Here is a 117,162-nt window from a genome sequence, read left to right as displayed (position 1 = left end):
AAGCCTTTTGCAAAGGCATCGGTGGCATTCTCAGCAGACTCCACCTTAAATTTATCTGAAGCAAAGAACTCCTTAAGCGCCCGAGTGGCCCTCTCTTCGGCCCTACTAACCTTCTTCTTGGCCTTGACAGCCTCCTACTCGGCCTGACCAATTTTCACAAATAGCTCTGCTACTCATTATTCGGACGGCAAGAAGGCCTCCCTAGCCTCAGAAAGACGGCTGTCGGATATCATTGCACGAGTTCGAGCAGTCGAGGCTTGCACTTCTACTGACTCAATCTTTTCCTCGGCCTTCCTCGCCCTCTCCTTAGCTAGCCGAGCTAGCTCCTCTGCCTGCTCAAGATCGGCCCTTGACTTCACCTCGACCTTAGCAACTTTCTGCTTGATAGCCTCCATTTTGCTTCAACGTCCGAGACATGATGCCTAAGCGTCATAATGGCCTCGTACATATAACAAGCCTCGTGGACATGTTGCAGAAAAGAAGTGATCAATATCCGAAGTAAAACACTTTATAAAATATTAGTATAAAAACTTACCCAGATGATCGAGGTAAAAGTCCTATCAATTAAGTCATTGACATGGACAGATCTTACGATATTTTTATCACCCTACAGCTAAACATCATGAACTATGATGTAGAACTCAGAGGAGAAAACAAAGCCGAGTCTGAAGCTTTAACTGACCACCTCGGGATGTAGAACTCAGAGGCAGTATGACCCAAGGAGCTCGATGTGGAGGGCGGAGCTACGGAGCTGTGTTCTAGTGGAACTGTTGAAATTAGACTAGCTTGGGCTGAGGTAGAAGCATCATATGATGTCGGAGAGGCAGTTAGAGTGGTAGTGGACAGCTAGGCAAGGACAAGCCCTTCTAGAGGAGCTGACTAGATGGGTGACATGATCTCGACCTCAGAGTTGAGCTCCACCCTTTCTGTTCGAGGTTTTGGCACCTCAGGAACATAGACCTTAGGAATAGAGGCCTCAACCATGGCCTCGGAAAGACCTGAACTTGATCCTCTCTTCGTCTTCTTCTTCTGAGGAGTTTCAACGCCAGATGTCGCAGCTGCTCTCTTGCACATAGATTTTCGAATCAATGTTAAATTAGTCTTCATAGCTGCAACAGTTGCAAGGCTGAGGAGAATGTTTGACGATAGAACTTAATGACGAGGTGAAAAGATTAAAAATCTGAGGAACTTTATCCTAAGGGTTGGTTGGGCTGAAGCCAACATTGATAAGTGTCTCCTCGAATAACAGTTCTTGCAACAGACGAATCTTCAATTTAAGAAGAGTGTCCAAGGATCCCTAATCGTCACCGGACAACTATAGAGGTCAGTTCAAAGACCTCCGAGATGTCCTCTATAGGGTCTCAAACCGCCATGGCTGCTTAGAAGAAACGAAAAAAATATCTCATTCCAACCGTGAATAGGAGTACCTCGGATCAATTAGCGGCCCTTCCGAGAAGAAAAATATTACCAATTACTTTTTTGAGGATAACTCTTTAAAGTGAAGCATCCCCAAAAGAGAGAAACCAAGGCATGAATGTTATGAAGAAAATAGAGGGCAAAAATACCTATGATGACCCGTAAGAAGTTCGGAACTAATTGAGTCTGGATGAGGCTATGAACTCTCATCAACTGGATGATGAAAGGGTGGAGGGGCAATCTAAGCCCAGCCTTGAGAGTTTCTTTGTACAGGTCGAACCGAAAAGGAGCAGGATTAGTTACTCGGTCCTCAGGACCGGCGAGCTCAAAAGTGAACTTTAAGGGAACGAAATATTGAACTCGGAGCAAGTTCATCTCCTCTTGGGTGAGGACTGGCACCTCGTATTCTAGACCAGAGTAGACTTCGGGCTTAACCACACTGCGCTGTGAGGAAAGCCAAGCTCGAGAAGATTGGTCGGATGACCAACTCGCCGCTAAGATCTTGATCTCAACCTCGCTCATGTAGAAAATAGAAAAGACAAAAGACAAAAAAAAAGAAAAGGAAGGAAAAATTCGAACAGCCAAAAGTGGACTTTCATTCAGTGAGAGGACTTTCTCAACTAGTAAAAGAACTAGAGAAAAAGTGGAGAAAAAAAAATACATTCTAGAAATACAACAAATACATGCATCTGTGCTACTTCAGCAAAGGTTGCCTCGTCCCAACCACCTCAGGATGGAGAACTCAGAGGCAGCACGACCCAAGGAGATCGGTGTGGAGGACGGAGCTACAGAGCTGTGTTCTAGTGAAGCTGATGAAATTGGAACAGCTTAGGGTGAGGTAGTAGCATCATATGATGTTGGATAGGCAATCAGAGCGGTGGTGGCCAGCTAGGCAAGGACAAGCCCTTCTGGAAGAGCCAACCTGATGGATGACATGATCTCGACCTCAAGGTTGAGCTCTACACTTTCTGGCCGAGGTTCCAGCACCTCAGGAATAGAGACCTTAGGAACAGAGGCCTTAACCATGGCCTCGAAAAAACTCAAAGTAAATCCTCAATTCGTCTTCTTCTTTTGAGGAGTTTCACCCCCAAATGTCGCAGCTGCTCTCTTGCGCATAGCTTTTCGAATCAATGCTAGGTCGGCCTTCATAGCTCCAACAACTGCAAGGCTGAGAAGAATGTTAGACAATAGAACTTAACGATGAGGTGAAAAGATTAAAAATCTAAGGAATTTTATCCTAAGGGCCGGCTGGGCTCAAGACAACATTAATTAGTGTCTCCTTGGATAACAGTTCTTGCAACAGACGAATCTTCAATTTAAGAAGAGTGTCCAAAGATCCCTTATCGTCACCGGACAACTGTGGAGATCAGTTCAAAGACCTCCAAGGTGTCCTTTAGAGGGTCTCAAACTGTCATGCTCTCAAAGGAGTACCTCGGATCAATTGATGGTCTTTTCCGAGAAGAAAAATATCACTAATTACTTTTTTGAGGATGCCTCTTTAAAGTGAAGCATCCCTAGAAGAAAGAAACCGAGGCATGAATGTTATGAAGAAAATAGAGAGCAAGAAAACCTACGACAACCTGCCATGAGTTCAAAACCAGTTAGGTCTGGATGAAGCTATAAACCCTCATCAACTGGATGATGAAAGGGTGGAGAGGCAATCTAATCCCAGCCTCGAGAGTTTCCTCATACAAGTCGAACCGAGAAGAAGGAGGACTAGTTACCCAGTACTCGGGACTGGTGAGCTCAAAAGTGAACTTAGGAGGAACGAAGTATTGACCTCGTATTCTAAGCCAGAGTGGACTTTGGGCTTAGCTACACTGGGATGTGAGGAATGCCGAACTCGAGGAGATTGGTCGGACGACCAACTCGCCGCTAAGACCTTGATCTCAGTCTCGCTCATGTAGAAAATAGAAAAGACAAAAGAGGGAAAAGAAAAAGAAAAGAAAAATTCGAGCAGCCAAAAAGCGGACTTTCATTCAGGGAGAGGACATTCTCAACTAGTAAAAGAACTAGAAAAAAAAGTGGAAAAAAAAAAAAAAAAACATTCTAGAACTGCAACAAATATATGCATTTGTGCTACTTCAGCAAAGGTTGCCTCTTCCCAGATTCAAGCTTGACTTGTCTGCTACACCTAGGTTCAAACTTTTGCAGGTCCTGCAAAGATCAGCCATTCATTATCAGTTCAAGGGAGAAAACGAACCAGAGAAAAGCATCAGATGTGGAACGTAATGAAAAATATTTTTTTACAAACTACACACGGCATCTCCTTGAAAAAACTAATGAAGAAGATATACCAAAGAGTATAGAATCTATCTGTGGAAAACAACTAAATGAGAAAAACAGAGACTTTTATAGATTGAAAGGGTTTCTGTAATGAATGTTTAAGATATTTCATCACAGAATATAGGAAGTGATTATGGCGATCATGCACGGCAAAGACTTAAAAATTCAAACTTAACTTCGATTATGGAGATGATGCACGAAAAAGACTCAAAGAAATCAAACTAAACTTGATGGTCAGATAATCCTCAGAGTCTCAGATGTTGGATACATCGAGCTGGTGTTGCTCCAAAATGATAGGATAATCAGAATATTCCGTGTCTCCAACATGCTTTCTTCATCCTTGATTTGGTAATATCAACCAGCAAAAATGCATTGCAACACTTTCTTGCCTTTCTTTAATAAGTAGGATCACCTTTATCTGACAAAAGCGTGGGTGTCTTGCAGAAAGGATAAAATAACAAGAAAATAGTATGGCATCAACGTAATTTTCTCCAAATATACACGACACAAAGGACATAGTAAAACCAGAGGAGCAGAAGAATTGAGCAAGTTGTGGATCGCAGATATGAAAGATCAATCACCAACAAAGAAAGTTGTGGAACACGTATGTGCAATACCCGCACGGGTCATCACACTATGTGCCCACAATCTATTTATACCTTTTTTTGTACCCTCTTATTCCGTGGTTTCACATGCCCTTGCATTCTCAGTTCTACTTTTCTTCTGTTTTTTTTTTGTGGGTCAGAAAATACTTAGAAGTTTCCATTATTATAACTAAGAAACTTGTACAAGATTAGCCTATATTAGGGTATTAGGATCTATAGACAAAGCATGGTTTTCACTGCTATTTCATACATTAAGCAGGTATGGCTTAAGAAAAAAAATGATCTCAACTAGACAATTGTTGGTCTGTATGAAATGGCTCCTCCTATATTGCTTTTGAGCTTAGATAACAAACGATGTAGGCTCAGTGGGGTAAAAACTTTAACATACATGACTAAAATGTAATAATTGTTAAAGCAAAAAATGTTTGAGGAGCGAAGGCTTGTGTAGTATAAATATTTGAGCCACAAGCTAGGCAATAAGGATGAATCAACCTACAAAGCAATGGCTCGTGGAAATCATTATAAACACAAAAAGGCAATTGGCACAGCAATCTAATTCCTACACCTAATTAAACTTCTTGACTTATAAAGCATTGTCATTGCATGATTTCAAAGGAGATTCAGCTCGGCAGTTTAAGTGCAAAACTGTGCTGTAGGAATGATTGTATAATTGGCAGAGCATAAGCCATAAACTGCAATATCGTCAAACTACAGTTTTAGTTCTGAATCAATGTTATTTTCCTTCTCCAGAAAATATTTTCAGGAAGCCACACAATGCCATCTCACATCTAATCAGATAAGTAACCAAGACTCTAAAATAAATTCAAAGTATAGAAGATGGTTTTCAAGCATTACCTGAACTGGACTCTATTCCAACATTTTGCAGAGATTGAGCTCGATCCAAAAAGGAGCCAGCTGCTCATTCGACGTTGAGTTACACCAGCTACGAATTATATGATCATCGTAGCCGATCTCGAAGTCGAAAGCATCTATTTCATGAAAATCGCTCTTCAGCTGTCTATATGAAAAGCCAGAAGCACTGCTATAGAAAATGCAATCTCCTCTGCGTCCAGGAATAGCCCAACCGAAAAGAAGGTAGGTCGAAAATAGCTCCATTGCCATGTACAATTTATTGCAATGAATGCTTTCGATCTTATACCATCCGGGTGCGTTCCCCTGCTTCAACTCAAATACTCCAATAAAATGATCGAAAGGTTCATCATCAAAAACAGCATCATCGGGGATAAGATCTGCATGATATTGGACAAATAACAACAACTGCGTAGATGTTGTCACGAAAAACAGATAACACCCCTCAAGATCAACATTCGGCAAATTGATAGGCTCAGGGTTCAAAGGGGAAGCAATTTTACAAACCGAAGCATTGCTTTCCATGTCGATCATATAGAGGCTCCCCTCATGGTGCGCCACGGAGACGAGCTCAGTGACCAAACCGGTATTCATCACGGTCCATGATTCATCTCCCAATTTACAGAAGGCGATTTCACGGGAGCTACGATAGCACTCGGCGATCACCACCACGGAATCCCTCGGGTCCAAGTTCGGGCTCAAAAGCAAGTACGCCTTCCACGAGAATTCGAAGGCGGTCTGGTGGAGGAAACCATCGGTGGGAGGGAGCTGGACTTGGGCACCGGTGAGGGGGTTCAGCAAGAAGAGGCGTTCGCCCGCGTGTTCGAGGTCGAGCAGGAGGAGCCAGCCGCGGGAGGAGGCGAGGGTTACTGTGTGGACGAGGTCGGGGATGGGGCGAGCGTGGATCTCCCTGGTGGGGAGGCTGAGAACGGGACGTTGTAGGGAGTCGGGGTCGTAGGGGAGCACGAGGAAAGGGAGGTGGGAGGGAAGATTGGTGGGTTTGGCGAAGGAGCGCCAGGACTTGCAGACGCAACGGAAGCGGAGGTAATCGGAGGCGCGGGTGAGCTTCTTGACGATGACGTCCAGGATATCGGTAGGGAGATCGGGCCATCGGGGGACCCACCTCCTGCTGCTTGTTTCGCCGGACGCCATTGTTGCCGCTCGGAGAAAAGGAGGTGGAGGTGGTGGTGGAAACGGGATGAGCCTATAGGGTTTCTTTTTCTTGGTTGGGTTTCTTGATCGAGATCGCGCCCTTCCGATTCTTGCAAGAACACAGCTACGAACGAAACGAACATTTAACATAAAATCAAATTTACGCCATTCGCCCTAAAACCCGCCTTTCCGCTCCACCGGCTATTTTACTAATTTTCATAATCAAATGAGTGGAGAGTAAGGCTGCAGATGGGTTGGGTTGGCCCATGATCCGACCCTACCTGATCTGAATTGGAGGATCCATGGAGTCGAGTTGGATCTTAAAATTGGACTCATTGTATTTTTCAGATCAGATCTGAGTTTACTGAATCTCGATCCAACCCAAACCTGACCCAATCCTTTTTTTTATTGGGTCAATTTTGGATCGTTTACCCAACGATCCGAACCGACCCAACTTAAACCCAAATTACTAGTTTCCACCAACTGTTTTACTAATTTTCATAAACAAATGATGGAGAGATAGCCAAACTGTCTTGATTAACGGTGGTGATACAAATGATTGGTGGCCGGATGGGATAAAACCATGGACCCTACATTGCGATTATATTGTATATATGGGCATTACAGAAGGACTTACCAAGCTGGAATTTTCCTTTCTGAATCAATGCAGGTTAACCAAGTTAGCAGCACATAGATGTTGAAATGAACGCTTTGGTGCCCAAGCAGCCATGACATTGTCATAGGCAATGATTGTTGAATGTATACAATATTTCTGTAATAATCCAGAACTTTGCCTAAAATGGTTAGTCGGATGGTATTATTTAGATTTTTTGATCCTGTGCTAGATCCGTTCTGATACAATTTTTAATAATCCGGAACCTCACCCAAAAAGACTAATTGGAAGGTATTATTTAGTTCCTTGATTTTTTATTAATGCCCAATGATGGGGGGCAAAATGGATCGTCCAGCCCACAGCTAAGAGCCCCCCCCTGCGTTTTGGCCCAATAAACGCCGACACCGACTGATTGAATCCTCGGACCGGCCTAGAATCAGCTCGGCCTCAGACTCCGCCAAAAGCTTCATTGGCCTCGGATACTCGCCGACCCGCCCCGACCAAGTTTGGGGCACCTCCAATACTCGCCGACCTGCTCGACCAAGCTCGAGACGCCTACTACAGTAGTACGCTCCGGTCCTTGAGCTCGGGATGCACCACCGAGCACACCTCGGAACTCGGGGAGTCGAGCTACCCTCAGCACCTGCCTAGCCGACCTCGCCAAACGCATGATGTGACCTCTCAACGGGTTTAGCCTCGCCAATAACCACACCATGTGCGTGACCATGCCCTCTTACGTAGCCATACATTACAACGCCACTGCGCCATGCTTCGATAGCTGGCCCTCGACAGTCAAAGGACAGCACCATGACTACTTCGGCCATACCCTACTATGGCTGTCAACACCTTACCGTTCTTGAGAACGGACAGCATCACACGCCACCGGCCAACCTTAACTGCGCGCCATTCGGCTCAGAGCCACACCCCCTCTCATAATGAGGACGGACAGTGCCTCTGCCACCTGATCCTTTCCACTGGGACTATAAATAGCCCAATCAAGTAACTTTTTTTTAATTTGACCAAATTTATCCCACTCTAACTTGATCGTCGGAAGGCCCTCACTGGAAACACCGGTGAGACTTTGTGCAGGTCTTTTGCCGTCGCCGCGTAGGAAGTAGCCCCTGTCTTCTTCCAACCATCGGCGGCTCCCTCGACTCCTCCGGCGTGGTCACCCTCAGGCCAAATTTGAACCACAATATTTCTGGTGCTAGAGGAAGGGCCTGAGCCGTGATCACGAGGATAATGAGCCAGGGAGCCCCAAACGCGTCGAGCAGCCGGGAATCAGCGCCCGACTGCTCCCTCCAAAGTTTACCTCCTACACCGCATGTACCGGCAGATCAAATTTCTCAGATCTAACCAGCACAGTCTTATCTGCTCGCCTAGCAAGTCCAAGCTCTGACCGTGGTTATTCAAACCATTCATCCGGCCGGAGCTTTATCAATCGCTGAACTCGACAGGAAGTCGAGGAAGTGGGGTGACAAATCCAAATGTTTTGGGATCAGGCTGCAGAACTCCGCGAGGAGTGCTATCAATCGAGGAGCAGGTCCCCTCGGAGGTCCGGAAGGTATGTCTCTCACCGAACTTTTAAGGAGTACACCCCTCTCACGTCCTCCCGGACCGAGATCCTCAAGGAAATTGAGGGTTGCAACTACCTCTGATCTCCGCCGAAATGCAACCATCCAAGTCACGGAAATGTTTGGATAAATACTATCGCTTCCATGAGGATCACGGTCATGACACGGAGGACTGTTACCAGCTTCGTGATAAGATCGAAGTGATCGTCCGCCAAGGCCTCCTGAGCCGGTTCGTCGGTGGATCGACCGACAGGGCGGAGCTCGATGGACAAAGTTCAGGGCCATCTGACGAATCCGACAACAGTCACCCCACTGTGGGCACTATGCCCCATCTACGCGTCTTATGCGTTAATGCCACCTTGGCCCTAAGGGGCCGGAAAGAGGCCGCACTTTCATCAGCCCGGGGCTGGCGACTCTAGACGTAAATTACTTCCCCAGGAAAGGACCTTAGCCCCTCCAAGTCAGGGCTTTCTTTCTCCAGACTGTGTAAATTAATGAAAATATCCTTCGAAACTTTCTCAAGGCATCTCTGAAGTGCCCTAATGGGCTCGATGCGCTTTGGATGCCCTGGCGGCACGAGTTATATGCCGATAAATCTAGGTTCTATTTACAAAGTCATCCCTCGTGCTCAGCTCGGGATGCCCTGCGGCATCAACGGAGAGCCAAGGAAGAGCACCACCGTCCGTAGGATTCTACAAGTATGCCTTTGATCTGAGTGGGGGACATCTACCAAGTCATCCCTCGAGCTCGGCTCGGGATGCCCTGCGGCGTCAACGAGAGCTAAGGAAGAGCACCCCCGTCCGCAGGATTCTACAAGTACTCCTCTGATCTGAGTGGAGGGCATCTACAAAGTTATCCCTCGAGCTCGGCTCGGAATGCCTGGTGGCGTCAACGGGGAGTCAAGGAAGAGCACCCCTATCTGTAGAATTCTACAAGTATGCCTCTGATCTAAGTGGGAGGTATCTACAAAATCATTCCTCGAGCTCGGCTCGGGATGCCCTGCAGTGTCAACGGGGAGGCAAGGAAGAGCACCCCCATCTGCAGGATTCTACAAGTATGTCTCTGATCTGAGTGGGGGGCAACTACAAAGTTATCCCTCGATCTCGGCTCGGGATGCCCAGCGACATCAATGGGGAACCAAGAAAGAGCACCCCCATCTGCAGAATTCTACAAGTACGTCTCTGATCTGAGTGGGAGGCATCTACAAAGTTATCCCTCGAGATCGGCTCGGAATGCCCCGCGACGTCAACGGGGAGCCAAGGAAGAGCACCCTCATCCACAGAATTCTACAAGTATGTCTCTGATCTGAGTGGGGGGGCATCTACAAAGTCATTACTTGAGCTCGGCTCGGAATACCCTGCGGCATCAACAGGGAGCCAAAGAAGAGCACCCCCGTCCGCAGGATTCTATAAGTACGCCTCTGATCTGAGTAGGAGGCATCTACAAAGTCATCCCTCAAAGCTTGGCTCGGGATGCCCTGTGGCGTCAACGGGGAGCCAAGAAAGAGCACCCCCGTCCGTAGGATTCTACAAGTATGCCTCTGATCTGAGTGGGGGAATCTACAAAGTCATCCCTCGAGCTCAGGATGCCCTGCGGCGTCAATGAGGAACCAAGGAAGAGCACCCCAGTCCGCAGAATTCTACAAGTAAGCCTCTTATCTGAGTGGGGGGCATTTACAAAGTCATCCCTTGAGCTCGGCTTGGGATGCCGTACAGCGTCAATGGGGAGCCAAAGAAGAGCACCTCCATCTACAAGTAAGCCTCTGATCTGAGTGGAGGGCATCTACAAAGTCATCCCTCAAGCTCGGCTTGGGATGCCCTGGGGCGTCAACGGGGAGCCAAGGAAGAGCACCCTCGTCTGCAGGATTCTACAAGTATGCCTCTGATTTGAGTGGGGGGCAACTGCAAGGTTTGTTTAAGTCTCGGATAGATGCTTATCCCCGAGCTCATCTTTATTCCCGAGTTGGCATCGACCCTCGGGCGGACTTCTAATCTCGAGTTGGCATTAGCCCTCGAGCGGATTTCTACTCTCGGATAGATGCTTATCCCCGAGCTCATCTTTATTCCCGAGTTAGCGTCGACCCTCGGGCGGACTTCTAATCTCGAGTTGGCATTAGCCCTCGAGCGGATTTCTACTCTCTGGTAGATGCTTATCCCCGAGCTAATCTTTATTTCTGAGTTGGCGTCGACCCTTAGACGGACTTCTAATCTCGATTTGGCATTAGCCCTCGAGTGGATTTCTACTCTCGGGTAGATGCATATCCCCGAGCTCATCTTTATTCCCGAGTTGTCATTGGCCCTCGGGCGGGCTTTTATTTTAAAGCTAATCTCCAGTCAGTTTCTTCCTCCTCCAATTTCACCCTTCTGGGCAGAGCTTAAAGTGGCCTGCAATATTACACAGAGAGCTACAAGCTCGCCTTACGGGAGGTTTATCTTTGAATCGAAGGTATATGCCGAGCTCGAAGACTTCTGCAAATGCCAAACGCGGCTCCTGCTATGCGAGATAGGCCCGGACCTAAGTTACGTAGCTCGAATTTCGATATCCGAGCATGAAGCGGGACGAGCTCAAATACTTGATCAAAGGCGCAACATGCTAAAAAGAAAATGCAGACTTCATTGATGACAAAGGCCGAAGGCCAGATACAAGGGTACCCGACCTAGAGGTCAGGTTGACTATAAAAGGCCCAAATGGTCGACCTTACAAAAATAAAAATGAAAGTTAATCGACATGGACGACTTCTACATTGGCGTCAGGTGCGGCCTCCATCGTAGCACAATCTCGGAAGCACCATCTCTGCTAACCTCAGAGGCGGCCTCAGCTTCGACGCTGGCATCAGGAATGGCTACTGATTTCATCCCGGCGGCGGCTTCAGGGGCGATCTCTAGCCTGACTTCAGCGCTAGCCTCTGCAGCATCCCCGATCACTTTAGCAGCTTCATCCAGGTTTGGCTCCAGGCTGTTAAGGTTGACCCCAGGGCAGAACTGCTGGACTTGGAGGCAACAATTGTCGAAGCCCTGGACCATGGCAGCAGTAGCCCCTTCCGCCAGCTCATTGAGGTACTCCTCCGACGGGTGAAATTTTTCGACGGCCTCACGGGCAGATGACTTCACTAGATTTTCGAGCCGCCCAATCTTCAGCTTCTGTTCCCCGGCTTCGCCCTGTAGTCTAATCAGGGTAGCTTCGATCTCGGAGATGCGGCTTGCAGCAGATGAGCAAGCCCTAGAATGCTCGGCCTCCATATTTTGAATATGAGCGAGCTAGTCCTTTATCAGGACTTCGGTAGCCCGTACTCTCTTTTTGGCCTTCCGAAGTCGCTGCGCGGTGACTATATCCTTCTCCTCAGCCTCACGCCGCTGCTGCTCAATGGTCGCCGCCCGTTCCTTGGCCTTTTGCTGCTGCTGTGCAGCAGATGCCGCCCAAGCTTTGGCCTCCTGCTCCTGGAGCTCAGCACGCTCCATTCTCGGCCTGAGCATCCTCAGTTCCTTCCGGTCGGCGAGCATGCTGGACATTAGCATATCAACCACATGAAGAGACTGGCACGAGAAGATAAAGTGTCAACAAAAGCCGAGCATTTACAAAGAAAATAAATAAGGAACGGAAGGACCGCATTACTTACCTGCACGCTTGCCGAGTAAACCTAATGGACGAGGTTGCCAAGGTTCTCTTCCATCAGTATGCGGTTGCGTGGGAGCCTGTTATTCACCGAAACCAGCGGAAAGCACCAGGTCGGATTAAACCCCCACGACCGCTCGGAGAAAACAAAGAAAAAGTTATCCTTCCATCTGTGGATGGAAGTAGGCATACCCCCAAAAAGCTTGCAACCTCCTCGGGGGGAGAAGTACCACCACCCTTTGTCCATGGGGTTGCTTTTTAATATGAAGCAACTCCTAAAGACGTTTACCGAGGGGGACAGACCATGTGCAAGGCAAAGGCCGAGGAAGTCGATAATTATTCTTCACGAATTCGGGGCGAGCTGTGTAGGCACCAAACTATAGGTGATAAAATGCCTACCCGAAAGCTTGCCGAAAATGGTGATCAGGAAAGAAGGAGAATGATCGCCGGGAGGTGAAAGTAGTGCCTGATGCGAAGGTTGATGAAAAGCTCCTAGAGTGCCCAAAGAAAAGCTTGAACACCATGGCAATGGCGGCTGAAAGAAGAGGACCAAGAGTGGGAGAGGACCAAGCAACGATCCTAGGGCCCCCCTTTCAGTCCTTATATAACCCACTACAGTGGCTCTGATCGGGTAGCCTGAGCGATCAGACGAGGCGGGGTTCGCCATGTGGCAGGCCTCAAGACGGCCTCAGCAAATCTCCCCGAATCACCATACTAATGATGGTCATTATGGAGGGCGCTCCAGAGATCAAAACGTTGATAGCTGGCCTCTCGCATTCCATCAAGCGAGACGCTTCGGAAAAGGGAGCATTAATGGCCGGCTTCTTGCGTTCCGCCAGACGGGATGCTTTAGGGGACGAGGTATTAATGGTCGACCCCTTCTCGTTCCATTCCAGCAACTCCCCAGAAAAGAATGCCCACGTGGAACATCGGAAAGTTCCCACGGCGGATTCTGCTCAGAAAAACATGGAGGCTCAAGCCACTTAAGCCCGACTCAGAGCTTCTAGCTATGAAATGTGCCGAAGTATATCCAGCTCGGTACGCACCTCTTCTTGAGCACTTGACTGAAGCACTGGACGATCAATAGTCCGGCAACTTCCTTCACCCGAGCTGAAGGGCAGGTTGACATCGGAAGTGGGGGGCAAATGATGGGGGGCGAAATGGATCGTTGAGCCCACAACTAAGAGCCCCCCCCCCCATTTTGCCTCAATAAATGCCAACACCGACCGGTTGAATCCTCGGACCGACTCAGAATCAGCTCGGCTTCAGACTCCACCAAAAGCTCCATCGACCTCGAATATTTGCCGACTCGCCTGACCAAGTTCGGGGCGCCTCCAATACTCGCCGACCCGCCCCGACCAAGCTCGGGGCGCCCACTTCAGTAGTATGCCCCGACCCTCGAGCTCGAGGGGCTCCACCGAGCACACCTCGGAACCCGGGGAGCTGAGCTACCCTCAGCATCCGCCTAGCCAACTTCGTCAAAAGCATGATGCGATTTCTCAACGGGTTCGGCCTCGCCAACAACCGCACCCATGTATGTGCCCACGCCCTCTTACGTGACCGTACATTACAATGCCACCGTACCATACTTCGATAGTTGGCTCTCGACGGTCAAAAGACAATACCATGACTACTCCGGCCATACCCTGCTACGACTGTTGATACCTTACTGTTCTTAAGAACGGACAGCACCACACGCCACCGGCCAGCCTTAGCTGCGCGCCATTCGGCTTAGAGCCACGCCTCCTCTCATAATGAGGGTGGCAATGCCTCTGCCACCTGGGCCTCTCCACCGGGACTATAAATTGCCGGACCAAATTCTAAAAGACTCTTTTTGGCTGGACCACATTTACCCCACTATAATTTGATCGTCGGAGGGCCCTCACCGGAAACACCGGTGAGATTTTGTGCAGGTTTTCCGCCGCCGCCGCGCAGAAGGTGGCCCATGTCTTGTTTCAATCACCGGCGGCTCCCTCGGCTCCTCCGGCATGGTCACCCTCGGGCCAAATTTGAACCACAACATCCAAGATCTACCCAGCGAATAACCGATGTGGGACTAAATATGCGCTCGTACGGATCCTCACAATTTCCTCTAAGATTGGCTTTGAGTTTTGACACCAAAGAAACAGTACACCAGAAGGTAATTATTGTTGGTTAAAGTAGCTAAGGAAGGAAATATTAAGAAAGTTTGATGAGTCACAAGCTAGTAATAATCATAAAGAACAAAGCTCTTTGAAGGAATCACTTCCAGAAACCATTAAAATAAGTTCCTAGAGCTGATCAAAGTACTTCGCATATTCTAACAATGCAATGACCTTTCAGGTCAGAATATCCAACTAGAACCGGATAGAACAGGGTTAAAAGGAAAATGAAAATATTATGGAAATTTGGAGGAGGTGAAAGCACGACATTGTAGTAAACCACACTTTCCAAAATTTAGAAGTGACGAACCTATGCTGTTAAAGTTGTGCATCATAAAGCTAGTAATCAGTGTATCATGCGAGGACAATCACATTAAGGTGGATCATTAAAGTACAAAGCAGGTGTTTATCCCCTGTGTCAACCATGGGGTCAGCTCGTCAAGATGTTCTATCAAGGTCTTGATGTATATTATCTACTGTTTACATATAAACTCGATGTGATGATCGTATGCTTAACAAATTAACTGAAACATTGCAGATACCTATTGAGGAAATGGATGCAGGAAAGCACAAGACAACAACGAAACAGCGGACAAAAACCGATGGCGATATGTGAACGAAACAACGCATAAGTGAAAAGCATGTAGATTAATGTAGTTTTGATGTTTCCTAGAAAGCCCATTTTAAAAGGCTGTGCTCTAATGAATCAAATATCGTTGAAACTCGAAAGCAGCAGCATGCCTTAAAAGCCAACATGAAGGGATTGACGAAAATAGAGCATCCACTGCAATGGTTACTGCTATGAGGCTTCCTAATAGATAGGATTCATGATGAAGTCAAGAGAAAAGCTCGTTGTAAAGAAAGGACGTCAAAATCCATTAATAACACACATGCTCTTTGTTATAAATGTCATACTTCAACATGTCATGACATGTTATCTAAATATGTTCGGTTAGTAGGATATGACTTGATGTGACAACAGACTTGCCATGGGTTATGTAAGACTTCGGAACTGGGCCCGGTCCAAATGACCGGCCCAGTCCCAAAACCCCGGCCTCACGTGCGACGCACATGAGGCGACGGGATGGACTGGTTCCATCCCGAAGAAGAAGGAAGCCCTGTTTTTAGGGCTTCCTCTCCTTAAGACCACTGAGAAGAGCCGCCAGGGAGAAGGGGGAGAGATTTTCTTCGCATTGCCGGAGAGAGAGAGAGGAAGAGGGAGAGCCAAGTAGCACGGGTGACCCTTTTCCTTCATCGCCGCCGAAGAGGAAGGGAGGCGTCGGATCTTCGTCGGGGCTAAGGTAAGCTTTTTCCTTCTCCTTGCTTGGTGATTAGCTAGGGTGGGTGGTGATTTTGAGCCGGCCGATCGCCGGATTTTGGCCCAAAAAGGGATGCTTCGCTTCGGCTAGAGGCGTTAGCGCCGGCGTGCTCGCCGCCGCCAGCCGCAGGGGGTGGTCGGGCTTGCTCCGCCGCCTCCTGCCACCGTCGGGGCCGGCCACCATGGCCGCCCCAGAGTCCGACCGGGAGGGAAGAAGAAGAAGAAGGGGGGGGTCACGGGACCCCCTGTTTCACCGAAGGAGAAGAGGGGGAGTCGGGAGAGAAAAGAGAAGAAAAGAAGAAAAAAAAGGGGGGGGAGGAAAGAAAAGAAAAGATAATAATAATAATAAATAAATAAAGGGAGAGGGTGGTTTACGGGTATGAACCCGAATCCAAATCCAAACCCGGAGCGCTAGACACTTCTGCAGGGTCGGCCCTGTGAGAATGTTAAAATTTAAGTTTTCTAAATATATATTGTGATGAATTTTAAAAGAAAAATATGATTTTTGGATATTAGGTTCTGCGAGAAATTTGTGAGATTAATTGGATTTACTGTGGATCGCGTTCAAAGTAAGTAATGAACTGCCTTCTAGACTCTTCATTTATATAATATTATTTTGCATCGAATAAATTGTTAATGAATTTATATGTGATTTATGAATTTTACGAGATGATGGTTTGATATGAAAAATAGATATGTGAAATGGAATAATATTTTTCGGACTATTTCTATATTTACTGTTCTTGCATCGTATATTCATATTTAGATCGAATTATGATATACCTATTATGTTACAAAAAGAATTTTGGTGTGCATCAGATTTAGAACTCTCAGCCTGACTATGTTCTGGACCCTGCCAATTGGGGATTATGCATTGGCAATTCTGACCCCACCGCAGGATATAAATGCGGTATTCTGGCCCACTCTGTAGGGTATATAGATATGTGAAATGGAATAATATTTTTCGGACTATTTCTATATTTACTGTTCTTGCATCGTATATTCATATTTAGATCGAATTATGATATACCTATTATGTTACAAAAAGAATTTTGGTGTGCATCAGATTTAGAACTCTCAGCCTGACTATGTTCTGGACCCTGCCAATTGGGGATTATGCATTGGCAATTCTGACCCCACCGCAGGATATAAATGCGGTATTCTGGCCCACTCTGTAGGGTATAAGTGCGGTATTCTGGCCTACTCCGCAGGGTATAAGTGTGGTTCTATTTCTGGCCTAGCCACAGGATATAAATGTGGTCGTAGTTAAAGGCTGTTGAGTTAAATGTGATTTGTTTTGAATTAGATTTATGATTATGCATATGGATATTTGAAAGATACGGATTTCAACGAATTTGTGTTTGAAAAGAAATTGATTATGTTATTATGTTGATTCATTGTAATTTGTATTTATATTTTATGTTATTATATGAATTGACTAGTTAAGGTGTTTATTACTTACTGGGAGTCTAGCTCATTATACGATTTCTTGTTGTTTTTTACAGATCCGAAGAATTAGCTCAATCCGAGGTTTTACAATATGGAAGAGCGAATAAAAGAATTATGACACAAGTTATCTTAGATTAGGTTTTATTTAAATTAATGTTCTATCTTTATTTTCCGCTGCGCATTGAGAACTGTGAGACTTTATAATTTGTGTCAGTCAATGGAATAAGATTGCATTTATTTCAGCTAAATTATTTTAGTTATATAATTAAGATGTTTTGTTAAGATGCCTTGCATGCTCGTGGGGAGAGTTCCCTACGGGTGTGCGGCGGTTGGCGCGGACCCCCGGCTCGAGATCTTGGGCCGGGGGCATGACAGGTTAGGTAGTTATTATATATTGCCGTAGTAATTGGGAGGATAGGAAAAAAAGTGGACAGAGCCAATCATAATAGTGAGAGTACTTATTATTTATTTAAAATTTATTAAAAATAATGGAGAAAATATTCAACACTTTTAACTTTGTTGGAATTCATATGGCAACTTTCCAACTAAAGGCAGGTCATTTTTAGAACTCTAAAAAATTACGCATATATTACCAATGCGATTCATTGTATCCCAAGTTCATTCCCATTGAAGACTTGTTATATTTTTATCTTTTAGATCGGTCAAGTATAACTAATATGTCCAACTGAGATAAAAGATCACGGATATCCCAAGAATCCTTGAGCCCCGATTTAAGACCTCTGAGGTCAAGGAGAGCTCGGTAACGAAACTAGCTACTCTCGTGGAGACATTTTGAACACGTCCAAAACTTCCGTAAGCCGAGTTCACTCGGAATTTGATTTGGGGATGAACTCCAGAATCTCATATGCGGAAAACCCAATGTTGGCTGGGGATCCTCGCCGATCCTCTGATTGGAATTAAGCCTAAGAAGAGGCATCAAAAGAAAGAAGTTTGGTACAATCAATCGAACTCAAACAAGACAAATTGTGCAAACCGAATTCAAGTACTTAGAGAAATTTCATTTTTCATTACTTGGAGGAGTTTGTAAATAAACTCAAAATACTCGAACCAAAACAAGATACAATAAGCTCGACAAATCCAAGTGAACCAAAAAAGAAAAAAGCTTAACTCTTCGTCATCGCCATCCTCATCCTCGTCATCCACTTCATCGTCGAGGTCAATATAAAGGCTATTGAAATCCATCTTAAAGTAAAGTCGAAGGATTTGAGCTCGACAGTCTTCGAAGCCTTTTGCAAAGGCATCGGTGTCATTCCCAATAGAATCTGCCTTAAATTTATCCAAAGCAAAGAACTCCTCAACCGCCCGAGTGGCCCTCTCTTCAGCCCTACCAGCCATCTCCATGGCCTTGACATCCTCCTACTCGGCCTGACCAATATTCGTAAATAGCTTCGCTACTTGTTGTTCGGATGCCAAGAAGGCCTCCCTAGCCTCAAAAAGATGGCTGTCGGAAATAATTGCATGAGTTCGTGCAGCCAAGGCTTACACCTCTACTGACTCAATCTTTTCCTCAACCTTCCTCGCCCTCTCCTCAGCTAGCCAAGCTCGCTCCTCTACCTGCTCAAGATTGGCCCTTAACCTCGGCAACTTTCTGCTCGAAAGCCTTCCATTTCGCCTCAACATCTGAGACATGATGACTAAGCATCATAACGGCCTCGTACATATAACAAGCCTCATGGTCATGTTGCAGAAAAGAAGTGATCAATGTCCGAAGTAAAACACTTTATAAAATATTAGTATAGAAACTTATCTGGATGACCAAGGTGAAAGTCCTGTCAATTAAGTTATTGACATGGACAGATCTTACGATACTTTTATCACCCTACAGCTAAAAAAAAATAGCATGAACTATGTCTCTGGCCACCCGAGGAGACAACAAAGCAGAGTTTGAAGCTTTAACCAACCACCTCAGGATGGAGAACTCAGAGGCAGCACGACCCAAGGAGCTCGGTGTGGAGGACGAAGCTACATAGCTATGTTCTAGTGAAGCTGATGAAATTGGAACAGCTTGGGGTGAGGTAGTAGCATCATATGATGTTGGATAGGCAATCAGAGCGATGGTGGCCAGCTAGGCAAGGACAAGCCCTTCTGGAAGAGCCGACCTGATGGATGACATGATCTCGACCTCAAGGTTGAGCTCTACACTTTCTGGCCGAGGTTCCAGCACCTCAGGAATAGAGACCTTAGGAACAGAGGCCTCAACCATGGCCTCGAAAAAACTCGAAGTAAATTCTCAATTCGTCTTCTTCTAAGGAGTTTCACCCCCAAATGTCGCAGCTGCTCTCTTGCGCATAGCTTTTCGAATCAATAATAGGTCGGCCTTCATAGCTACAACAACTGCAAGGCTGAGAAGAATGTTAGACAATAGAACTTAACGATGAGGTGAAAAGATTAAAAATCTAAGGAATTTTATCCTAAAGGCCGGCTGGGCTCAAGACAATATTAATTAGTGTCTCCTTGGATAACAGTTCTTGTAACAGACGAATCTTCAATTTAAGAAGAGTGTCCAAAGATCCCTGATCGTCATCGGACAACTGTGGAGGTCAGTTCAAAGACCTCCAAGGTGTCCTTTACAGGGTCTCAAACTGTCATGCTCTCAAAGGAGTACCTCGGATTAATTGATGGTCCTTTCCGAGAAGAAAAATATCACTAATTACTTTTTCGGGGATGCCTCTTTAAAGTAAAGCATCCCTAGAAGAAAGAAACCGAAGCATGGATGTTATAAAGAAAATAGAGAGCAAGAAAACCTACGACAACCCGCCATGAGTTCGAAACCAGTTAGGTCTGGATGAAGCTATAAACCCTCATCAACTGGATGATAAAAGGGTGGAGAGGCAATCTAATCCCAGCCTCGAAAGTTTCCTCATACAAGTCGAACCGAGAAGGAGGAGGACTAGTTACCCAGTACTCGGGTCTGGTGAGCTCAAAAGTGAACTTAGGAGGAACGAAGTATTGAGCTCGGAGCAAGTCCATTTCCTCTTGGCTGAGGACTGACACCTCGTGTTCTAAGCCAGAGTGGACTTTGGGCTTAGCTACACTGGGATGTGAGGAATGCCGAACTCGAGGAGATTGGTCGGACGACCAACTCGCCGCTAAGACCTTGATCTCAGTCTCGCTCATGTAGAAAAAAGAAAAGACAAAAGAGGGAAAAGAAAAAGAAAAGAAAAATTCGAGCAGCCAAAAAGCGGACTTTCATACAGGGAGAGGACATTCTCAACTAGTAAAAGAACTAGAAAAAAAAAGTGGAAAAAAAAAATAACAAAAACATTCTAGAACTGCAACAAATATACGCATTTGTGCTACTTCAGCAAAGGTTGCCTCTTCCCAGATTCAAGCTTGACTTGTCTGCTACACCTAGGTTCAAGCTTTTGCAGGTCCTGCAAAGATCAGCCATTCATTATCAGTTCAAGGGAGAAAACGAACCAGAGAAAAGCATCAGATGTGGAACGTAATAAAAAATATTTTTTTACAAACTACACACGGCATCTCCTTGAAAAACTAATGAAGAAGATATACCAAAGAGTCTAGAATCTATCTGTGGAAAACAACTAAATGAGAAAAACAGAGACTTTTATAGATTGAAAGGGTTTCTGTAATGAATGTTTAAGATATTTCATCACAGAATATAGGAAGTGATTATGGCGATCATGCACGGCAAAGACTTAAAAATTCAAACTTAACTTCGATTATGGAGATGATGCACGAAAAAGACTCAAAGAAATCAAACTAAACTTGATGGTCAGATAATCCTCAGAGTCTCAGATGTTGGATACATCGAGCTGGAGTTGCTCCAAAATGAATTTTTAACAAAATGATAGGATAATCTGAATATTCCAGTGTCTCCAACATGCTTTCTTCATCCTTGATTTGGTAATATCAAACAGCAAAAATGCATTGCAACACTTTCTTGCCTTTCTTTAATAAGTAGGATCACCTTTATCTGACAAAAGCGTGGGTGTCTTGCAGAAAGGATAAAATAACAAGAAAATAGTGTAGCATCAACATAATTTTCTCCATATATACCCAAAATGGCTAGCCGAAAGGTATTATTTGGTTTTCTTTTTCTGGACCATGTTCTTTCATGGTTTCACATGCCCTTGCATTTTCAGTTCTACTTTTCTTCCTTTTTTTGTGGGTCTGAAAATACTTAAAAGTTTGCATTATTAAAACTAAGAAACTTGTCCAAGATTAGCCTATATTAGGGTCTATAGACAAAGCATGGGATTCACTACTATTTCATACATTAAGCATGCATGACTTAAGAAAAAAACATTACGCACCAAATAGCCTTTTAAGCAGCCCAACTTAGCAAATTATGAACTCAACTAGAAAATTGTTTGTCTGTATGAAATGGCTCCTCTTATATTGCTTTTGAGCTTTGATAACAAATGATGTAGATTCGGTGGGGTAAGAACTTTAACATACATGACTAAAATGTAATTAATTGTTAAAGCAAAAAATGTTTGAAGAGTGAAGGCTTGTGTAATATAAATTATTGAGCCACAAGCTAGGTAGTAAGGATAAATAAACCTACAAAGCAATGGCTCGTGGAAACCATTATGAACACAAAAAGCAATGGGCGCATCAATCTAATTCCTAAACCTAATTAAACTTCTTTACTTATAAAGCATTGTCATTGCATGATTTCAAAGGAGATTGAAACTGAAAAGGATAAAACAAACTGAAAAGCAAAGAATTAAGGACTTCAAACGCACCTATCCCATGCCTAAGTTCATAAAGCATGATTTACTGAAGCATCACTCAACTAAAATTTTAGTGAGTCCAACATCACCTTTCAAGAATTAAAAAAAAAAAAGGATAAATATTGAAATATTGAAACTTCTGTCTCATATAGCTAAGAATCAAAAGTGTCATGAGAGGACAATCACATTAAGCAAATCATTGTTCTATATAGGGGATTGCAGAAAGCAACCGTGCATTGTATCCTCATGCCAAGTCAAAATTTCTATCAAGGCATATGAGATTATGAATGTATCAGCACTAAGCTGCTTGTTCAATAACATTACGAGGAAAAGTACAGCAGATCAAATATTTCAGCTCAGCAGTTTAAGTGCAAAACTGTGCTGTAGGAATGATTGTCTAATTGGCAGAGCATAAGCCATTAACTGCAATATCATCAAACTACAATTTTAGTTCGGAATCAATGTTATTTTCCTTTTCCAGAAAATATTTTCAGGAAGCCACACAATGCCATCTCACATCTAATCAGATAATTAACCAAGACTGTAAAATAAATCTAAAGTATAGAAGATGGTTTTCAAGCATTACCCGCACTGGACTCTATTCCAACATTTTGCAGAGATTGAGCTCGATCCAAGCAGGAGGCAGCCACTTATCTGAGGGTGATGCCCCCCAAGTACGAACTATACGAACATAGTTGCCGGTCTCGAAATTGAAAGCATTCATTTCATGAAAATCGCTCTTCAGCTGTCTATATGAAAGGCCAGAAGCCCTGCTATAGAAAATGCAATCTCCTATGCGTCCAGGAATAGCCCAACCGAAAACAAGGTAGGCCGGAAATAGCTCCATTGCTATGTACAGTTTGTTGCCATGAATGCCTTCGATCGTATGCCATCCGGGTGCGTTCCCCTGCTTCAACTCAAATATTCCAAAACAATGATCGAAATGTTCATCATCAAAATCAGCATCATCGGGGATAAGACCTACATGATATTGGACAAATAACAACAGCTGCGTAGATGTTGTCACGAAAAACAGATGACACTCCTCAAGATCAATATTCGGCAAATTGATCGGCTCAGGGTTCGAAGGGGAAGCAATTTTACAAACCGAAGCATTGTTTTGCATGTCGGTCATATAGAGGCTCCCCTCATGGTGCGCCATGGAGACGAGCTCAGTGACCAAACCGGTATTCATCACGGTCCATGATTCATCTCCCAATTTACAGAAGGCGATTTCACGGGAGTTACGGTAGCACTCGGCGATCACCACCACGGAATCCCTCGGGTCCACGTTCGGGCTCAAAAGCAAGAACGCCTTCCACGGGAAAATGACCGAGTAATGGAGGGGGCTCATGGTGGAGCCGTTGCCGCGTCTGATGCTCAGAAACTCCCCAAGGACCTGATTGAATTCGAAGCCGGTCAGGTGGAAGAAACCATCGGTGGGAGGAAGCTGGACTTGGGCCCCGGTGAGGGGGTTCAGCAAGAAGAGGCGTCCGCCCGCGGGGACGAGGTCGAGCAGGAGAAGCCAGCCGCGGGAGGAGGCGAGGGTTACTTTGTGGACGAGGTCGGGGATGGGGAGAGCGCGGATCTCCCTGGTGGGGAGGCTGAGAACGTGACGGCGTGGGGAGCGGGGGTCGTAGGGGAGCATGAGGAGAGGGAGGTGGGAGGGAAGATTGGTGGGTTTGGCGAAGGAGCGCCAGGACTTGCAGACGCAACGGAAGCGGAGGTAATCGGAGGCGCGGGTGAGCTTCTTGACGATGACGTCCAGGATATCGGTAGGGAGATCGGGCCATCGGGTGACCCACCTCCTGCTGCTTGTTTCGCCGGACGCCATTGTTGCCGCTCGGAGAAAAGGAGGTGGAGGTGGAGGTGGTGGTGGAAACGGGATGAGCCTATAGGGTTTCTTTTTCTTGGTTGGGTTTCTTGATCGAGATCGCGCCCTTCCGATTCTTGCAAGAACACAGCTACGTACGAAACGAACATATAAAACCCGGCTTTCCGCTCCACCGACTATTTTACTAATTTCCATAATCAAATGACCGAGAGAGAGCCAATACTCGCATTGCAACCGGATCTAAGATCACAGCCGCAAACTGTCTTGATTAACGGTGGTGATACAAAGGATTGGTAACCAAATGGGATAAAACCATGGATCCTACATTGCCATTATATACTTTGGCATTACAGAAGGACCTACCAAGCTGGAATTTTTCTTTTTGAATCAATGTGGTTAACCAAATTTACAGCACATAGACATTGAAACGAATGCTTTGATGCGCAACCATAACATTGTCAGAGGCAACAACATTTATTGAAGCATACAATGTTTCTATAATAATTTAGAACTTCATCTAAAATGGCTAACAAGATATTATTTGAAATTTTCGATCTTGCATAAGTACCTAAGATCTACTACTTCAAATAATCTGTGCTGCAGTGGTTTTTAGTTAACATAGATTATGAACCGGATCCACTCTGATATCATTTGTAATAATCTACAACTTCATCTAAAAAAAGCTAGTTAGAGGATATTATTTAAATTTTTTGATTATGTACGGTCCTCACAATTTCCTCTAAGTTTAACTTTGAGTTTGGACACCAAAAAAAAAAAGTACATCAGAAAGTAATTGTTGTTGGTTAAAGTAGCTAGGCAAGGAAATATTAAGAATGTTTGATGAGTCACAAGCTAGTTATAATCATAAGGAACAAAGCTCTGAAGGAATCACTTCCAGAAGCCATTAAAATAAGTTCCTAGAGCCGATCAAAGTACTTCGCATATTCTAACAATGCAATGACCTTTCAGGTCAGGATACCCAACTAGAACCGGATAGAAAAGGGTTAAAAAGGAAAATGCAAATATTATGGAAATTTGGGGGAGGTGAAAGCATGACATTGTAGTAAACCACACTTTCCAAAATTTAGAAGAATTGAACCTATGCTGTTAAAGTTGTGTATCATAAAGCTAGTAATCAGTGTATCATGCGAGGACAATCACATTAAGGTGGATCATTAAAGTACAAAGCAGGTGTATCCCCTGGGTCAACCTTGGGGTCAGCTCGTCAAGATGTTCTATCAAGATCTTGATGTGTATTATCTACTGTTTACATATAAACTCGATGTGATCGAATGCTTAACAAGTCACAATTTGTCAAATTAACTGAAACATTGCAGATACCAACTGCGGAAATGGATGCAGGAAAGCACAAGACAACAACGAAACAGCAGACAAAAACCGATGGCGATATGTGAACGAAACAACGCATAAGTGAAAAGCATGTAGATTAATGTACCTTGTTTTGATGTTTCCAAGGAAGCCCATTTTAAAAGGTTGTGCTCTAATGAATCAAATGTCGTTGAAACTCGAATTAAAGCCAACATGAAAGGATTCACAAAAATAGAGCATCCGCTGCAATGGTTACTGCCATGAGGCTTCCTAATAGAAAGCATTCATGATGAAGTCAAGAGAAGAGCTCATTGTAAAGAAAGAACATCAAAATCCATTAAGGGCTCGTTTGGTTCGCGGGAAGCATTTTCCTTCCTAGAAATATGATTTCTGGGAAACAAATTCCTAGGAAGAGGATGCCTAGGAAAGTACTTTTGGCATGTTTGGTTGACCATGGGAAAGTGACAAATTTCCAAGGTGCTTATGTTTGGTTGGCCATCCACTTTCCTAGGAAAGTTATATATAATTCCTATTATGCCCTTAATAAAAATTAGGTTTTTAATGCCTCTTTAATGCTTCTTTAATGCTGAAAGGACTTTTTGGGAAAAAGTAAAAATGGAGTGATTCCCGCCTCATGGGAAAGTAACTTTCCCATGTTTCTCATGGGAAAGACTTTCCCATGAAATGTGGGAATCACATTCCCATGGGAATATAACTTTCCCTTCTCTCTCCTTTGAAAACTCCAACCAAACAAGAGGCATCTCATTACTTTTCCGTTGACCACACTTTCCCCCCTTCTTTTCCCGCGAACCAAACGAGCCCTAATAGCACACAAGCAGTTTGTTATAACTGTCATCCTTCAACATGTCATGACATGCCATCTAAATATGTTTGGTAAGTAGGATATGACTTGATGTGACTACGAACTTGCTATGGGGCAGGTAGTTATTATTTATTGCCATAGTAATTGGGAGGATAGGAGTACTACATCATGGAGAGAAAGCGGATGGAGCAAATATTAGACATCTTTGGCCCGGCTCAAATCTATATGGCAACATAACAACCAAAGACAGCTCGGTATTACAATTCAAGATCTCTTTCAATCTCGCGATCTCGTCCTAAAGAAGAACGAAGTGTCACAGTCAAAAAAAACTTGATAAATTGGCTTCGAATTGGGATGGACCGTATTGAGTAGCCGAAGTGATACAACCTAGGACGTATAAGCTAGAAAATCTCGACGGTACCTCAATCCCTCGAACTTAGAACTTCGAGAAGCTACACATATATTACCAATAAAGTTCAGTATATCCCAAGTTCATTTTGATCTTCTTATTATATTTCTACCTTTTAGATCGGTCAACTATGACTAATATGTACAACTGAGATAAGATTGGGGATATCCTAGAAATGCTTGGGCCCCGACCTAAGACCTCAGATGTTAGGAAGAGCTCAGTAATGAAATCAGCTACTCCTGTGAAGACACCCCGAACACATCCAGGACCTCCGTAAGTCGAGCTCACTCAAAACTTAATTTGGGGATGAACTCCAGAATCTCACATGCAGATAGATTGACCTCAACAGCCTCCTACTCAACCTGACCAATTTTTGCAGATAGCTCCACGGCTCATTGTTCAGATGCCAAGAAGATCTCCCTAGCCTCAGAAAGATGGTTGTCGGAAATCATTGCACGAGTTCGAGCAGCCAAGGCTTGCGCTTCTGCTGACTCAAACTTTTCCTCGGCCTTCCTCGCCCTCTCCTCAGTTAGCCGAGCTTGCTTCTCTGCCTGCTCAAGATCGACTTTCGACTTCACCTTGACCTCGGCAACTTCTGCTCAGTAGCCTTCCATTTCGCATCAATGTCTGATATATGATGCCTAAGCGTCATAACGGCCTCGCACATATAATAAGCCTTATGGGCATGCTACAAAAAGATGTGATCAATATCCGAAGTAAAACATTTTATATAATATTAATACAAAAACTTACCCACCGCTCTTTGACCACCCGAGAAGACAACAAAGTCGAGACTAAAGCTTTAATCGACCATCTCGAGATGTAGAACTCGGAGGCAACATGACCCAAGGAGCTCGATGTGGAGGACGGAGATGCAGAGCTATGTTTAGTGGAGCTGATGAAATTGGACCAGCTTGGGCTAAGGTATTAGCATCATATGATGTCGAACAAGTAGTTACAGCGGCAGTGGACAGCTAGGCAAGGACAAGCCTTTCTAAAGAAGCCGACCTGATGGGTGACATGATCTCAACCTCGAGGTTGAGCTCCACACTTTCTATCCGAGGTTTCAGCACCTTGGGAACGGAGACCTCAGGAACAGAAGCCTCAGCCATGGCCTCGGAAGGACCCGAAGTAGATCCTCTCTTCGTCTTCTTCTTCTGAGGAGTTTCACCGGCAAACATTGCAGTTGCCCTCTTATGCATAGCTTTTCAAATCAACGCTGGGTTGGTTTTCATAGCTGCAACAACTACAAGCACAATAGAACTTAACGACTTGGTGAAAAGATAAAAATCTAAGGAATTTTATCCCAAGGGTCGGCTAGGTTCGAGCCAACATTGATCAGTGTCTCTTCGGATAACATTCTTGCAGCGAAGGAATCTTCAATTTAAGAAGAGTGTCCAAGGATCCCTGATCATCACCGAACAACTGTGGAGGTCAGTTCAAAGACCTTCGAGGTGCCCTTCACAAAGTCTCAAACTGCCATGGCCGCTTAGAAGAAACGAAAAAGAATCTCTCCTTCCATCCGTGAATGGAAGAAGGAGTACCTCGAATCAATTGGCAGCCCTTTCGAGAAGAAAAATACCACCAATTGCTTTTCGAAGGATGCCTCTTTAAAGTGAAGCATCTCTGAAAGAGAGAAACTGAGGCACAAATGTTGTAAAAAAAATAGAGGGCAAAAAAATCTACAATGACCTGTGAGGAGTTCAAAACTAGTTGGATCTAGATGAGGCTATAAACCCTCATCAACTGGATGATGAAAGGGTGGAAAGGCAATCTAAGCCCAGCCTTGAGAGTTTTCTCGTACAGGCCAAGCTAAGAAGAAGGAGGATTAGTCACCTAGTCCTCGGGACCAACGAGCTCAAAAGTGAACTTGGGAGGAACGAAGTGTTGAACTCGAAGCAAGTCCATCTCCTTTTGGGTGAGGACTGACACCTTGTATTCTGGTCTGGAGTGGACTTCGAGCTTAGCCACACTGGGATGTGAGGAACACTGAGCTCGAGGAGATTGGTCGGATGACCAACTCCCTGCTGAGACCTCGATCTCAGCCTCGCTCGTATAGAAAATAGAAAAGAAAAAAGGGAAAAGGGGCAAGAAAGAAAAAAATCTGAGCAGTCAAAAGCAAAAACCCACTAGTGGTCGTCAGAAAAAACCAAGGAGGATTTCGAAGCCCAAAGGGAAGAACTTTGTCGGAGAAGCACCCAGTAGAAAGCTCAAGCCGCCGGGGAGATTTGCAAAAGAAGCAAGATGTGCAAAATGAAGGAGGGGGCTACCCTTATATAGGGGTGTGAACGGCTCTAATTAAAGCAACAATTCGACTTCCCAAACTAATTCAACCGCGTGTTAGCTCAGCATATGGCGTGAGCGATTCATCCAAATCACCCCATTAATAGTGCCACAAAAAAACTCTAGAATAATGACGTCTCGAGACAGCCTAGATATGATGGCGCTTTGAGAAGGTCAATTGATACATTAAAACTCCCTTCTAGATGTCTTGCCCCTATCAAGATGATGATACAACTTCTGTCACCCGAACTAAGATTCAGTTCAGACTCAGAAGTGAAGGTGGAAAAAATACTGGACATGTTGACCTCAGCTTAGACCAACCTCCTTGACCTCGGTATTAACCAAGATGAATAACTTCAGCGAAAACTAAGGTGCCACTCTGCTTATGCTAATAAAGACCATCAGTTATGGCGACACTGTAGCCAATACACGATCGGTGTAATTATCGCTGTGTGCTGCTCACGCAGAACTGTTACCACGTTGTTAACGTGCAGCTAATCGTTACTATACAGTTAAGGCATGTCACGCCATATTAGATACTGGTTCAATATTCTACTATATATAAAGGGGTAGCTCGGGATCCTCAAGTAAACTCATTTGGATATTTATTTCTACAAATTTTCTTCCTTCCATACTATAGCTCTACTATTCTGACTTAAGCATCAAAAAATTTCCGCCGAAAACTTTCCAACAAGTAGACTTCTTACAGGTTAGCCTCGAAAATGACCAGTTCTTCCTCACCTTGGTCTTATCCAATCTCTCTCAGTACACTTCTTACAAGCCTCAAAGCGAGCTGAGCAACATCTCGGTCTCAGTTTAGAATTTAGAAGCAACAATATAAATTCTATACATAAGAGCTACAAGTCAAGTGATATAGCTGTGTGCAGATATTGGGGAAAGTCCACAAGGTGCCTCTTTGGAGCGGGCATGAGCGAACAAAAATAGCCCAATTTTGTAACGCTTTTATTAAGGAAAAAAAATTATTTATTTCTCTAATATTTTTTCTTCTTGCAAGTCCATGTGCTTGTTCTTATCATTCTGGACACCATATTATCCTCCTTAATTGTGCTGCTCCGCAGCTGGCAGACGGACTGCACCTTTTGTTCTTCAATTATGCTCCACATGAGAATAATACTTTGGCTCAGTACACTGTTTTTAGTTATGTAATGTAATTTGACAAGCTCATCTGGTGAAGTTATACCATACAATGTGCAGCACATCATTAACAGAATACAGTGATTTATTGTTCTATAATTTATGCAAAAACCTCCCTGCTATCCCTTTACAAGGGCTTTCTTTTTGCTGCTTGCATTTGACTTCCTTACAGTAAGCTATAATACCCGACATAAATCAGACTGGCCATTTACTCCATGTTCTTGCCAATTTCGAATAAGTAACTCAGAATGAGCAATGCAGCAGCAGCTGCGACTGTAACAGCACCTTGTGTTAGTATAGCCTTTAATTTTGATTTGGTGGCTGAAAGGATGCAAGGTGGAGTAAAGCCCAGCTCGGACAATTTCTTGTGTGATTCTGCATAGTCCTTAAAAAATGCATCTTCGTCCTACAAAAAGCCTAGGGTTATTATTTCGAGGATTGATATATGAAAGTTTAATGCAAGAGAAGAACAAGACAAGTTCATTCACTAAAAATGCAAAAGAGATTTAAAATTTTGATTATGTAACATTAGGTAGCTCTTCTCCAAGAGAGAATTTAAATGGGAATGCTAGTTACCAGACAATGTTTCACCGACAGTTCTGACTTTTTATTTGGAGGTGAGTTTGTACTAGCAAGTGCTAATCCGCCATATAACAGAGGTCAGTTATTCCATAATCAGAAAGAGATAACCCTAAGTTGTTTAGTTAATTGACCAAAGAAAAATTGTTGCTTTTCCTGTCATGCAAAATGAAGACATGTTGATGATACCTTTGCATATAGCTCAACATAACACCGAAATACAGGGTCCTCCAAGAGAGCCTTGTCCGTGGGAAGCTTCAGGAGCCCCTCTTTATCCCCTTCCAGAAGTTCTCTGATACAGAATATAAACACAGAGTCGATTTTAAACTTCCTCCTTTGTGAAAATATGAACAGCTGCATGATTTAATTCATATATGCTATGTACAAAGAAGAGCTAATGAGATTCATTTGTTTAAAGTAATTAAATGAGAAAAGATGATATCATGTCATTGCCAAACACTTTTATGTCAGAAGATTATTAAGCTAATGCTCTTACACATAGTAGGAGTTGTCGAAGATGAGAGGCTCCTTTGTCCAAGGACCTTCGAATCCTGTTCTCTCAGGATGAGCCCTTCCCTTCAACACCAAGACCAAACACAAATTGTCAGAAACTATAATCATCAGAAATACTAACACATCCATATCTCTATGCTGCAGAATTATGTTAATATTTTACCAGAGTATGGCCACCAGATAGTGCCACAATATCTTTGTCTGACAGACCCATCCGGTAAAATATTTCCCTCAAATGAGACACCCCTACATTGCATTGACCCATATATTGTCATAAACTACCAACCAGCAGAAATTTAAAGACAAGTATGACTGCATTCTCAAAAAACACCAGTATAACTGACTGGGAAAAAATAGCTTTGCAGTTAAGCCTATGGTTGTTTGATCATTCACGGATCATCTCATAATGAAGCATTCAGTGAAATAAAAGAGAACTTCAACCTTTCAAACATAATGGTAAGAGCAGCATAAAAAAGGTTTGCTTGGGGTTAAGCTAAAAGCAAAATTCAGAATAAAGATGAAAGAATGCTATAGATTTGAAGAAACCTCACTATACTCAAGTAATCTTTCCCACTTAATGATCTCAATATACTCTTACCCTACATTTTAGTCCTGAACAAACTAACTCTCATAGTACCTTAAATAACGTCTATTTATAAAATCAATTTTGTTGTCCAAAGATTATTCATGCTTATTAATTCCAAATGGATTCCCTGCTACCATATATTTTTTGAGGAAAACTGATTCCAAAAAGTTAATTTCTTATGAATTGAAATTGTAACATGTCTCACACATGATATAGTAGTCAAACATAAACTATAAATTTTCACATCCTTTTATATACCTGTTGTAATTATTCAAACTGAATGAAGATGAACAGCATCATTCTCTTTTAATAAAATGTGCAATTTTGATATAAAATTGTTATCCATCTGAAACTTAAAAAAAAAGAACATAAGCAAAGCATCGAAAAATATTTTAGACATCTAATCAAGACAAGGAGTTTTGTGAATCATGTAACTTTAATATGGGAACAATACTGATAAATTTTTGCATGTTTTAGCATTTTGCCACTCATCTTGAAACACAATTATTCATCTTCAATATCTAATAGCCTTCAGATAGTGTACTTTCAACTTATGGACTTTTATGGATAGCAGAATAACACAACACAAACAAAATACTTTAAAAAAATGTAAACACTAATACCACCTCAAAATGTGTGGTCTTCAAGACAATCATATATAGTTGGACTAAATGTAATTCGCACTCATAGAACTCTCACATGTGACTTTTCCGGAGATAGCTGCCTCTTTACATCTACCTCAAGAGCAAGTTTTAAAAGCTCTGTAAACAGTGGAGTCTTTAGGTGGATATAAAGTCACATACAGTGCCATGAAAATCACATTTTGACAACACTTTTGTACATGTCTTTTCTATTAATGCAACACAAGTATTTCCATGTAGACATTCATCGTACATGCCATTGACTAACCGTTTACAGACAGATAAGTCTAGGCTTAGTTGAAAATATGTGATGATAATTTTTATTATATTACCCTAAAAAAACATGTTGTAACATACCTTTCTTAGCATCTGGAAGCCTTCCTTCTTCTGGGCATTGCGATGAGTCCTAGTACAAGACAATGATCACTTAATATGCAGGTGTCAGTTGATTAAATATTTTTACAGTATTGCTATTTCACATACCATTCTTCCTGGGACAAAGTCAATAGTCGGCCCACCAGTCACTTCAACAGCAACAACTCCAGCAAGCTGATAATGACACTTGCAATAATTATTTTGAATGCACTAATATAGAGTAAAACCATAACAAACCCACAAAAAGCAAGCCTTATCCCACAAAAATAGGGGACAGCACTGCGAAACTCATTCATCTCTCTTGTGTATCAACTGCTGCTTCCCAGGTCAACTCATAATTTTTGACATCCTTTCTGACATTGCTAAATGTGAATAACAAGTATACCACATTCAATATAAACAGATCAATGGACATGAAAAACAAAGTGATTCGATGTTCCAATATATTTAGTTGAATACCAAAAGTATATAGTAAAAGGTTCTAAGTTCTAACACTTAAATAATGTGCTTAATTAAAGTTCTTAATATAAGGTTCTAACTGTCACACAGAAAGATACATTTGTTGCTCCAAATGCTCTGGTGCTAGCTCATCAAAACCTAAAACATAATATATCGAGGATACTTCTAAGTAATCAACTTCTTTTAAAGAGAGTACTTTAGCGAATTCTTTAGTTTCAAAATGGAGGGACATCCTACTTGTGGGCAAAAGGACCATGTTAGAGAGCATATAGTAAATTAAGCTGGAATCTTGGCCCTGCTGAAGCTTATTGCCATTCAGTTGGGATGGTTTTCTCATTACAATCAAATATTTTTCCCTCTTTTGATCACTATCATATTACCTCAACTCAAAAACATAAGGGGGCAAAAATTCAGTTTACCATTTATGCTCAAAAGTAGATATACTCTGCACAGTCAACAAAGCGTACGATCTAAACAAAAGGCTTTTATAGTTTATTTAAAGTGAAATAGAACATAATTTAAAGTTGATTTGAAAATATGTACAAGTTTAGAAGAAAAAAAAAGTGCAGCAATCACCTGATAAAGATCTGCATATGTAATCTTGGGATGCTTTGCTTTCACTGGCTCTGAAAACAAGTAACAAAAAAAAAGTGAGCATTCGAGTTTTCAATTGGTTTGAAACTATTGTCTTTCTTTATGAATTTCTGAAGTGGCATGATAAACTTCTTTGAAATGGGAAGAGTGAAAAATATTAGCAGAACTTAATATACATTAAATATGAAGTATGAGTTTCTTGGGAAAGTTTAGCATAAAATTATAAATGATAGTTACAGAAATTGAGTAGTGAAAGATAAAAACATCCATAAAGGGCCAAAAACCTTGTTAAAATTTTTTGAATTGAAAAGAGTAAAGAGGTAATTCAATTGAAGGTGCTCAACCACATCATGCTGAAACATACAAAGAGAAGAGCTCGCAAGATGGTGTCCAATGCATTAAGCCTTAGAAGAGAAACTTGACCATAGAACATAAAAAATAACTGCGGGGAGCATGGTTCGCTGTACCATAACTTTTTGTATTGGAGAAATGAGACTAAACCACATTTAGGATGGAGATAGTTGATTTTTATATGTTAATGATGAGACAATGATCATACATAAAATCTAGTAAGCAAATAACCAACCGAGAAATATAAACATGAGAATATTGGATCATCAACAATTTCAAATTGATGTGTGGATATTGAAAAATATAATAATGAAAATTATTATGTTATCATATTTTCTCATTACTCTTACATTCAAAAAAAAAAAAAACAAGCAGCAAGAAAGTGAGATGAATTCATTATTGTAAAAACAATTTTTCCACGATTATATCCGGTAAAAGATGGAAAAATAATGGGTGAAAGATAACAAGCATATTAAAATGGAATGACTTACCCAAAAGGTTTATAGCTATTTTTATACCAGCATTTGAACCATGGCTATACTCTTCCTCAAACCTAATTGAACCATTTGGACCACCTGTTTTTGTCTTTACATCATAAGTGCCAGCATCATGAAATCTATTAAAGAAAAAGAAAAAGAAGAAGAAAGTCATGTTAGACATTAGATTATTAAAAGAGTATAAGTGTCCTTACAAATCCTAGTTTTCATATCAACAGATGCATTAAAGAACTTATATCAGACAATCTAGCATTTCATAGGCACATAATAACAAGAATACTTGCATAGTTGCATTGCCAAAATTGTTTAACACTTGATTACTTAAAGAAGCACCATCGTGAGTACAACATATTCCTAAGTTGTAAACTTGGCATTTGAGGACTGGATGACTTCATTTTCGAACCTGGTAGTTTTCTCATGAAATTTGCTATCCTATGCAACAAAGAAACAGCTCCAGCAACTACTCTCTCTCTGATCTTTTTATGAACACCCACTACCCCTACCCATATTGAAGCACAATTTCTTAAACCCCAGTACTAATTACAGCTGTTGGTTGAATTCGGCAGTAATTAAGAGTACGGTAATTAGTTGGCATTGCAACAATATTGCAGTCCTTTTTTATTGAACGATAAGAGGAACATAGAGAAATCAGAAGTCCATAACTTAATAAAAAGTTCCCAACTATTTCTAATGATCTTCAGATGTTCTTCTTTTTTTTCAATAGCAAAATCATATCCTTCTTCTTAGGATCAACGCAGTGATTCTGTGGATAAATTATAATCATCTACTCTCAGGTGATATCAATCTTGGTGGTATTCTTCTACAATCAGAGTGACGAAGGTAATAGATGTCAACCAAACCACATGAGGTTCCTTTTATAAAACCAATAGAGACAAACATCATTGCAGGGAAAAGAAAATCAACAGAACAGAACTACTTATCCAACCTTCTGGAAAGGAAAAACCCTACCAACTGAAACAACGTCTAGAACCAAGAAACAGAAGCCCTTAAACCTCGGCAAGAACACATAAACAGCAAGAAAACAGGGAGCAAGAGAGGAAGAAGAAATGAAGAGAAGAAAGATCAAGAAAATGCACGACATGCGGGCCTTCTACCGAAAGATAAAAGCTTTACCGGGAAAAGGACTCGAAACCAATTAAAAGACACAGAAAGAGTTCAGATTTTTAGAAGCCAAAACGCACGGATGCTCCACAAACTCCAAGATAGAAAGGACACGAGAAGACAAAGCCAAGAAAAATTCGTTCAAGAAGAGCAAGAAATAGAAGAAGAATAACCCACGCGAGGCGGAGCATAATGGGGGCACAGCCCTTGCTGGAGATGAGAGCTCGGAGGTCTCTGCGGGCCTTCTCGATCTCCTTCAGGTACTCCTCGTCCACCACCGGCGCCGCCATTATTATCTAACTATCGCCGAGTTCGCGAGTCTTGTTTGGTCTTCGGATGTCGCTCAGGAGCACAGAGAGGGGGGCGGAGGAAGGAGAAGAGATAGGCCTCTGTTTTATAGTATCAAGTTTATAATAATAATATGGAGAGGAGAAGACTAGAAGAGAAGAGGAATCAGTGGGAAGGAATGGAGTGGAAGAGTGGAGAAAGGAAAGAATGTTTCGAAAGTGAAGCAGATTGGCTACTCTGTTCCTGTCAGTTATTATTACTCCCACGGATATTACCACCCAATAATTTAGTTTCGGTAGCATTACTGTGCAGGGAATTGGGACGTGCAGGTAGTAGTAAGCATAGGGGATGCAGGGGTGGGAATATCAAGCACTGGATCCTTCTTGTTTGGACCAGCAGCAACGGCCACACGCCACCGACATTCTAGAAAGTGTGAGGCATTTGTCCGTTCATCATTTTGTCGGCCCGGTCCGTTAATCTCATGTTACCGTTACGTTTCTAGACACGTATTATGAATGGTAATAACTTAAATTTGCTGAATGTCTCATTTGTATTAATTGGCAATTAGACACTTCCACATATAGGATTCAGAAAGTATAGCATCTTAAGTATATCTGACAAAAATCTTGTTCTTTAGTACATGTGAATGCAGTAATGGAGAAGGATATTTTGAAACAATGGGTACATTGGGCACAAATTTGTTTCAACTTGCATATGAAAACTATATGAAAAGAACTGATGCAAAAGCATATGAAAAAGGAAAATATAAAAAGGTATAAATCCTTTATTAGGAAGATATTTGATAATGAAGGTTCAGTATGGTATTTTTTTTCTTTGAAAAAATGATATTACACGTATCTAGAATTCAAGATATTAAGATATCACAAATTTATAAAGAAGCTAAAATGCTGATGATTGGAAAGTGAGCTATATGTGGCTAATCATACTAATCATACTAGAACAATAATAATGACATTCTTCAACAAATTTTTCCGCTTAACTTTTAAATATTTTATTTTCTTATTCTTATGAATGTATTCATACTCGTATTAATTAATTCATTCAATTTATTACTAATTATGACATACATACATGGATAAATGTATTTACTGTTGTATTTGTTCTTAAGAAAACAATGCTTGCGGTCATGCTTTGTCCAGGTAATTAACTCAGGATTCAATGTGGGGATAATTTGAAGTTCCATGTTCTATTATATTATCATGACCTCCTTTAGTTCTACACCTTTGAGAAAATTAGATGCTCTCCAACAACAGCCAAAATTCATGGCGTCTAAGGCAGATCTCTTTGATACTTTCTACCTACCTTAAATTAGTCCTATTCATTTGCTCTAATATAGTGTTGATAAAACATTCCTTTCCCCTCCTCTAAGATTGTCGCTCTTCTCACTGATATCATATTTGCTAAGAATAGTTTCACTTCTATCTGATCTCTTCCTTTTGTTAATCAGGGCTCGGTGAAGCTAGGATCAGAAAGGGTTGCTGCTCTTGGAACTCCACCAAGAGCTCGGGCAGGAGGGAACACCACAGATTGTGTTGCTGATCGCAACCAACTAGCACAATTGTACAATTCCAAGCTAAAAAAGGAGTTGCGAAATTGCCCTAATTAAGTCCACTTTTGCTAAGACAAAAGGTAATGACACCTTTGCTGTCTTCACCCTTCTTCCAACCATTTTTTTTCACTTCTTCAACCTGAAATGCAATTTTTTTAAGAAAATAACATATATAATTTTTAGTTCAATAAAAAAAATAAAGATGCAATGTCATACTACTAAGAAATAAGCAGCAGACAGTTTAACAAAATAGCATTCGTGTTACCATCACGATCTCATTAGCCTGCCGATGCAGGTCGCTTTTTTCTTGATGTTTCAGGGGGTGAAAAAAAAAATTCAAAAAATTGGCCAAGATCCACAAAAGCAAGCAGCCTTAAACCATATGTTTGGGACTCGTTATTCTAAGCTAGGAGGTGGGAGCATTCATGTGAATTAGTGTTGTTTACAATACAACAGAAAATTGTACTAAGCCAGTGGCTTGGTAGCATATAATGTTGAAACCGAAAATAAAAAAATAATGAGCATTCAATTGAAACAAGCTAAGATTAGTTGAACAGTAAAATTAGCTGTCCATAAGTCATGTGAAACATGCTCAAAATTACTAAATTGCTTGAATTACTCTCAAACCATAAAAATGATATATACCCTTAAAAAACAATCTGTTATAACAATTTATTTTAAAAAAAAATTGCTTGACTTAGTGAATACAAGCATAAGCCTGAAAGGAGATATATCCAAAAGGGTCCAAGCAAAATAAGATACTTCAGAATGACTCCTAATAAGTTTTCTGCATATATTTTAATTCGTTTATCTTCAAAAAAAATTATACTCCTAATTGACCATTTTGGGCTTTTTAACAGAAACTAGAATTGAAGTCACCAAAAGTTTGAAACCACCAAATCTTCTCAGAAATAAAACTGCCAAATCTGCCAAAACTAGAACTTATTTGATCCACTGAAACCAAGATTGAGATTCCCAATCGTGGAGTCCCCAATTTCCTTAACATCCCACCTTTTAAGTCCACCGGTAAGCCATCACCATTCACTTGTAGTTTCTCTTATTGAAGTTACATTTGAAAACAAGATAAAAAAATAATAAATTAGGGGATGGAAAATTCTGTTTGTGGTCCTAAGTGACTACATAAAGGTAAAACAGATGAAGAGCAAAAGCAAAAAAAATGTGCATGCTTACTGTCAAGTAATTGGTTAAAAGAAACAAGCATGCTCTTTACATACAAAATCATTGCAAGCTTTGGCAAGGAGCGGGATGTATGTTTGTCGACCCAAAGTTCTACCCCATCTATGCATGTAAAACCTGATTCAAATTCTCCTTCTCAGCAAATAACAAGAAATTTCAAAACACAGCTAAGCATGTTTTATAAAGATTGCTCCTAACACCAACAACTGGTGAACAGTGATGCAAAAAACCAGCTCCAAATTTTTGGGGCCTGGCATGATGGTTATGTTTATGGTTGAATGTAATATGATGAGTTTATTCTAATTTTCTTAAGATGCAAAACGAATATTTCTCTATGTTAAGCAGCAGCAGATATGTAGAATTCTTCCTAAAGAATTACCAACCATTAGTTATCACTCTAGGCACGAAAAATAAACCAGATCTCAATGCATAGAAGAGAAAAGTGCACTCAGTTCCAGATTCAGAAATTTAAAAGTTTAAATGAAAACATACCTCGTGCTATCCTATATTCATGGAGGCGTTCGCAAAAAATCTTCCAAAAGCAAATCAAATTTAGCCTTTAACAAAGCAACAGATACAAAAGCTTCAGATTAATGCAAGCAAATAGAGTAGAAAATGAAACCAATGTATACAAAAATATAATCCAAGAATTAAGAAAATATGAAATATTTAATTACAAATGATGCACAAAAATGGCCTGTAGAATATCAACCTCCGAAAGGATACAATTACTTTCTCATGATTAGTTGGCAATTAAGAATGACCAACATATTTCTACTTTATTATTACCACTTTAGTGCCAATCAAATAATTTAGCTGCCACTAAATCACAAACCTTCAGTATCAGTTTATGTGATTTAATTACATATAGTGCAAAGTGATGCAGAGATCAGCTAATATTAGAGAATTTTGTTTCTCTTGCTTGGAAAGTTATTATATTTTTTCTCACTTATTTGTCTTTTTATGTCGGGGACACTTGTGGATGTTGATTAAATACAAATCTAGAGGGAGAGCATGGGATCTTGAAACACTCTCACATCAACCAAGATAGGAAATTTGGGTACAGGTTCATCATTTGGTACCATACGAGTTTAAGGTGGAATGATCATCAGATGCAATTCATTAAAGTAGACTTATGGACCATTATATCAAAATTATTTTTCCATCATTGGGGGCTTAAAGTATAAGTGCTCAAATTGAACCCTAGTTATCTCTTTTCTCTTCCTAACAAAAGATCCATCAGCCAGCACCTCCCTAGGACTTAAAATTGTATTACATAACCATAAATAATGAGAATCTTGATGCTGTAGCAACTAATTTTTTGTCTTCTAGATTTTAGATCATTTCTCTCTCTAGTTGTGTATAGTTTTAAGGCTATGATTAGAGTACATTTTTTTAAAAAAAAAAATTAATAATATGGAACATTAGTACAATTCATATTTGATTCAATTTTAGAAGTCTATATCGGTATTAAGTTAAAACCTACACTTCATGACCGTAATCTAAAATCTGACTCCATTCTCATATGATTACACATGCTGTAGGAAAGTCCAACAAGACACAGTTTCTTAATTGTTGAATTTACCAGAAGAATTCATTTGACAGTTTATGAAGAACATAACAACTCATGATAAGATAGAAAATATTTGTTTTCTTTAATAGTTAATTTGTTCATACGTGGTAATGAATTTGTTTATCTGAGTTAATGATTCAAATTGCTTTAACATCAAGTCTTCTGTAAAATCCTGCAAAAGCCATAGCTTAGAGTGCTTTAAAGTTTTAAATCTTCCAAAATATCCTGCAAAAGTTCTGGCTCAGAGTGCTTTAAATGTTTGGTCTTCCACAAAATCCTGCAAAAGCATTATTTATGCATTATAAGGTAATCCAAATTATTAAATAAACATTTTTCCCTAATTTTTTTCCCCCTGTTTTCGTGGTGAACTTCCTCAAGCTTGTTGGGTTGAATGGTATGGCTCTATCAAGGCCTTATGCTATGCTTCATACTTGTTTGAGAGAACATATCTGAGACTCCTCTGTTGTTCTAGTAATATTTTTGTTATTTTTTAGAAAAAAAGTCCTTACCTACTTAAGATAGATGAGATAATTGATGACAACGGCCATCAGCAAATTTCAGAGACAGAGCATCACAGAGAGCAGGAAACACAATTATACATTGAAACACAATAATGATGCCACCTAGAAAGATTTTCTTTCTTGAATCTATTACAACAGAAATGGCTAATGTTTTCTCAGTCTGTTCATTTTGATTGAATCAACACATAAGCAATCATTAAAAACCTTGATATTCATAGGGAACTTTTTATGCTTAAACTAAAATTTTTTGAGCACATAACCTCGTAGATCATCATTCTACAACAGGCTCTCATACCTTGTGCATAAGAGTTTGCAGGTTTTAAGCTCCTGTGGCACATTACACAGACTGCCGTTCAAAACAGACAACTACGTTCAACAGTATTTCTATGGCAATCCTATTACATCTGTGAACCACTTTAATGCCCTAATGGTCTTTCTTTAATGAACACAGGATATGCTAAGTTCATGAATTCATTCATCAAGCGCTGAAGTCGTTCACCTCATTTGACGTTCTCACAACACCAATATCCTATTTCCAGCTTCCTATTATCCACTCCAGATTGTCAGCTATTTTTCAGAGTCTGAGACAGAGACAAGATCTCAAACTCTCCAAAGAAAATTCTCCAATGCTCCATACAGTCCATCATCAGTGTGAGAAAATAACGTCCACCTCGAAAGCATTCTTTTCGGTTTATATGTCACACATTGTGCTCAATCCTAACAGATTTCCATCTCTATCTTCCTCCTCTTAAAATATCGCGAAGAAATTTACTAAAGAAAGAATCCCCTAACCATTCACAAAAAAGAGAAAAGCATTTTAAAAAAAAATAAGTCAAGATTTTATTTCTAAAAGAAAGAGTACGGACAACGGCAATGGATATTGGTTACTAAACCCTCCCAAGAAGACTCTTTTACGTTCAAAAAATCCAAACTTTGGGTAAAGAAACGAGCAGATATAGAAAGAAGAGTGGTTTAAAGATCCAGAAATCTCTTACTACCTCTAGTTCTTGAGATTCCTTGCTCAAGACGCGATCTTTCTTGGAATTCCCACCTCGAGGCCTCTATCCATGGCGTCCAGTCGCCGAGCCGCCTCGCCCCTCGCCCTCCTCCTCCGAGGAGGAGAGCACCGCCACGGGCTTCCGCTTCCCCATCGAAGGAGAAACCCGCTATTCTCCTCAGGGATCGATCGGAGCTGCCGCTTCTCGGCGAGGCGAGAACGGTGCGGCGCATTCCGGGGACAGAATCGAAGGCATCGATCTCTTCTTGGCGAGGGCGGTGCCCCCCAGGGTGGCTTCGGAGGGAAAGAACCGGACCGAGGCAGATATTTGTGGCTGAAGTGAGGGTATTTAAGTAATTCTAGTGTTTGCTTTAAAAGTCGAGACTGCCATACCATTAGTGCGTGCCGGATGCCCATGGAAGATGCATGTATCACAGCTTGTTCCCATACCTTAACCCGCTCGAGTCAAAGGGAGATTTAAATTTTTGGATTTCTTATGTGTATATCTTTCCAAATATTTAAATTTAAATAAGTTTTTATGAAATTTAATATTTGCATATATATCCATATAAAATAAGTTTTCTGTATTGATATTTTTTTTGCATATATACTTATTAAGTTTAAAATTTAAATAACTGAAATATTTTGGATGGATAAACGTGCAAAAAAAAATAAATATGCATACAAATAGTAAGTTTATAAGAGTATCAATGCAAAGAATTTTTTGTAAAAAAATATATTGTTTGTAAAAAGGTTTAATTTAATTCTTTTTTCCATGGTAAGATTCTCTTCAAACATAAAATAAAAGTCAAGCATTAAATAGCTATATTGCATATATACTTATTAAGTTTAAAATTTAAATAACTGAAATATTTTGGATGGATAAACGTGCAAAAAAAAATAAATATACATACAAATAGTAATTTTATAAGAGTATCAATGCAAAGAATTTTTTGTAAAAAAATATATTGTTTGTAAAAAGGTTTAATTTAATTCTTTTTTCCATGGTAAGATTCTCTTCAAACATAAAATAAAAGTCAAGCATTAAATAGCTATAGAAACTAAGTGAGATTTTCATAGAAGGTATTTATGCAAAAATAGAGTTTGATAAACATATAATATCTTTTAGAGGATATTTATATAAATTTGAATATTTAGGTGGGTATTCATGCAAAAAAAATTAATAGAAAAGGATGCTTTAAACAGAGTAGAAAGCAGTTCATCAGAAAATTTTTGAAGTATAATTTATTTGTGCTGAGGCGCAAAATTATTTGAAATTGAACACAATTTAGCTGACTTTCTTATCCAAAAAGTTTCCAACAACCTTTTAAGTTAAGTCTAATTGATATGTCTGTAAATCACTTATTTCTTTTCATTGATAGAATTAACTTATGTCTTCTATACAAATTGAATTGCTTCATCTGCTCGAACGCAGTATAAATCTGTCTCATGGTAGAGCTTGAAGCTATCATCTTTTTTTGCCCCTCTTTGTTCTATCAAGAGTTACTTATAAAGAATATTGAACTCGATATCATGAGTCACCTAATAGCATAAGAAGAATATCACTTTGAAACAAGTTACAGCAACCAGACTTACAATATCAAGATTCTTATGCTCCTCTTTAAGGTCTTTCTTTCAATGTCATGTAATCTTGTTGTCATTAGCAATAAATACAAGATCCCGATGAACAAAATCTATGATTAAGCCAATAGGGTCATGGCCACCAGAAGTAGTCAAGAAGTAGAGCTGTCATGGCCACAGTTTTCAGTTTGACAAATCCTTCTATAAATCATCTTTGTAAATATGTATAGTGTTTTCTAAACCACCATTTGAGTAGTCTGGTTTTTGCTTGGTGATCGAAAATAATCCAACTTCGGAAAGTAGTCACTTGCATGTAAGTCAGCTGATATGAATTCCCAAGGACAGCCTTGATTATAAGGGATGTGCTGAATTTTTTCTAATTTCCTCCAGCAATGCCAGCATCGATCCCAGCTGGTAATAATCAAGGCTTCTAAGAGAGCAAATTTCTCTTATTGTCTCCAGCTCATTTTAAAGCCACAGCAGATAACCTCCTAGATCATCTCTAAGCCAATAAATTGATCATAGTTTTTTTTTTTTTTTTTTTTGAGAAACAATAAGTTGATCCACTTTGCTTAGAATCTTATAATCTACCATTATCTTTTTGTTTTTAATAATTTAAACTGCTAGCTAGGTCAAGGTCCAATCCAAACTCAAAATAATTTTAGAATTTTTTGCATGAATACTCTCCTAAACATTCAAATTTATGTGAATATCCTCTCAAAATTAATATTTACATGTATACCTTCATCGAATTTTATTTTTATATAAATAGTCTTCATTTAACAATATTGCTAACATCGTTAAAAAGTATAAATATTTAAATTAAAAAATTAATAATAATATAAAATTATTTTTTTATTTTTGGAAGTTGGTAATATATTAATGGGTCTTTCTAGAATATTTTTTTTAATATAGCGGTAATTCACATTAGATGCGCATGAATATTTTTGGAAGTTTATTAAATTTTTTCTGTTCAACTGCTGCTTATATATGAATTGCAGTCTCAATCGGGCCGCCCACAAGAATCTCACTTGGTTCACATAGTTGTTCTCTATTTAATGCTTACGATGAGAATTTAGCCATGGAGAAAAGAATTAGATCAGAATTTTTTAGGCTATATATATATATATATATATATATTCGAGAGAAATTTTTTGCATGAATATCTTTATCAATATTTAAATTTACGTAAATACCGTCACCAAATTACTATTTTTATGTATAACCTTCTTTTTTTTTTAAGTTTACCCCTCAAAAATACTTCAGTTATTTCAATTTTAAACTTATAGCATTAGATGGAATAGATACATATGCGAGAAAGAGAGAGAGAAGGATATTCATGCTAAAACTATGTTATATATGGGTATGCATGCAAATATCAAATTTGAGAGAATATTCGAGCAATTTTAAATATTTAGAAAGGTATATACGTAAAAAATCCTCCTATTAGAAATTATTTTCTATTTCTCAACAACTATCTATAGCCTAACAACTTGTTCAAACACCATATTTATACTTGGGTTTTCATTCTGCTTTGGCAGCATCCCGTATGGTGTTTTTCACCTGGAGCCCCTCCCTCCCCCCTCCGGAGTTTCCTCAAGATCAATTTCGACGGATCTCTCTCGGACGGAGGTACAAGCGGAGGTACGAATTTTATTATTCAGAACCCATCTATCAGGGTCATGGCTGCAGGGGCAATCAACTCTTCGACATATCGGTTCCGAGTGCGGAGCTATGGACCGTTTGGGCAGACCTTTGTCACATTCAGTGTGTTTTATGGGCTAGTTCTATCGTCCTGGAGGAAGACTCGGCTACTATCATAAGTTGGATCCGGAGGGGCCTAAAGAGTAATAGTTGTGTCCACCCTTTGCTCTAAGATATCTGGGCAATGGTGAGAGATGGAAGAACCTTTCAAGCCAAGCGTGTTCTATGAAACTAATGGGGTTGTAAATTGGATAGCTACTAATGTAACCAATCACTTCGGTAGTACCTTGTGAACTGGTGATGGGAAGTTGTCCCTGACACTTCGAAGTATTTTATTTTTTAATTTTATTGGGTACATCCGTACTCGTCTGGTATGCTCCACCCGTCTTAGCAAAAAAAAAAAAAAGCACCATATTTATAATCCTTCAGATGGCAAGTATCATTTATGCAAAAATAAAGAACCCACCAGAAGAAGAATCACGAAAATCTTCGACACCAGCACCTTGCCTTTAAGGAAAAAAGAAAACGACAAGGAAACAACGAAAACAGTTTGAAAAATATACAGGGATTCACCTTCCAATTATTGTAGCATGCAATACATGACAAACTGGGGAAAAAACATAAAAATGCCCCTTTTTCGGAAAATAGTAATTCCTTGCTTGCCTTGCTTAACTAGGAAGCTCTAAGAAGTTCTCCACTGCAACTCAATTTGAATACGGCCATTTTTGGAGTCTATTAGATGATACTTTTCATTGATTCGTTTGTTGCTTACAACATCTGCAAGGCTGATGATGACATACCCTAGAACTTCCTGCATGCAAAAGAAAACATATGAATGTAAAAGTTTGCAAGTACCAAGTAGCATAATTTTAAATCATATTTTAACCATAGCAAGCAAGCATAATCCAGCAACCTGAGGTTTGCAAGGAGTCGTAAGTCATGCAATGTATGTTGTAACAGCTCATTATAATAGTGTTACAAGAAAAGGCTTCTCTGCAAGGTTAAGAAGAATCGATTACTCGGGAAACAAATGTTGTTATTTACACGCATAAAAAGTCCATACTTCATCTGCTCATTTTGAATGGATGGTACATTTGCAACATCACAAATCCATGGATTTTACAGATTATGATTGACATTTTGAACCAAGGATACAAGTGATGTTGAGTGAAAATTGTCTTATTTGTAAAACATCAAATTACTAGATGAACAAGCTATATCATTATGATATACATATGTAGATAATCAATTAAGTCAATCATGGTGACTTCACTAACAGATATAACCATCATTATTATTCTTTGTGATACATCCTCATAAAAGGATATTTCAAATATTTTTAATACAATTTAGTCTTCAAATAATTACAGGTGGCATTTACAACTAATTTGCAGCATGCATGGACGCATACGAAATCTCCTGTCATGAACTGACTAAGTATGAGACCACTGTGTACTGTTGTTACAATAACGACCTTATGTAGGTCAGTGGCTTAAACATTAAATTTCATGTTCCTAGTACAGGCTATACATAAGTCAATGTCAGCTTCCAGGTTTATTTGTTCGCTTGATGTATTATATGTTTTCATTTATGCTTATCAACACCAATATGCATTTCATAGATGATTTTGGATGTAATGTTTGACTAGATTAGATAAACATGTGGTTTAAATGTTCAACCATATTTTATTTACTTAAACTAGTAGTCTAGATTAAAAATTGACAAGCACATCTACTTGTTTCAATGTCAGTTCATGCCATTATGCAGCACAATATGGTATATTGTTTCTGGAAAAGACCAACACCAGCTGTCTTTGACATTCTTTAAACCTTGGGGCACCCAAGGAATTAATTTGCACATTACGAAATACATAACATATATCTTAAGATTATGCAGGCAACTGAAAAAAGAATACATGTGTTGTTGAATGAGAATTGTTAGTCTAAGTTAGTAGGGTTGGCTGTCAAGATATTCATCATCATTCAGTTATGGAAAAGGCTATGGTAACAGAAGTCCAAATAATCAAGCACTAGATACAAGTATCATATTAGAGAAGGCATAATGTGGCTTTAGTCAATCAAGATCAAGCATCCTAGTGCACAAGGCTCCCATCGCTGCAAGGTTTGGAAAGGGTCGGATGTATACAGTCTTACCCCACATGTGCAGAGATTGTTTCTATATTTCAAACCTGTGACACTCAAGTTAAAATGGAGCAAACTTACCATTGTGCCAGAGTCCGCCCTCTTAGCTATCAAGATAACTCTTATAATTTCTCATCACTAAATTTCGATAGTTTTCAACTTTTAATTACCCCCCCCCCCCCCCCCCCCCACTCTGCCTTAATTCAAATTTTACTTTGTTTCTAACCACTATTATATCAAAATCGAAGTTCGCATCAATAAGATGCATAAAATCAAATTTTTATCTCTTCCTTTATAATTTAAAAACCAAATAGGTAGATTCTGCTAATTATGTAGTATCTGATATTACCTTCTAGGTGCATCTATATACTTCATGATTTTTCCTTCCTGTTGTTTTATACTTGATTTTTCAAAAGCCTCACTGCCCTGCTCTTGCACCTGATTCCACTCCCGCACCATCTTTATGTGGCTAAGAATTAAGTTCTTGATCACCAAAAGAAAATGGCAAACCGGCTTCATCTGTGGTAGACTTATTTTGAATCTTGAAATAAATATTTCCATGGTCATTGAATTTTTAATACACTTAACAACTTTATATAATTGCATCATCTATAGCATATTTGTGATATATGTTTAGTCAACCTCATCCCATTTAAAGGCCACTTCACAAATTTGTCCTGGCTTCCATCCCCATGTTTGAAACTGAGTGATTCAGCAGCTGCTGTCTGAAGACTGGAACACTCACAATCTTGTTAATGCTTGACATTGCTCATCCAGCCTGAGTCAAGATCTACTAGACATGGACCCAACCTGGTCTCAAGATCCAGTCCAGACCCAGGCCTGGATCCTGGACCAGCTTTCTGGGTTGGATGATAGCTTTACCAGGTTAAATTCAGGTTGGTCAAGACTGCCAATACCACCTGCACCCTAGAACTAACTCGTGAGATTAAGGAGCCTAGATACACAAGTATAGATAGCTCATCAGTTGCTTTTGTTCCAAACTACTCTGCGTTAATCACCCAGCTAAATAAAACTTAAGCAATGGCCAACAATGCCATGGTAGAGTCCCTAATATAACAAAGAGATTTCATAGAAAAAGTCTGCCCATGGGAAACAAATAGATATCAATGAGTAATGAGCAGAATGCAATTTCACTGAAGAGTTTTAAAGAAAACAAACCAAATCCATGATAGACTTTAATATAAGAAAGTGATTTGTCTTCGAATGTGAAAATCATATAAGTGCCTGTACCTTGGAGTGTATGCCGATACTCGGTGCCTTACTAAGAACCTCCACATGCATCTTATCATTAGTGGGTGGTTCCTCACACATAAACTGAAACTCCTCCGCCCATCTTGGGTCTCTGTTTTTCTTAATATGCTGCATCCATTAAAGTTCATCCCATGAATAAATAACAAAACCACTGAATGAATTTCAAAGCTTGATAATTAACAGACTTAAGCCAAATATTCTTAAATAATAAATGCAGCTCATGGTACCTTGGTTTTCTTCTCCTCTCCTCTGAAAAGGATCCGCACATAAGGATTTGTGTGGTGCTTTCCCTCGAGATCTTGAGCTTCATGAACGATAACCACAAGCAAGCCACCACCTGCCGGAGTACCCTCAGGGGCTTTTTCGATTACATTCGAATCCTCACCGATATTATTTGCAGAATCCGCTTCCTTAAAAGGTTTATATGTTACTTCTACAACCATCTGTCCACGTGACTTATCATTTTGAGTGTCATTAGGATCCATATTCTTGAGCAAGTCAAGTGTTAAAGATTTTGTCTCATCAGCAGTAAGGTCTCTTAATGGTATAGTGTTCATACCCATTCTTTCATGTTTGCCAACCTGCAGAAAAAAATTACATGATTACAGGAGATTGTAGAAGGATAAAATCAAAGAAAATGAATCATGGCAAAAAGAGAAGGAATGCCTGTTCCCAGTCATAAATACTAAGGTCCAAAACTTGAGATTCTGGATCTCTAATGACCAGCTTGAATTCTTCATTCCATTCAGGATTAAGGTTATTGCGCTTCACAGTTGTTTTCTTTGATGGAAGATTATCACCTGAAAGCTTTAGTTTCACGTATGGGTCTGATTTGCCCAGAAGGTCTTTCTTTTTCAGCTTATACGCACGAACGACAGTCACATGTAGAATTCCAACAGGCTTCTTGAAGGCTCTGAAAGATCCACACTGGAGATACTCAGTAGCAGTTGTCATATCAAAATGGCTTTCGAAAGTCAAAAAATTCATATATGAAATTACTTTGAAGGATCCATAATTGGCACTTGTAGTGCTTTAGGCCATAGATACATATTTGCAACCTGAGTCTTGATAGTCTCCTGCAGATGAACCCATGTGAGAACGTTAGACATTAGAAAGAGAAGCATATATACATATTTCGGAAGGTCAATAAGTTGTAACTATTTGCTTGAATATTTTTCTTACGAACTTTAGTCAAAGAAATCATAAACAGATTCCCAAGATGACATCACTGACATATTATTCTTCTGCACAGCGCATGCTAAGACTAAATAAAACTGGCATTTTAAAGAAGGTAACTCGTTTCTGTAAAGCATCAAAGTCTAAAATACAAAATGGGTCTAGAAATTTGTCATCTAAGGTGACCGTCATAGGAAACAAGTTGCCTCTCAATAAAATAGGATAACATAAAATCCTTTAGTTATTCGCCGAGGAGAAACCTAATTGCAGTTCTCAGTGACAGCATTTTCTCACATACAATATGAAGATATCTTCACCTAAAACAAAAGACTTGTAGCTGCTATCACATTGTATATAGAATTCCAGGTTTCCAACTATGTATATAAACAGGGCAGGCAGTCAGATGTAAAAGAGCTGGTATTCCATTTTACGGTGTAGCTAAATAGAAAGGTATTGCTACCACAATCATGATATTGAGGTTGATTTCAAGATCAACCACCACAAAGTGATAATGTGAGCTCAGATAACCAAAGATTGACCTCAGATTACAATGCAATGCAACGACGATGAAATACGAAAAAGGAAAGCACCTGAACAAATCTGTAAAGACCAGGAATTGCCATAACATCTGCTCCCAGAAGTTTTAGTCCAAAGTCAACATGTGGCTGCCAAAACAAAGAGCATGGATAAAAAATAAATAAACAAATAGAATGAAATGCTGAAACAGTACACAGGAAGATGTCAGAATCATTAAAATTATTCTACCCTTCTCACGCACCTTCTCCATGAGAGACACGAGGATATTAGCAAAACAAGGAAAGCTAGGGACCAGTGGCTTCAATGTAATACGTGGTACAGCAAAAACTTGCAAATCTAACACCTAAAAATCTTAAACAGAAATAAATCAGTATGCTTGTAACTTGCAACTTCAGAAACTTATAGGCACTGACATCTGTTCTTAGTATACAGGTCCTTTATGAAATATTCAAAGTTCAAACACTGAATTTATTTACTCACGAAACATGAGAACAAGTCAAACCTGTATGGTTGCTTTTAGTCCAAATGCCTTGACCACAACAGTGACATTAGGATTTCCAGCCCATTTGAATGATGGTTCCATAATCAATTCCTTCTCATCTGTAGTGTATGCCTTCATTCCTAGCAAAAAAATTAGAAATTTAGTATTTGCGAGAATGTCAGAAAGCCATTTTGTCTTCACATAACTATACAAAGAAGCTGAGATAGGAGACACTGAGAAAATACTGACCATGAAAAGTTGGTGGTAAGGAACCTAAAGTGAGGGTTTCAAATTCAAGGGAGTCAATTTTATACTTTGCAGTATTCTCAGCAATAATTGGCTTTGTGATTTCCTTTGCAGTTTTGCAGATTGCCTGCAGGAGGACACACATAGATGAGCAGTGAATGGAAAAGGCCACCTGTAGACACTCCGCATGATTAAAAGTTTGCAGAAACATTTCAATGATATACACACCTTATCCAGATAAGGCCACATATACTCTAGAAACTTGTTTAGCCAATCAATCTACAAGGAAAAACAAACCAGATAAGTAATTGGTGATTCCAACAATCTGTTGTCCCTGAATATTAGTTCAAGTTTATAGCCATAGCATCTCCATACCCGGTCAAAGTCTGGGTTTTTCACCCAGAGAGGAATCTCAGGAAACATGCGCTCCAAAGTTTTTTGATCTTGTTCGACAAGTGGTGAAATTTTAGGATCCTGACCCAATCATCATTGGAAATGGTAAACATGTCTGGTTTAGCCAACTAATGGAATGAAAATATCGAAGTAATAATGGAATTAAAATAGCAATGAATCTTTTACCAGGGGAAAACAAGGACCAGAACTAGTTTGGACAGCAGTATAAAAACCAAACACCATGCGGTCTGGTAGTGTACTACCGCATCAAGCATTCACCATAAAACATACATCCAAATAAACTTTTGTGTCCTAACTTTAGATCTAACTCAAAGTGGAAACTGTTAAAGAAAAAGCAAGAGAGCAATTCCCCTCATTATAATTATAAAAATCTTTTTTTTCCGTTTTTCTCACTCAGTGTCACTCAATCCCAATCTGCTCATAAGCTTCTCTGCCTTTTAAGATGATTAATTAGATAACAAACAAACAAACAATTATCTCCTAAAAAGCGCAGATTGTATATCACCAAAATCATAAATTAGAGCAAGAAAACAAAAATGTTACTGAAGCCACCCGGAGAGAATGCCAGAAATTATACCTGGACATCGGTGGATTCAAAGTAGATGAAGAGGTAGTACCCAACAACAATCCCGCCCACGAGCCCGAATCCAAATCCAAAGAAGCCCAACACAGAGCTGAAGATACCCATTACTCCTCCTCCCCGCTTTGACACAAAGATTCAACCTTTCTCCTGGAGACTCCACGCTCAGCAGGGCTCTCTTTCTTTCTTTGTTTATTTTCCAAACCTTCTCTCACCCACCCAAATTGTTAGAAGAAGATTAAAAAAAAAGGAGAAAATCCTCCAAAAATCGCTTTCTCATCGGCATCAAGAGAAACGATCCGAAAGTTGAAACAGTTTGAGGATAAGAAATGAGATAACCGAAAAATGTAGGTTTCCGTCAATAGCATTACTAATTGCAGGCCTCCCAAATGGAGCCCACGTTGCCTCTCCTAACCGAAGAAATGAACCGAAAAATTGCAGCCACAGAAACGGGAAGATGGCGAGAGAGACCGTGAGACGGAGTGTCGGCAAAGCCAATGGGGGAGATTTTTGAAAGGGAGAGCAAACAGAGAATTGACACCTATCCTTCTCGCTACAGTTATCACCACACGCCACCTTTTTTACTAGTGGTTTCTAATTTTTTTAATGGTACAAATTGGATTGGTAGCATTTTTTTACGTGACCACAGTTATGTTTGTCTCAAGATAATGACAAGGGGAAGATTCAAATGACAGTTAAGATGCGTATGGAATACATAAATAAAAGAAACGAAGAGTACGAAGAGGAAGAGGGAGGGATCCAACACACAAAAAAAAAAAAAGAGGGAGGGGATCACAAAGGTGGCTTTTTGTTTTTCGCTCTTGTCTATATTATATCATATGAAATCTGCAGCAGATTCGGCAGCTTGATGACTAAATATTCGGTCAAACCTTTTATATTTTGACCTTTTTCCTTTGTTTCTTTTAATAGTAACTTTTTCGGTTTTTCCCTTTGTTTTGAAAGAGTCATTTTCTTGGTTACCGAAAAAAGAGTCTTTTTTACAATATCCTAACTTCTCCCAGCGGATTCGGGTTGTAATTGATGTTTCTTTCGTGAGATCATACTCCACCCGAATCTCAAAGCATTTTGAATTTTTTTCATCCATCTATATACATGGATTTCAAAGCGATGATCCAATGATAAACTCGTGCGAGAGAAGATCAACTTTTCTTTCTTGTGAAAGATAGGTCCTTTGTCTTCTCTAAAAGACGAGTGCAAATCCTCTGCTACCCTGACTGTAGGAAATATTTTTACAATCTATATTCCAAACAAATTTTAATTTACTACAAAATTTTGGACCATGTATAATTAAGCAAGAACATTGCTGTTGAAGGGGAAAGGAAATTGGCGTAGATTCCCTTTAAGCCACGCACCTCAACTATATAAATTTTTAATAATTGTTGTTTTAGATGATTCATTATTTTTGTGGCAGTTTGTTCGCAGGCTGCTGTGGCACTATCTGATTGGAAGCAGCTTAAAGGTGGGTGCAATCTGATCCACTACTTTTTTTTTTTTTTTTCAAGAAACGAGAGGGTGTTGCTTTCTGAAAGATGCTAAGATTATTAATCAGAATAGTATTTGCTCAGAAAAGACCCTGCCATCTGATCGTGATTTGTGAGCAAACTACTTCAAGACAGGGGGACATAATAGCCTCTTGGACCCTTGCTGTGTGATGAAGCATGGGGATGTTTCCTTTCTGTTATCTTTGTAACACTTTCGTGCACTCATCTGGCTCTAGGCCAATGTAAGGTCTTTTTTTTTTCTTTTTAATAAAAGCTGGGGAGAGTCCTATGTCATAATTCGTCATTGATTAATAAAAAAATGTGCCACATGAGTTTATTAACTAGGACCACTCCTCCTAGCAAATTAAAGATTTTAAGTTATGAGTCCATGACAAATGATATCAGAGCTGAGTCTATTGTAATCTTCATTAGTTGTGCAGTCTCCTCGTTAAGGGATATCACGGCCGAGTAGAACCCGGACTATAGGATTGCCCTCCTTTTTCAAGTAGGAGTCAATCATGAGGAGAATGTCACGAGAATGGATAAGAAAGATTGTCATAGTTTCATATTGACTAATAAAAAAGATGTCGTATGGGTTAATTAGCCTGGATAAGAAAGGTTAGTCATTCTAATTGGCTTGCAAATAGCTACAAGCCCTACATGAAAGGCTCTTTGATTGAACAAAAGATCAGTTTTATAAATCCTACTTCACCTATTGTCTTTACTCAATTTTGTGCTTAATGCTTTTTTCTTCTTGGCATTTTGAATCCTGATGCAATCATCTCATACATCTAAAATTTTGTGTATGGCCTGCTATTTTTAGGAGCCCTTAGATGTATATGGAGGAGTCCTACATCGGCTATGCACTGGGTATATCTTGGATACTTATACAGGATCAAAGAACCTAAGTAATATATCTTGGGTGAGATTTTAGGTTGTTATAAATGGTATCAGAGCAAATCTGACCCATAGCCTATGTAGACTAGAGGACACATACCCATTAGGGCTAACCAAACGTGGTATTTGTAATTAGATTTGAATGGATTTAAATTTTTGGCCTGGCGAGAATGCTAGGGCACACTATATGAATAAATGTGAAAGGTGACGGAATATTGCCGACGCTAGAAAGAAGTGTTGGTAAAAGATAAAGTGGGCAAAAGTTTACCAACGCTGGATAGAAGCATTATCTTGTTATTAGTTTCCGACGACACTTCTTAGCGTCGGCAAGTTAAAACTACTTTTCCCATGCTTTTTGTAAGCGTTGTAAAATTATGACGCTTTAAGGCATCGTTGGAAGCCAATAAATACCAAAGCCCTAGCTCAGGTTGGGGAGTCATCATTTTTTATGGCAGAGCATGTCGGAGAGTCATCATCATCTAGTGAGACCAATCACGTCAAAACTCAGGTATTTGCCAAATTAATGGGACCGGAGCATTATGATTGAGTGAGAGGTTATGGCGTTGGAGTTACCCCAACTCAGTTATCTGCATTGAGCAGATATACCCAAGATACTAGACATAATAGTAGCAATGCAGAGGTTCGTAGGCTAGAGACACAGATGGAGGAGATGAGGCAAAGCTATAAGACGGAGATACAATCTTTGAAGACTCAACTTGACCAAATTGTATCTTTGATGCATAGATTTGTCCTTCCTCGAGTAAATAACTACATCTATTTGAATATTTTACATAATTATCATTTATTTTTGTATGAGCTTAATAATTTATAATACTATATAATTTTCGTATTCTTAACTTCTAAAGTTTCTATCTTTTTTCTTATAGGCTCCTGATACTTTCAGTACTTGTAGAGATGATGATGTTGTCATCGACCCTTGATAGCTCTTAGACTATTTTTTTAGAAGTTTTATGTGTATATTTTTTATGTTTTCTGGAGCATATTGAGTCATAAATTGACTTTCAAACAAGTTTGACAAAGTAAATATAATCATGTTTCACAATATGAATATTTTCTATTTCTATTGATATTGCATATGTTATTATATGACTTCTATGCATGTATTTGGTATATATATTTGTATATAGTTTTAATTTTTTTAAATATTTTTTGTTAAAAAAATTTACGCTTACGATGATTTAAAGAGTCATTAAAACATACATTAGCGGCGCTTATTTGTGTTGTTAATTAGAGACGCAAATAAGCATCACTAATATAAGACGCTTCAGCGCCGACGCTATTAAAAGCATCGGCGATTAGTGACGCCCATAAGCATCATTTGTTATAACACACAATATGAACCAAAAGCATCGTAAAATTAATTTTCGACGGTAGTATAGCCAACACTTTAGGAAGCATTGGTAAGCAAACACGCGACACTTTTTCACGTCGGCATGTACATTAAAAAACGTCGACAATGCTAGATTTTTCTGTAGTGGCATAAATGGAGAAAGTATGTGAAGATTTGTGCGAATATGTGTCTAGTCCGCTATCGGCTATGCACTGGATAGAACTTGAGTACTTTCATAGGACCAAAAAATTCAAATAATATCTTTTGGCTAGCTCTTTTGGACGAGGTCCTGAGTTGTTACAATCCGTGCACATGAACCATCACCACCCATATAGTGCGCTGGTCCAAACTAGATAAAGGTAGTTTTGCTTAAGATCATTTTGGATTTGGAAGCACGACAGTTGTTGTTTTGCTTTGACCCCTTGTCTCAAACGTTTCATGGGCATCTGGACGCCCAGATCAGCAAAACAATAGCAGATCCTATGACGCAACCCACGTCCCACCACAACGCACTGGCAAGAGCATCTCCAATCTATAATTCCTAGCTATGCTCACTATCTACAATTTAGACTATTTGGTATGATAAAATCTAGAGAACAAAAATGTCCGCACAGCAATCATTTGGCTAAGAAATTTAACTAGAGATATGTTTGTAGATACTTCGACTCCAATGATACTATCCTCGTCTCCACAATCCTAATTAGCTGTTGAAAGGTATCCTTATTATCTGACCAATAGTTAATTCGTCTAGACGTTCTTTTTCCTGGCTAGATCTCGGAGCTTCCGAGTTTCATCTTCGATCCAATAGCCAATTTGACTACCAATCTGATCAACCTAATCGTGATCCGGCGATTCTCATGTTGGATCACCATGGGACTTGACCACATTGAAGTATGAAACAAGCTACTGAGCCAAGTAGAGCATGTCATAATCCCCCCAAGAATTAGGCCCTATCTTTGTTTTTAAGGAGCAAGTCAAGTGGACCAACCTCGTGATGATAGAATCCACGAGTTTCACTATCGAGCAGCAAATTGGGAGACAGCAGATGGCCCAGGGCACATGGATAATTACGCGATATAGATGATGGGCAGTTTTGTAGACTTTTGGGAATGGTGATCGATGACCTGGATATTTAAAACATGGACCCCAGGCTTTGATTGGATGCTTGGCCTGTGGTGCTCCATGAGGTGATATCTTGCCTTGTAAAGCGACTTCTTAAGGCCACCGAGCCATTCATTACTCATGAGGCCGTGGCCTGCACTAAGACAGCAAGGCAATGCTGGAGTTCTTCAATGCTACTCTTTAAGTGTACGCGTCTTTCCTTGAAAGACAAATCTATCTCAGGTGGAGAGGATTCCTGCAATCCGGAGGCGTGGCAGGCTTCCATTGATCCAAGAAATTCTTGGCATTATCTAGCATTCACCAAGAATGGTTGGTTTGAAACTATAGTGGAGAACGGTTATCCTTTTTTTATTTGGCTGTAGAAACTTCCTACCTCTTGAATTGTAGGTGGCAGTGCTCCCAAGGATGAGCGTTTTATCTTCCATGCTGATGTTGAACCCTACATTCTTGCAGATAAGCTTGTAACCAGCTAAAATTTCTTTTGTTGGTTTAATATATTACATTATGTTATATATTTTTTTTTATGTTGATATGGTTTGTTTCGTATAATTTTGATAAGAGAATGGAAAGACTCGCCTAATGGAACCATCCATCCTTGGAACAACACCAAGAAGTTTCATCCCAGGAATTAGGCACCTGGAAGAGGGATGCAATCACTGGTTACACTTCCCACATGGACTTTCATGCATGAATGACAGCCGCATTCATCTGTCATCCTCTCCCAACGTCCCCAATAAACGAAGAAAATACTTGATGACAGATCATAATTATTTTAAGAGTCATGTACGTCCCCATGCTCTATTATCTTGTCACATATATGGATCATTCACACAAACATGTATTGGCCCATGCTTATTACTCGTATCACCATGGAAGCCATCTTCTTTCCTTTTGTTCGGTCTCATTGTCAAGCGATCCCCGCGAGCAAGCAAGATAGATGTTATGGGTGGCAAAACTAATGGAAGCTTACAAATCATCCAATGGATGTAAATCGCCCGCTACATGATCACTATTCGTAGGTACACCTTAGTCTAAACCTCTCGACTACATGCACTCAACGGATCACCAGTTCATGAAAACATAACTTCGTTTAGGATGTTCCTTGATAATTTAACAACGAAAGAGCCTACTGAAAAAGTACATGGATTTTCCAAATAGAAGAAAAAGATGATAGAAGTAATGAACATTTGGCTAGTTCTCTCACACTCATCTTCATACGTAGCCTGATGATCTGATCACATCACTAAAAAAGGAAAAAGCCAAAAACAAAAAACAAAACACCGTTCAAAACACAATCCATGGAGACAGTGACTTAACTAGGTTTCCTCATGTTGCGGCCAGCTCGAATCACTTCATCTACCAGCAGCAACTGGGACGCGATGACAGGTCTGCAAAATAAATAATCTCAGAAACTAACAGTAAAGCATGGTCAAAGAAAGCATTAAAAGGTGCCGCATTTTAATTGGTGTAATAACTGATGAAGCATTAGGGTCATACATACCCCGAGTTTATGATTTGGCGCTTAACCGAATAGTTGTCGAAGATACCCTCCATCTGGGGATCAATTGGCTCTCCAGTGTGATGGTTCAAACCCACAATGTTTCCTCTATCATGTTCACCCTTAAAAGCATCAATTACATAAAAATAGTCCAATCAGTTCATTATTAAACTCCTTTTTTTTCACGAACAGATGGGTAATTGAAAGGAAAATAATAAAAAATAAAACAATCTTTACCGTGAGAGCAATGATAACATCTTGTGTGTCCAGGCCAGAGTTTTCTGCTAGTGTCTTGGGCACAACTAGAAGTGCATCAGCAAATGCTTCCACGCCAAGCTGTGCACGCTGTTGAGAACAACATTGCCCATCAAGGTTACAGCTCCAAGAAAGTTGTTAATAGTTTTCACAGGAGACTTACCCCTTGAACGGTTTTCTTCACATTGTTGACCAGATGCTGCCTGGCTGCGACCTCAAAAGCACCTGCACCCTGCAAGCAGAAGCAATCATATAATGTTATCGCATTTCCTACAAACTTGAACTCACAATAGCATGAAGACTTGATTTCTTATTGAGTGAAGGAAAACTCAGAATTGTGGTTAGACAGGTAGAATTTTTTTATTTATGATGGAAAGACTTCGCCAAAGGGTGTCCTTAGCCCTTGCTTTTGACAGAACAACTAGATTATCAATCTCTGCTCTTTCATGAAGCAACTAATTCCGTTAAAGACATAAGACGTGCTTCTTTGAGGCATATAGCATGGAATAAGCCTTAGGCCTACTAAACACCCTTTGGACAACAGGCATAGCAAAGGAATAGCTATGCTCATGCCAGTCAAACTTGCTTACTACAGGCATGACTATTATTATTCCATGGAGGAGCTGTTATAAGCTATTCCTTCACATAAAGGCATTATTTATGCCTAACTTTTTTACATTTTTAAGGGGAAAAAACCCTTGCCCAAAGCTATTTCAAAATTTGTTGTCAAATGAAAATTAGAATAACTTGTGAGTTACCGCATAACTATTCCCAAAGGCATAACATTTGCTATCCCAATTTTCCTTATTCCCGAAACAGACGCAGCCTAAAGAGGTGAATTAGTACCAGATGTTTGCATTCCAGAGCTTGAGAACTAACCACATTCACCACTATAATTCCAATGGCCCTATTAGCCAATCTAGAAGCCAAAACCAAGATATAGAAAACATAATGAACCAAAATTACTGATTCATTATGAAATATTTTCCAGAGAGAGTGGGTTGACTTATTCAAGAGAGAACTTAAGTCAAATTTTAAGGATGAAGAAGATAATTAAATTTTTTTATGAAATATCCTTTCACATATAAGCCAGTGCTGAATAGGCCTTGAAAAGTGTTTACCATGGACGTGTGCAATCCAGAATAGGAACAGTTTGACAAAGCAACTAAGCGAGCATTATATGAACCCTTGAAACAAGGAATTCTCACAGAGTCTTCTTACAGCTATGGAAACATTAGCATATCGCAACAGACTTACGAGGAAAATCAATATCAGAATGACTAAGGATTATCATTATTAGAATCAGATTTTGTTTTCCTAGTTTTGACCTAGGAAACTTCCATTTAGGGTGGCGAACTCGCTTCTAAAGCTCCTCGGAAACTCGTCCCCATACTGGCCCCTAAATATTTTCTTACTAAAGTGTTTACTTACTAGATTTTTTAAAAGACCCACTTCCCTACCCGGGCTCAGAGTAAATACGCCAATTTAGCATTAAAAAAGAATATAAATATCCAATATATTTTTCAAACAAAATATACTGAGAGTACTATTTAAGTGGTACAACTGCTAGGAACTGTTTGGTTGTCCAAATTTCATTAGAACATAAAAATGCAAAATTGGATATGCCTGACAGGTTTTATAAAATATCAGAGAACATGATAAAAACATAAACTAAACGTAATTTTCTGAAAGATGTTCAAAATCTCACCATCATAACAGCTTCATCCTCAATTGTATTCTTGACAGATCTGAGACCATCACGAACAGCATCCTTGATTTGAGCTATGGTATGATCATTAGGCCCTGCAGGTGGACATGATGTATTCATGGTAACAATAGTCAATTACTCGTTCTAAGATATGGGCCAGCAATTTCCATCGGGCAATGTTGACTGCAGGATGCGAGGAAATCAAAGGATGTTGAAAGATAAAAACCTTTAATCAATATAGTACAAGAGTGAGGATTTTTCACATTCTCCACAAATGTGTACTTCTCTTCACCAAGGATATGCTCATAAACTAGCCCAGCCCAGCCAAGGCAATCCTCAGTCAAGTTCTCGACAGAATTAACAGCCTCTCCACCGCAAGCTAACACCAGCCTTTCCATATTCCTCCTCTTTGCCCTTCGAAGGGCGATTATCTACAGATGCAAGTAAAAGAAACATAGATATGAAAGCAAGGTTGATATGTCCTAACGGACAATGATCTCGGAGATATAAAACAATAAGGAAATAGATTCTAGTACTCTCAAGAACTTATAAAACACTAACAGACTAAGGGCAGCCAAAAATTCATGACTAAAAATACAAGGTTAGCAAATAGGGTTATTAGCACCGAGGTAAGGATACCTCAGGCCCTCAGTTTTACATAGAAAACATGAAATGTTAAAGAAGAACTACAGCCACCTGTCAATCTTCAAAAGGTAATTATGCTCTCTTTCATAAGGACATGCCACTGAAAATTTGTGGAAGTTATGGAGCATATCTATACTACATATAAATATGACAGTTTCGAAATCAACGAATATTCCTTGATCCATCTGTCCCCTCTTTTACAGTGGGAATACAGACTACCCCTCCCATTTATCTTAAAAAAATACCTTACTTTCTTGATCATCTTAACTAGCATGCGCGCTCTTTTCCTTCTTTCCCAGTCAAATCGGACCCTTTCATAAAAGTTGATTGAACTCCATCTCTTTCTCTAATTCAACTTCCATATAAGTTGGATTCTTTGATTCAACTCTTCAACAGATTAAACTTTATCACTTTCTCCTCACTTCCCTCCAACGTGCATAGCATGTGCCCTGTTGCTAGTATAATAAGCATACTACTTCAAGTTCACTTGAAAAATTCTTTCTATATTTATTTCCTGAATAAATATTGATAATTGATTCATAACTCATTTACAGAATTACAATTTTAGCAAGGCCATCAATTTTCATCTCAAGATTTGCTGACCACAAACAAAATCAGTTTGCATTTTCAATGTTCAGACTGACTGTAAATCAGTATATTTGCTGATTAATACTCTTATCAGTCACAATTCAACCGAACTGGTTTCTTAGCCTACAAACAAAGCAACACGATGGTTTATTATTCTACACAAGAGGCAACACTGACTGAATTCATGTCTGTTTCTTGTTTTGGCCTTTTGGCCAACTACTTTTTCAATCACCAGCTACTAGGCATGCACATATAAAAGAACATTAACAGTAGAGCTAGTATCAGTATATTGTCATGAATCTTCTTGTAATGTCATTCACATACAAATAAACAAGTACACTTCTGAAACCATTTCCAAACAGATTATTCCCCAGTAAGACTTTCTGCACTTTGACATCATTTTCAGGTCACCTCCAATCAGCTTAAAGTAAACACACTAATTTCAAGAGAAGTTTACAAAATAAAAACCTTAAAAGTGCAACAGCGGAAAATCAAATAGTGAGCTCTTCCTAGCGAACGTGGGCAGGTTTGCAATGGGAAAAGCAAATCATATCTAGGACAGGACATAAGCCAAGAAACCATATCAAGCATCGTCTCTATTTTTCACGACATTTAAGTGTCAAAGGGCAAACAGTTAACCCTATCAAAATGTAAAGTAGCCAACAGCAACTTCAATAATCAGCACAAAAATCTACAATTGTCTTCACTGGCCAGCAAGTCTCGACTGCTAGCAAACATGTGGTCACTCCCAATGTAATGAGTGACAAAGAAGCAGGATCCAAATCCAACAATAATAGCAAGTGAAATTCCAAACAAAAAACTCGTGCCAGATGAATATAGAAATATTATTCATTAATATTTTATTATTCACAGGAACCTGATTCAAGCATCCAAGAAAATTGATGCAAGCCTGCAAAGATCAAATTTTCTTGTTCTAATTGTAGATCTGATATTCAGTCCCACGTTAGATTTGATATTCATGGTACTTACGCAATTTTGCATGCACAGGAATGACTAGCAGAAGCATAGATGAGGTTACATCTCAAATATATGGCATTAAGATTCTTTTTTCCAAAAATGTGCAAGGACATTTCAAATGTACAATATTATGAATGACTCCAAAAAAATATGTCCATTAGAAGGTTGCAAATTACACATTCAAGATATCACAAATGAGAGAAAATGGATCAAAAGAAAGCACCTCCTGCTAGAGATGAACTTTTGCAGATTTAATAATGGAGTAATATGTTGCATCTAGCACTTGCAAACTCAGAGAGTATTTAGCATTCAGACAGCCAATGCAACTATGCAAGTTATAGGGAACTAACTACTAACTATGAGTATGATCTAGATGCCCAAAAAAGGGCCCCTTAAAAGCATCCCACAAACTGAAAAATAAGGAAACCCCGTTAGAGTGCCATCTCAGGTAAGCCAGCTGTGAGAGGGTGTCAAATCAAAGTTGGTGGTGCGTAAGGCATATCTATCATACTGATTGTAGATCATAATGAAGATTCATGTACTAGAATTACTACAAAATTGTGAAAATAAAATTAACAAGATTAATACTGTGAACATTGATCATCAAGTGATGGCATGACTCACCCCTGCCCTAGCTAGGAGGTCCAGAGATGGAGGGTCAATCCCCTTCTGATTAATCACAATGAAGTTATTGTCATTGCCAGTGCAAACCTGCATATGACAGAATGTTCATGTGAAGTTTACAGATATCTGTAAGATAATTGACATATTTAAGCATACTGATATGCAAAATAATTCTTACTTTATTCTTTAGTTCAATGATTTTCTTAACTCGCTCATCAACTTGGCGCCTTTCAGCAGCAATCATTTTTTCTCTCTGCTCTGCATTGGAGTAGAAGAACCCTGCATTTATTTCACTGACAAAAAAAGAATTATTAGTTGCAAGATAAATCAACAGAGTTCTCGTTGCCCATTAACAATACTTAATATGTTCTCCCTCAACAGTGATATGCATCATGTTTTGTTTGAAAAAGATTTCAGCTAAATTAATAAATATTAACATGAGTCTTACATATGAAGTAGGACAATATTAGTATAAGATCAAGAACAAGGCAACGAAACAACTCATAGGAAAAAAATCCAATCACCTAGATCTTGTTACTATGATTATAGCACATTTGAAATATTGAGGTCATCAATATATAATTAAATATTCTAAAATATACATGCCATATTATGATTTCTGGCCCACAAAGTAAGTCAATTTGCTAGTTCATCCTCTGTTTCCCTTCCATTTGTTGCTAGTTTCAAGCATAAGAGATACTTGAGACATTAACAGGATAAGACAAGTTGCAGAAACCTTTTCAACTACCTTAGCTCCACCAGAAAAGGACTGGCAATCAATCAGTGTACAAGATGGCTACACTCCAGATATTTTATCTTTTAGAAGACAAATCGCAGTCACTAAAGTATTGTAAAGTATGGCTAATAGACAACACAATCCAAACAGTAGCACGGCAGCACATGAGACTGTACAATTTGTTCTTTTTTCAAAACAATAGAATGAGAAATTATGATAAGAGCGGAATATAATAAGGATGCAGCCATTTGGACAACCATGGAGACAAGTCAAATGATGAAGACGACAGAAAATTGATCTATCTTGCTTACATGCATTAAAGTTCAGCCACCAAAGTGACTGCATACTCACATAGAAACATAATTCGACGTAAACGTAGTTCATCCTGTATATCTTATTTTCAGACTAAAAATCATAGGAACCTATAGAGAAACACCAAAATTCTTATGCTAAGAACGTATCAGGTTGCCAGAAAACTGACAATAGACGAGCTAAACCTACAGCATATTTCATCAAAAATATATTTGAAACAAAGATGATGCAACAAACAATTAGCTCAAGATATGCACCTTTTCTCATACTCCAAAGATACATTGCATGTCAGGATATAACAATTCTCTGCCCTTCGCTTCATATCAGGATGTCGGGAACCATGATCAAGGACAAGACCTTCAACCTAAAAAAATGAGAAAAATGAAAATGGTGGTGCAGCATACTAAGGAAAAAAGAAAGCAACAGATAATAGTTGAAAGAAAGAAATAAATTGATAGATTGAGTCAATTGGGAGGTTTAATAATTGAAATTCTTGTTTGTTTATATGACAAAAAAGCTAATAAAAAGAACAAAGAACATCAATTTGAAGGAAGCATAGAGGTTGCATTCTTGTCATCTACTTAGGCTGGCATTCTCCACACAACCCGTTGTATGCTTGTTTTGCAGCACTTGCAGTACCTCTTTAATCAAACAACTATTGCAGCAAGCACATTTTATCAAAAGCTTTATCAAAACCTTTTTGGTACTCTTGAAGAAGTATTATTACATTACTCACCAATATAACTAATAAGATCATTTAAAAAACAGATAATGAACTATAACGATAATATGTATTTGTTTAAGATCTTCCAAGGTGTTCTAGCATATGAATTACAAGAAAGCTCGGTTTCCCTGTTCTCACATTAATACCAGGTTCACCAATGAATAGTACAAAGCACAAAACACATTTTTCTACTCAAAGAAAGGAATTAATTGGATAAAAATTTGAGATTAAAATGGAATATCATAAACATACCAATCGTGTATCAACATCAAACTTATGACGCATGTGCATTATCTCCACCATAAATAGATCAATTGGTTCATCAGGCTTGCGTATACAGAGCACCTGTCCATATCAAAATAAAAAATTGCTCAATGCAAAAGGAACAGCTGCACATCATGAGAAGGCATGAGGCAAATCTATAGGCATGAACTTTACAATAAAGACATTCAATCTTCATTAGAAGGAATCACAATCAAAAGATCAATTAATGAGATGTCTACAAAAAGAAAAAAAATACACAACTGAAAAAAAAATGTCAAAGGATGAATAGAGTTGCCTAAAGCATCACTAACACCTTAAATAGTTCAGGAAAAACGAATTTATGAAAGCTTACATCTAGATTTGCAGTTAATCCAAAAGATTGCACGCAGTGTGAATTCAAGGGAAGAAGAAGAAAATTAAAATATATACACATGATCCAATATGTCTATCCATCATTTAAGCACCATTCATTTTGCATATGTACATGCAAAAAATTATCTATAGACAGGTGATAGGAAAAGAAAAAAAGAAAGAGTGAAAGAAAGCCAACAATTGTTTATGTAATCAAGTTAAAGCATACCAAGTAAAACCTAACTTCTATTACACCTCAGGAACATGTATCCATGATCAAATGTTGGATGAATTCATGGTAAGGTGCATCAAACAGTATCAATACTTCACCTAGTGTGTACATCTTGGTCATTAAATAGAATGAGAATTTCATCAGTGTGATAAAAGTTCATCAAACACATATAAATGTGCATGGGCAGCTAGGATAATTTTTTCTGTTAAAGCCTTGGAAGAAGACAGACTAAAATCATGGAGTTCTAGTAAATAAACACCATTACAGTAACCAAAAAAGCTTATTTCAACTTTTCTGGGTCAGCTAAACAAATTTTCTTCATCATAGATACCTAACAGCAATATACATTGTCACTGTCATCCAACGTATGCCGAAACGGCCCATACCGGCCGGTACGGGCCAGTACAAACCGGTCCGGCCAGCTACCGGTACGCCGGAGCCGTTGAAACCGGTACAGGCCGGTTCCTTGCCGAAGACGAAGAAGACGAGGAGAAAAAGAGAGAGCGCGGGGAAGAGAGGGAGGGAGCCCACCTTCGACCGCCATCGGAGAGCCGCGGAGGGGCGTCGGAGGCCAGTGGGGGGCGGCGGAGCCCAGCGGGGGACGGGGGAACCCGCGGGGGCGCTGCGGAGGCCGCGACCGCATTTTTTAATTTGGGGATTTTAAGTGAAGTCGGCAACCGATTTGCCGACTTCACTTAAAAATCCCCAATTTTTTAATTTGGGAATTTTTAAGTGAAGTCAGCAACCGATTTGCCGACTTCACTTAAAATCCCCAAATTAAAAAACGCGGCCGCGTCCCCTGTTTTTTCGAAACAGTGGACGCGGCCGCGGCCTCCGCAGCGCCCCCGCGGGTTCCCCCGTCCCCCGCCGGGCTCCGCCGCACCCCACCGGCCTCCGACGCCCCTCTGCGGCTCTCCGATGGCGGCCGAAGGTGGGCTCCCTCCCTCTCTTCCCCGCGCTCTCTCTGGTTCTCTTCTTCTTCCCCGGTTCCGGCGGGGAAGAGCTTCCGGTTCGTACCACCCGGAGCACGGTACGAACCGGCCCGTACCGGTCCGGTAGGCAACCGGTACGCCTACCGGACCCAGTACGGCGGACCTTGCTGTCATCTCCCCAGGCCATTGTAACAAGTCTTGGTACAAATGTTGTAATTATAACTGAAACTTGCTCCATGTTACTAAAGAAATGTTTCCCAAGATATGGCATAAGTTCTCAGTATATTATCCTAACTAATAAATTGGCAGTTATTTCTAATTATCCAATTATATGCAGCTGACAGCATGAAAAATAACACAAAATGAGCTCCCACTAAAGTCTGAATGCAAAGAACATGCTTACCGCATTAACAACAATATCAGTCAGTTGATCAGCCAACGCTTCATATAACTACAAGAAACAAAAATACAAAAAAATGCAGCGTTAGAAAGAAAACAGATGAAGTGAGCATCTGTATATCATACAGGGAAAAATATGATTCACATTGAGAAACATGTAATACCTTTGTCCTAAGAGTTGTTCTTGCTACCATTTTCAAGATTTCTTTGTCAGGCATCTCGCCCATCACAACAGGTGTCTTAAACTTCTCAAGAAATTCAAGAGTTGCTTTTTTTGCAATTTCAAACCCATCAACTAATACCCGTGGATGCATGCCTGGAGCAATGTCATTTCAGAACTCAAGGTCAGCGACAATAAATTAAATTACCCAATGTGTTTACCCATAAATGACTACTGAAAACAAGTTGATTTCAACAATTTGAAATTATTGGAATCATCATCAGAACTAAAAAACTTTTCTAGCATGGCACACTGAATATACTAGTGACTGAAAAGAAAATGTCAGCAATACAGGAAATATGTCTCCATCTTCTTATTTTATAAATAGAATAAGAGTATGATGGAAGAAGATTTGAAGATGTACAAGTGTATATTATTAAGTCCTACCAAGTCCTTTAACAAGAGGGTAACCATCAAAGACACACAAAGTTTTAAAAAAAAAATTGAAAAAAAAAAAAGGATATTCACATAAGTCGTCACTTCCTAAACAAAACAGCAGCATCCTTCAGTCCACAGACAGTAAAAATCTGACTATTTTCCAAGGTTTTCCTCATGATACAAACTAATATGTAATATATTTTACTAATTTACGAAAGTTTTCTTCATGGTACAAAACTAAATACATTATAACCCACCAGTGAAATTGCAAGGCACGCTAATCATTGCCATCACAATCATTATCATCATCACCACCATCCATGACCTTTCCCTGTATAATAGGATTGGTTTTTGGAATGCAATTTCAAGTGAAATCAACACAACTACATGAAAGGATTTTTAATTGAAATTTATGCCTGACTATTTACTTGAAAGCAGCATAATAACAATTTGTGTACATCTTTTGCTAAGAAACTTTAACCAAGAAAAGTGTCTGTCGTCAAACTAATGTGATAGTTCGTGGGTAAGGAGACTTGCACTTTATTGGTCATAGTTTAAGCTTACAAAACTATAAAACAACCCTTCAACACTACCCTGTATGTCAAGGGGGCCTAGAAAAAGAGAGAAGAAGATAAAATTATGTGATGAATCATGTTAAACTCTACGGGACAAATAGTTACCGAAAGAGTCAAATCAAAACACTATCAGTGCAACTGCCATACATGCCCTTAAAATTCTTCAACACTTCTCCTCTCAAATATTAATAATCCAAGTCAGCAAGTTAACATGTGACATGTCGGAAGCCCTCCAGTCTACAGCCTTACTTTCTTATGTTCTGGCTCTCCTATTATAGCATCAATGCCTCGAGGGGGTAACCCATTATAGCAAATATACCTTGAATATACTTGTAACTTAATCTTTAAGGGCTTGGTTGTCTGTTGGAACATAAATTCTCTATTGTGGAGGTGAAATCAGGTGGAGACAGAACCCACAATCCTCTGCTGGAAATTACATCTTTTTATTGATCTTCAAGATTAAGATAGTGTACGATCTTGAGCCTCCCATAACTCAAGCTGAAGATTTCTACTCGCCATTGTTCTTCGTTTAAGAGATGAACCAAGTGCCACAATCTTTTCTTGTCACCCCCTTGAATATGGATAAGACCCAGACGGTAAACCACTTGCAATAAACCCTAAGTACGGACCACAAACATATTGGCACTAGCTATATGGACCGAACCAAGATTAATTATTTTTTTTCTAAAGACGGGAAATAATTTTCCTCCAAACGAAGAAACAAATGCAGAGCAGGAATGCAGAGCGAACCTTCATCAATGTAGCGCTCCGACTGTTTCATGAGCTCCCCAATGAAGAGCACAGTGGAGGTCGTGCCGTCGCCGCTGGTGTCGTCCTGAGCAACCGCCGTCCTCGCAATCATGATGGCCGTCGGGTTTTGGATTTGCTGCCCAGAAGATCACAAGATCAAGAACCACCGAAGCACTGCTTCTTTCAAGAAAACGTTAAAGATTGCAACTTTTTTTCTAATGAGGGTTTAGAAGAAGAATCATACCATTTCCTTCAAGAGGGTGTTTCCATCTTTGGTGAGCTTAATGTCCCCCGCTCCTCCAACAAGCCTGAGTACATCCTATATTAGAAAGAGAGAGAGAGCGAGCGAGAGAGAGAGAGAGAGAGAGAAGAAAGGAGCAGAGGCGATGGGAGAGGAGAGTGAGTACATCTTGATGGTGCCCTTGGGGCCAAGGTTGGTCTTGAGGACGTCCTGAAGGCCCTTGGCGGCGTTGATGTTCATGTGGAGCGCTGCCGACTTGTTCAGGACCTCGGCGTTCGGATTCAGCACGCGGATCGACATCTTCGATTCCTCCAAGCAAAAGCACGAGATCCCCTCTCCAGAGACAAGAAGAAGGAGAAGAGCGGGGCGGGGTCGAGGAGACGGCGAGAGGGAGCGAAAGTAGGGTTTTGATCGGGCTTTCTTCTAGAGAGCGGAGGGATGGAGGGAATTAGAAGCTACTAGAGCCGCAAACCGAACCAGGCTGTAGCAGGCTCGCAACCGTTTATCATATTGGGCTGGTCCTTTAGCCTAATGTATAAATATATGTCCGAACAGGACGAGCCCATTTATTGGGGGAACTATGTGCGTGATGCAGTGCGACTTGCCGAAAAAAGCTAGCGCCATTGTTTAGCCTATCTGGGCCTATGGTCTCGGCTCTACAACCCCAGGAGTCCATGGCCACCCAAACTAGGGTTTGGTGACTTTCGTCATGGAACTCTTCGTCGCAGGTCACTATTAAAGGGATTGGATTTGCATCGCATTTAGAGACTTTCCTTGCCCATCATCATGGAACTAGGGTGTATGAATAGAGTTTTTTCTCACCTCCAAGGCATCCAAATTTAGCTAGCTAGGAATACCGGAACTTTGAGAACAATAAACAGTCCTCGAGATTCATCATGGCGCGAGCCTTTTCTCAAACTGTTGAGATCATTCACCTGCCTTCTTTGGAGATCTGTTAATAGCGAGGGACACTTGAGACTCCTCATCAACATTAGTTGCGACTTGGATGGTCTTCATCACTTAGGAGCTCCCACCCTTTAGCTTCCTTAAGGTGAATTTCGATGGTAGCATAGTTGATAGCGGTCGTAGAGGCAGAGCATGGTTTGCGATTAGAGGCTCTGACTCTAGACTCATTATTGCAGGTGGTAGTTAGATTTATGATATCTCAGTTCCTGAAGCAGAGCTCAGAACAGCTTGAGAGGGCATCAACTATGCGAGGCTTATTCTTATAGCTGACGTCATTCACCTTAAGCACGACTTAGCAATAGTAATTAAGTGCCACTGATGGATGGACACCCCTTGTTGTACGACATCTAGAGTTAGCATAGAGCTGTGCCTCCTTTTGAGCCATATATGCCTATCTGGAGATAAACAGTACTGCAGACTAAATTGCTTTCTATATGGCTAAGCACTCTAGTGGAGCATTATGGGTTGACTATGACTCTATTCCTTCTACTCTTTGCAACGTCTTGTTTTTTTATTTTATTGGATGTATTCATATTTTTTGCCTCATAAAAAAAAAAGATTTGATAGCGACTTTTGGCGGTACCGAGCACGAAGCGTTCTTGTAGTAGAAATAATGTTTTTATTGCTAAGATCACAAGACCGGGACAACCAAAGGCTTCAATAAAGCCAATATCCTAGGAGCAATGAACCTCCTTTAGCATCTTACCATAATAGTGAAAATAGCAGCCATTAATTTCATGTTTAAACATGAATTGGATTTTTGAGGAATAAAAGTATGATTAATATAACACATGTATATTTGCTACATACTATAGTATAATGTAAATAAAGACTAGGATCATTTGTTCTCACAATCAAGCAAAATCATATGCACGTGAAGACGAGAGCATTCCCAAGACCTGTAGCCCAACCATTGAATGATCCACAATTTCCAAGTATATTGGTCTTCCCTCTGCTCACTCTCCTTCATGGAAAGTATAGATGGAAAACTACATGGAAAAATCTTAGTCTGGGAGAAAGAGAGGGACTAGAGCTCTCACATATATAGGTGTTGGTTTCATAAGGTCCTCCATTAAACTAGGACTCTAATTTTCTCATTTCTATGTAACTGGAATAGGCAACTTGACTAATTGGGCCTTGAATGGAGTTGAAGTTTATTAAAACCAACTTATAGAAATGTGATTATTTATGCCACATCAAGAGAAAAATTGTAACAAGTTTGAGAACACTTTACACTTACATTGTTTTGTGTTTATTAAAGTACTTTTAACCTCAAATTAATCTATTGGTGCAACAAACCTTTACTGACTTTAGAAGCCATTGTCATATCCTTCCTTAATTTGTTTTTCTTATTTCTCCCATCCAATCGCAAACACACCGATTGGGCCGTAAAGGGCTGCTTGTTGGTGAATTGCCCACCAAGGCATCTTTCACTACTATGCTGCTATTAATTTAACTATGAACCACATCTTCCAAGGGAGAGAAAAGAACCACCCTTGGTGGACAAACTCTGAAAAAGTTTTCGCCCCCAAATGGGAGGTATTGTACTGTTAATTTACGTGCAAAGGAAAGTCTGATCACATTTTAAACATATTCCAAACGAAGGAATCACAAGGGGCTGCCACTTCCATTCACTTTTTTTTTTTCGATAATAGGAATGTTCGTATAAATCTAGTATGAATATATTCGTCTAAATCATAAAATAAAATAACACGAAGCTGCATCAAAATAATCCTAGCTTTTGAAACATTCTTTCAAATGCTTGTAGAATTTTGTTCCTCGAGGAAGACAGAATCACCTTATCCTAGCGGGATATCAAAGTGCTTGATTGCTTTTAAACTCACTTGTCACCAGGAAAGAGACAAAAGAACCTATGGTGAAAGTTAAAGAAACTAAGTCCAAACTCTGGTCCGCCGGTTACCATCCCAAACATAGGGCCGTGGTTCCAATTTCCAAGTTCGAAATGCAAATAGCTGAATTGCTGCAATATCTCTAGAACTGAAAAAATCAACGACAAAAGATCCTAAGAGGAACCATCATTGGGGTTTGGATACAAATGAGCCATGTTCAAGTTTCTCATCACCCTAATTCAATAAAGTCTCGAGGCCCGACCGTGGAGCTCATTGAGGGTTAAAATCACCATTTGTCCCAAAAGATTAAGCTGATAGGATGAGATAGATTTATTTATATATTTTATATTTTTTCAATCTTTCTCACATGTGGGCCGGACTTTCTTTTAATGGGTGAGCCCAACACATGAAATTTTTAATAGAACCTAAAAACCTCTGCTCTGATACCATATTAAAATCACCACTTGTTCTAAAAATTTCAGCTGACACGGAGCAAACCTAGATCGAGCGGTCAGTCCCCGTGCAGGGTGCTTGATGGCATGGCGAAGGCAAGGGCATGCATGGAACCGGCAGAAAGAAGGCACTAGTGGTTTGATAGGTGGCTGATGGCCGCGTGGGTGTTGGAGCTCGATGGTGGTAGAGATAAGCCATGGGATCTAGGCGAAGCACAAGATCCTGACGAGTCGGTGCAAGAGCCTCATCTTGTAGTTGAAGCGATCGACTGACGGGAAGGCGGGCATGAGAGGGAGGAGGCTAGAACAGTGGAGCTTGACGGTGTTGGCGCCAGGCAAAGCCTAGGGAGGCGGAGCGGATTCTCGGGAGTTCGACGGCAGCATAGCGGAGCGCCGGGAAGCGGCCGAGGGTTCGGACGTTGGAAGAGAAACATATATACGGAGACGTGAAAACCCTATTACTGCGTTTTACGTGCGATCTCTGCAAGAGTGTGGGAGACCCGCGTTCGGGTTGTATTTTCATGCGAAAGAATGATTCCCCTTCTTTCGCGGCGTCAGCCGTTTGATCGCACAATAACTGCTTCCAGATCTGTGCAGGCCGGGGGATTGGAGTGCTTTGCAATTTGTGCAAGAGGCGATTCATTCGAGAAAGAGGTTTTCTTTCCCTTTCTTTCTTTTTTTTTAAATTTTTCTTTCCTTGTACTCATTTCATTTCAAGTGTGTGTGTGTGTGTTGGGGGGGGGGGATACTTAAAAAAAAAGAGCCATTTGTTAAAAATGAAGTTCCATTGTTTTAACAATTATTTACATCCATATTTTCATAAAATGGACTAATGCATCAACCATTCATGTGATGTAGAAAGAGAAAATTAATGATCCACTTATATTTATGGGATAATAAATCAATAATCAATTTCATTCCAAGGATATCTATTAGCTAAAATATAGTGAGGTTTTTCTAGATTTTTCTACAAATTGTTCATTAAAGACATCGCTAATTTTTGCCATATTTTATCCTTTTGGGGTTTACTAATTTTGGTATGTTTTTCTTTATTGGATTGGGCAATCTAGATCTTCTAGTATGATTCTATATCAACTTTAATGCTTGAATTAGAAGGTCGGATCTTATTAATTTATACCCTTAATCTAAGGTAAGGAGATTTGGTTGATCACTACATGTTGATAAAATTATTCACAAAGTAAAAAATTCTTTAGTCCAGTTTTCTTTCAAGTTGTAGCATTGACTTCAAAATCTATCCCTCTTTATGCTGCATCAATATTGAAGAACTTCATACTCCTTGTTTTCGATATAATTTTGAAGGCATCTTTTATGATGTATCAAAGAAAAAGGTGCCTTATATGCATATCTTTTGTACAAAAGAAAAACTCTCTCTTTTTGCCTCACATGGTGAGGCATTAGAACTTACAATGGTGTCGAGCCCCCATAGGATATATATACACACACACACATATCAACCCAGTTATCTAGGCTGATATAAACTGATAAAATGAAAAATATTAACTGATATTTTTCAATTTGTTGTTTACTTCCCTAAATAGACTTTTAGCTAATAAAACTCCAAATTAATATTAAGATATAATTTTAAAATTATATTTATCATATCAGTTGAGATTTTTGATATATTGGTTTGAAAATATTGACCAAGATCTCTAAACATTATGGTTCTCCCCAATTTTTTGTACTTAATATGTGCACCAAGAATCCGAGATAAACTCTACGTATGGAGAAAACTGATATATTAATATTTAAAAACCTTGCCAAATGGAGACAAGCCTATCACTAACATCCATGAAGATGATGAAAATAGCTACATCAACCCAGTTGCCATGGTTTTCCAATTTGATAACGCGAAGCTTGGACCAAGCAAAGCCTCGAAGATTATGGTCTAGTTGCTATCAAAATGAGGATAGGGTGCTTCTGGTTCCAGTTTGTTTTGTCCAGCAACCAAGATATATAGCTTCATTTTTACTTCTGAGCATTTTAATAAATGAGGCAGAGTCGCAGTCGCCGGCCAATGCACCACAAGGAAGAATGGCCGACCCCAATTTCAACCGTGTTGGTTTGAAAAATTTTGCTCAGGACTTTAACTCGCACTCTCGATCGGACCAATAATACTATTTTAGTTTTCCATTGCTTCTTTTTCCCGGAAGGCAATGGATCTCTCTTCGCACCACACCTTAGGGTTCCACCATTCAAGAGATTGATTTGTTGTTTTCTGATTTCAAAAACTACCTACTACTATAGTCCCATATTGACTAAAAGAGGTGCCACATAGGTTTATTAGCTAGGAACGGTCTTTTTCTCAATAGTTTAAACTTTTAGGCTGTGAGTCCAGGATAAATGGTAAAGGAGCCAAGACCATTATGTATCACAACCTTTATTAATCATATGGGCTTCTCATTTAGGATTATTTGGATTTAATCTCATACCGGTTATTCGCTGGGTAGATCTTGAATACTTATACAGGATCAAGAAACCCAAATAATATATTCCGACTAGTCATTTTGAGTAAGGTATTGGGTTGTTACAAATGGTATCCGACCGAATCCGACCCATAACCAATGTGGATTAAGGCATATTACAGCACAGATATATTGGGGTTGACCACAGGTCAATTATGGTATTTATGATTAGATTTAAATGGATTTGAGCCCTTAGCCTAACGAGAATGTCAAAGCTTAAATAGGAGGAGTATGTGAGGACCCATGAGACGTGTGTTTAGTTTTACATCGATTATTCGTTAGGTAGATTTTGAGTACTTATATAGGATGAAGAAACCCAAATAATACATTTCAGTTAGCCATTTTGGGCGAGGTTCTGGGTAGTTACAAAAGCAGCGGTAGAAGGCCTAATTCCTCCACAGAAAGTCAAGAGACGAAAACGACCAAGCCAGATAAGGAGAGCATCCAACTCAGTGGTTGATCTTCTAAGTGAAGACCTAAAGGCATAGGCTGAGGCTACGGACACAGAGACAGAGGCAGCATCCTACGCTAGCATTACAGCCACTCAGGTTATTCGTTTCATAAAGCAGCATAACAATAGGTCCTGGAGATTTCTTGGTTCATCATGCTATTGCTCTAGGTTTGCATACAACTATGTTGATTTTAGTAAAAGGTGCTTTAGATGCACGCGGTTCCAAGTTAATGCCAGATAAAAAGAATTTCGGTTATAGTTTTCCTTGCGACGGCCCAGGATGCGGCGGTACTTGTGATATTTCTGCTTGGGACACATTTTATTTGGCAGTTTTCTGGATGTTAAATACCATTGGATGGGTTACTTTTTATTGGCATTGGAAACACATCACATTATGGCAGGGTAACGTTTCACAATTTAATGAATCCTCCACTTATTTGATGGGATGGTTAAGAGATTATCTTTCCCATAATACTGCACAGGTGGTGGGAACGGTTCAGAATGCAATAATGGTTCTGCTCCTCCAAGCTTAAAAAGCTTAAAGCTAGGCTTAGAAACTAGAACAGTTTTCAGACATTGACTGTAGAGTTGCTCGAGCTAAAGAGAAGATGGAACCCTGACTTTTGTTGGGTCAACAACCCTCTATATATCCTCGTAACGTTTAGTCTTTCAGTTGGAAAGGCATATAAGAAAAATCTTTTTTTTTAGAAGAAGAATTTTCCCCCTCTTTCACTTCTTCGATAAAAAAGAAGCTGGTGTGGTAGTATTTGTATTGTAGCCAGCAATGGGTCTGTCGGCGGCGAGGAGGTCTTAAATGGAGGAATTGGCGTGGACACAACTCCCTTATCGAGAGAGACTGCGCTTAACGCTCTAACCGTCATCTGGCGGACCCGTCAGAAGACGAAGACCAGATAACATTATAGGGATCCAAAAGGGATTTAGTAGGACTTGGGCTATGGGTGGGCTTCCCTCTTTTGAGCATGACCAACTGTGATAAGACCGTAAAGAGATTTGGTTGATCACTATATGTTGATAAAATTATTCACAAAGTAAAAAATTCTTTAATCCAGTTTTCTTTCAAGTTGTAGCATTGGCTTCAAAATCTATCCCTCTTGTTTACCAAAAAAAATCTATCCCTCTTTATGCTGCATCAATATTGAAGAACCTCATACTCCTTGTTTCCAATATAGTTTTGAAGGCATCTTTTATAATGTATCGAAGAAAAAGATGCCTTATATGCATATATTTTGTACAAAAGAAAAACTCTCTCATTTTGCTGCGCATAGTGAGGCATTAGAACTTATAATAGTATCGAGCCCCCATAGGATATATATACACACACACATCAACCCAGTTATCTAGGCTGATATAAACTGATAAAATGCAAAATATTAACTGATATTTTTCAATTTGTTGTTTACTTCCCTAAATAGACTTTTAGCTTGTTTACTTCGCTAATATTAAGATATAATTTTAATATTATATTTATCATATCAGTTGAGATTTTGATATATTGGTTTGAAAATATTGTCCAAGATCTCAGAATATTATGGTTCTCCCCATTTTTTTGTACCTACTATGTGCACCAAGAATCCGAGATAAACTCTACGTATGGAGAAAACTGATATATTGATATTTAAAAACCTTGCCAAATGGAGACAAGCCTATCACTAACATCCATGAAGATGACGAAAATAGCTACATCAACCCAGGAGCCATGGTTTTCCAATTTGATAACGCCAAGCTTGGACTAAGCAAAGCCTCGAAGATTATGGGCTAGTTGCTATCAAAAACAGGATAGGGTGCTTCTGGTTCCAGTTAGTTTTGTCCAGCAACCAAGATAGCTTCATTTTCACTTCTGAGCATTTTAATGAATCAGAGTCGCAGTCGCAGGGTGTACTGCGGTTTCGCCGGCCAGAGCACTGCAAGGAAGAATGGCCGACCCCAATTTCAACCGCGTTGGTTTGAAAAATTTTGCTCAGGACTTTAAGTCGCACTCTCGATCTGACCAATAATACTGTTTTAGTTTTCCATTGCTTCTTTTTCCTCGGAAGGCAATGGATCTCTCTCCGCACCGCACCTTAGGGTTCCACCATTCAAGTAATTGATTTGTTGTTTTCTGATTTCAAAAACTACCTTTTATCATAGTCCCATATTGACTAAAAGAGGTGGCACATAGGTTTATGAGCCAGGAACGATCTTTTTCTCAATAGTTTAAACTTTTAAGCTATGAGTCCATAACAAATGATAGAGGAGCCAAGACCATTATGTATCACAACCTTTATTAATCATATGGGCTTCTCATTTAGGATTATTTGGGTTTAATCTCATATATGTTATTCGCTGGATAGATCTTGAATACTTAAATATGATCAAGAAACCCAAATAATACATTCCGACTAGCTATTTTGGATAAGGTATTTGGTTGTTACAAATGGTATTTGACCGAATTCGGCCCATAACCAATGTGAATTAAAGCACATTGCAACACATATATATTGGGATTGACCACAGGTCGATTATGGTATTTGTGATTAAATTTAAATGGATTTGAATCCTTAGCCTGACGAGGACGTCAGGGCTTAAATGGGAAGAGTATGTAAGGACCCGTGCGGACATGAGTTTAGTTCTACATCGATTATTCGCTAGATAGATCTTGAGTACTTATATATGATGAAGAAATCCAAATAATATATTTCGGCTAGCCATTTTGTGTGAGGTACTGGGTTGTTACAGTTACCGAGGTTGTGGAGGATCCAATAGGGGTTAAGTAGGACTTGGGCTATGAGTGGGCTCCCCTCTTTTGAGCATGACCAACTGTGATGAAACCGTGCGGCATAAAACCAACCTTCCTATCGTGGATGGATATGTGGCAAGCAATTTTGAAAAAAATATAGCTCATCTCTTCATTTTTGTATCCAATCGTAACGGACTCATGCTCCCTTGCCGGTATAAACAAGGTTAAGAGACCCCAAAGGAAGAGGCACTTATAATTCAAAGCTCTCGTGGTGAAAGACTCTCAAGCCCTCATCCATCATTCTGGTCTTCTTTTTTGGTAGGCCAGCAAGTCTATAAGCTACCAGCTGAGGTGAAGGTCGAGATCGAGGTAAAGGCCGAGATGAATTCTGAGGACGAGGAGTAAGGGCCGAGACAAAGTTGAGGCCGAGGCGAGAAGGCCATAGTCATGGCCGAGGTGAAGACTGAGACTGAAGTAAGAAGGCCAAGGTTGAGTTACTAAGATCGAGATCGAGCTATCAAGCTAAAAGCCGAGCTACCAAACTAGAGACCAAGGTGAGGAGTCCAAGGCTGAGCTCCTAAAGGTCGAGCTCTTAAAAGCCAAGCACCTAAGGCCGAGCTCCTAAAGCCAACCTCGAAAGGCCGAGGTGAGGAGTCCAAAGCAGAGCTCCCAAAGGTTGAACCCCTAAGGCCAATCGGAGAACGTCATAGTGAAAAGGCCGACGTAAAAAGGATGAGGCGAAAAGGCCAAGATGAAAAAACCAATATGAAAACATCAAGATGAAGACTAACCACAATTAGGCTGACTAGAAGGATACAATATTCTATATTAATTTTTTCTTTTATACTTTCTATTTTTCTATTATTATTCTAATTTTTTTTCCGACTTAACTATTGGAGAGTCTGCTCAGAGCCAATCCAACGAGTTTTTTTTTTTTTTTTTTTTTTGTGTATAGATCAACATCTCTCAACCGACCAATTGGCATCTTCCGAATCCCTATAGTCAAGCAGGATTTTGGCATCAAGAGTCCCAATATCCAACAACCACCGGCCTTTAAGCCAGAGTCATGTAGCCCGTTTCATGCTCTCGGAAGCAGTTATTGAATAACAAATAAATAAATAAAAAGAAAATGTAGCATCTAAGATGTAGAAGGCTGCCCAATTGTGCTAAATTATATACATATCTTGTCAGCGTGACCGAGATGATGACCAATTTTCTATACAAACTCTCTATGTTACTATTTGTCCAAAAACGGTAGTTGAGACGCTCGTTTTCCATGTGACGTTGGACATGCTCTACTCGAAACGCAACTTGGAAAGATGTGGACGTGGGTTGATTTTATAAAAGTGGTCGGTGCTCCACGCAACCAATGCATGTGAGGATAAATATTACGGTAACTCTAAGAAAGTGGGAGAGGAAGCCGACGGGTAGCCGAAGTTATAATAGTATCAATCATGGCCTATAAGTTTGTTTACGAATATTTGAGGGGTTATTTAAAAAAAACAGAAAAAAATAATATTAAGTAAGATTTTTTTTGCATGAATATTTTTCAAAAAATATTCAAATTTGCGCGAATACCCTCTTAAAATTTATATTTATTTCTGTACCCTCGTAGAACACTGGTTTTGCACAAATACCCCTAACATAACCGTTTTTCTAACACCGTTAATAAAAACCATATTTATTATAATTAAAATAAAATATAATTTTGAAATTATTTTTTTGTCCTCCATCGCGATCGCCTTATAAATATTTATTTTTTGCACATCTACCCATTAATGATATTCTAATCATTTTATTTTGAAATCATTAACTTTTTAACGGCGTTAGATGTCGTGGGTACGTATGCAAAAATAAAAATAAAAAATGGGTAAAATAGCAAAACAAGTGCTTTACAAAGGTATACATATAAATATCAATTTTGGAATGATATTCATGCAAAATTTGATATTTAGAGAGATATTTATGCACAAAATCTTATTAAATAAATAAAAATGCTTCGGATCGGTGCACTGTAGCCGTTTCACAATGAAATTGGTGCTTTGAACCAAAACTCCATGATGTATATGGTATCCGTTCTATAAATTAGATCAAATCTCCCGTGCCAAATCGCATACTTTTTTTTTTCATGCCATCGTAGCTCAAATAAATCAGATATTTTTTTTTGTTGATCCAGGTATCTTGTTCTCTAATGCAATAGGTTAAAATATATAACTAATGCAATAAATATCTTGCCACTAAGCAAGTTTCTGGATTTCACCATATGGAAGGGAATGGTACAATTTTGCTCTTGCTTGAGTCTCTATTGGTAAGAAGTTTCGTGATGAAAACTAGTATATTCTACTACTATTGATGTTCATAGTAAAGTTGGCCCAAATCAAAATTTTTGAGATCAGAATGTATCAGTATGTACTGTGTTATGTGGGTATTTGTGGACTCTGATAGATCAAACGTTGATAAAAAAAAATGCTGATATCACACGAGCCTAATCTTTCTTTCAAAATGATGAGCAAATTTATGCCTAATATCATACATTAGTGGGCCTTTCCTCCATTCAAATACTAGAGCTCTCTCTCTCTCTCTTTACTTGCACGTAGTTTCTCTTTACTTCATACGAACTCCTGCCGCAGAACTGGCAATCTAGTTGTTCCTCCAATGGCTCCTCATAGAACAATAATCCGCTTTCCTTATCTGGCATGTAGCCAAAATAGATCTCTAAGCGATGCTTCCCAGCACCCAGTGTCTCCTCAACTTGCAACCTTAATTCCACGTGGCAGTCAAGGATTGGTGCAATATAGGAGGTTACATGGGTGAAAGATTGGTCCCTAGTACCAACCCACCAAATACGGTCGATTCCTACTGTTTATTTGGTTGGAGTTAAAAAAAAAAAAGAAAAGAGAAAGCAACATTCTCATAGAATTAAGATTCGCATATTTGATGAAAAAAAACCGATAAGGAATATAGAAAAGCTATTTTCTCACTAGTTTGAAATTGGGATGCTTTTTTTTTTCCTCCAAAACTATTTTTAAGCCATCAAAATCATAAATAAGATCTTTTTCTTTATTAAAGATATAATAGATATTTCATATAATCTTTTCAAGAAATAGATGCTTGACTAAACATAAGCCACTCTGAAATAGCTACTAGTCAACTAAACATGTAAAAATTATTTTTTCAACAACATATTTTTAAGAATCAGATTCTTATAAAAAAATTTGATAAAAAGATTCTTTCCTCCTTATCATAATGCTGTGTGAGCGGATTAGAAAGGTGGTCCCTGGGAGGGCGGTGCTTGAAAGCTTTTCCCTAAGTTATTACCTTTCATTGAAAATTTGGATGGACCACAAACAAGTACCTCAAAGCATCCTAGGAGATTGTTTGGTACCATCAGAGTAGAAGTATCCAAAGAGTCCTCATTTTCCGCATAATTATCGAGCCAACCAACATAGATGTACTCTTAAAGTATATGATTGTTTGTTGGATTTAAACTTGTAGATCTTCCAGTTGTGTGGAATCAAATACAATCTTACTTAAAACCGCCGACAAAATTAATTTACCCTTTTTTATTTCGAAATATGTCCTTAATACCTTGACCGTGATTTTTTTGTTTGTTTGTTTCTTTGTTACCATAACACGCACTCTGAAAGATAAGGGCAATGCATCTAAATGTTTCATTCCTCGAGTGACCTCCTTAAACATGCAACATCTTCCTTCTCTTTCATATACACTTTTTTATTGTAAACATATATTTGGATATTTATGTAATATCATTACTCAGAAATAAACATAAATTAAAAATAAAATATGTTTGCTAAATCCACTTCAGACAATTTTGATGAGCAAGTCACACAATTCTTCCATTGTTCACAAAAAAAATAAATTCATGTGCATCATGGTGCTTCTGCATGCTGCCCCAAAGACTTCAACTCAGTAGAGGTGATTGAGTAGATTCTACAGAAGAGGTCGAGGGTGTCCGATCACTCGCTTCTAATTGATATCCGGAGGCTACCGAGGGAGTACGATGCCAATCAGATTGTGCATGTGTTTCGGGAGGTGAATCGAGCTGTTGATTGAGTCGCCCTCTTTGCTGCTCACCATTCTAAGAAGATTTTCTAGATCCGCTTTGTATTTGTTCCTCCACCTCTGTGGAGTATTTTGTCCTTTAACTCTGATTGCAATGCTCACACGAGACTAGTGTGAGCTATCGATGTACATAATAATAAATAATAAAAAAACGTTCAACTTTATGTTTACCAAATAACATTCAACCACCCGCTTCTACAGGAGAAGTTGGGAGTGTCCAATCATCCGCTTCTAAATAACATGCGGAGGCTGCTGAGGGAGTGCGATGTCTACTAGATTGTGTATGTATTTCGAAAGATGAATCGAGCTGCTGATTAAGTCGCCTTCTTTGCTGTTGCTCATCATTCTGGAGAGATTTTTTGGACCTGCTTTATATCTGTTCTTCCACCTCCATGGAATATTTTGTTCTCTGACTCTAATGGCAATACTCATGCGAGACTAGTATAAACTGCCGATATATCAAAAAAAAAAAAAAAAAAAAACCCTTCAACCTTATGTTTACCAAATAACACCCAAAGGCAGCCGTCCGATCAAAACACTACTGTGGTACGACGCACGTGATCCCTGCGGCCAAAAGATATGTAGCAGATTTTTTTTTTATTTTTTAAAGCTTGACATTCTCACTGAATTAATCCACATTGCAGTATTAAAAATAATCCGACACCGCCTCCGCCTAACATTCGTTGAGCTATACGCAGTATTTATCCCGGTCAAAACCCGCATAATACTTTATACACCCAAATTCCGACCTACCCTTCTATCTCCCCGAGAGAAGATCACATCCGTCCACTTTCCTCATCATAAAAATTTCTATGCGGAGCAAAAGCACAACGAATAGAGAGCATATTAAAATAGAGAGCATATTAAAAAGAGTCAGGCGTCGCTTTCCGCGTGTCCGCGTGGGGGGAGCCCAAGAAAGAAAGAACGGTCGGATGGGGCGGAACGGCGGGGGAGGATATCGCGATCCAACGGTTGACGTCGAAACGGCGGTTGCCGCCCTACAGTAGTTGTCTACTTGTCTTGGGGTTCCAGTCGGAGCCCGGTTGCCCCGGTTGTCGGCAATTTATAGGAAACACCACCTCCATCTACTAATTTATTATTTCTTAAAATAAAACCAATATCTTTGAATGCAATGATCCCAGACTATATAAAAAGAGGAGAGGAGTGGCTCAAGATCGTTGCCCGAACGAGGAGAGGAGGGTGGAGGAGGAGGTAGGGCTAGTTCTGGCCATCAATCTCCTTTAAAAAATTCTTCCAAAATAGGAAGAGGAAGGGAAGAAAAATTCCTCTTTTCTTTTGTTTTCCCCTCTATACTCTTGTTCTCCTCCAGATCATTAGTTTTTTTGGTTCCATGATCTGGTCCGCTCTTATATATATGTAGAAAGTTGTTTTGTTTTCTCTAAAGAAGAAGAAGAAGAAGAAAAACTTACAAACGTAATCGACTCTCTCTCGTTGTGTAAAAATCAACAGATCAATTACCGGATTCTGCAACCAGTTTTTTTTATCTTGGTTTTCATTTGCTTCTTCCTTTTCGTCTGTTCTTCGTTTATTTAACAAAGAAAGATATCTGTAGAGTTACTGTTTGATGGAGGGAGTCCTCATAGATCAGTATCCTGTGAATCCGAGGAAGGGAGTTGTGGTTAACAATAGCAGCAGCAACGGTCGATTTATGAAGAGAACCCATAAGTCGTTTTCTTCTTCTTATTCTTCAGTGAGCCAGCTTTTCCTCAACCTAAATGCCGGCACCGGCAGCAGCACGGTGAGTTTTGGACTTTTCGGATCCCGTCCTTCGCCGCCGCGTCATTCTTCTCTTCCTTCCTTCTTGGCCGCTCCATCCATGGTCGCCCCACCGCCTCCTTTTCCTCCTCGTCATCAACCTCCTCTCCTTCCCCTCCCTTTCTCCAGGTCCGCAACACTCCCTTCCCCGACCCCGACTAAGAGGATCGCCGCCGCTGTTACCACCGTGAGATCCAGAGACCATCGGAAGAAGACGAGGCCCGCCGCTAACCCCCCGAGAAAGGAGGCCCGATTGCCGGCGACAGCCGCCGCGCCATCGGATCCGTCGAAGGGGGGAGGATCCATGTCTGTGGTTCCCCAGAAGCCGGCCCAAAAGTCCGCTGCTCCGCCGGAGGCGGCCGAATGGGAGGAGGGAGAAGAGGAGAGAGAGGAGGGGTTCTTGATGGAGTCCGTCTACTTGCTCTCGCCGCCTCCAAGCAGTCTCCCGCTGCCGACGTTCTTTCTCAAGAGGCCCAAGGCTGCACCTTCCGCCGCTTCGTGCATTGCCGAAGCCATGGGATGCGGCGGACGCGGTGGCGGTGGGGCGAACTCCGGCGCCACCGATGACCTCCGCCGACTCCTCCGCCTTTAGATAGGAGGATACGCCTTTCATGCTTTTCTTTTCTTTTAAATAAAAAGAAAAAAAAGAGAGGTGTGGTCGGAGGAATAAATAGGTTGGTTTGGCGTTTTGCGTGCTTTATGAGCTGTGATGGCTTTCAGATCTTCCGGTCTCGTACAAGTTTGCAGGCAGCGTAGGCCCTGAAACTGAGTAGAAATTAGGGTTTCCTTGCTCCTGTGAAATAGTGGAGGTTGGTATTATCTTTTTAACTTCTTTCTCATGTGGTCTTGTGTGGTGGGGCAGGTTTAATTTGTGCTTTGATTGTTATCATCTAAGCATGCATAATTGCTTATAGGCAAATACTGATTAATTATCAAATATGTAATGTTTATAGTAAAGTAATGAAGTTTTAATTAGTGTTCTATTTATTTGTTTAACACTCCATAACAAGGTACATTTATACAGATAGTGCAATGGATTCAAAAAACAATTGATTTTTTTTTAATGGTGTATGTGCGATATTATTATCTTTTGTTAATAACTTGCATGAAATCTTCAATAGAATTTTTAAGACATTCTTAATTAATTAAAGAAAATTCTATATTAGTCTCAACTACCATTATATATAGACCGGCCAATCTGGCCTTGAACATTTTGTGCAATTGTGCATCACTGTCTCACTTAGAGACAAACTGTAGTGTATGGTGGAGATTCTTGCAAGAATCAATAGATGAGGCACTCTAAAAGTTTTATCGGAACCAAAAGTTTTAAATTTTAATGTTTGGCCTCTTGAAGGAATTTAGAAGCTCAGGCATGTTGAACCTTAGACATCTCCATTTTGCTTGAGCTGGACGAGACCTTTGTTCTTGATTAAAATTGCGTGGACATGAATTTTTTTAAAAAAATAAAAAATAATTAATGATCCTTTCAACATTTGATGAATATATGGTTTTTATTAACTTCAACATACATTCATAAGGATATAATTTTGACCACAAACAAATCTTTGGCAAAAAATTAGGCCCTCATGTATATGCGCTGATAAAATAAATGTGTCTTGCACTTGATACTTCCATATGGAGGAGGCTCCGAATTCTATTCTTTTAGATGCATTAGAATATGAAGACACTATTGCCCCATGGTACAAATGAAGTTGTCCTCGGCAAAAACTGCAAGGAGATAAACATATATATGCAAGCATCTGGTATATACATGGTGTAGGTTTATTTAAGCTTGATGCTGAGACAACTTGCTCATGTGAGTCAAGTCCATTGCTACTATGGTTAAGATTTAGTGCCAGTGTTTAGAAGGCCTTCTGACCTACTTGGCACTCTTATTAGATGCTTGACCCAGGAGTTTGAAGCAATGATAGAATAGATCTATCATATATAAACCATACCAATTCTTATTAAAACATGGAAGGATTGTTAGAATCTTGTGTGCGCACTTATATGCTTCTGTATGAAATGTGCATGTTCATACAACATAGGACTATGGTTACATGGTCCACAAAAGTAAGTGTCCTTAATTTTTCCAAAAAAGATATGAACACAAAACACACAACTAAGGAGCATTTTCCTTTAAATTAATTAGATGGCCAAATTTGTCACTCAATTTGCTTTATAATAAATTCAATCCTCATGAGATCCTCGATGGTGGCATGGATTTTGCCAACAACTAGCTGCAGTGCCTCAAATATCATGTAAATTAGGGGTTTTGATACCTTTCATGTATAATGCAAAGGCAGCTATATTTTTGTGTTATGGTTGTACATAAAACTCCCTGCAAACAAACCACTGATTTTGTCTCAGCGAATGGTGTTGACAGAAAATACAATAATCAGAACAGAAATGCAATAAAAAACAGGAGGCTTAGAAATTTCGCTTTCTTAATGAGATTCAAGCTCTTTGCGGTTGGCAAAACCTATGAACCACTATGCCAGACTCTTTTTAGTTTGTCCCTTATAGGATACAATAGTCTGACTAGATTGTCACGCAACTCAGAACAAATTCTATACGAGATGCTGAGTCTAAAGTTCCACCAGGAAAACACTTCTATTTAACTAGGGAACCATCAAGTTTGTTGATATATGAATAAGGATGTATTATATTTTAGGCTAATGGTAAGGGCCTTGCCTTCTCAAATTAATACGATCGATTATTAACCAAAGTAATAGGCTAGTAGAATGAGATGGTGATAAATATTCTATTAAAAAAATGGGAATAATTAGATCCATTAACCCATGAGTATTGGGAGTAGTGGGAGGGTTGCGATAAACGTTCCATTATAAAAATTAACGAGCATCAGCGATATTAATACATAAAACTTTTACAAATTATTTGTATTTTAATATTAAAATTTACCAACAATGGTGCAATGCATGACATGGGCAGTGCAGAAAAAAATATCGATTAGCATACGTATCTGAACCCGTATTGACACGTGGCATCACAGGGTGTATGGGGCCCGCTCTACTTAAAAGGGTGTGTTCTTGGGCTATTTTACAAGTCGTGCGCGAATAATTTCCAGGAATGCTCGTGGTCGGGGAAAGATGGCGGCGCTCAGACCACTAGCAACCAACGGCGCCGACATTTTGCTATTATTGGATCCACTCCTGGGCGGCGCTGACAGCGGTCGGTGGCCATGGCACCCCCGCACACAATACCCGAAGGGTTGTTGATGAAATGACGCATAACTGGTGGCTCCCACTTTAAGAGTTAAGATTTTACACGCGTGGTGCTTTCTAGTGGAGGCGTCATTAGTTTTGGTACTCGGGAACTTGTATCCGATCCTCTGAGATTAAGATAGATAACGACATGGCTTTTGGTTAGGGGAATCCCCCAGGTTCCTTATTATTGCGATCTTTTTTATTATTATTATTATTTGGTACAAATTATTGCAAACAAAAGTTAGTACAAGTCCGAACTGGATCGACAGGGATGGTTTACCATTTTTTGATTTTTTTTTTGGGATTACAAACAAAAGCTAAAAGCTGCCTATGATGATGCTAACTATAGTTGTAATAAACAAGGATGATAATAACCCCACAACATGATTCTGAGTCCTCTTTATTAGCAAGAGTGTAAGTTGGCATAATGCCCAGTAAGGATGTTTGAGTTTTTTTTTTTTTTTGAAAATAGCAGATATTTTGAATTTTAAAACTAAAGCCATAAGTAGCATAATTTTTAAATAAAAAATTTTTATAGTGTTTACTGTTTATGCCAATGTGGTATGCTAATATTTTTTATGAACGAGTGTGGTTCGGGTCCGGCATCAGGGCATATTTACTGGAAGAGAGTTGGAATTTGGAATAGAAATATAAATACTTTGTTTGGTTGGAAGAATCCCATTTTCATTCTGATTTTAGAAAGAATGAAAATATTTTGATCGTCCAAAATTTATTTCCGACTCTCTTCAAATACTCAAATCTCATTCCAATTTCAATTTTGATTTTAATTATGAATCAAATATGTTGGAGGATATGACCATTCTGATTTTCATTTCACTCTATTCCAATTTTGATTTCAATTCTAATTCTGATTGTGAACCAAACAAACCGAGTTTCGATTTTTAGATTCCGAAGTGCCCGTCGCACCCTGCAAAACTTCAGATAACTCCTCCAATTTTCAAAGGTTTGTCATGTATGGCCGTTGGTTTGGACGTGGAAACTTGGTTTCGGCCTCACAGTGGATCTAAACTGCTCTCCCAAGTGGATTGATGGGGTTTGGTTCTGTGTGATGAACTCTAATACTTTTTGGCAGCTGGCTTGTTGAGTTTCCAGCAATGGACGTGGACCATAGACATCTGGAATGCCACAAGAAATAATACGTATATAGACTTGCAAGGGATCAAGACTTTTCGGGAAGATGGGAACGTTTTGAAGTTGGAAGGTAGATTTCATTACCACAAAGTATATATTCTCCGGATAGTACGATAAATACACGTAATACAGTAAAGGGGCATTGTTCGCCAATTGGTCTATGAATTGGTTTGCCTTTTTTAATTTTTTTCTGGCAGTGGAATTGAAGATCCTGAGGCCTTTGATGTAGAAACCTAGACTAATGTTTTCGTGGGATCATAGTCTTCGGGTCCAAAAGGTCGTTCTCAATTGGATTTTTGACGGTTCGCTAATTGATCCTTCCCTCATCTTATTTGATATTCCATTGGTGATAAACGTATCCTACAAAGGATTTCTATTCAATCTCTATTACAAACACTACATCAATTAATGGAATTTGCTCTTGATTCAGCCTACCTTAATTATCTCACTAGGCAATAATAACTTCCTAAGTTCCAAAAAAAATCATATTTCCTTTGTCTCAATATATACACCTCTAGAGATATATCCAAAGCCTACACCTCATTAGAGTTTCTATGATAATAGATGAAACCTGAAACAACAAATCACGGATAAGCAATGTGAAAGCTTTCAAGTTTCAGACTGATATGTTAAAATTAGCATAAAGATCTACAGCCTATAGACTGATATTTAAACTTCATCTGATAATCCGATGCTATCTATATTATCCCCATAATAAATCCATCTATGTAATGTTATGCTGCTGCATTATGCCTATGAAAGCTTCTATTATTTGTCTTGTAAGCTTGATTAGGATTTTGAGATTCATCTTTTCAATTAGCTATGCGAATTAAAACTTTTGTTGTTCCTAGTCTTATCGATGAGCAAAGCTGATTTTGATTACCTGCCTCGCGAGTTGCTCTAAGAATGTCTCTGTGCATCTCACTGGTAGGTAGCATTCAAGGATTGGGAACACAATGCCTCGGGATAAATTGAATTTTTCAGTGAGTTGAGAGAAGCTTGAATATTGAATGGAGAGGGCAGTGGTTTTCAGACACTGTGCAAGTGTCTGAACCTTTTTTGGATCAATTGATCCTTGGCCCTTGGTTATAATGATAAAACTGCTACTTGGAAAGATAAATCGGATTGGTGACCAAGCCTTCTGCACCATCTTCTTAAACCTTTTCCAATTTGCTTTGGATCAGGATGTTTCAGTTTACTCTCGTTGAAATTCAGCTACCAAGTCTTGGATGCTACTGGTCAAGCTTTCAATATCTCGGGAACTTTGGAGGAACTCAATGTGCTGTTGATCTCCTCTCCCTTATCGACTCTGGCAGTGGAGGTGGAAGACTGGTGGAATTTTCTGTTAGATCCATATATTGATTGCTGAAAAAATCTATTTGCTAAAATTTTATAAATCTCTTTTATGTGATTTTATTGTTTTATTTTTAATATTTAATTAATGGCTTTATGCACACACTAAATAAATAAATTAAGTTATGATCTTATGCGGTTTGAAGCACACTACGAAAGATATTTTCTTTAGAGTAGAATTCACCTTGCCCAGATATTAACAATTGATGGCAGTCTATTTCCAAGATACAACAAACCACTTCGTATTCTTTTTGAGATGTACTCTAACAAAGGAGACTCAAGGTCGAACTAGTCAAATCTTAATGCATTGAAAATCGGCAAATTTGATTGAAGCAATCTCTCTTAATCCTCTTATATGTAGATACAATCCTTTTCTCAAATGCTTATTTGGTGCACTTGAGTTTATTCACTTAGTGCTCCCAATTCTCTTCTTTGATTTAGAGTTATTCATATAAAAAGGAGAAATTCTGATGGATGGTAGTACGATCCCTTTTCTATTATAAATATGAAAGCGTGGGTGTGATTAGATGCTTAAGTATCTTTTTATTAAATACATCTCTTCACATAATCCATCGATTCATCAAGATTGTGTCCCTGAGATCGCCATCGGATCAGATGTATCTTTTCATGAGAATGCATTATTTTATCTGCGAAAGTCTCTGAAGAGTCCATTTGTGAAGCATCCCTTTCAGATGTCTTGTGAGGAGAGAGATAAAGATAGAAAACTAAATCGTATCTATTTAGAAAACCAAGTTATTTGGAAGTATAAGTTTTTATATTTAACTAGGTTTATATTTTGATAAATATCCAATATAAAATTCTAAAATCTCAAAATTTTGAATTAAGTATCTTATTAATAAATCAACAATATAGATTTCTCAATAAAGGGTGCATGTGTGCCCCATGAAAAAGATTTAAGGTATTCATCTAGCTTGCGCTCAGAAACAGATTGAGCATTGAGGAGATTTTCAAGTAAAAGGGTGGGCTTCATCATTGCTGTTGCTGTCCATTAGGAGACTAACGATCATCTACGGATCCTTTGTCTGTCTCATATCTGGAGCATGGTAGCAAGAAAGGTTTTGGCTTCAACGTGGAATGGAGAAGAATCTGTGAGGAGCCAGAGAGGTCTGTTGCACCTTCAAGCTAGCTGTCTGTTTGTCCCTTTTGTTTCTTTTCCTCTCTTGGAATCCTCTTGTTCCTCTCAAGTTCGGCAATGCTTTTCGTTACATCTCTGGATTGATTAGAAAAGCTTTATATGGTAACCTGTAGTGGCCAAAACTAGTGCTTCCCATGCTCTCTCTCTCTCGTAGCAACCTGTTGGTGGAAAAATGGACCACCCCACAAATGCAATTATAGCACCTAAATCCGTCAGCAAGATCGAGCTCATCCAGGCCGAGCTTATGCAAGCTCATCTAAGTGCTCGGGCTCTTCCGCTCTCGAGCTCATCAAGTGCTCGGGCTCTTCCGCTCTCGAGCTCATCCAAGTGCTCGGGCTCTTCCGCTCTCGAGCTCATCCAGTGATCGGGCTCTTCCGCTCTCGAGCTCATCTAAGTGCTCGGGCTCTTCCGCTCTCGAGCTCATAGGCCGAGCCGAGCACAGCAGGCCGAGCACAGAAGGCCGAGCACAGAAGGCTAAGACCAGCAGGACGAGACCAGAAGGCTGCCGAGCACAAAAGGCTGCCGAGCTCAGAAGGCCGAGCACAGAAGGCCGAGCTGATCTCAGAAGGCCGACCTCGTCGTTTATATGCTGCGGCCATGCCCTGCAGCAGCCTCACCGCACCATGCTTTACTTGTCGGCCACGCCATGACATATCAATCAAGGACCATACCCTGCTACGACTGTCAACGCCTCACCATTCCCAAGAATGTACTGCACTGCGCGCCACAAGCAAGCTCTGGCTACACGCCATCTCCTCCCATGATGGGAACGGGCCATCCACGGCAACTCATTACTTCACACGCCCACGTCCAATCGTGACGGTAACCCATTAATTCGCCCAGTCACATCATAGGTAACCCTGCTACTCTTCCTATAAAAGGGGAGCTTCTCCCTCTAAAAAGGGGGCTGGAGGCTTCTTCCTCCCAAGGGAGGCTTCGGACTTGAAAATACAGTCCCTCTCCTTCTCCAAAATTAAGCCCCCCTCTGACTTAAGCATCGGAGGGCCGGCGCCGAAAACCCCGGCCACCGGCTTTTTGCAGGCCCCCCACGGAGGACGCCGCTCGCCGACGGACCGCCGTCCGCCGATTCTCCCACCGGAGCTCCTCCTCCTCGGTTCGCGGCCGCCCCCGGGTCCAATTTCCAGCAGCACAACCTATAACCAAACAACCCACACACTTGATTGAAGGTCCGATAGTTGTCTAAATGGAGGAAAACGACTCCATATAGTTGTCTATATGGGATATCCGGCAGAAGTGCTGCATTTCCTCCATCCTGTGGATGAAAAAAAAATGACCTCTCAACCGGACTGTTAACCCCGCAAGCTCTCCCCCTCGCCTATATTCTCTCCAGTCCCTTCTTCTCTGCGTTCTCTTCCCACCCTATTCCGCCAGGTCCTCCAGGTTTTCCCAAACATGTCCTTAATTGGACAGGTTCAGGTTGTATCTTCCGCATGAAAGAATGATTGATCTTCTTTTGCCACGCCAACCATTGGATCGTGCCTTACATAGATCTCAAAGCACTCTAATCTCTTTCTTCCATATGCCTGCACACATCTCAATGCATTCATCGTGCGATCCAATGATTGACGTCAGGAAAAAAAAAAAAGGTGGTGAAACATGCTTTCGCGAGGGAGATACAACCCGAACCTTAATAGGACCGGGATGAAAAACCAGTAAGCCAAGCTAAAACACCCATTAGTGCTTGCTTCCAAAGTGTGTTGTTACTCTTTACCCCATGATAAAAGTTAATATTAGAATGAAAGAAAGCACCTCTATAAAATTACAAGCAAGAATATGCTGCATAGAACTGTTGTACATCATGCAGTTTAAGCCAGAGTTAGTGGTGACAGGAAGTGCCTGCTAAGCATGTCTGATAAGCCTAAAGTTATAATCATTGTTAGTCACCCTAGATTGCCCATAGATTTCACCTTGGGTATGACTTAATTCTCATCTAGACTACTAAAGCTTTGAATTAAGATGCAATATCTTGATTCTTTTCTGACAAAGTACCACAGGAGTTCAATTATCTACTCTGTTCTCTGATTCATACAAGGATGGAAAACTTTATAAAGAAAAAGGTTATGGTGAGTAATGTCCTTAAAACTAAATAATTTTTCATCAGGGCAACTTGGTGAGTAGCCTAAACAATATCAGATCCAAAGTCAATTGCATTGTTGCTATAACTGAGACATCACATTCTAGATTCAAGAATGCCTGGGAAGTGTTTGGAATGTGTCACAACCTAAAAATCTGTTCAAAGTCGCAGATTATTTCTCTCAAACATCTAGATGATATCGACATATGCAGAAATGGGTAGTTAAACCAAAATTTGGCATACAAGGATGAAACAAAAACTTCAAGACTGAATATAATTCTTCAATTAACTAGAGAAAAGAACAATTCTTTGATGTTCTTTATGTGCAAGTAATCTAGCTAATCATCTTATTTTAGATAAATCAGATAATTGCACTTCAATAACAGGAAACAACTCTAAGATGACAAAAGTCAACTAATAGTGCATTTAGGCTGTTTATTTGCAATACTGTAGAATGAACCCATCACACTGCTTTTCGATGCTAGATACTATGTATAAGAATCCATATGAGTTTGAAAACCAGGTTCTGCTGCTTGGGAGCATAGGTGTGAGATGAGTGATTTGGGTCTTGCAATCCTCCAAGTTTGCAGGATCACAAAATAAAAACCTGAAACTATTTTAGGGACTGGATTTAGAATTTCAACAAGAATGTACGGATTTCCATCGGTCCCAACTCAATGACAAGGGTGACTTTGTTGACTGGGCCACCCCTCACTGGTGCTGGAAAACTTCCATTATCTCCTTCAACTTGCCAAGTCATCTTCTTCATCTCAGACTTCTCTTGGTTTGCTGATAAGCTTGTTTCCTTCAATTCTTTAATCTACAAGGGAAAAGAAGATTAAACCCATTTTGTATTTTTACTATTTACATGAAATCCTTTGCCTTTAGGAACTGGACTTTTCCCTAACTGAGTACATTTTACCTGACTAAAGAGTGAAAAATGAAAAGATGTCACAGGAAAAATATCCATATGAGAAGTTCTAATGGAAGACATAATCCATAGTATGAGCATAAAATTACATAATAAAAAACTAAAAAAAAGTTACATGGCTTAAAATATAGGAACATTTAAGTGATCCACAATCATATTTTCAAAACATGTCTCAAATTAGTATATGTGTTCCTAAAATATATCACTATGAAGCAAAAGTATGCTTCTTGTGTAGGAAAATTATTTGAGCTCACTGTGCACCAAGAGGTCACGTTATCAAGATTATGGATGGTGTCAAATAAATAAAGAGAATAGTCATTGCTAATTGCGATGTGCCAACTTGTTAGAACATTGTTAGGATCTTCAGAGACTTCTGGATATTAAACTCATGCTCCTGTGTTATTAATAGCACTAGAAGGTTTATGACCTCGTGATTCTACTCTTCAGCAAGAATATTCATGGAATGAAATTTGACATTATTCAATGATAATTAGGCCAAACTACAAGGTAGCAGAGTGAAAAAATTATTGCACTGCAATCACTTCAAGATGCAGCAGAAATGAGACGAGAGTGAGGTGTGATGGAACCATTATGATATGCATCTGGATGACATGATGAGAGGTGAGGTCCTTCAGTGTTCATCAGAAAGATCAAGGCCACTAAGAATGAGATGGGAGGTCATAATTTAACCTTTCTGTACTATCCTAAGCAGTAACCTACAAGTTGTGAAAATATGATATAGATAGCGATGCTTATATGATAAAAAATTTGGTACGAAAACTGTTGACTGTTGAGCAACTGATTCTGACAATCAAGGGGAATCTGAAAAACATTTCAAACTCCACTTGTGTAGACAGCATAAGGTCTGGATTAAAATAGTTTTTCTGGTGGCTGCCAGATTCCTGGTCACCTTATGCTAGCATTGCCTATAATATTGACTCTCAGCATCCAAAGATGGAGATGCAATGAAAAAGTCTATATTTCACAATGGGTCATAATCACATTAACCTTAAGGAAACAATTTCTAGTGCGTCAACACCATGAGATTAAAGTGGTGCAAACATTAGAAGCCTACAAATGTCTGACGATCCACGAATGGGTGGAAATAGGTCATATATACAATCATAGCAGGCCACTGTATAGTATGTGGATAAAACATGTGACTAGAAATATGTGTATGCCAAACATTAAATTATCAGTCCCTCTAACATAGACAATTCAACACAAGCATGCAAGCAAAAATATTGGAATTTTTACGGAAAAGTTCCGGAATACTTATAATATATGTCACAAAGAACTTCTATTAATAAAGGTTTTATACTAAATTGAGTTTTGGGAATGTATTTTAAGCCTAAGTTCCTATCAATGAATACAAATTTTTTTGACGAAGTAGAAGGCAACGGTCCTCCCATGAATATGGCCTACGTGTCTACTAGAATAATTAGCTATATGCTATCAAGGAGATGGACATACCGTTTTCTTTCCAAAAACCTTTTTTAGTTCGACCTTCGCCATTGCTGAATATCAGACATCTTCACCAGCCTAAAGACATTCAAGAGTGTTTAACAAAAGCCTAATATAAATTCATAAAAAGCATTACTTCTTCACTGCCATACCTCGTATAGATGTGCCAGTCGGAGGAGGACAGTTCCATCATCTAGAACCTGAAGATTCAAACAAAGATCTATTAGGAAAAGTACTGATTGCTAAGCAATGATCATTCAGTGGTTTTAAGTTAATACCTGAAGTGTGATTAGTGCAACATTAGGAGGTAAATTGTAACCATCTTCCATCATAGTTGTTTTTGTTATATGAGAAGACTTCCAACGCTCCTCATTCTATGAGATTGGGTATTTGGATATCAAATCATCTAGGGAAAATAAAGTTGCAACCTTATTTTAGTTAGATATGCAACATACCTCATGAGTGAATGCTAGAAGAAGAGGAGAATATATTTGTTGACCATATCTCCTGCGCCAATATGCTCCACTTCCTAACTGGTTGATGCTCATATAATAATTTCCTCTAGACTAAGACAATTTGGACACATAAAAAAAAGAAAACTATTAATATCCCACAAGTAAAGAGAAAGTTGCTATGCTAAAATGGCAGGCATAATAATACAAAGTGAGATAAAACATATGCTGATTGCACATAACTAGGGAGAAATGACGGGACATTATAGACATATAAGATTATTTATGAAAAGGAGAATAGGCAGCATTTAAAATGTTAAGATGCAGCTTTGGACTCAAGGTTCTTTGCATGACGCGGTTATATAAGGCAAACAAAAGAAGATAGACAATGGGACCAATAAAATGCTTCAAGATAATATGCATATTGAACATTCCAGTCATAAACTAGGTGTCCAGGAATAAGTTTTTTGCTATTCCTCATTTTTTAAACTATTTCTCAATTTAACACATCCTCAGTGAACAGCATTGACTTTTTGCTTTGCTGTTTATTCATAGGAGTAAGACAGTTACTGAGAAGTTGAAGTTTCGATTAAATGGATATGACTAGTGCCATAGAATTTTCCTAGAACATTTGTTTTATATATGTTATTATCTAAATTGTTAAAATTCACATATTAACATCATGGATCACATGAATTTTGAAATTCATAACCAGATCTTCTATGTTTTACAAAGGGCTTGCTTAAGTACGGGCATCAATTCAATCTTCTCAGAATCTGGAATAGGAAATTGAGTCATTAGGCACTAGGCAAAGGCTTTGAATCCAAAATCATAAAATATGGAATTCTTCAATTTAAGTTCAAGTATTTCAGGCAAAACTATATGATAATATTGGACTACGTGCTGCTTGCTTGGTTAAACGTCATGCCTTTTAAATTTTTTCCCTATTTTTCGAGTCCTTCAACATTCTTGATATCAGATCACAATTTATAGACTACTTCAACTACCATATAGTATATTGTCTATAAAAGGAAAAATAATCTAAGAGAATCCACTCAAATATATTATTCATTTGTTCCAAGTAGATACAATGCTAAGCAATGTTTTAAGTCTTCGTAATGGGCCTTGTACCGATATCTTATGGGTACAACACGAGATGCTCCAGTACCAACACATGGTACATCGTTGGAGTTGGCACAACAATGTAGCATCTATTGGTATGAGGGAAATACCAATCCCTGGACTGGCAACGGTGCTGTATCAGCCCCCCTGCCCCTTATGGTACAATACTTGAAACACTGGTGCCGAGGCTTTATTCTGTATTGATCAATTATACTATTTCTTTGGGTAAAAATGAAAATTCAAGATCACAAAAGTGGTTTCAGATCCCTAGATTTAGAAAAAGGAGAAAAATTATCTGGCTAAAACAATATAGTTAATGACATTGGACTGTATAAAATGAAAATTGGTAAACTTAAAAATGCATGCAGAAACATTTTTAACACTGAGGTGCAGCATACCGTGAGCCCCTCACAAGCATTATCTACACAAACTTGCTCATCAAGTGGTTCCCCGACACCTTTACCATCATCAAAGAGCATGCGCCTTGTAGTTAACAGTAGTACTTAGTCAGAAAACAACACCATAAGGGAAACAGAGAATTGCAAGTAATCACAACCAACCAACAATGAGGAAATAAAACCTATGAAGCATGATTTCTATTTCGCCATCCTCAATGCTGGAACCTCCAACAGCATGATCTACGAGGATAGAGAGTTCAGACTTCCCATCCGCTATATATATTCCAAGGTTGAGCTGAAATTTTGTCCAATAAACTATTCAATAGATACAATACCATCTTATAGGTACATAGAAAATACTAAGAAATTGCCATATAATAACCAAATAAATATACTGGAGAAAAAACATGCAAGGCAAAATAGTGAATTTACTATAAGGCGCTAGGGATATTTCTTGTTTGGATTTATTTTCAGTTACTTTCAGCAAGTCTCCAAGGTGTTTAGGAATCAAATTTGAAGGCAACAAATTTATACATTTTGCAAGATAAATTATCTTGTATCATTTTTCCTCTTCCATTTACATAATTGATGAGACCTACATCACTCTATGTTAATTTTCATAACAGATTTCACTAGATCATAATCCTTATCCTATTTATTGGCAATCGTGTCTCCTCAGGGCCTCTACATGTTATAAATTTTAGTTTCCTAAATATGAAAAAATGAATTTGCATATTTTTCTCTATACTCTCCTAGAAAATAAAATCTCAATGTTTTTTTATTAGATTATGCTTCGGAGAAAAGTCACTTCTACCATAGACTAATTGCTCAGCTGAATCCCTATCCACCATTTCTCTTAGTTTTGGTCTTAGTATCAGACCCGAACAATTAAAAGATTCTCATCATTGTTATAAAAGCACTAACATTGTCATATTTCTGGACAAAACTTTTTACTAGAGGTTCCAGAAACATTGAAGGAACAATGTCAACTTAAAAGTCTTATGTGCCTTTATGGACGTGCATGGTTGATTTGGGTCAACAACGTTCAATATGAGCCAACACAGAAGGCATAGGCCAGTATGGCTGGTACACCGGGTTTTGTCTCTATACCATGCCCCTTTTCCATTGGCAAAAGTAAGGCCCTTTTCTATTGGCACAATAAGTGCTGGTCAAGTAGTCAGTACAGATCAGTATATAGCAATACCATAGTTGTTGTTAGTCCTTGATTGATGCTAAACAATACACTGTACTTATCATATGTTCTGCCTTTTCTTCCTTGTTTGACTATGTCTTGGATTAGTATAATAACCACATTGATTGACCTTGTCATATTGCCAATAATTTTTCTAGTTGTCCCACTACTTGGACCCCTAGCTTTATGCTAATTTTGAAAATTGCCACATAGAAAGAGGAGAAAGTCCCGTGAAAAGCAAAAGCAGGTCATTTTGGGAGCAAAGCATTACCGGGTAATAGTTTCCAGCAATTGGTTGAGTCACTTCAAGATTCCAATCCTCCCTATAATCACGAACCTAGAAACACAATCTCATGGTAAACTTTTCTGAAATAAAATTACTAGAAAAGTTATCTAGAAAGATCTAGTTGGCACTTGAAACACACACACACACACATATGTACATATCTATATTTACGTGGAATGCTAAACAATAAGTTATACTCTTATGACCTGAAAAAAGACAAGGCAAAGTAAATCAAAATAACTTCTTATTTTACAATCAAAGCATGAAAAATGAAGCACACATGTAACATGACATGCATCAGTAGTGATGGTTGCAGTCTTTCATGGTTACAATCTCATTCTACAGTTGAAAACATGCTCAATTAAAACCCACTAGCATGTACATGCATTTTTTGATGCAGACTACTGTGATATAATATGAAATTCATTTTTCTGAGTTTTTATTTTTGAAACTTCAGTCACCTGAATGAGAACTGAAGCACGACCTATTAAACTATGATGGAATTTTTATATTTTGTACATCTTTCTTTTTTCACATTGTTGATGGACTTTGTTTGGACAAATGTCTTCAATTTTTATTCTCACTGGAAAGAAAAATAAATGAACATTATAGAAGAAAAAATTTGCTTGTCTATTTTTGTGTAATTTTAGACAAAATGTTAACAAGGTTGTGTATCTTTTGATGTTGATCTTTGTCCATTTCTTGTACATTAGAGTATGGTCACACTCCAGATGTCACTGATATGCAATACCCTTCATCATCATAAGTGCAATACTAGTCATTTCAAGAAATATAAATACCAATACCCAAGGTCCGCCATACCGACCGTACCGACATACCAGTGGGCACCGGTACTGGTAACATACCGAACTGAACTGGGTCGTACCGACCCGATTCGGGGACAGCTCGCGAGAGCGCGGCCCCGCGCGCAAGGAACACATTCCGTGCGTTTCCCTCATTTTCCTACTTAAAACCGCAACCGCGCAACGTGTTTCCCTGCGCATTCTTGTGGACGCGTTTCTCGCACGGGACGTGTTTTCCGCGCAGAATTTCCTTCCTTCTTTCTGAGCCTTCTCATTTCTTCTTCTCTCTCCTCCGCTCTTCTCTTGTAAATAAGCATCGATGAGGATCGCCTCGACGAGGATCACCCCGACGAGGCCCGGTATCGGTAAGTCTCCTCTTTCTCTTCTTCTCATCTTTCTCTTCTTCTTCTTCTTCTCCTCTTTCTCTTCTTCCTCTTCTTTCTTCCTTTTTCTTCCTCTTCTTTCCTGTTCTTCTTCTTCCTCTTCTTCTTCCCCGCGCCGGTACTAGGTGGTACTGGTGCGAACCGGACTGGTTCCATCAATACGCTGCAGGAACCGGTCAATTTCAGTTCCATAGGAGCCGGAACCGTTTTCCATGGCCGAACCGTACCGGTTGGCCTCGGTACTGGTACGGTACATGCTGAACCGGCCGGTACGGGCCGATTCAGCATACCTTGCCGATACCCAATGCCAATACTCATTCCAAATCATGAACCCAAATAAATGACTCATATAAACCCTAAGTAAACTCATAATGACATTTTCAACTATTTGAACCTTTAATCTCTGCCAAGTTCTTAATTTCTATCCTTGTCATTCCCCAAATCACCTTGATCTTTTTAATTGAAATTTTGATACACGTTTAAATAATGATGTGTGAACCAACCATGGAATGCCGAACCGGCCCGTACCGTACCGTACGGGTCCAGCCCTTGACCGGTACGGTACGATGGTGAAAAAAGGTTCCGGCCTCTCTAGGGCCGAAACCGACCAGTACAGAACCGCGCTAGGAACCGCGCGGTAGCATGCCCGTGCGCGCTCCCATGTGGCTGTAGGCAACAGAACGGTTCGGTACCGGTCCAAACCAGTACCGTACCGGTCTGGAAAGCAATCGGTATGCCTACTGGTACCGGTACGACATACCTTGGAACCACCACATGGAAAAATTTCAAGATCTACTGATTTTTTTTGTTTTTTGCATGCCACATCCTAGAGTTAAAAAATATATCTTAGTTAGACCCCTCCAATCACCTCCAAATACCTTCATAGATCAAAAGATGCCATATTCTCCCATCATGGAGCTAGTATCCAACCTTTAACACCAATGACACACCCAATAGACTATCTGTACCTTCATCTAAGTCTAAACCAAATGTAGAGTCCTCTCCCACCACAACCTGTATAGCCTTAGAAGCCTCATTTTTTTTATTCCCTAGTACCTATAAAATCTGAATGCATCCACTCCACCAAAACCCAGATATTAACACAAGATGTTGCATCATTTTTTGGATGCTTAAAGCGTAGAATAGGTTATGCCCTTTACAGAAGATTTATAAAATTTAATATGCTCTTTATACATAAATAAATTATTCATGTATTATCCTCAGCTTCAGTCTTCAAGAAAGAAAATATACATGGCTTTGTGGTTCCACCTAATACTTATAGCTTTTCTGTCCAACTTCATGCTCTAATCTTAAGGTAGACATGTTTATCTATGTCATCCATGTATTTCATCCCATATATGTCAAAAACATCACTTACTCTTCAAACAGCAATTATCAATGACCGCCATCCAAGTAAATCTTGTATTTAAGGAAAAAAAGATAGGATCAGTGTCCCGCTAGTTTCATTTCTAAATCTCTAACTTCTCTCTGTTTTTTTCTCTTTTTTAACAAGAAATGTTGTTTTGTAGGTAAGCACCATTTGAATCAATAATCAACTTACGACATAAATGTTTTAATTTGCATATGCTCTAAAGTTCGGTTTTAGAAAAAGTGGCCGGTCATTCCAAACTAGATGTTACAAGTATACTCAATCAGCACAGAATTTCTATTGTTTTTGCTTGCTCATCTCTAATAAATGGTATTTTGGTACATATCACATATTCAAGAACCTCAAACTTTTTGAAGCATACTGTAGCCCCTATCACAATGAATAGAAGAAATAAATGTTCTCAAAACATGAAGAAAAACGCGACTCAAAATTATCCTCTGAGACTTAAAACTGACACCTAACGTGATTCACAGAATCTGGTTGAGTCAACACCAACTGAACAAAATAAAAAAAAGATGCATGTTCAGCTAATGTATGCTTGAAACTAGATAAATACCCGTTTTAGAAAATCTCTTCCATTAGAGTCCGTAAAAAATGTCCTATTTGTGACCATGTTTGCTGTCAATTGTGTAATGACCTCCTTCCCAACACCATCACCAGTAGGAATGGGTCCAACCTTCAAGAAAAATAGAAAACTTAACATTGAATTTGATAAATAACATAGACATTGTGACCAAGGAAGAACAGATAAAAATTTATTATTAGTTTTTGAATCTAAAATTAAATAAACATTCTACACAACAAGCATTCTATACGAAAGAAACACAAGCAAAGAACTTACAGTATATTCAATTTCTGCATGCTCCTTGTCCTTATAAAGTCTGATCACCTGAAATAAATCATATGTGAATCTTTTGATGAGGATTTCGCATGAGAAAACATGACTACCGTAAGAAAAGCATATTTTAGTCAACATGAATGCCACATTAGCTATATACAATAATATACAGTATAGCAGATAATCCTCACCCATTATCTAGTTCATTTTTGCTCAGTGAACCTAGTACATTTTTGTTAAGCAGATATATAAATTAACAACATGGAGATAGCCATTGGAATTGGCAAAAGACTATAAGGAGGCCCTCTCAGCCATCAAAGTCTCAGGAGAAAAAAACATATTTTGAAATTATTTTTAACTATGGATTATCATTTATAATGGTCAGACAAAATCAGGTCGATAGATAATTGATGAGATCAAAGAAGGGCAAACTGTTAGTTGAAGAAACATGAGGGAGAAGGGAAGCTATTTTCATCAGATTAATATAATAACCAGAATCAAGGTTTTAACAGTGGGACAGCATCCCACCACCCCGAGTGTTGGGACGGGATGAGTCAGGAAATGGATAAGTAAAAATAATTTGAATCCACCAAGTCATCATATATTGCTCGATATGTGAAATGCTATTACCAGGAAGGTTTTAAATCATTGACATCAAATGACTTTCTTTACGTGGTATATGTGAAAACAATAAGCAGAATTGATCAAGCACATTCATATATATAAAAGTCAGATTTAAAATAAAGACCTTCTTTTATTTGATGAAATTATTCACAAACAATACCAACATGCAAAAGTACATATGAATCTGCATGTACGAATGCATACCTAATCCAGACGCATCTCTTCAATCGGAAAAGTCAAAGAAGACTACATTAAGTTATGAGAGTGCTCACAGAACAACATTTATAAGAACTGATAAGTTACAAGTAGTTTAGTTTTGAATGGTTGAACAGGACATTTTGACAGAAAATTTGATCTCAACAAACTTTTATATCTATAGTTAAATTGTTGGTGCACTTCAACAATCAGCAAGTTAAACTATGGAATAGGATATTATAACAGAAAATGAGATCTAAACAACCTGATATATCCATGAGTTAAATTGTTGGTAGACTTCATCAACCAATGGTCCACGTATAACCTTTAAAGGTACCTGAGTCAAAGAACAATTGCACAACAGTATTTATTTACATCAATGACCAAGAAATCTATCAACTTGTGATATCACAAGGTTTATAGAATGAATTACTGATCTGGAAGCAGGTGTTGGAGGAGCACCATTTGGCCGGAAAATGTATGCACCAGATGCCTAGGAAATTTACCACGTGCGGCACAGCCAATGATTAGCTTGAAAAATAGAAATTTTAATAAATCAGTATTGTTAATAATACTAAGTTATATACCTGTAGATCTGTATCCCCGTTGCTTGAGCCATACCACAGATAGCTTTGCTGAATGGGTATATCCACCTGATGCATATAAGACAATTCTAAGAAAGACTACTACATTCAACATTGAAGTTTTATAATTTTAAGTGGAATAAGATAACATTATGTCTCAATAATAGCTTGAGTAATAAGCAGGATCTTAATAATAAAAATGAATGACATTAAGACAAGAAAAGAATTCACATATTCATTTTGTCCATCAAGATTACCGCATGGCAAAGATTCTTAAAACTGCGTGAAAATTCCTGTTTCAAGATGTACGAACATGGTGTTTTGGACATTTTACTTATAACTAACAATGAAGTCCTGGGGTTCCACATGGTGGATGTTGACATTGTACCAGTGCCTTTTCAGTCCCACTTCGTGGGTCTCATTTCCTTCTTTCTTTCACCCCAAGTCTGTTGTCCATATTCACATTCTCTCTATCATTTATATTTCTAGTTGGTATCAGAGCTATAAACAACAACAGAATCATCTTTGACCATGTTGGTGAAGCTATTAGCTGAACAGCTTGGATATGTCTGGTCTATAGAAACTGTCTCTGGGGCATGGATGCCACAGGTTGATGGCAAAGTATATTGGTTATATTTCCTTTTTCCTATGCGTTGACTTTTTTTTCACTCTATGATAGAATGAGCTTTTACATGTGACATAATAGTCAGGAAAAGAGAAAAGATGTCAAACTTCCAATTAGGTCATTTGCCTTTCAAATCTTTAAAGTTGTTTTTGCCTCAGTTATTTTGTTTCTATACTTGTGAGCTTTATAGGATCCTATTCCCCCCTACAAGTAACATATCTAACTTATTATGTTTTATCTATCTTATATTTTGTAATTAAATTCCAAATATAAAATGGATTGACTATTATAGATTGAACAGCAACTCCAATGACTGAACTACAGCAACCTAATTATTTTTAACCAAATTACCATATTACCAATCCCCAATAAATTTTTGAAAATAACATAATATCACCAATCACTACCATCATTATGCATTTTCATGTGTATTTCTAAGGTAAGCTAATATTTTTTTGCAGCCAAAACTATTAGCTTTCAGTAATTTAAAAATATTATTTCTTTAGTGCTATCCTCAATCCAATATTAAAAAGATAGTATTTGTTTAACAAACATATGCCAAAGCTGTGAAAAAAGAAGGATGCTGAAAGAGAAATTATGAATGGAAACTTTAATCAGCATGCCAGATCAGCAGCCTATTGATATAAGAGATTTATACTTAATAGCAAGCTGAAATCACTGAAAAATAAAACATGGATTTAAAAAAAAAATCAACTTCTAAAGTTGAACATTATTTCACGATATAGATACTGTCCATAATTCTCATTAAATGGTGAACCACATAGTTTCAGAACATCCTAACAACTTCTCATGCAAGATATGGCACTGTGGATCAGTAAAAATAACTTACTCCTGTTCTATAATTAACCATTCTCTTGAGTTGTCCAGATGTCAATGAAAAGGACATTTTTAAAGGTCCTGGTCCAACTTCAATTGTGTCATTTTCTGGAGCAGCACGAGCTGAGATATACCCATTTCTGCTCATTCCTGTGACATTTCATGAAAAGGTACAGATAAACAAGCAAGAAAAAATTTATAACTACAATGCATATATTCTAGGTGTTCTAAGAGGCTAGGATTCAAGCTAGATACTATGATGATTCTTTGTTTGGTCACAGGCATTAAGTCAGCCCCATTTGAAAAAGTTATATTTTGCTAGACCGAAACTTAACAGCATGGCACTATTACATGCTGAGGTATACTTCATAGTTGCTCCACTTTGAGACTAAAAACAAAAATTTATAAATTGGAAGTATGAAACCCACCTTTCCCAGCTGCTCTTGAAACAAAGTAAGAATTCCAACCCAACGGTGGGACAGAAACTTGAAATACAAGCCAATATTTTGGTGCCTCTTTTGGTGACACTCCTAGATAAGCCTTGACATATAAATTTCTTATATTGCTAGTAACATTGTCCACCTCCACAAATTGTGTGTCGATATTATTTCCATTAGAATCTCGTACGACAAGTAGATCATCATTAACCTGATAAAAAAAGAACATTTGGATAAAAAATGCAAAAGTTTATGAACATACAAATGTACTGTGCATGGAATGCCGTACCGGTCCGTACCGGCCGGTACGGGCCGGTACGTACCGGTCCGGCCGTGGACCGGTACCGGAACGGATAAAAAACCGGTATTTCCTGATTTTTTATCCGAACCGGCCGGTACGGGTGCGTACCGGCCGGTTCGGCGCCCGTACCGGCCGGTTCGGCGCCCGTACGGCCGGTTCGGCGCCCGTACCGGCCGGTACCGGCCTCGTACCGGTGCGAACCAGCCGGTTCGCACCGGTATGATTTTTTTTTTTTTTTTAGAACCACAGCGCCGCGCGCTGTGGTTTTTGAAACCACCGAGTACCGGCCGGTACGGGACTGGTACCGGCCGGTACGGACCGGACCGGACCGGTCCGGCCGGCCACCGGTACGCCGACCAGTACCGGTACGGCGGACCTTGGTACTGTGTATTCTTAGTTTAAACAAAAAATAGAAAAATTAAGAGAATGAGCTGAGTATTAGAATATTTACAACCATACTAGAAGTGATTTTGGTGATAGGAATTGTGAAAGACGAATGGGAGGAGGGTTCAAAAATTTGACCTTCTAGTAGAAGAGGTGAATACCCTGACACATGTCGCTGTGCAGTTTATGAGATCACATGTTCCACTTATAATGCAGTTTATGAGAAGCAATACATCCTTAAATAAATAAAAAAGAGAGAAAAGAGTCCAATTGTTGAATACTGCAATTATAGCAATGAAAACTATCTCTGGTGCATTCTTCAGAGAGTGACAACAATTGAAGGTTATTTGAGTCTGACTGATCCACTTCCATGTTTTAATTGCCAGAAGAATAATGAGTTTTTACTTTTTATTTAATGATCTTTTTATCCGCATCCTTTTTCATCTTCTTAGATGTGTCACCAGCCCACAACTTTGACGACTAAAGGGCAATTTGAGTAATTAGGAATACCGGTTTACAGAGTCCAGTTTCCCAACCCCTAATGACCCGAAGTGCTATAGGTAGAAATCCTATAGCTTCAAATCTTTACCTAAATTTGGATACAGATGAAGGATCAACAAACTTGACTTGTAAAACATGATATTTTATGACAATTATAGATTTTATGTTTCTTGCACATGCAATTACCCAGATGCGCATGCAAAGAAGCTGCAAGCAGATGTTTCTTAGGCATATCAGGCACCAATCATCAGTCAAAGAGACCGGGCTAAGTAAAGTGGGATTTCTTCTCAAAATTAAAATTTGAGAGTCAATCCTAGCCATCCATCGGATGAATGGCGAACACTCTTTAAATGTATTTAACAATAATACATTTTATTTCCTAATTTATACCATTTTCAGGCTTTAGTTTGATCTTGTGCTGGGCCAAGAGTTACTCGAAAGCTTCAAGACTTAAGATCAAGTCCAATCCAAATTGTTAAATCTCAGCCCAAAGTAAGGCCCAAAGGTCTTGTGTTGGACAGAACCTATTTGAAAGCCTACAACTAGGGTCTTTAGGCCCAATATGAAAAGTGGGAGGAGGAAGGAGAAAAAGGTTCATTTCCTAACTAAGCAACAGCAGGGGTGATTAGGGTTTCTGTATTTATGATTTAACAAAATTATCAATACTGAAAAAGGTAAGTAAACTATGAGATAAACTAGAGGAGTAAATTGGCAAAAGTTATATAAGAAGAAAGTTAAAATAACCATGGCTTCAAAAAAAGATCATTAAGAAAAAATCCTAAGTAAACACAAAGATTGTTTACATATTTAATAGATTAAATTGTCACACCTCATACAACAAGTTATCATGAAGTAAACCCCATATGAGACAACCCTTTTTGTCAAGACACTCTAAAATAACGAGAAGTAAATATTTTTTCGAAGAAAAGCTTAGTATTAGCTTCAAAGTTTGCTGCATCGGTCGGTATCGTACCGTACTAAACATAACGTACCATACCGGTACCGAATTGATATGGGGTACCTTATTGTACTGACACTTGGTATAATGCTGAACCTTACCATACCGTACTGCATGCTAACACTGTAATAGGATGGTACCCGCACAGGATCCAGTAATAAGACGACAAACCTTGATTAGCTTAGTTTCATGAAATTCTGATTAGATAGTACAACTGTCTATCATAGAAGTGGCAAACTCAAATCATCATGAGCCTTAGAGAAAATTAATTTATCACTTGATCTACTCACCGGAATCCTTATGAAGTCACTACGGTTCCATCCAAGAGGATTGTATGCCACCACAACCTATAGATGTAAACATTAAAATATATCAACTTGTACCAAAGAAATAATACATGCATGTTAAAGCTCTAAAAACGTGAGAAAGAACAACTTACCAAGCTCTTCCCTTCTAAAATTTCTTCCTCAGTTACAGGGCAGTAGCTTATATTAAGCAAATTGCACTGATAATAACAAGAGAAAGGCATTACAAGCAGAATACAAGACTAGAATGACTTTGCTAACATTCAATTAATATCGTTGAAGCAGGAAAAGGCGGCATCACTTGTCTCATTTTTAAAGTATATTGAGGATTTAAGTATGCTAGTGTCTTTGGGCATGCCAGCCACCGGCCAGAAATGCACATGCTATGTTATGCTGAAATAAAAAGAGAAAAAAAATCAAAGGACTTGGTATTCCTTTTTAATTGAAAAATATAAAAAAAACAATCAATAGGTGTGGTACTGACCCATGCTGGGTGCCAGTACCAGCCCAGCAACATAATGCCAAATGGAACTGCCTGGCACAACACAGCATTTGAGATGTCAAACTTTACATACAACTGGAATATATCAATGGCAATCAGGTGACCTTACAGAAAGTTCTCTTCAGCTTGGTAGCTGACATGGCATATCATAATAGACTGAACTGGCTTATAAGGAACCATCCTGCCAGAAGTGGCACTAATGCATCATGTTTGTTTTACAACCTCGAATCATTGTATAAAGATTTTCATGATATCAGATTCATGCACATTCAACAAATGATCCAGTTAACTCATGCACTCTCCACTTTCATCAAGAAAAAAAAAACTCATGCACTCTCCACAACTTGCATTACATAATATGATACAAGACATCATCCATCCATTACATCGATTAATTAACAACTTTGTCAATTCTCAATCTCTTAACAATCGGTAAAGAGAAAAAAATGCAGCAACTCTTTTGGTTAACAGATCACTCAAAACATATCTTATTTAGTCTGCGATTCTTGGGCAGCGGTACATGTTTGTGGCCTGACTCAAGTTAAAACTCGATATGCCGATGGTGACAGTAGCACTAAACAGATATAGCTAATAATATATAGGAACATGAAAATACTTTACCTGGCTGAAATTTACTGCTGAAGATGCACAATTTGTATTGGTTAAGCATGGAAGAGCTAAGTTGACAACCTTTTCTGCCTACAAATGACACACAGTGGAAATACACTAATAATGTAAACTTCTGAGGTATTAAACGAGATTGGGGGGGGGGGGGGGGGGCGCGAGAGAGAGAGGAACAAAAATGGGCAGGTTATTTCCCCAGACCTCTGAAGCTCCATAAGCAAGGCGTTTTGCATAATCATCTGTTGTATGCTGTTGTGCTGTACCAGTGATAGCGTCGTGATGTTGAGCAATTCCCAATGCATCTCCTAAGCTCCAGGTAGATGGACCAGATGATGTCATCCCTGCTAAGAATTCGATTTGTCGTGCTGCCTATTTAGGATAAGTTATGCCCTACTTTAGCAACTTGCAATACCAAATAAGACACCAGGTAAAACTTAAAGAAAAATTCAAAGCAAAGCATCGCAGTTGTACCAGATAGTATCCACTCAGCATACGAACATAACGCTTAAACGTTGGACGGCTAGTAAAATACCCAGTCCAATAAGCATTTGCTGCATCAGCATATCTGCGAAGTCAGCAGGCCAGCTCAGATATCGCATGAACTATTAATTTAATTAGTTTTTACCCAGTTCTGTAATTTTGATTGGACTGGCCTCAGCAGAAACTGAGAAATGATCCCAATTTCTCATGTTCAAACTTCAAAATTTGGGATGATGCAAGTGTTTGACAAGGGTAATCTTCTATCATTTCTATGAAATGATTGGTGGTACTCCAACTGCTATTATCAAAAAAAAAAAGCGAAGAAAAAATCTTAGCTTAATTAGGAAAACAAACGCTACTTACGGAAAATAGTCGTCAAATTTCAGTGGCCAAGATTCATTTGCTGCATTTTTTGCATCAGTATAAATTGATGGAGAAGAATATAGTGCATGGACACGACCATCCTGGTACATTGACATGGCTGATCAGAATATCTTTACAAGAGAAGCGGAAGAGTTAAATATCGAGTATCTTACAGCAAAAAGTACCTTGTTGACATAATGGATAAGTTTGTCCATTTGCCTAAACCAAGATTCCGCATATTGATATTTGAAATCATGACCCATTGTCCACATCATATGGTTTGTGCGTGTCACGTTAGCCTAATTTTAAGTGGGAGCATGTATGAAAAATCTACACATACCCATATCTTTTAAGTAACGAGAAGCAAAGCAATATGAGATCTGCTACATGAAATTTCAAGGGCGAAAGTAGAAAAGAAAAACAAAAAGAACCTCAAGGCTTACTTGAGTTATCGCTGCATCAATAAAATCATTTACTCGTTGTTCAACATTGTAGTCATAAAGTTGTTTATCATCCTGCAAATTTGTAACCAAACCAATGAAAAAATGCAGTTGACTTCAGATCTCTTTCACTGAGAATTCATACCTGTACAGGTAGTATGTCATCATCATTGACTTCAAAGCCAAACCCTTTTGGAGGACCATAATCAACAGGAAAGGCATTTGCAAAAATCTGGAGTTTCAACTGAGCATGTCAGGAGAAAAAAGGTATCTATTGGGAGAGGACAAGTAAGAAAAGGAAGAAGTTTAAAACCTGAGAAGAGGAACCAAAAGTTTTTGACCCACGCCATATAACTTCAAGAGATTTGTCCACCTTACGCTTTTGCCTATCCTGATAATCAATTCTCGCAAAATGTACAGAATCGAATCCAAGCTGTGGGAACAAAACATGGCATAAGTGAATTCTGCAGTATACAGTAACAAAATCAAATATGCAAACCATCTGTATGTATCTGGACCAGAGAGCAGGCACATTTCAAGGCATGTATAATGGAAATATTTGAGACAGAATGTGTGAAGATTTCTGAAACTTTTCGAGCTATAATTGAAGATGAACAAATTATCTTCTTGAATCTGATCGGACAATGGAGAGTATATAGATATGTCATGAGTAGAATTTCACTTCCAATTTTTCAAGAAAATGTAGGATATCCTAAGTCGATAGTTTGAGGAACCAGCGAGTCAACCTACGTTGAAAAATGAATTAGATTACCAGAATGGTTGTTGCAAAAGGGAAATGAAGAGAAATGAATTTGAGAAGAGAAGTGTAGTTTGGGAAAAGGGAGAAGCTGCATGGAGCTTTTGTAGTTTGTGAGGTTCATTGAATTCTACAGTTAATAATGAGCATGATCACTACTATGCTCCCTGTGTTATGCAGATTACAACATTTCGTACAATTTCTGTTGTTTATTGATTACTATAGTTAATGATGAGAGTTATTGCAGATATGGCCCTATTTTATGCAGCGTGTGCGACAGAAAGAGGGAGAAAAGAGGGGGGGGGGGGGGGGGGATGATTTTGCATTACCTCTGCTCCAAGCAAGTAAGCTTGCACAGCAGAGTGTCCAAATGGATCAATTTGCCATCCAACTCGAGGAACTTTGTTAAATTGCTTCTTGATCATGCGATGACCAAGAGTTGTCTGATCGATCATATCAATGTAATGGACTGTGGCTTCATCATGCATACACCAGCCCCCATTTCTAAACCAAGCAAACAATCATTAAATGATGGCTGACTAATAGCAACTCTTGGTACACAATTGAAGACAAAAAATTTCATACATGAACTCCAGTTGGCCAGAATCCACCAGTTTTCTCACTACTTCTTGAGTTTGCTCATTTTGTTCTCTCCACCATCTTTGAAAAAAAGCCTGAAAAATTGTTGGTAAAAGTGTTGTTATTCTTCATTGCTAAATATCTGGAAACTAAACACATAAGTAATAGGTTGAGCAACAATAGCTCATGAATGTTTGTTCCCATATTTATCTCTATAATTTTTTCTCATTTATAAATTCAACATTTCAGTTAGGGTGACAAAGTGTGGCTGGCAGGGGCTCCACTTGAAACCACATGATATAGAATTTCGCATAATAGAAAAGATATGCACCTATCCTTGTTTTGGATCAAGTGGTTCATCAAACTGATAGACGTCGTAAAGAGAATGTTTGTATATTAATATACGATCTGCATAAGTGTCAGCTTAATGTGAAAATGAAGAGATTTCAGTTGGCTGCACTCGATTTTTTTTTCCAGCAATCTACAAGTTGCATACCTTCCAAGCCACCAAAAGCATGAAGGCTGAGCTGAATGAGTAAATAATGAGAAGATGACGCGAAAGTAATGGATGCCTAGATTTCATTTTAACAAGATACTTGAGGGCATCTGTTCTTGATTGTTTGCATTAATTTTCAAAAATGCTTGCAGTAATGAAACATTTTTTGCTCAACAGGAGATAGTATGAGGTGTACTATTTGCAATTTAATATACATAAAATCTGTTTGTCAACTCATAAGCTGATTCAAGCATACTTGATTACCAATGTCATAAACCAAGATAGTTAAGGCTACGACGCCATTTGTAAAGTTATTCAATGTAATAACAGAAAATCGCCATGCGAGTTTGGTAGACTCTCTTCTTGTCTAAGCTAATCAAAGATGCTTCGACAATGAATTATTTATGTAACATAAGGGGACATGCACTTCCTTCAAGACCTCATGCAAATAAATTGATATGGATACACAACTTCCAGTTTAGTCTTCCTGTTAAACCAATTAATATTTTCTTTCTGTCATACTATTTACATAATAGTAGGGGACAATCATCAACTAAGACCTTACCTAATTTTAATATCTCTTTCTGATTTTATTTGATGCTCTTAGATTATCATATAAGCAGTAGCTGCCAAGATGGCTAGGTAACATCACAGAGTCCTGTTCCAAGACATTAGCAGAATCAATATGGGGAAAAAGAACTTCCAAAACTTTATTTATTTATTTTTGTTTAAAATTTTGGTAGAAGTAAAAAGGCTGCTTATCAGTAACATAAGACAAAGCGAGAGACGTAAGGCTTGCAAAACCCATAGTTCAACACTATATACATACATATATATAATATCCATCACTCCATCCTTGGATTTACCACATTACACTACACCAAATTCAAATCATGTTAAAATCCAGAACAAAAAATTGAAAAGTACTGGCTGCAAACCTGCTCAGCGAAAACGAACTTCCGGTTAGGATCCTTCAGCAATGCATCAACCACCGAGTCCAGCACATTCATAACACAAGCAACCTGCATGCATTGCAGAAACGAAAGAAATGACCTCTCTCTCTTAGAAATCCGAGAAACCACATTATATTCCAAGTAAATTCCAACTCCAACCTGTATGGTATTATTGGATCCAACATAGTACTGATCAACGGTCTTCAGCCACCCGACATCATCATGGGAATGCGCGACCAAGTGCACATTCAGTTTCCCCGCCACGATGCCGGCGCTTGTATTGTAACGGATGTAACCGCCGTTGCAAGCGGAGATGGTCAAGAAGATGCAGAGAAACGCCATCGCCGACCTCGCCATCTCTGCCCACCGGATTCCTCCAGTTTTGGAGTATCTCGTAAGCCGTCTGGGATGAGGATTTATGGCAAAGAAGACAAGGCGGTGGAGCCGATGGGGACAAGGGAACGGGGCGCGACGTTTCCTCCTTCGGAGTGTGAGAGCCGTCCCCCGCGGTTATAGGCAGGATTGATGAGGTTAGGATCAGGGATAAGGTTGGAATCAGGGCAACGACTATCTCGTGACCTACTTTATTGGCTCCATCGGGATTCGCCATGAATTGTGGGGATTTTTGGTTGTCTTGATTTGTTTCTACAATCTTGCACCCTTCTTGAGGGGACCAATGGATTTGGCGATGTTCTTTGAACGAGAGAGATAATGAGAACGACGTGGGGAGTTTACTTCCGCTCCTCGCTTTCTTTCATCCATGAAAAGATTTCCATTCGTTGCTTGACTGGAAGACTCGGGAGCGACGACGCGGGGTCGACCTTCCAGACTCCAAGTCTTTGAAGTCGGCGGCTAAGTTGCAGGAGTAAACACGCGGGGAAAGAGTAGAGAACTTGAAAAAAAGAATCAGATGGATGGATGTGATTCTATGGAAGCACCAGCCCCACAAAACAAAGATGGGGAAAAATTCCAGATATAGAAAGAGTTTAGGGATTTTCCGAGGAAAAACCCACTTTGTTTTTACTTTTACAAAAAAAAAACTCACTTTTTTTTTATAAGAAAAGGGTTTGTTTTATTATAGACTGATATTTAAACTTCATCTGATAATCCAATGCCATCAATATTATCCCCATGATAAATCCATCTATGTAATGTTGTGCTGCTGCATTATGCCAATGAAAGCTTCTATTATTTGTCTTGTAAGCTTGATTAGGATTTTGAGATTCATCTTTTCAATTAACTATGCGAATTAAAACTTTGGGTGTTTCCTAGTCTTGTCGATGAGCAAAGTTGATTTTGATTATCTGCTTCGCGCTAAGAATGTCTCTGTGCATCTCACTGGTAGGTAGCATTCAAGGATTGGGAGCACAATGCCTTTGATAAATTGAATTTTTCAATGAGTTGAGGAGAAACTTGAATATTGAATGGAGAGGGCAGTGGTTTTCAGACACTGTGCAAGTGTCTGAGCCCTTTTTGGATCAATCGATCCAATACTGCTACTTGGAAAGATAATTGGATTGGTGACCAGGCCGTTTGCACCATTTTTCTTAAACCTTTTCCAATTTGCTTTAGATTAGGATGTTTCAGTTTTCTCTCGTTGGAATCCAGCTGCCATCTCTTGGATGCTACTGGTCAAGCTTTCAATATCTCAGGAACTTTGGAGACACTCAATGTGCTGTCTATCTCCTAATGGGATTTTCTGTCAGATCCATGTATGGATTGTTAGAAAAAATCTATCTGCTAAAATTTTATAAATCTCTTTTATATAATTTATTATTTTATTTTCGAAATTTAATAAATTACTTTCTGCACACACTAAATAAATAAATTAAGTCTTGATGTTACCCAGTTCGAAGCACGCTATGAAAGTCAAATCCAGATGCGTTAAAAATCAACAAATTTGATTGAAGCACTCTCTCTCAATTATCTTATATGTGGACACAATTCTCTTCTCAAATGTTTATTGGGTGTACTTGAGTTCACTCACTTAATACTCTTAATTCTCTTATCTAATTTGGAATTATTCACATGAAAAAGGGATGTTCTGATGGATGGGACGTACGATCCCTTTTATATTTATAAATGTGAAAGAGTAAGTATGACTAGATGCTTAAACATCTTTTCGTTGAATCTATCTCTTCACATAATCCATTCATTCATCAAGATTGTGTCCCTTGAGATCACCATCGGATCAAATATATTTTTTCGTGAAAATGCATCATTGCATTTGCGAAAGTCTCCGAAGAGTTCGTTTGCGAAGCATCCCTTTGGGATATCTTATGAGGAGAGAGCTAAAGATAGAAAATTAAATCGTATCAATTTAGAAAATTAAATTATTTGGAAGTCTAAAATAAGTTTTTATATTTAACTAAATTTATGATTTGATAAATATCCAATATGAAATTCTAAAATCTCAAAATTTTGAATTAAATATTTTACTAATAAACCAACATTATAAATTTCTCAATAAAGGGTGCAAGTGCGCCCCATTGCAACAAACCTTTGGAAGATCTCCATGGAAAAGATTAAGGTATTCATCTGACTTGCCCTCAGAAACAGATTGAACATTGAGGACATTTTGAAGTAAAAGGGTGGGCTTCCTCATTGCTGTTGCTGTACTTGAGGAGGCTATCTGGAGCATGGTAGCAAGAAAGGTTTTGGCTTCAATGTGGAATGGAGAAGAATCTGTGAGGAGCTAGAGAGGTCTGTTGCACCTTCAAGCTAGCTGTTTGTTTGTCCCTTTCGTTTCTTTTCCTCTCTTGGAAGCCTCTTGTTCCTCTCAAGTTCGGCAATGCTTTTCGTTCCATCTCTGGATTCATTGGAAAAGCTTTTATATTGTAACCTGTAGTGGCCAAAACTTGTGCCTCCCATGCTCTCTCTCTCGTAGCAACCTATAGCCAAACAACCCACACACTTGATTGAAGGTCACATAGTTGGCTGTACGAGGAAAAACAACCCACACACGTAAGAATGATTGATCTTCTTTTGCTACGTCAACCGTTAGATCGTGCCTTATATCGATCTCAAAGCACTCCAACCTCTTCCTTCCATATGCCTGCAAAGATCTCGATATAGTCAGCTCCTCATCTGGTGTTTTTCACCTGGGAGCCCCCACCCCCGAGTTTCCTCAAGGTCAATTTTGATGGCTCTGTCCAGGATGGAGGCAGTAGGGGAGGAGCTGGGTTTGTTATCAGGGGCCCGGACTCCAGTACGGTGGCAGCTGGAGGCTGTCAGATCTTTGATATCTCTGTCCCAGGTGCAGAGCTGCGTGCGGCTTGGATGGGGTTGCGATATGCTCGATTTGTGCTTCGGGCGAGCTCCATCCTCTTGGAGGGAGATTCGGCCACTGTGATCGGTTGGATTCATCAGGGGCTTCACAGCGACAGGGGAGTTCACCCACTACTCCGGGATATATGGTTGATGGTGAGGGGAGGGATTCTCTTTAGAGCTGGGCATGTATATCGGGAGGCCAATGGGGCGGCAGACTGGGTGGCGTCGTATGTTGCGAGCCACTCAGGCGGCTCCCTATGGGTTGGTGAGGATGAGTTGCCTGGTGCATTCCGGAATATTTTGTATGCTGACTCTTCTAGGTGTATTCGTTCTCGCATAGTATGAATCACCGTTTCTAGCAAAAAAAAAAAAAGAGATCTCGATATAGTCATTGTGCGATCCAATGATTGACGTTAGGAAAAAAAAAGGTGGTGAAACATTATTTCGCGAGGAAGATACAACCCAAACCTTAATAGGACCGGGATGAAACCGGGTAAGCTAAAACACCCATTAGTCTTTGCTTCCAAAGTGTGTTGTTACACATTACCCAATGATAAAAGTTAATATTAGAATGCAAGAAAGCACCTCTATAAAATTACAAGCAAGCATATGCTGCATAGAACTGTTGTCCATCATGCAGTTTAAGCGAGTGCTAGTGGTGACAGGAAGTGCATGCTAAGCATGTCTGATAAGCCTAAAGTTATAATCATGGTAAGTCACCCTAGATTGCCCCTAGATTTCACCTTGGATATGACTTAATTCTCATCTAGACTACCAAAGCTTTCAATTAAGATGCAATATCTTGAATCACTTTCCCCCATTTTCCTGGAGAATCAGGATTCTTAAATCAGTTTAAAACACAAAACTAACCTTTGATCAAACTATTGCTATTTATAGTATCTTAAGATTTTTCTTCTTTTCTGACAGAGTACCACAGGAGTTCAATTATCTACTCTGTTCTCTCATTCACACAAGGATGGAAAACTTTATAAAGAAAAAGGTTATGGTGAGTAATGTCCTTAAAACTAAATAATTTTTCA

At 39.3% G+C, this 117,162-nt stretch overlaps 5 protein-coding genes, 1 long non-coding RNA gene and 1 pseudogene across 8 annotated transcripts; 1 reads left to right on the top strand and 6 right to left on the bottom strand.

The window, feature by feature from the left end:
- Positions 1-3,367: 3,367 nt before the first annotated feature.
- Positions 3,368-6,494, bottom strand: LOC103706209 (F-box protein SKIP23-like). The gene is made up of 2 exons (XM_008790248.3): positions 5,163-6,494; positions 3,368-3,573 (listed from the first exon to the last, which is right to left on the bottom strand). Exon 1 carries the CDS (start codon positions 6,477-6,479, stop codon positions 5,175-5,177), a length of 1,305 nt encoding a protein of 434 aa, XP_008788470.2. The 5' UTR covers positions 6,480-6,494; the 3' UTR covers positions 3,368-3,573; positions 5,163-5,174.
- Positions 6,495-20,222: 13,728 nt separating this feature from the next.
- Positions 20,223-23,760, bottom strand: LOC103706177 (F-box protein At2g17036-like). The gene is made up of 2 exons (XM_008790215.4): positions 22,344-23,760; positions 20,223-20,431 (listed from the first exon to the last, which is right to left on the bottom strand). The coding sequence occupies exon 1, from the start codon at positions 23,589-23,591 to the stop codon at positions 22,356-22,358; it is 1,236 nt and encodes a 411-aa protein (XP_008788437.2). The 5' UTR covers positions 23,592-23,760; the 3' UTR covers positions 20,223-20,431; positions 22,344-22,355.
- Positions 23,761-29,570: 5,810 nt separating this feature from the next.
- On the bottom strand, positions 29,571-35,815 carry LOC103706176 (probable L-ascorbate peroxidase 4, peroxisomal). The gene is made up of 9 exons (XM_008790214.4): positions 35,485-35,815; positions 34,180-34,304; positions 33,320-33,369; positions 32,393-32,458; positions 32,267-32,315; positions 30,846-30,928; positions 30,666-30,745; positions 30,359-30,461; positions 29,571-29,996 (listed from the first exon to the last, which is right to left on the bottom strand). The coding sequence occupies exons 1-9, from the start codon at positions 35,595-35,597 to the stop codon at positions 29,799-29,801; spliced, it is 867 nt and encodes a 288-aa protein (XP_008788436.2). The 5' UTR covers positions 35,598-35,815; the 3' UTR covers positions 29,571-29,798.
- Positions 35,816-45,168: 9,353 nt separating this feature from the next.
- LOC103706175 (synaptotagmin-2-like) lies at positions 45,169-51,979 on the bottom strand. 3 transcript variants are annotated; one of them, XR_003385505.2, is made up of 13 exons: positions 51,583-51,979; positions 50,967-51,065; positions 50,820-50,870; positions 50,595-50,718; positions 50,367-50,485; positions 50,106-50,207; positions 49,918-49,992; positions 49,151-49,227; positions 48,818-49,064; positions 48,379-48,732; positions 48,131-48,259; positions 45,652-45,731; positions 45,499-45,549 (listed from the first exon to the last, which is right to left on the bottom strand). XR_003385505.2 is itself a non-coding variant. In XM_008790213.4 (12 exons), the coding sequence occupies exons 1-12, from the start codon at positions 51,691-51,693 to the stop codon at positions 45,421-45,423; spliced, it is 1,617 nt and encodes a 538-aa protein (XP_008788435.2). In that variant the 5' UTR covers positions 51,694-51,943; the 3' UTR covers positions 45,169-45,420. The 3 variants fall into 3 exon arrangements, 2 of the variants coding, with proteins under 2 accessions (XP_008788435.2, XP_017698036.2); XM_008790213.4 differs by lacking the exon at positions 45,652-45,731 and having other exon boundaries at positions 45,169-45,549; positions 51,583-51,943; XM_017842547.3 differs by lacking the exons at positions 45,652-45,731; positions 50,106-50,207 and having other exon boundaries at positions 45,169-45,549; positions 51,583-51,945.
- A 4,541-nt stretch (positions 51,980-56,520) lies between these two features.
- LOC113462665 lies at positions 56,521-57,716 on the top strand. The gene is made up of 2 exons (XR_003385504.2): positions 56,521-56,918; positions 57,017-57,716. It is a non-coding gene; the product is annotated as an uncharacterized LOC113462665 (long non-coding RNA).
- On the bottom strand, positions 57,527-69,352 carry LOC103706174 (T-complex protein 1 subunit zeta 1). Its single transcript, XM_008790212.4, has 15 exons — positions 69,034-69,352; positions 68,871-68,934; positions 68,627-68,762; positions 66,868-67,019; positions 66,708-66,755; positions 64,778-64,870; positions 64,059-64,165; positions 62,932-63,046; positions 62,754-62,840; positions 60,145-60,349; positions 59,919-60,013; positions 58,374-58,442; positions 58,193-58,300; positions 57,959-58,077; positions 57,527-57,845 (listed from the first exon to the last, which is right to left on the bottom strand). The coding sequence occupies exons 1-15, from the start codon at positions 69,165-69,167 to the stop codon at positions 57,770-57,772; spliced, it is 1,608 nt and encodes a 535-aa protein (XP_008788434.1). The 5' UTR covers positions 69,168-69,352; the 3' UTR covers positions 57,527-57,769.
- Positions 69,353-92,908: 23,556 nt separating this feature from the next.
- On the bottom strand, positions 92,909-113,677 carry LOC103706172 (annotated as a pseudogene).
- Between the last annotated feature and the right edge of the window lie 3,485 nt (positions 113,678-117,162).

This window comes from Phoenix dactylifera, chromosome 2 (genome assembly GCF_009389715.1).
Source record: "Phoenix dactylifera cultivar Barhee BC4 chromosome 2, palm_55x_up_171113_PBpolish2nd_filt_p, whole genome shotgun sequence".
In the NCBI taxonomy this organism is placed as follows: Eukaryota; Viridiplantae; Streptophyta; class Magnoliopsida; order Arecales; family Arecaceae; genus Phoenix; species Phoenix dactylifera.
The sequence above is the reverse complement of the archived record's forward strand: the minus strand, read 5'-3'. Positions and strand labels throughout refer to the sequence as shown.

Excerpts from the sequence above, each read along its gene's own strand:
- LOC103706209 (XM_008790248.3), bottom strand. The coding sequence starts at position 6,479 with ATGTTAAATGTTCGTTTCGTTCGTAGCTGTGTTCTTGCAAGAATCGGA.
- LOC103706177 (XM_008790215.4), bottom strand. The coding sequence starts at position 23,591 with ATGGCGTCCGGCGAAACAAGCAGCAGGAGGTGGGTCACCCGATGGCCC.
- LOC103706176 (XM_008790214.4), bottom strand. The coding sequence starts at position 35,597 with ATGGCGGCGCCGGTGGTGGACGAGGAGTACCTGAAGGAGATCGAGAAG. Across the intron at positions 30,929-32,266 it reads GCTTCCAGATGCTAAGAAAG|GGGTGTCTCATTTGAGGGAA; the intron begins GTATGTTACAAC and ends AATGCAATGTAG. Across the intron at positions 30,462-30,665 it reads TTCGACAACTCCTACTATGT|AGAACTTCTGGAAGGGGATA; the intron begins GTAAGAGCATTA and ends ATTCTGTATCAG.
- LOC103706175 (XM_008790213.4), bottom strand. The coding sequence starts at position 51,693 with ATGGGTATCTTCAGCTCTGTGTTGGGCTTCTTTGGATTTGGATTCGGG. Across the intron at positions 49,065-49,150 it reads CCAATTATGGATCCTTCAAA|AGCCTTCAAGAAGCCTGTTG; the intron begins GTAATTTCATAT and ends TGGATCTTTCAG. Across the intron at positions 48,260-48,378 it reads GAGAGGAGAAGAAAACCAAG|CATATTAAGAAAAACAGAGA; the intron begins GTACCATGAGCT and ends TAATGGATGCAG.
- LOC103706174 (XM_008790212.4), bottom strand. The coding sequence starts at position 69,167 with ATGTCGATCCGCGTGCTGAATCCGAACGCCGAGGTCCTGAACAAGTCG. Across the intron at positions 68,763-68,870 it reads ACACCCTCTTGAAGGAAATG|CAAATCCAAAACCCGACGGC; the intron begins GTATGATTCTTC and ends TCTTCTGGGCAG. Across the intron at positions 66,756-66,867 it reads GAACAACTCTTAGGACAAAG|TTATATGAAGCGTTGGCTGA; the intron begins GTATTACATGTT and ends TGTTTCTTGTAG.